This window comes from Corvus kubaryi, unplaced genomic scaffold (genome assembly GCF_017639235.1).
Source record: "Corvus kubaryi isolate FWS band 111438036 unplaced genomic scaffold, C.kubaryi_AGA036_p1.0 37270, whole genome shotgun sequence".
NCBI lineage: Eukaryota > Metazoa > Chordata > Aves > Passeriformes > Corvidae > Corvus > Corvus kubaryi.
The window spans coordinates 4248720-4392898 of NW_024581083.1; the positions used below are offsets into that span (position 1 = coordinate 4248720).

Sequence of the window (144179 nt, forward strand, 5' to 3'; positions counted from 1 at the left end):
AAGCTTTAGGAATTATGTACTCCACATGACCTGGTTTTAAATCTGTTTCATTTGCTTGTGCTAGCTCTGGAGAATTTGAAAATCAAGTTAGAAAATTTGACTTGCTATGTTTTTTGCAGTTGTTCTGACTGTGGAGAAGCAAACAGGAAAACTCTCTTTGCTAGTCCACTATATATTTTTTCAGCTTCCATTTAGATCTACAAGCCCTTTTTTGTCAGCAGTGTGTACTGTTTAGTTTGTTTGTGCTGATGTTTAAGGGTATTGTACTTTGTTTAGGCAACACAACTTGGACCCAACCTTCTGGCATTTAAAAACTCTTTTCATTAAATATCCTCATAGCTTTTCTTTTCCCCCCAAAATCACACTGTAATCTTTTAATACAATTGTTTTTCAGCGTTATCCATTGCATTATAAAAGTATTTTAGGCAACTTTCCAGAGACCTTTTGGGTTTATTTGGCAGTGCTTATTAGTCATAATTTCTCCAGCAGGTCCCTTTTTTCTGTCCTGCCTCGGTAATAATATTTAATATCTAACTGGTACTGGGCACTTGGCCCAAAACTGGTTTTGATTACTTCTAGTGACCTGAATTTCAAATCTGAAGGCAATAGAAGCTGTGGTGCTCAGAAGCTATGAAAAAAGTGAAGACAAAATTAGGTAACATGAACACTGTTGTCTTGGTCTTTCAGTTGCAAAATGAATTTCAGGTTTGCCTCTGAAGAACGCTGCAGTGACTGATCTTTCCTGACTATGGTCTGTTTTGCAGTGCCATTTCCAAGCAGGACCAGCAGAACTGCCAATACTCTCCTGCCTTTTCTAGGTCACTGACAGCCCAGGAACTTGAGATTTTCAGTCCCTCTCTAATGGATTCCTACACAGTTAATTACAAAGGGCCATTTTCCGGGATTACAGCCAGAGTAAAGCTTTCTGAAAATCACTTTTCTTCAAGTATCTGAACTTCCTGCTCCCCAAAGGTGAGGACTGTGAAGTTTGCTGTTCATCCACAGAGCAGATGGTGGCAGTGCCCATTTCTATAGGACCAGCTTCCATGTGGAAGATCAGTCCTTTGGAGCGAAACGTTAATTAAGTGTCTTATGCTTTTGAGTCCTGCTATTTCTAATGATGGTGCTGATTTAGTCTCCCTGCAAATTCAAATTAAGCTTCTGCCTGAAGCAGCACTTAGCTTAGGTGTCTCTGTCCATTATCTTTCAGACATTCAGGAGCCAGACACTGTGATTCAGCTAGACCTATTTTTTTCAAATTTCTAGTGAAAAGTAGCCTTCAAGTTTGAAATATTTCCCCTCTGTGAGGCAACTTTGGGCAGGCAGAGATAATACTACACAGATGTCTTGTGTCAGCAAAACATTGTCTGTGGTATGAATCAAGGAGAGTACGTGGTTAAAACCCTTTTAAATATAATTTTTGGCTTGAAAATGGAGAAGAAAATAATATTTGATTTGTATTCAACTGTATTTACTTTCATAATATGACACTGTTTCAGAAAGAGAAAACCAAACTGGCTATTCCCAGACCACCAGGTGTTTCATGAACACTTGAAGTCTCTGCAGTTAGACTGCAGAGAGAGCCAGAAAACAGGCTTTCCCAGGATAAGCTTTTCCCCACCAATGAGTGTAATCCTAGAGTAACCTTATGATCTTAGTGTAAGTCAGTGCTGCTGCTATCGAACGATGAATTATGAATTCTCAGTAGATCCATTCCTTGCACTTCTCTACTCTAAATCCGTCCCTGATGTTTCATTTTTTCCTAATTAATTAATAATTAGGAGACTCTAGGAGCAGAATAGATTACAGAAAGCCAATGAATGAGATCAGATGCTTTTCCTAAATTATTTCATTAATTAATTTGAGATAATTTTTTTCAAAAGAAAGGAAAAGATGTCCTGTTTTTCTGGCTTAAGGAAACTAAAAGAGAAAACAGAAAAAATATCAATAGTTTTAAAATTAAACATTACAAATTTTTCTTCAGAGGAAAACTGAAATGTACTTTTACATTTGGGTTTTTCCATTGGTGCTGTAGTGCTTCAGAACAGATGAAAATATATATACAAAATGCTTAATAGTCACACTTACTGGAGGTCTAAAGTTACACATTGCATAAAAGAACCTACTTTAAATAGTTCATAGACAATGACAATACTTACCTACATGTCATATTTGACTATCAATATAGTTTGCACAATTTCAGCCTGAATAATCATAAGGAAAAAATTCATCTTTGGGATATGGACAAACTACTTCATTACAAAAGTTGTAAAATGTTACCTCTTGGCTTTTAGAAAATGGGGGGGTTTTGTTGTTCTCATTCTTTAAAAATTAAATGTTAAAAATGAGGAGGGTTTTTGTTTCACAACTGAGTCCCCACAGCTATACACATCTTGTTCTTAAGTTTCCGAACAGCTGTTACAACAGGAAGACTAGGAAAGAATTACAGTTTGGGGACTGATAATGAAGTCCTACAATTGAATAAATATTGTATTTCTGTATTTTCCAGTCTAGATAGCTTTTAGTATTTCAGAAGTTTCTAACAAAAGTATGTACTTGTTTGCAGGGTAGAGAGAAATGGAACATATCAACTGCCTGCCTTCTTTTCTCTGGCACAGTTGCTGCTGTCCTGAAAGAGGCACAAACTTCAGAGCAGGGAAACAATGGGGTTATGTGGTGTGCATTTCCATTTTCAGAAAAAGGAAACTTGGAGGTTCATGAGTGCAGCCGAAATGTAGAGGGGTAAATTATTTTCTAAATATTTTGACTTTTAACTAGATTACTAGCTAGATCTACCATATTTACCCCTCATGTGCTGCCTCTCCATAATTTTCTTTTAAAATGAGATTTGTTTAGTGTGAATGCTGATTAAATGCAAATTTTTATGTAGTACTAAGATTTGTATAATCAAAACCTGATTTTAACAACTAGAAATAGTTTATAAAGTTCAAATTAAACAATCAGGAACAGAATGTATCTAATCTGAGTTTGGTGATCAAGGCACAGGACTGAACACTTGAGCAATCCAATTCGTATTTGGAGAGTTCTCTATAGGCTGCAATGCAGAACTTGTAATGAATTGATAAAATATAGATAGTTTTGAGTGATAAAAAGGGTAAATCAATTCAATTAATTGTCACCACAATGTTTGTGTATGGCTGTTCTGTTCATAATGTAACTATGGAATTTATTTTAATATGTGTATTTAAGGAAATAGGTCTTAATTTTTTTCAGTTTTGATTTTTAGATGGAGCTCCATCAAGATTATAGAAGCTAGGAAAAAAAAAGCTGTCATGATTTTAGTAAATTAACTTATTTAAGAGTTCAAAGCAAGCCACCGATATGCAATACATACAAATTTTTAGGTTAATCAAGAAATTTAGAGAAGTTAAATATGGAGCAGAATGTTTCCTAATACCAGAACAAGCAATATGGATATTTTAATGTGAGTTTGCTGCTAGAACACCCTGCAATTTCTTGCTGGTACTGAATATTGAAAATTGACAAAATAATTAATAATAATGTATGAAATTATTTTATTGATTTATATTTACAGTGGAAACTGGTGCCAGTTAGTTACAAGAGACTCAAAAGTTCGGACTCCCAATGGCAGAGTTGGAGGTTCAAAAAGGAGAAGGAGATAAAATGCAATCCACTAATGCTCCAAAATAGAAAGTTAAAAAAGGTTTGCAAACTCATGTATTCCTACTGATAGATCAGATTGCTGCCCATGCTAAGAACTTTCATATATATATGGTCTTCAGTGTGATTTGAATTACCCCATTGTAAACTTAGGATGCATTGGACTCTTAGAGAGTGCTCTGTGTGCAGGATGATGGTCCAGGATGTTTCTTCAACCAGAGACATTGAGGTACAAAGGTATGTGGAGTCAGGGCACTCTACATTTAGTGCTGTCAAAATACAATACAATGGAGCAATAGTTGTGACTTGCTGATATTTTGCTCAAGAGAAAACTGAAATCGAGTATGTCTGTGCTGTTAGAAACTGATGTCAAAGCTTCAGGGAGCTGCAGAAGTACAAGAGAAAAAGATGTAAAACAAAATCACAGCATGATCTTGGGGTCTTTAGAAGTACACTTTCAAAATGATCCTTTGTATTCCTAAAAAAGGAAGCGGTACTTGAGACAGTGATGGCTAAAAAGGTTTTGTCCCAGTTACAGGGATTTTTCGCCCCAAGCAGGTGGACACCATAGTGCAACATGTTTCCCAAATTCCTGTGGAAGAAACAGGAGGGAGTGTTCCATGCAATCTCAGGCCAACAGCTATGGCTTATTAAAAAACATAGCCATGGGATGCAGTAGAATCAAAACAGACAGTCTTGCCACCTCTCATCACCCCTGGAGTTTGGTTTTAAAGTGACGAAACAACCAGCAAGACCCACAGCTTGGGAACCAATCAATTAAATTCACTGTAGACAGAAAATACTGGCTTGCAACAGCTCATGTTTTATATTGTATGGCCACAGCACACAAGTGCCAGTGTTCTGCTGCATCTTCCAAGATTCAAAGTGATTTTCAGAAGAAAACAGGTCAGAGATTTTGGCTGGTGTACATACGATATAACCTGATCTGTTTTGCCCCATTAGTGAGACACTCTTACGGTTCCATTCTGACCTGGGGTACATGCAGGGTTGCAATACATTCTCAGCAGGTTTGGTACTGGTGGAAGTGGGTACACTAGGATTCCATGCATTGTGACAAACTTCTGTTGGGGTCTAAGAGATATGGAAGACGCTCACAGTTTGTGAGTGCATCAGTTGGGGGTGCAAGGCTCTGTATCACATTGCCATTAACATACTTCCTCTCCAGATTTGCACATTCAGAACATTGAAGTCCTAATGGACTTTTATCCAGAACAAAACCCGTCTTCTCCCCTCCCACAAAATCTGTTAGATTTCTGTATGACTTTAAGAAAAGGGAAATGAACTTGCCTGGTTGATGTAATTGTGAATTATTTTAGGATTTGCATTGTGTCATTCTTTATTCTATGAGTAGTCCCAGGAAAAATTACAAGGGCTGCAGAATTTGTGGAAAACGAGTCATTTATTCGGAAGCATTTGCAGAAAATAATTGCTGATCCTCTGTGAGGGATGGTGAGATTTTTCACATATTTTTAATTAAACTGAAAACTTCTGTGTTTGCATAATAGGCTGCTTTGCTTGCTTGGTTGCATACTGGTTTTGCTCTTTTTAATGATTTCTGTTTCTTACGCAAGAATCCTTTTCACCATCCTTTTGCTCTAAGCAGTTTGTTGTTGTTCACAGTTGTATTTTCACTGACAGTTTGCTTTGCTGTGTTTTCAGTGCATAAAGACCAAAACATACATTTCAGTCTCAATGACTTTCATTTTAGATTAGGAAAACTGAAATACAAAGTGAGAACAAATATAAAATCTTCATGAGAGAGAAAGCAAAGAATCGCTAAGATCTGCAGTTTAAAAAACTCTGTAAACCTTTCATCTTTAATCCTCTTACAATGCTGTCACTGGCTGACAGGCAGGTGGGGAGATTTTCCATTTTATGGCATAGAAAGGACAGATCTGTGATTAAGGCATAAGTTGGGCCTCAAAGGATTCTAGTTCAGTTTACATCTTTTGATATAAACTTTGTACGGATGTTAGTTTAGTCTTCACATTGCTTGTATCTTTTTTTTTTTCCCTTTTCTCTGCAAGGATAGCATTCCTTTGTCTATTTAGATGTCAAAGTATCAAAAATGTTGGGTTTTGCAGTGGAACTCTAAACTTTGCTATAATCTGAAATTTAGGCCTCCGGTTCAGGGATGCAGTTGTGCATGTGCCTAATCCCTGTGGGAAGTCAGACTAACAGTGTATTCAGTGTGTCTCCATACACCCACTTGATGCTGAAGAAGGAACCCATATCAGAGAAATTCAATGTACCAAACAATGCATCTATTAACAATATAAAATTTGCATAGTACAAACATTCAGCTAATTTCAGTGTTGGGGGTATATTTACATTTCAGTGTATTGCTAACTCTGCACTACAAGCAAAAAATGAATATTCATCTTTTTGGTGCTGCACAGACAGCAGTGGTTTCAAGGGCAACTTCAGTAGAGTTTGAAATGCATATCAACATTTTAAAGCATTCTTATTGGAAGGTTTTACTTTTTACTCGTCATCTGACATAAAGACAGTGTATTTTGATGTTCACATTTAGTTGTTGTGAGTTTATATCTCATCTTTTATGCTGTTCATCTCATCATGGAATCAGGTTCCTTTTCAGCTGAGAGTAACATGCCTTGTTTTATTTTAACCTAAGTTTTGTGCAATGGGCAGCTGTGTGACCCCTCATATAATATTCAATCTTTTAGACTTACAGTATCAGTCAAGCAAAGATTTCTACACAAACAAAAGAAATGAATTTGTGATGGTTTGACAAGCAAAACATTTTTTTTCCAACTAGTGAAAATAGAAAGTTGTTTTTTAATTGCACATTAGGAAACCTTAAATTGATGGCTTCTTGATAGCCATCTGACATCCTCTGCTTACAATTTTAATGTTTACAAGAAAGGCAAATGGTGTCTCAAGGTGATTTCTCACTTTTTCCAGAGCCTGTAAAATAGGTCAAGGAGGAAACAAACCGACGTGAAAGAATGGAAGAAGTGAGAAGAGGCTTGAACAAATGGCCTGTGCATTTACCACTTCTTCCAATAGCAATATCATCAGAAAAGTTCTTGGTAGGAATAATTGCTTGGCAGTGTGAGCCTATTTATCCTTGTTTTGCTTGCAGATCATGGAGACTGTAGAGCACTACAGGTGGAAAGTTTTGTGAAGGTGTCCAGGATTGCTGCAGTCTCTGTCTCCCTAGGACTTTTGTCATTTTGTCCTAGACAATATAGAAACCGAGTCATCCTCCTACCATCTAGTGGATTTACATTCATTTCCACCTTTTATTCTTCTTCAAAGACAGCCTTCAGAAATACATTTTCTGTTCCTCATTGCCTCCAAATATGTATGTCAGTCTTAAATGGATTAAACTCAAGAAAAGGGTGTAGGGTCCACATCCTTGGTTTCTACAGTAGCAAATGGAATTTCTTCCAAGATTGCCTGCATGAGTTAGTATGAGGTACAATTGTAGGGTGATCACCTAGAGGAGGATTCTGGTGTCTTGAAACTGGAGAATCTTAATTTTATGTAAAATTCTAAGTCAAAAATTAGGGAATTACTATGGGGACAGAGAGACTAAATCCTGGCATTTTCACTGCTCATGAGTGACCTGTTCTGACATGTGAGATCATATTTTCCTTCTGCTGGTAAGGAACTAAGATGACTACTTTCATAAGGTTAATAAATAAGCTGAAAGAGCCTGAATGTTGGCTATAGGTTGCTATAGGCTTTGTTAACTTGAGGTAAAGAGACGTTTTAGATTCAAAATAGAAGGAATAATGCAGTATATCTTTATATGTTATCCCCCAACCTGCAAAAACACCCAAACCAGAAATCCCTTGAGGCAAGAGGGTCCGCTTCTGTCTAGAGGTGACATTCATAGTGCTTCCCTCCTTAATGGGGTTGGGCAGTTTGCTAGACAGTTTGAAAATGCAAAGCAGTGCTTCTCCTTCTCTCCAAGTAGAATATTTCACAAAGAATATTTGGGTATAGTTTATGAAAATCATAAAATGGTCCACTTTCTTGTTTTCAATATTTACTGTAAAATATGTAGTATGGTTAAATTGAAGATTACCTATGAAGATGGTATACCCAGCTGGTACTTTAAACATTTAGTGGTAGAGCAAGCATATTAAAGGTACGAGTGAGATACACAGTAATGAATATTGACTCTTTATGCACCTTAATATTTAACTTTATATAAAAAAGTGTTACAAAGAGATGATGTATCACTGAAGTGATAATTTTTTAAAATCCTGTATGTACCTGTCCAACAATCTGAGGAAAAAATGTTCATTAACTTGTGAAGAACCTTGTAACTGTCTCCTACATTTATCTTTTTTATGTTAATCTGTGGATCTCTGTTGCCATCTATACCTCTCTGTGAGTTTGAGTGTAGTCAGAAAAATCCCTGACAAAATGTGACAAGGCACACCTAAGAGATAGTTCTGCACCTTTTGCGGGCATTTTTGCTAATGCAGGTTAGAACATTGTTCTGCACTTGTGAGCTTGTGTGGGAGATCCCAGCAGGGATTTCTTTTGTCCCTCTTTGGTTCCTCCACCTTACATGGCGGGTGTGTGGGATTGAAGGCTCCTTACGAGCCTGGACATGTCACATGAAGGAGCTCTGTCCTGTGTCAGTTTGAAGGCCATTTCACCTGAGTTTTACAACATACACTATTGAAATGTCAGCTTTTTCTCTACGTGAGATCTGGAGAAAAAGTGAAGATACGAATTCTGAAGTTCCCATAGACAACTAAGTGGTAACTTGCCAAGTTACCTTTTTTTGGTGATCTAACTTCTCTCCTTAGGTTTTAATGGTCTAAAAATATCACTGTCCTGGGCTCTCTGTGGCTTCTGTGCTGTAGCTCGGGGTGCAGCGATCTTGCAAGAGCATCTTGTTAGCGAAGCCTCTCGGCAGGATCAGCCACACACTCACACACGTGCACGCACAAACACGCGGATGGCTTCAGTAATATGGCTCAACGGCAAAAAGGCAGGAAGGGTCTCTGTATATACAGAGTTCCACAGACGGAGGTTTATTGCAGCCACACTGTAAAGTGACCCAGGGACAAAGACAAGAAACAATAGAGGGTCTATGGAGGGTCTAGGTTTAAGTACGGGCGGGGGGCAAGCACCAGAGACCAATGATCTGAGGGCACAGGGATGGTACAAAGGTGGGACTGGGGAATGGGAGCCAATGGGGAAGCTCTGGGAGAGTGGCAAGGGACAAGGGCTAATGGGGGGAACCTGGAGTGGAGAACCTTCTAGGACATGAAACACATAAGGTAGCAAGGGGGCTGGGCAGCCAACAGCCAGCCAGGAACGCAGAACTGGGGTACATTACCATAACAGAACAAAGCATTCTGGGAGAGGCTTCTCTTCTCACCCTCAGCTGACTGAAGTCTCTGGTATTAGGGACTTTCTTACCCGAGAGCTCTTTGCCTGTTGTAACTCAGGCTAACCAGCCACCACAACAATATACTAAGGACAGGTGACATGATATTTAAATTTTAAGAAAATTGTGCAAAGAAGGCTTTAGAAAGAAAATTGGTATCTTGTGCTGAACAGGAGGAAACGAAACAGAAATGCAGATTTACAGAGCTAATTATGGATGGTAACTTTATTTTCAGGTGGGGATATATTCATTGCTAGTTGTGACATAACTCTCCAATGGTTCTGATTTTTGAATAATAACGTATTCCAAATCAGTGGAAAAGAGAAGTGTAAACTTTAAGAATGTTAATTCTTAAAAAGTATCTAGTAAGTTTTTAATTTATGGTTTCCATTATTTTACCATTTTTTCAGAGATACAGTTCTTTTGACTGCTTTCTTTTTACTTTCATTTCCTATGTAATTATTTTAATTTTTTTCTTTATAAGTAAAGCACTCCTTTTGTATTCTAACTCTTCAAAAAGCATATTCCTCGTAACTGGTAATAATTGCAGAACATCTTTAGAAACTGTTGCTGTTTAGGATAAAATGCATCCTGTTCTACTGTGGCATGAATGATTTTGATTAGCATTCTGATTAATATTTTGCCTACTACTTATGAGTTAAACAGAACTTTTCAAGTTAGTAAGATTTTTATAACTCAACCTGAAAAACTGGTACTTTCCTTTTCTGTTTCAAAATGTTCATTGAATACATTTTCTAGGCAACATCAGAATGTCAGTCCATTTATTGGAACAGTGATAAGTGATTCAGGTAGGATATAATTATTTGTACTAGTAATCAAAATGATGTAGGGATCTGGTGTACTACTTCTTATAGGAATGGTCATGATGGTCTTAGTCTACCAACACTGATTTACTAAATTACTGTACTCTGAATTTTTCTAAGATGTTTAGAAAGACAGATAGAGAACAGAAACTAAACTGCCAATACTTGTCTCTTTCTTTACATAGAAATGTTTATTAAAAAGTTAATTTAGAGTTTTTATTTTTTAAAACTTCCTCCCAAATACCACTTTTTAGTTCTATGGGGTTTTTTGAGATTTTTTGGATGACGGGGTAAAATAAGGGCATCTTTAAAAAGGAGCATCTTCTGCCCTTCTACTTTTCCTTTCCACCATGTATGAATTCAATAGTACTGGGATCTCGTTTCTTCTGTGCCTGGATGCCAGGGAGGGTGGGAGGGAAGGCAGAAGGAGCAATAACAGAGTACTTAGCATTTATTTGGCAAAATCCCCAGAAGAATTTTTACAGTTATCTCAGATGTACATGGGATGTGAACTTCAGCCTGTTTGCATAATCAAAACCCATGTGTCTGCATTAACTCAGCATTATAGGTTCTTCCCCTTTGTACAGGAAGGAAAAACATCCTCTGGAGACTAAAATGTGTGTTCATGCAATGAGCTTGTATTCAGCTCATCCCCTAGGAAATATTACCATAGCAAATAATATTTCAGATTTGGGATGGATTTTATCCTTAAATTACCTGTTTTATCTTTAAATTCCCTGTAAAGGACAAAATTGCCAACAGAGGGGAAAAAAAAAAACTGGATCAGATTATTTTCAAATTTCAAAGATTTTGAACAGTGCCACCCAGTTCACTACTTTACCAGGCAGGCATCCTGTAGTTTTGTTCACATCTCAATAGCTCTAAGTTACGCAATTACAGGAGAGATGTATCATTTACACTTTACATTTCTTAAGCAGGTTTTGCTGCAGTTTTATTTTGTGGACTGTTTTTGTTTTTTAGACTTATTTCTTCTATATGCCAAATACTTGAGCTGAAGAACAAATGTTTTATTTTGATTCAAACATAACATGTAGTAAACTACCTTCTCTCCTGCCTGTATAGTCTCTACCTGTGATTCTTTGATGCTGAGAATCTCCCAAGGGCCATCCAGGGTAGATTGACCAGTGTATAATTTTCCAGCAGAATTGCTGAAGACTCCTAAGAAATTGGCAAAGCTACTGGAACCAGCTAGAAATGTATGGAAGGTGTTACTTGAGGTTTGAAAGAATCGATGATGTCTGTTTTGGCTTGACCATTGTCTTTGCTTTCCATAAATACTTGAGGAGCTTCAGCATCTGTAGGCAGTACCCTCAGGTGCTTGAAGCCAGCAGGACAGGTCCTATATGGGAGGGCATGGTTTGGGTGAGATTTATGCCACACCTGGATGCTGTCAGGGTCTGCAGATTATGCTGATATGGGCACTCTCTGAGCAATTCAGCATAAAGGGATGGGCCATAACAAGAGCTGGCGGCATCAGCTCTCCTGAAAGCAAGTAAAATAAAGGTGAACTTGAAGTTAGCAATTGGTCAGTCTTACCTCTTTTTTGTTTCCTGGTATTGAATTCATTAACTCTATGATTTCACTTACAGCTTCTTTAGAAGCAATAGTTTTCAAATTGCAATAATTTTTCAGGGTTGAAATGGAATCACCGATTTAGGTGAAACTGTGGGGTGGTGATTTATGGGACAGAAGCATTTGTGCAAGAAAGATCCAGAACTGCTAAATCAGCAGGAAGCTGTCAAATTCAGGTGAATGTAACTGAGGGCAAAGGAATTGGAAAGCGCACAAGGAAAGTGCTCTCTTCTATAAGAAATCTCACTGTGGCAGCAGGTTAAAGAGTTGTGATACAAGTAGAACAAGAATGAGAAGCAGAAAAGCTTTTGAAATCAGAACAGATTTGTGAGACTGTAGAATTGCTAAAACTACCTGAAGAGTCTTTTCCTTCTAGTCCTAAGGGAAACACTGAAATGAATTCTGAGAATTTATGGTTATTCATTGTTTTGTCTATACAAACATGGAGACGTTTTAAAATTTTTTTATCTTAGTAAAAACATGGTAAATTTACATAGGGTTTTTTTATTATTTAATACATCAAAGTATCCAGCTATGCTAAATCATCTCTAGCAGGTCTGTCTGACTTTCAAGCAGTTTATAGCATGATTTGCTATTTTTATAGACATCTTGTAATATTAGCTGTGTGGATGTCTCTGTGCTTGTGTCTCATTTTAGGAATGAAATGAGAAGTCTTGATTTGGAGCCTTTTTGGGGAAAGTTGGTGGCAGTTTTTGTGGGTTTTCTCCTTTTTTTTTTCTGTGCGTAAATTAATTAGGCTTCTCACAGCAAAATAACTGAATCTATAGTTAGGCTTATAGCATACACCTGAAAATTCTAAAAAGAGTGATGGCTGAGTAAGTCTTACCAGATACAGGTTTTAATATGCCAGTATTAAAAAGCATGTTTCTGGTGGAAAGACTGATATTTCTAATATTTTTCATACTGGCTGAATTAAAGCGATATTAATATGTTCTCTTTTTTTTTTCCCTTTTCTCACTTTGATAATCAATATGAATTTTATGTGAATCCAAATGAGAATGTCTTATCCAGTCTAACATACCGTGGTTTGGTTTTGTTGTTTCCCACAAGAAAGGCAACCTTTTTTAAAATGTTTTTGTGAAGTAATTTGACATTCCTGGAATTAATTATTCAAATATGTTTTCTGACTTGTAAGCAAGCTTTTAGTTCATGCCTATTATTCAAGATCCTTTAAAGGTCATGAGCTGTCTTTCGCGTATTCAACAGGTATGTTTGTCATTGTAAATCTTGATTTTAAAAAAAGCCCCACAGTAATTTGTAAGTAGGAAGTCTAAATCTTTTCATCTACAGAATCCTACTAAATAAGGAGGGGAAAGTGCACTGGCTTTTAATTTTTATAAATGGAACAATAGATCTCCCATGGGTATAATAAACTGATTTATCTGTGAAGCTTTTCGTAAGATTTAAGTAAGTTCTCAGCAAAGCAACTGAAATTTTGTTTTAAAGACAACACTTGCTTTTTAAAATGTTATTTTGTCCCCTGGGCTCTAATTATGTTGCATTTAGATGGATTCTTTATATTTTACTTTCCTTCTTTTCTTCACTCTTATTACTTGGTTCTGCCTTGGATGATCCCTTAATTTAAAATAGCAAGCTTTAGTCCCTCAACAGCAGAAGCCCATGAACAGACTTTATTTTTCATGAAGTCCTCATCTTGTAGCTAATAATTTCCAAATAACATTAACTTTCTGCCATGGCATCACTAAAATCTGTGCCTTTGTGCATGTAGATGAAGCCTGAATCCCAAAGGTACTCTATTAAAAGTTCAGAGGACTGCAACCTTCATTATTTTAGCCTTGAAAATTATTTTCTGTGGATCATTTTGCCTCTAATATGCCTTCTTAGCTTGTTGTTCTGGGCTGCCACTTTAGTCCATTAATGTATAAATTCTTTTGTTTGCTTGTCTAATTCAGTTCTCAGCTGCAGCCTGGATGGAGCAGACCGGGTTAATATTGACTTCAGCATCTCTTAATATCCAAGCCTCAGTTTCTCTCCTTAATTATCAAATTCTCCCGCAAAGTCTTTTTTCACATTCTCCTGCCTTTCCTCTGAAGCATGAGAAACACTTCATCAAACCTGGAAAAGTCCTTGCTTTCCGATCCTTATTTTTGCATCTCATCTCTATCATAGTCCTACAAAACTCAGATTTAGTGGTAAGGCAGATAATCCAAAACTATATTTTCCAAAATATTTTTGGTTGCATATAAAAAAATGCTATCCACTAAAATTTTTGCAGTTAACAGATTTTTCTTGTTCCTTTTCTGACATTATTCACTTGCTTAATTATTTTATAAGTATACTTTTTTTTTTTTTCCTACCTATTTTAATACTGAAGGGCTTTGGGGGCACAGGTGGAAGGAGGTCTAAATATTTGTACCTCCAATATTTGCTGCAATAGCTGTGTCATTGAAACTGACACATGTTATTGGGCCAGTCCAGCCAAGTTATAGCTTTATATAACTGTGGGAAAATGAGGTAGAAATGAGGTAGAGTGGATTTAAAAACAGACTCCTTGATTATTTTCCCCCTTTTTTGTGTGTGTGCGTAGTTAGCATTTTTTATGGTACAGAGGCTAAAATTATTCCATATTGGCTTGGCAGAATATATTTTTTGGGGGGCTGGGTAACATAACAAATAGAAGAACTATTGTTGAGTCACATGATCTCCCTGAATACCAGCTCTTTATTTACAATCTGTGTTTGTAAATGGTATAAGTGTATAAAGATTTATAAATGCTTTGAAGGTGTCCTGTTTTGGTATAATCCCTGGGACAACAGTGTCTTGTCTCGGTCAGGATATTACATACTCTTGGAATATAAATAGCAACTGAATAATTGTGCCACTAGAGTACACTTGATAAAACTTTCAGTGACGATCTGAACACCCTCAGGCACATCCCAGAGCAGTAATATTTATTTGCAGTGTGATGAGCTTGAAAACATTTCAGCAAGCCTGATGCATCAGCAGTAAGTTTCTTCCCTGGAATGCAACTGGGAGGGTTAGTATGTATAATGTACATATTAGCGTAATATTTTCTATAATATGTATATGTGAATGTGTCTATATAGATAGGTTTCTGGGCAGTTTTCTTCTGAATAATAACAGCACACCCAAATGTTATTTTGCCTACTGTTTTGTTTATTGTGGTGGCAGTCTGGCTTTACAACACGAAGGTATGTTTCTGTACTGATAAAATAATCTCTGTTAGAGGGAACACTTAATTAGCACTAGATTGCACTTCGGTGTCAAAATATTACTGGGAATTATGTGTTTCTCCATGAACCATTGTTTTGAATCACCTCCATTTTCCCCAGGAGGAAATGACAAAACCCCTCAGTACATGTGGCAGGAGCGAGGTGTTGGGTAATGACTAATTAAGGTCTTATTTCCTCTACTTTGTGTCGTGATGTATGGTGAGAAAAGTTCATTCGCTTCCTTAAGGCAGATGTGGCACACTTTTTCAGTTTGTGTGGTTTGCATTATTGAGGTGGGGATATAACAACTTAACTCATCCCTTGCTGGAAGGAGAAGCCAAACTTGCACAAGTGAGGGATCTGATCATTTGTTCCTCATTATTGCATCTGGTTCATCAATACCGCAGGTTTTCTAAGGCACAGGTAACCTGATGGCTGAAACTAGGTTGAAGGGCTCAGTGTCACTAATTAATTAATTTCATAGATCAAGGAAAAAAAAAACTTCTATGTATGTTAACCAAATGCACTTGGACTGAGGGCTGGTTTAGGCTGAGTTTCATACTGATATGTATAAAACTTACTTGGGAGCAGAGAAAAAATCCAGGGAAAAATTGAAGCCTTAAATGTATAACATTAGTCACTCTTATTAGTTGCAAGAGACTAAAAGAAAGCTCTTAAATCTCTGACAACTGGGAAAAAAAAAAATTAGAGATCAGTCTGGTACCAGTTGAAACACCTTCCCGTGTGAAAGGTGATTGACACTCATTCAGACAGTGGAGACTATCTAAGTAGATAAAGGAAGGTTTTTTCCTTCATTAGAGCACTTCCAATTCAGTGATTTCTTAAATATTTTTTTTTTTAGAATAAGATAACCTTCAAAGGAGTTAGTCTACATTCTTGAAAGTTATGTGTAAGCCATTTGACTACAAAATGAGACAGTGCAAAGGGTTATAGGGATCATAGTCACTTATATTTAGGCAGCTGATGAATCCAACTGGTGAAGCAGTCCAGCTCTCAAAGCATGCTTTTAACAAACTCATCACAGAAAAACTGGAGTTGAGTGCAGCAGTTTTATTGAAAAAGTCCCAGGTGTGTGCAATTCCTTTATTAAAATGTTTTAAAATACACTGGAGTAGGAGCAATTGATGATCAAGGGATATTCCTTTTTTATACATTTTTATTTCCAAAACTATACAAACATTGGAAAACTTTCCTTTTCCTCCATTTTAATTAATAATAATTCTGTTGTGATAAGTTACAGATCTCCCTTTTCAAGCTGCGAGCCCGGTTTTCTGGAGGTGACATTTTGCATCTTTGACAATAAAAAAAACTCCAAAACTGTCAGTCATATTTACATGTGCTTAAGGTTGCATAATTGAACATCATACAGGTTCTGAAAACCAGTGGTTTTCAAGATTCACCCAGGTGGGTTGAAGGTTTTAAATACATACATAACTGCATACATGTGATTTAGTAGCCAAGACACCCTTTGTTCCATTTTATTTTCAAGGCTATCTATAAACTCTGTGCTAGCCATGGTAAAGGTTTGATGTAGTAAAGGTACTCACTGAGTGAAAGCAGCACTGACAACAACTATTGCTGATCAAGGACATGAATGGGCAAAAAATTGTGTGTATATATACAATACGAAGTCTAATGTTCAAAATTAACTTGAAGCTCTTATGTAAAAATAATGTCTTGAATAAAAGCTATTTTCTGGACTAGATTAACGAATAAAAGACCCCCACAAACACTTGTGTTAGGAAAAAAAGTAGAGCTCAACATGGGAAAAGAACAATAGAAGCACATGGATTAAATTCGGAAGCTGATCTTGCAATGTGTAGTTACTGGAGACTGAGTTGAAATAGAGCAACATTATCAATGGGAAATGAAGGCTACAACTGCAGAGGACACATACATTACACTTTATGAGCTATTATATTGGCCATACAGATTTGTCTATATGTTATTTATTTGAATCCTTAAGGCTTCTCTAATGTCTTGCATGACAGTGCTGTCTGCTTGGATCTTCCATGCATGAGGGAAACGGGCAGTTTTTCAAGAAAAAAGAAAATTAGGTTTGTCCACATTTCAATTACAATAGCACATCCAGAGACACAAAATAAAAGACAAAACTCTATGGTACCTTTTTTCATTTATTTTGGCCCCAAAAGATGCATGCATTAGACTTTATGTACTACAAGGTATTGAAATATTTACAGCATTGTACATGTGCTCTTAAAGGGATGGCAAAGGGAAAGTTCTGTTTTCATCTTGGTGGGAGTAGAAGTTACCTTTCCTAGCCTAATAATACCTATTCAAAGTGAGAGATGACTCTTCCAAAAAGAAAAGCCCATAGAGACTAAAGCTATAGCATAATTATAGCCAATGATAACAAACTGTACAGCACTTTACCTAGGAATTTTCCTCTCTCTCACTCCTGTTTGGAATCACAGTATCAACTGTTAAGTGATGTTGCTATGCTCCCCTTGCCCTGTCTGCCCTGTTTCTCTCTATTCCAGTAGATATAGCTGTATATTACCTGTTTACAGGATTTTATTTTTAAATTATTTTGGCATATGGAATGGACATGTAATTCACAATAACCTGATGGCAAATTTTGGACAAACGATATGACTGATATTTACGGGATTATGGCACTAAAGAATTCAGATCACTATAAAGCGCATCATAAATACTTCAAGTGGATTTAGGAAACCATCTCTCTTAAGAAATTCAGTGAGTAAGGCTCATATCACTGATTTCCTACTGCTTTTACAGGTACAGATATGATACCCAATACACCAGGTTAAACAAACAGAAGGCAGTTGGGAAGAAGATCCGGGCATAGGAGTCCATTTTGGCAATGCGGATGTGTATTCTGCCATGCCGCCACGCTCCCGTCCGACAATCCTCAAAGCAGCAAAAAAAACTGGCACAGTCCTTGCCATCAAGACACTCATACCCATACTCTTCATCTCTTTCTTGGAGGTGTGTAGCATTGTTCATTTGAATGGTAGCTGATCGGGGGCGGATGTCGATAGTAGGTGCCTAAGGTGGAGTAGCAAAAAAAGAAAAAGATGGCAGAGGGAGAAACGTTGTTATTATCACCAGACCAGCCAGGAGATAATGGTCAACATGAGCATGATGGTTGGGGGGGGGTACATGGGAAATTGCTGAGGTGTTCTAATGGTGGTATTACCTTGAGCTAATTAAAGTTAATCACATCATACCCCTTACAGGAAAGCAACCTAAATAAGTCTAAAGTTAACAGCTATGGGCAATGAGCTTCAAAGCTAAACCGAGTAAATAGTAGAGGTTAAATGAAGCATCCAGGAATGTAATTGATGGTATTTTGAATTTTTGTTTTATATTTTACATAGTTGCTTGATATCTGAAAGCAGTTTGTGTATCACACGTGAAAGGAACTGAACAATTAGAAATGCAGGATTTTAATAGGGCCGGTTCATGTTGAGAAAGCAAATACATATATACAAGAAAAAGGCAAAAACTAGGTCTTTTGAATAAGATTAGGAGAATCTCTATAAAACTCTCCAATTATTTGAATATATGCAGTTCACCACCTACTAATGTTCACCAACTAGAAGGTTCAACATGTTCCGAATTTTATATAGTAGCTGTACATATATATATACACACATATATTTAGAATGAATTGAGCAATTTCAGCATTTAAAACACATTTTAGCCCTGGGTGAACACTGGGATGATAGGCATTGAAATTTCATGGTTTTAGGGTAGCATAACAATTCTGTTTCATAAGCATGTAAATTCAATGTAATTTATTTAATGTGGTTTCTTCTCCCCCCTTCCCCCTTCTTTTTTTTTTAAATAAAAAATCAGCATTTCTGTGTGGAGATAAGGTTTAGATGTGGAACACAGCTAGATATATTTGCTAATTTGCTAAGTGTGTTGATCCAGTGACAACATTAAAAATCTATATGCATCTTAAACCCTTTCAAAACTCTGACCTTTTTTTTTGCAATAGAAACAGCATTTGAGTAATTGATGATGACATTGAGTTTCATTCAGGTCAACATCAGAACAGACTTGCTTTTATAATTAGGAGTGAAATCACAAAGGTTAAAAATCCAGGGTCAGAGCTGAGTTCTAAAAGGGTATATTGCAGGTTTTTACGACAGCTGGTGTTATTGGATCCCATGGCAAATTCAGAGAGAGGAGCAGAAATGTTTTAAAATTAAACTCTCTTAATTCATGCAATCCAGTAATGTTGGTCACTCTTGAACTTAGGTAAGTTCAGAATTGTAGTCCATTTGTATTTGGGCTGCTGAATCAACTCTACAAATTTTTTAGAAATATGTAACCATTCTACTTAATTAGGAAGTACCTAGAGTAGAATGCTTAGTTGTCTCATTAATTAAAAGACCCAACAAAACACGACTCTTATCTAAGCTCTAACAGTTAAATTCAGCAGTTGCATGCAGTGAATTTCCATTCCAAAAAACATTATACCTTGAAGGAAAACATCCGAAGAAGCTTTCATTTTGTAGACAGAAAAGAGAATCAGAGGGTTTTGTTTTAAATTAAAGAAAGGAAAGAGAGACAAAAATAATGTAAATTAAAAATACATTTCTGAAACACGGTAAGTCACAAAGAACTAAATTTATAGAAAGGTTGGTATTACAGCAATTGAGACAATTATCTGTAGCATAAACCCCCACATTTTCAATTTGTCGCTGTCTTGTCTACATCTGGGCCAAAGACGTAAGATATCAAACTCCTTTTAGATAGTCATGTCCTGAGGGGATTCTAGTCTTTTATGCTGAGCTGTTTTGAAAAAGACATTCACAGTTTATAGAAGCACTTTTTAGAAAGAAGACTTTTTAGCTGCAGACTGTGCCCTGAACACTCTACTTTTGAGGTTTTTAGGCTCTGTGATTAGGATTCAGGCGAACATAGTTCTGTTTCTTCCCAGATGCTCACAAATAAGCAGTGTAAAGAACAAGTTATTTGTCCTTTTATGGATGCTTTAAAGTGAAGCAACTAAATCTGAGGTGTATTTAGTTTTGCTCCTTTACCTGACTCCATAAGACACACATACACGCAGACACTTTTATTTCCACCTAACACAGGACACCTCACTTTATCATTACTTTGTTTTATTACAGTCTACTTCTCAGCAGCTTTTACGCTTGAAATTGTAGGAATAGTTTGTAGTGAAAGTTCCTTAATTGCTATTTTTCTATATCCATTTTTGTGATGTATTTTAAAACTAAAAGAAAATATCTTCAAAAGTCCTTGAATATTTTACCAGAGCAAATCCAAATTACTTTATTCTTTGTTAGATGCCTGAAATGGAGATGAAAATACTCTTTATTAACATAAAACATTTTTCCTTTACATAATTCACATATTTTTTTGGTTGGTTGGTTTGAGGGTTTTGTTGTGGGTTTGTTTGTTTGTTTGTTTATTTGCAGGGTTTTCTGTTTTGTGGGGTTGTTTTGGGTTTGTTTTTGTTTTTTAGGGTTTTTTTGGTAGATGATTAGGCTAAATGTTTTAGAGATTCTAGACAATACATTTGCCAGCTCAGTTGCCAAAGGCAGGGAGAAATCTGTCCTGGACAAAATAAGCAGCAAATTCTTTCCCTGTCTGGGCAAAAGCCCAAATCACTACTGAACATATTTTCAGGATTTTTTTTATTGTTGCTATTATATACATTTTTTTTTTTTTGTTATTGGGTAGCATATATCTGTAAGTATCATTATAAACTACTGCAAAATCACTTTCTAAGGCAGAGAAGTAGGTAAATGAGGTAAGAAATACAAGAAAAAGAATTTAGGGAAACAATGGAAAGGAAAGAGATGCTTAAGGGGAAGTTAGAAAAAGCACACACCACAGTTTGAATGTAAAAGTTTAACTGTATTCCTGATAAGCAAGATTGCCATGTCAATAATGTGGACATAAGTTAATGGCATAGAATATTGCTAATACTAAGACACAGAAGCTGAGATCTTTTCTATAAAGAGATCTATAAATAGCATAAATAATGGCTTTGGTAGTTGTGATTTGCAGAACACTTTGGTTAAAAACGATCTTTATCCTAAGAAATTAATTGTGGATACAAATATGCAGCTAGCAAGACTTCCTCTTGCTTCTTTCCAGTCCCGTGAGATATTTTTCTCTCCCATGGAAGATATTAGTAGAGTTCTATAAACTATGAACACCTGCGACCTTGCAAAGATTTGTTTATAGTACAGTAGGAAAATATTTTGACAATGGATGTTTTAGGATTTTAGCCAATCACCCCAAGGGGGTGGCTGATCCTTTGACCAATTAAGACTATGAAGAAAAAAGTCTATAAAAGAGTTTGTAAAATAATTAAATAAATCAATCTTGCTGCACAATTCCTGCCTGTTGGATTTCTCCTCTCCTCCCTACCACTGTGGGACACCGTGATAATTATTTTCTCTGGCATCCAGAAAACTGTAATACATGAGCTTTTGATTCTCAAGGTGAATATTTACATTCCTATTGTTACAAAGTATGGGTATATATGTAATAGAAAAGTATGAAAAAAGGTGCCATTATAAAGAAGGATTTAAATGCTCTCTCAGAAAAACTAATTAAATTTTAGGCCTTGCTGGTAAAAAGATACATACTGGGTTTTTCTTCTTTTTGTCTTTATCCTTGCTTGGTTTTCTGTTGCTGACAAAGTAATGCAAAGTTCCATATTCCACCAGTGCAGAGAACACAAAAATAAAGCAGACTGACACAAAAAGATCCATTGCTGTCACATAGGAGACCTTGGGAAGAGATTTACGAGCAATTGTACTTAGGGTGGTCATTGTCAGGACAGTTGTAATTCCTAGCAGATAGATAGAAAACAAATAATATTACTTCAAGTAACAGACTGATTTTGCCAGTTATTTCTCTCTGATTGGTTTTGAAGTGTGCCTAGAGTTCAAACATATAGCACAAATATTCAATAGCACATTCTAGCAGTGAAATGCCAATTCAGTGGGAGCTTAGAGGATTAATAGGGGTATGCAACATTTTTACATGGTCCCTGCCGGTGCTGCTCTGTAGAATACTTGTTTAGATGGGTTCTGATTCTAAGAAATTTAATTCAGGGTTTTGGTTTTGTAGTTGGCTTCTGGGGAGTCTTTATTGAAAATTGAAGTTTAGTGTTTATGTGTTCAAATTCTTAAACAGAGCAAGAGCAGGGTCTACAAAAGAGTAGTACTGTGACATGCCTCACCATCCCTTCCCTTTCAGAACATTATTGTATGTACTGTGATGTGAAAAATGTTAAAAATGCATCAGAATATTTAAAATCTACCACATTTTATATGGCAAATTTCACACCATTGATACTACCTTCTTAGTGGTGCAAATAGACTTATTCTCAACAGAGGGATAAGTGTGTTTTGTGTATCCAAGTAAAATTTAAAGTAACAGCTGAATGCGTTTATTAATTATGTACTACTTTAAAGCAGATTTTTATAACCTCTTTTTAAGGAGGATGTGAAAAAAACCAATAAAATGCTTAAAGCTTTCTGTTATGGGAGCCAGTGGCCCTCTGTTATGTTTCTTTCTAGGGAGACTGGAATTACAAGTGTGTCCCTTATTTTACACTCCAGTGCTCTCTGCTGTGGTTCTGTGAAGAAATGAAAATGCAGAAAGAAAAACTGAAATAATTCTCACTTGTGTGGATTTAATGTAGAAGAAGAAAATGTGTTAAAGTTTCTCTAGCTGAATGTTTGTGCTTTGCTATTTCTTATGGCTACAGCTGCTTTGCACAAGCAAGATTAATTTGGTCTCTCTTAGTTTATTTGTGGATAAGTTGCTACATGTGTAGAAATTTCTAATTGTGATTAATTGCATGTCACATTTTCATGTATAAGGTTTTGGATACTACCAAATTCAGTTGATTTTTTTGCCTGAAGTCTACATTTGATTGTTGGTCTCTAAAGTGGTCATGGTGTACATTCTCCCCTTATTACCACTTGGACACACACCCCAGAAAGGTGGATTCCTTCTTGGTAATTATTTAATTTGTGTTGCCAGTCACCAAGATATGGAAGTAGAACGAGTGAAACTAATGCATCCTGCCTCTAATCCAACCATGTGTCCCCATCCTCTTGATGTTTATAAAAAATACTGCTGTAACCAGAAAAAATGTGACAGCTTTTATTGTTGACAATTTACAATAGTCAGAATCTGACATCATAAAAAGGAAGAGATGCAAATACAGCTTAGACCGTGTTATTCCTTGGAAGTTACTGCATTCCTCTAAATGAGGAGAGTTCATGTGAAGTTGTCTCTTTTCATATTTACAAACTGGTGAACTGCAGAAGTGTCAATTAAACATCATAATGCTTGAAGAAAACAGGAAAGATAAACTCACCCAGTGATGTTCTGGCTGGAACTGCATCCTTATTAATCCAGAAAGAGACCCAGGACAAGACAACAATAAGTGTGCAGGGAATGTAGGTCTGAATAGTGAAATAACCCATTCTCCTGCTCAGGTTAAAGAAGACAGACATGACTACATAGTCTCCTGTAAAACAAAAGCAGAACAAAATAGAATAATATGTTAAAAAACCAACATAACATTTGTATGTAAGAGCTAGGGGTTTCCTATTCCATGTCTGGGGTGTGTGTATATAAATATTAAACTGATTCACCAGACATACTGATGACAAATACATGCATACATCATCTTCAACACCGCTGTAGCTCAAGATCCGGTGGGTTTTCCACACTGTGAAAATAAAGTCGAGCAGATTCACTTAGGTAACTTCACTATATGATTTCAAGGGTAACCTCCCTTGCATAGAATGACTTCTACCCAAGTCACTCCTCATAACCAGGCCTGCCTGGTATGATCCTCTTGCAGCACCCCAGTGTGTGGTGGGGGTCCAGCCTTCTGAGAGTCTCTGTGTCCCTGTTAGTGTGCTCCCAACTTCACTCTCAAATGTCACATGCTTTCAGATGTACTTCCTAAATTATTCATGTTCTTAACTATTCTTCAGGGCTATGCTGTGTCAATAATTCATTTTTTTATTTGCCTGCAGATCATCTGTTGTATTTTCTCCTCTAAAATGATTGGAACCCACATTTCCTAAGTGACCCCAAAAGCTGGGTTAGAAGTTACTCTGGTGTACATAACACATCATTCTTATTCAGTAATTTGTGATTGTCTTTTCAGGTTCTTTTCCCCTCTCAAATTATTAAGTAAATTCCATCTGGATTCAAGGATACAGCAAAACTTCAGTTTTTGATGTGGTTTTTTTGCGGGGGGGGGGGGGGCCGCGGGGGGGGGGGGGGTGTGGGTTGGTTTTGGGGTTTGGTTTTTTTTTTTGGTTATGGTTTTATTTTTCTAAACTAAAAAAAACAACCCTAGTTCTCAGTTCTCATCTTTACTTCAGATTACAGCACTTCTGGGAAAAATCTTGATTGCAAAGGAATTACAGAACCCCAGGCTACAAAGACTTCATTGCAATTCAGTGAAATGCAGCCCAGAGAAGTCTTTAATGGAAACAGGATATGATTTGCAAATTTAGAGTGAGGTAGTTTTCCAGCACTATCAAAGAGTCTCTGTGGCTAATGCAAGTTCTGCTTAGATCAGTACCTTTAGTTAACATTGTGTTCCTCTTTTCAGGCATAATTAAAATTTTAATTTCCCCCAGAATAATCCCTTTGAACCTGACCAGAGAAGAAACTTCAGAGATATTTTTTGACTGGTGCTTCTTTGTTATTTTTTTTAATTTGAATGTCCATATTCTTGGAATTAACTGGTTTTAATTTAATTATGTTACAATTAAACCAAAGACATAAAGCCCCCAAATTTTATATATGCAGTTTATAAGGTGATACATCTGAATATGAGCAAACAGTTGTAATAAGTACAGTCTTACTATTTCCTTAGTTCACAGTTAACATTGCATTATATGTGCATGTCTTTCATATATCAAAAAAGCCCAACCAACTTACCTAAAAAAACACCACTCAGCAGCAGCAGCAGTGCAAAGCTGAAGCCATAAAATTACAGTATGACTCATTTCTTCATCTCTGTGGATCATATATTAACTTCCCAAGAAGTGATTATTTTTTCAGTTTTGGGAATTGTCCTTTTATTCATTCACCTTCATATATGCTATTAATAGCATTGATATTTCAATTTTTTTCTGCTATGATATCGCAGAGATCACTTTAAGCAGTAGCTGTATTACTTCCATGCAAACATTTTTAAGGAGAAGTGTTTCATGCTCACTGTTACTATATAAATTTAATGGGACAATGAATTTCCAGAAGTAAGAGGTGAAATATAAACCCAAATACAGATAAGAATAAAAAGGTACAAAAGGCCCAGAACTGAAGTTTAAAAATCAGATGTTTTATTGCTGTTCTTGTTTTTTCTACTGAATTTCCAACTGCTATGGGCTCCTTTGGAGTAGATGAGTGATGTACCAGATCCCAGGTAACTACTTTCTCCTCATTTTTTGTCCTATACTTGGACAGGTCTTTTTGCCCAACTGTTTGGCAGCTGTAGCCCGCCTGCCTTGTATTCAAAGGAACAGAAAATATCAGACTCCGGTACACAAGCCAGAACATTCCTACAGGTATTAGAGTCAAATCCAAACCTCAGCACCTGTGCTGAGAAGGAAAAGAGCTAAATAGAGATGACCTAGACCGAGGTATAGTGCTAAGCCCTCCCTCACTGTCCTTGTTCAACAGCTGTGTGTGCAAACCTAGCCCAAGGGTTTAGGCTATGGATAACATATGAATGTTATTGTTAATATACATCTATGTGTGGAGAGAGAGAGTAGCCTCAGACCTTCCATTTTATAGACCATTTCCATTTACATTTTTTTGGTCAGTTTTTGGTGGTAATCCCCTGGTGTCCATGGAGACTTGTCTATATTTTATGCATTATTTTAATTTTTTTGTTGCTGTTCATAATGTAATCCATAAGACCTTTTAAAACATAAACCAACTTGTAAAGGCCTTAGTCCAGTCACTGGTGGTGAAACAGAACTTTGAATTCTCTGTCATCTTGAAGATGCACATCAGAGTACAATTCATTCCCATAGAGTATTAGCAGTGCCCACAGGACATTTGCTACACAAACTGGAGACACTCCAGATGCAAGTGTTTCATATCTAATCAAACACAATTCCCTCTGCTTTTCTTTCTTCTTTTACTTTTCTTTCTTATTTTTTTTTAATACACGAATTCATAAGCAATTATGTTTAGAAAGAACATCTCTCTGCTAACAGATTCCAAAAGTTAAAAAGTGATATAATTGTTGTAGGATTTTTCAACCCTCACAAATATTGTTGCACATTCCTTTATGCAAAGACTTTCTTCCCTAATTGACACTTGCATGAAAAATCCAAACTACTCCAGAATTATATCTGTAGGAAACTCTATCAGTTTCTGATATTTCAAAGTCCACAGCATTGTTCTGGCAGACCTTATTTCTTATGCATTGTAGAATTCGAAATGTTTTACTGAAAGCTCAGGGAAATAAGAGACCGTATATATTTTATATGAGGTTTAAAGTTTCTACTAATGGAGAAGATAAATCAGGGGAAGCAAAAACTTCAGTGTCAACTATAACTTGCCAGGCAGTGTGGAATTGACCAATCTGAAGAGTCATTCAAGGATGTGTAAATTCTTTTGAATTACATTTTACTTTCTAATCTGAAAGCCTGCTGATGCTGCAGACACTGTTGTGTTATGGAATGTTTTAGAGATCCTTACTAAAGAAAGGAATAATGTTAATATTTTACCTTGCTTTGTTGGGGTTTTGGGAAGTGGGATGTACAGATGACATTTTTTTTCAAGGTAAAAGTAGAAAAACAAATGGAATTTAGGAATTGCCAAGACAAAGCAAGTCAATAATTCTGTAATGTACTTAATATCTCTTCGGGCCTTGAATATGTTCTGGTTTTGACTGGGACAAGCGTGTATTTTCTTCTGAGTAGCTGGCACAGGGCTGTGTTTGCATTTAGCATGATAATGATGTTGTTGCCACACTGATGTTTGTTGTTGCTAAGTAGTTCTTACCCCAAGTTAAGGAATTTTCTGTCTCATACTCCACCGGTGAGTAGTTGCACAAAAAGCTGGGAGGGTGTATAGCCAGGATATCTGACCCAAACTGGCCAAAGGGATATACCACACCCTAGAATGTCTTGCCCAGTACATAAACTGGGGGAGTGGGCTGGGAGCTGCCAGTCACTGCTCGGGGATGGGCTGGGCATATCAGTCTTTGGTTGTGAGCAACTGCATTATGCATCACCTGCTTCTCTTGGGTTCTGTTACTTTCTCCCCTTATTGTTACAGTTATAATTTCTAATAATAAAAATATTTCTAATAATAGTACTTTGTTTTAATTATTAAGTTGTTCCTATCTCAGCCCATGAGGTTTACCTTTTCTTTCTGATTCTCCTCCCCACTGGGGAGAGGTGGTAGATGGGGAGTGAGTGAAAAGCCATGGGTATGCAATTGCCAGCCAGGGAAAACTGTGACAATAAAGAGATAAGGAAAACAGGACTAAGTGGCGGGATGCTCCAGAGAAGTATCTTGCTGGGATTGCCAAGTTTACTTTAAGTGATGTTGGAATGATATAACAGCAGGTGTTCTGAGATTTTGAATAACAAAAGTACTCTGAACATACAGAATAATGCAAGACCAAAGATGTGAAGTTCAGGACTCAGTCTCAGTTGTCACAACACATACATCCAAAACGTCAAATGCATAAAGACCCCTGTGGAATGTGGACTTGACAGTACTTTGCTTTAATCACACCTTTCATGTTAGAATCTTGCCTCAGCCCTGTTTTTATCCAGATTTGGTTTATTTTCTGACTATATTCATGCACTTCTCAGCTCTTTAGCCGAGACCAGCTTAAATACTCTGTTATTTTCAGATTATCTCTGTGCCTCAGGTGATTTTCACTCCTGGTGTGATGCCTGCATGAAGCTGTCAAACTAAGACATTAGTTTAGTAAAAAATGGCCAGACTTGATCCTCAGCACAGTGTCATTTATTAGTCCTCCCTGGGCAAATTGATAATCTTTTCATTATTACTTCATCCTCTTTCCCTGAGCTCTGGCTCTTGTTTGTCCAATATTGTCTACTGCAGCAAGAAAGCTTCTCAGACTGCCAGATTGCTGTTTGGAGCACTAATACACTTTTGGAGTTTTTTAGAAATGAATGATAGTGCAACCTGGCAGTATCTTTGTAAGACAACATCCTTAAGTACTTGACATTTGGCATCCTAATTAGAAGATTTTGGATTACTTAGCCTTTCACCAGAGACCTTACGTTCCTACCATACATTCTGAGATATGTAGAACTATTACATGTGTCTAGAAAATACTACCTAGATAATTTTCAATTTTTAAACAAATACAAAATTTCTCTGGAAAAAATAATCTTATTACGAGGAGCATAATAACTCATCCTTCATATATTTAGACCCTTCCTCTCTTTCTCTGAATATACATATTTCTCCTATTCCTCTGTAGTCATCTGTGTTTGCATCTGCATATAGACAGACATAACCTTCTTCCTATGAAGATACAATAGCAAGTTAACCAGTTTCTTCAGTGACATATATTTAAACCAGAATTCAATCCCTCAGGAAAATGGTATCCAGGTCATGTTTATCCTCATGTGTAAATGCTCATATAATATTTTCTACTAAGTGCATATTCCTCCCAATTATGTTTGGAAGATCAAGAGAAAGATAAAGAGATGCAGAGCAGTGTTCTGACTTGAGACACAGCATCTTCGTGCTGCCACTCTGAATGGGAAGTTGAATATTTCTCTTGGGGCACACAAAGTGCATGGACATTAAGTCATTTCCAGAGTAGGAGATAATTTGAAAATTAGATTCATGCATCAGTGTTCAATGCACGTGACCTGAGTAAGCCCTTGGAAAAGGTTTTATTTCTAACAGTCCTGTTCCATCCTAATTTATACAGGCTCATAGCAGTCAACATGAACTTTGGAAATTGTGGTCTTCCTCCTACCCTGTACTTGTGGGATATAGTGATTTGAATACCAGGATTTGGGCTCAGTAGGGGAACAACAGTAGGGGAAGTGAATTCCTGATTTGAAGAACCATCTGTCCTTATGTGCTGGCCTAGGTCCCAAAGGTTCAATAGAAGAAATTAGTTGTGCCAGGAAGCATAGCCGGGGGAATGTACACTGTACTTAAGTGATTTAATCAGCACGGTGGGTGTGATCCTTCATTGCTTCCTGGTTGGAGAGTCATTTATACCTGTGTGAAGCGAACGGGAAATTATACCCATTAGTGCGCTCTTTATGCATGTTTAAGTGACTGTGTAAAGTGTAAGGTACTGGGGGAAAAGCCTCTAATTTGTACTCAGAACTGATTTGGAAGCTAGTGCAAATGCAAGAGAGAAGAACAGCTTTATAACACCCCAAAAAATTGGTGTCTTAACTATAGTTCAGGTAGCAACACTTAGAGATAAGATTGTCTCTCACTTAGTATTATGAGATTCTGCTTTCTGTTGTTTAAAATACTGCTGGATTTAAATTATTAAAAGAACTACAGAAGAGCTTCAAAAATCATATATTGGCCACATGGTCAGGTTATTTTTATGTGTTACTTCAGTTCTTTCTCAGATGGTTTTTGAGTGGGGAAAATTCATTGTTTCATTTCTGTTAAGGATATGGAGTTTTGACAGGGAAATTCAATTAGGTGAAGGGCTGGCCTTGTTGCCTTGTTGCCTTGTTATGGGTTCACATTTTTAAGTCATTTTTGGCTAACTTAAAAGCTTTGGAAAACAGTGAATGTGTGCTTAGACATGTCCATATGTGTAAGGTTTTTGAGAGTTTATAGGAAGAATTTATTTCTCTCTGTTTCTTACAAAGCTACACACCACTCTGAATGGCACCGCAAAACCAGATGGATGGTAGAAGTGGCTCTCTTCTTCTCAAACGGGGTTCCTTTATATATTCCACTACCTAAAATCTCCAGAATCTGTGTGCTGAGAGTTTACAGCACATGAGCTCATCACCTCATGCTGACTCCACGGTGTCAGGAGTTTCATTGTGGAGCTCTTCTCCCTGGGGAATGGCAAGTGTTCTATCCCAGGGTCTAAACAGGATTTTCTTTGAGTATTTAGATACCTTAAATATTTTTGTCACTGTTTAGTAGTATAAAAATCAAAGTCTGTTTTAGTAATTCTGAAAATGTTTCTAATTTAGAGCTTTTTGTGCTTAAAATTTAAAAATCTGTGGAGAAAATAAATTATGTAGGAGAACATTGGTAATGAATCAATAATTGCCAGCAAAAGCTACCAAGTGGTCTTTATTATATTATTTTAAAATTTGAAGTTTTTCTCCACTACATGAATTTGTGAAACTGCCAAAAAGAGTCAGATGGAAGATCAATGCATTATCCAAACTCTCCCAGAATTTCTAGCCATCATTTGCTCCTTAAGGACAGATCAAATGACTAGAAACTAGGATTGACGTAGGTCACAGATTATATGGTATGTAATAGGCACAGTTTTGTTAGTGCAGCAAATAACAACCACATGATTCCTACAGACACAGAGGTGCACCAGCTGTCCAGATTCCCAATGGGCTTTTATCTCCTAAAGTTATACAGAAACCATACAGAGAAGAGCAAGCACTTTTTAAAATATTTGTTTAAAGAGACATGTGAAAATATAGATAGAAATGGAACCTTTTCTCAAAATAAACTCATATAAACAAGTATATAAATAAATGACATGCTTCTAGATGGGAAACCCTATCCAGTTCATCTTTCCGGATGGAGTATGCATAGGGGAAAAAGCAAATAAAAAAACCTCGTGCCACAGGAGGGCACTGTCGCCTCAGGATAGAAATGAGAAAAGCTTGCAAGTCTGCCAGTGGAAAACTGAATCTTAAAAATTTCTAATTATTCTTGTCATTGAGTGTTTATACAAACACTGAATGGCACAACTGACTTGTGTGCGTCTCTTATTAGAGGAGCACTTTTAAGGACTAAACCAACTCTTGTGTGATAGAAATATCTCCAAAGTAGCATCACCTTTGTGCTACAAGTAATGAATATAAACTGCATAAATTGTTAATGAAGAACAACTGTGGCAGCAGAATTTATCTTCTTTTTCTCATAAATAGCTAATAGATACATCCTTGTTCTCTCTCTCTCTTTTATTGTTAGCATGGCCAGCAGCCTTGTTTTCTGTTAGGCAGCAGACAGAGCTAGTACTCTTGGTTTATTTTAAAAGAAGGAATTGGTAAATGGTAGTTTGATGGAATAGATGTGTTTTCTTGGGTTTAGTTATGGTACGTAGAAATACCATTAAAACAGTGGTGCATGATGTCTATGAACATCTCCTATAGGAGCTTCTAATTCACTCAGTTCTTAAAAAGTTGCTGGATTAGTACAGACTATTAAAATAATAGTAAATGCAACCAAAAGGATTCTAAATGCATCCTTCATAAAAGAGTCAGGCTTATTGCCATTTTTAGACAGATATTCTGCAATAATAGAAAATAACTAGTTGGTAAAGTTATGGGGTATTGCGTGTAAAGCAGCTGATTTCCTTCCCACTGTGTGCCCTCCTGGCACGCTGGAGGGCAGCAAGGTTACCAAGAGCTGCTGCAAGTGGAGAGAAAATGAAAGAAAAAGAACATGGACAAAGCCTTTTCTCTTTTATGTCAAATCAGGTGTTGGTACCAGAGTTTTGGTGTACGCTCCGCTCAGCAGTGGCTGGAGGCAGATCCCTGCCCCCAGAAAAGGCAGGAAAAAGGGTGAATGGGAGACAGGAATTACACCTCTCTACCAAATCAAGCAAGTATCAGATGGCGCATTACATTGTACAGTGCAGCTCTAATCTAGGATGAAAAATCATGTAAATAGTTTAAGATTGGTGTACTTGTTCTGATGCATCTTCGTTTGGCTTTTGTGCCCATCTCTTTTCTTGCCTTGAGACGGTCTATATTTGGAGTTTCGCTGGCATTTACTGTCTTGGTGAGGGTACTGAGCCAGCCTGCAGATAAGGTTCAGTGAGATGTCGTAAAGAAAATATGATATTTGTTCTAAACACATAGTTTTCTATGAGGATTCAGATTTAACCTATTCAAATATTTGTCTTGTTTAAAACCTAAAGTGACTTCTTTTTTTTTTTTTTTTCCAACAGATCAGGAAGTTCATAAGTCTGTCAAGTTCAGTACCAATGTACTTCTAAAACTGGTATTTTGTCACATTCCCTCTTACAGTGCAATGTTTTTACATATATGTCAGGAAAATAATTTTGGCTGAAGTATTTGATCACTGGGCACATGACTGAATTCATTTTCATAAAGACAGGACAGAAATTTGATCACAGTGCTAATCACAAGCTGATATGTATGAGACTTATTTGTTCCCACAACCAGAAATGAAAAGTCTGGGGAAAAGGTAAAATCAGAGGGAACACTGTTCCCTAGGTATCTGACCATGAGACCTTCTTGTTATCTCATTCTTTGCCAAGTGCCCTTTTCATTGGTTCTGTCCTTCACAGCTTTTTATTCTTTCATTGACAGATTTTTAGACTACATAAGGACAGAGAGTTAAAAAAACCCCAGAGTCTCTTCCTTTCCAAAAATGCTCAATAATCTCTTTCCCTCTGAGGCTTAGCTGCAAAATACCACTATTGTGTCACAGAGAAGTCATGATGTGAAATAAAATGATGTAAATATTTAGCCTTTAGGACAAAGGAAGAAAATACGCCATGGCGTTGCCAGTATTTGCTTTTAACAGACTTGCACATGGAAGCAGTGCCATTCCCTACCTGACTGCTGGCATTACACAAAGACTGGGGTGAGCCATGGTCATTGCCAATACAGCACAGCAATTGTACTGAGTGATTTCCCCAAAAAATATAATAATAGAAATTTTTAATATCCATTTCTAAGCTGTGATTATAGTTTCATTATGCAATGAGGTAAAACAACATCAAGATTTTGACATAGCTTGCACTGTAGTCCATTTATATAAGATTATCTCTGAGATTCAGATAGTTGCAAGACTGCTTTTCAATTTTCCTTCCAAGGGATGAATCCTAACTGCATTGCACAGCTGGATAGAGAGCAGGGGATGGGAGATTTGCTTTTTTGGGGGGGGGCAGTTTTTAAAAATTAGGGAAGTAAGGTATATGTCTGTGTGTGAATATGTCTGGCATTAAACACCTTGATTTCCTGTGGGAGCAGGCAGAAGAGAGCTGCAATTAGTTTATGTTTTTGAAATTAAAATCTTGGCTGATGAAACTTCTGCAAAATGAGATGAATCATTACACTCATCCAAGCAAATGAAATTTCTTTATGTATGACATGACTTTCTGCCCAACAGTTCTGGATTTTGTTTGGTCCTTGGCCGCTCATTCCACTTGAAATGCTGTTTTCTCAGTTCATTTGACAGAATGTGTTCCGTATCTCATTAGTTTCTAATTATAGGAGGAAAGAATGTAATGACACTAGACAGTAATTAAAATCTATTACTGTTCCCACCTTCTCTTTGAAATCATAGAGACAAGATTTAGCCTGAGAATTTTCTGTTGCTGAAAAATATCAGTATGTGGAAATGTACTGAAGGATTGAATGTAAACTTAGGTGTGTTTATTTCTAAGGTTTCATCTGTGAGTGCCAGAAGTCTGAAAGGAAAATGAGTGTTACTGATCCTACATATTTGCCCATGATACGATTTTTTTCCTAGTTTGCGACATATTTACAAACAACTTTTTTGTTTGCTTGTCTGTGAAGGTGGATAAGCTATTACATTGGCATTAGGAAACATAGGAGGGCTTTTAGTGTGCAGGATTAGTATTTAGATGTGGCAGCAGCAATAAGCTGCAACTTCTGTGAGTGAACCATTATGCTCCAATGTGCAAATAATCTTAAAACTGTAGAACCTTCTGCTCTCTTTCCCATTCCCCCCTTGCCTAGGAAGCATCAACCAAGGATGTGAGCTCAGTGTCTCATCTCTGAATGGTCAGGAGTCATTTGGGTTCTAAAGAAACTGTTTGAGTCACTGTCATCCAGTTCAGAGATGAGAAAATGGGAGGATGACTGGAAATCCGTGGTAAGGTAAAAAGCAGAGTCATCATTTCCAGGCAGCAGCACCAGCTAGGGCGCTGTTCTGTCAGGAATTTTGCTGTGCCTGACACATCCTGTGTCCTTGGCTCTTTTGGATGTCTGGTTGTTACCTGAATACCTCAAGAAAAGCTGTCTGTTTCAAGAAAATTATGCACCTATAGCAGGGCTCTGTGAATGTTTAAAATAATGACTTGTTTAATTTTGATTATTTAACCTATTGCCATAATAATGCGGGTTTTGATATGGTGCAATCACCAATGTAAACAAATAAGAAAAATGTTTTATTATATTTCATTCATTTCAAGGTATCCAGATGGTATAACCACTTTCTGACAGCATCCAAACCTGCCTGCTACAGGGAGAACTGGAAATAAGTTCTGTTTCTGTAGTTCAAAGCATGAAGTACAACACATCCATGGTACTTCAGATCAAACACACTATTTGAATTATGAAATGGCATGTAATAAAGATTGTCAAAACTATGTAAATTTTATCATGTTGAAATTTTCAGCGGTTTGCATCTGAGAAAGAAAGTACAAAATGGTGATTGTCTTTGTTTTATTGGGTGGCAAACCACAAGATTCATACCATACAATAGGTCTACATATTTGGCTTTCTAGACAACTCTGCAAAGGATTTGTCTGAAAAGAGAGTTTGGGCAAGTCCAGGGGTAATAAGAGAAATGTAAGATGTAAAAATGGGAATTAAATAAATGTTACACTTCGAGTCTAGGTTAAAAACCGCTAATAAAAATTCAATACAGGCCTATTTGGTGAATGCCATGAGGGAAAAAAAATCAAGTATTTAATAATTTTGGTCTAAATAACAACAGTCTTACAGACATGTTGGAGAAGTCCCTTGAAATTAGTACTGTTTCATGAGCTTTGTGCAAGTCCAGGTTGCTGAAAGACTGCACATGACTTACGTAGTTCATAAACACCCCTTATTATATTTGCTTTTATATCTTTGTGAATTGTCTTGCATGGAAGAGGTCATTCTTGAACTCCTCTGAACACTTTTCATTTGGAGAGAAGAGGAATTTGAGGATACAGTACATTTAGTCTTTGATTTGGATGTTTCCAGTTATTTTCAGGACCCGGAGACAGTAGTACATAACCTGAGGCTGCAATAAAATTTGATGTTTCCTTCTACTTCCTCTCCAGAGGAGAGAAGGCATGACTGTGTGGAGGCAATGTTCTGCAGGGGAGCTACAGATTTCACAGATTCATTCTGTCTGAACGCCCCAGCAAAAGAAATATTTATACAAGAAAGTACGACTCAAACACCAGCATCTCACTTCCAGTGGGTGCAGAGGGAGATTACTGGGAAGACAGTACCATAAACAAAGAGCCCAAGGGATGTTGGGAGGGATACATCCTGCTTTATTGCTCAGATTCCAGCATTAGATAGACTTTTTTTTATTATTTTTGAGTGTTTCAATTCCATTTATTTTTAGCTTCCGTTAAATATTTTAGGATATTTAATCAGTGGATATTTAGTCTTAAACCCCCAGGAAACCAATTCAGGTAACCAAGAAAAGACTAAATTTTACTTAAATATGAGACCCTGGAAGGCAAAACATCCAAGAACAAAAGTTGTACAGATCAAACCCAATGCAGTGTGGTCATCTACCAAATGTCGTGGGCTTTAGAGAGCTCAGTAAGAAAAGAAAATGTCTTTGAGCACAAGAACCCAACAAAGATACATAGTAAAATGTAAATTGTCCTGTTGGAAAACATCATAGCCCAAAAACATGTCAAAGAATGGGTGTGGATTATTGATCAGGACACTGAAGAAGCAGGCAAGAGATCTCAAGTCCAGTCCCACGTCTCTGATGGAACAGCTGTTTCTCTTAGCCCATGAAAGTCGTTTGGAACACATGCACACTGTGTTCCAACAGCATCTGGAGATTCTGCTCTAAACTTATGTGGGAAAATGCCTGACTGTTTTATTATGTCATTGACATGTAGGATTGGATCCCTGCACCTTTCACTAAAAAAATGTTTCCATATTCAGAATCTGACAAAACACTCAGTGATATGGCTTCTTGAATGACTGTGGTAATTCTGAACTTCTGATACCCTTGATTCTTATGGGATATTTATGTAGTTGAAGAGTAACCAAATGTTTCATCTACTAGTTAATTTATATCTGAGTAAGTGTATAAACCAGGTAGTGATTATGCCTATGAGAGAGACAGTCCACAGTTTTCTGTTTCTTTTATCAGTGACAGATACAGCTGGCAGAAAAACATAAATGCATTTTAAACTTCTGTTACTTGCCTCTGTTGAATCTCGACTTAAAATGAAATTACATAACAAAGATAATTCTGTTGCTTAATAATTCATGGGTTTATCATAAAGGCTTTCGTGTTGAAAAGCTTGCAGAAACCTGCAAGGAATTCTCCCAATCAGCTTTCCACGGCTACTTGTTGATGTATTCAGTTCTTCAGAAACCCATGGTTTACCCAGATACACAGGTAGGAAGGAAGTATGTTCACACACCTCTCTGAGTTCTAATGCTAATTTGTTGTGTGGGAATTCCAGTGCATATTGTAGTGTTCATCTTTGTTAGCAGGTGGACATGGAAACTGGGTACACCAGGAGGAGTTGCTGTTTGAATTAGTCTTGAACATTTCTCTGTTACGTGTATTTCATGTAAGGGGAAAGAAGGGAGAAGAATAATACATTTTTTGTGAAGTTTCAGTATTCATAGTTTTGTTGAGGTGGTGTTATTGTTGTTTTGCTTGTTAGTTTTTAATTATAATTTTCATTACCATGGTAATCTCAGTACCTCTGTGTAGCAATGTATGGTCCCTTTGTATACCAGGAAAGGTGTTACATGACAACTTTCTGAACCCACAGCCCAATGGAGCTGCTCTCAGGGTTCCCAGCATCACTACTGCTCAATTATAGGCAGAGTTATCTCTTTTCTCTGCTTATATAGAATGCCATGGGACTGCTGAGGAATGGAATGATTACTTTTCTTGAGACACAGACACTGGTAGAATGACCCTTAGAAACAGTTGCCTGACAGAAGTACTGATTTCTTGGACTATCAAACACAAGGAAGCTTCCCACCTATGCCTGCAACTTACAGTGCTGCTCCAGTTTTGAGTTCCTCCCCAGATGCTTTATGGTGACAGTGGTGATAGGTCTGTGTAGATGATCTTAGTCTTTTTAAAGGTGGATGACAGTGCACTTGTTTTCCTCTAATTATTAATATATGGCTGCCTAAAATTGAAGCCAAGATAGTTGTGATAGTTTTTAGCTCTATCAGAGTTCTACAGTGCTCAGAAGAACAAAACAATTTGCTTCATCTTGCATGGTCTGTTCAAGGCATGTGAAGCACAACCTTCTGTCTCAGTGATTACATATCTGTTGCCTACCTCCTTTGTGAGCAGAACATGCTGTCTCACATGTGAGACAAGTGCATTCACAACCATGTGAGCTGTGCTTTTCTCCTGCTGTGCATGTGAAAGACCATAAAGGAGCAGGCTGCTCCCATAGATGTGCATTTTTCAAGAAGGGTGCCTGCCTCATAGGATTTAGAGCTGTAGTGTTACATTTTTCCATGAACTGAGCTTAATAAAAGGAATATAAATTTTATGAAGTCATGTGTATTACAGAAATAAGTGATGTGTTACATATATTACTGTATTACATACAGCCACACACACGACTTCTGATTTTAAAATACCACAAATCCTACAAAACATACATACAAAAGCTCAGAATGAAAGCAAAATATTTCCACTAGAAGAATCTGGAACTGTATTTATGTAGACTTATTTGAGAGTAACTCATTTATTGTCAACATTTTGTAAGTATCTAAAATCTGTTAAAACCATACTTTAAAGCCATAACTATAAAGAGATTACCAAATTACCTGGAAGAGAGTGCTCCAGAGTTCAGATCTATGACTTTTAAAAATATGTTCTTATTGTTGGTGCTTAGAACTACTTAGAAAAAATTTTTATAAAAATATGATAAATATATTTATTTTTCAATTTGAGACATTATTCTAGAAGAGGCTATTGTGGATTAGTGTTTGAAAGGTAAACATGATCTTCATTCTCCTGCAATTGGTTTGCCTGAGAACAGGGCCTGCTCTGTGTGCAGATTCCAAATTGTTTCTGATTTCTTTAGTGTTTTGTCTTGCAGAAGCCAGGTGCAAATCTTCATCAATGTGCAAATTAATCTTGTTCACAATCAAAGTTAACAGGTAGCAGCAGAAACATTCACTGGCTAAAGTAGGTGTTGCAAAATTGTCTAAGGTGTGATTGGTGAGGAAATGAAATGGAAAAAAACCTTGCTCTAATAGAACAGTTATTTATATGCTACGAAAGGAGATGGCAAATGTGTTTGGGTGTGTTTTTAACCTCTTGAGCTTTCTAGGAGGATGTTATTGACATCAGGTAGAAAGTAAAAATGTTGAAGAAAAAGCCTTTAAAACCAGTATCTCTTTAGCTATTAGAAGGGGGAAAGAAAGGATTTTTAAAATCAGAGAAGAAATAAAGACACCGAATTAGAAGGAACTAGGTTATTATTAAAATAGTGAATAAATGTAGAGTTTAAAAAACATAGCAGGTGTTTGAGGAATTAAGAAAGAAAGGGAAACTATGAAAAATGGCAAACAAAGAGATGATGTTCTAAAATTGTACTTAATACTAAGAGTAAGGCCACAGGCCTGCATTCAACAGGCCTGAAGGGAAGAACAGAGTTAAAGAGGATGCTTTGTCTGAAGATCATGTCTCTAAAGAGACATCTATGAATCATGAATAATTTATAGCCAATATTGCCATTTGAAGTCAAACAAATCTAGTACAGGATGTGAAAAAAATCTTTAAAGACTACAGATAACTATCTCGAAGCTTCAGTTACCAGCTTCACAGATAGAGGTAGAGCTTCTAGGTGTATGTAATCACCCTAGTCCAAATCCTACAAGGTATTTAAATGTCTTGCTCTTTTCAAGAGGATACCTTTGAAGAGCTATTTATTTCTCAAACAGACATATTCAGGATAACGTTCACAACTTGTACAAAACAGGTTCCCCTGGGAGTCCCCATTCCATGTCACAGTGTGTATTGCCATCACATTGTGTTTTCAGGCTCAAAAGTGCAACCTCTTAATACCTTCTTAAAAGTGAGGTTACAACACTGTGAATCCCATGGGTAATGTCTTTTTAAAACTTTTTTCTTTTAACATTTGAAAATGTTATGTCCTGGGAAGCTTTTAAAATTGAACTGGCAATTCTGGATCTGAAGCACTGTGTGGCATACAGAGAAACATGCATTTGGAGTCCCCCAGGACTGTGGTGAGGGAGCTATGGATTGAGGTGTACCATGTAGGCTGCAGTGCACCCTACATATCGCGATGTAATATGTCGCTGGAAGCCAGATCTCTGTGGGGTCTCTTACGTTATTTTTTTGGAAATTCAGGCCCTGTGTTTGTAAAAGAGAGGTAAGGCTGCAACAAGTGGCAGGCATCAGAAAAGGTCGATATGATCAAAAGAGTCTTTCAATGTGTGTTGCATTTATCTTTCTGTAGAAGTTGCCAGACTTCAGGGTGGGGTAACAGATTGGCTGCAGAAATGATGCAGTGGTCATTCACTCTCTCTGGGACAGTCATGATGTTACCTCAGATGCCATAAAGAGAGAAGAATACTCAAAGCCTAAGAGGCAAAGCAATAAAATTGCAAACATTAACTTCTCAGAACCAACAAAATATTTGCGTTGAAGGGGCTCATGAGTTTCCTGGAAGTGATGCAGGTATGGAAATGCCATCCAGTTTCCTTCTGGAAACCAACATTCCCACCAGGTAAATGCAACACTGCTCCTCCATAGTGCCATGCCCAGCAGCAGGGTCTGCTCCTGGCTCAACTCTGCTGGCCACATTCCCTAGGAAGCACTTAGCTGTTCACGTGCACATACTGCATGTGGGAGAGAAAGAGTATCCAAAGAGCATTTAAAATACCGCTTTACCCTTTTTTACTCTACTGAACTTGGAGCCTTAGTTTTTAACATGACTTTCAGTTTTTAACCTGTAAATGGCAGTGGTGTTTTCAAAGTGCATTCCAGCAGTTCCCAGCCAGATCAATTTTAGACATTTTATTATTTCTAGAAGTTCAAAAGAAGATGACTGATGGTAGTGTTTGAAAAATACATGTGTCAGAGACTGAAATATTATGTTTATGACTTAAACATTTTCATGAAGGACTTTTAAAACGGTATTATAAAAGCTGCAGAGAACACTACCACACCCTGAATGGGGCCCTGACTGAGGCTTTACACTGCCCGCTGATGAAGATAAGATAAAGTAACTCAGGGCTGGGGACATTCACAGAGCACAAGCTTAACACCTCAGGAGTGGAGACCACAGCCCTGGGGCTATCAGCTGCCAGGCTTGCACAGACCCTTGCACCAAAAGGTGGGGGGAAGAGAGGCTTTGGGTGTGTGATGGAAAAACCTCTGGTCAGAAGCCATGAACACCCATCCTCCACTGTGCAGAGGAGCCCATCTGAGGGGCCCCTGCACCCTGGCAGAAGCTGCATCCACATGAAGGACAGAGGGGGTGACATGGCCCATTATAGGCCCCTCCCAAAGGGGTGCCCTTACCCTACACCCCAAGTGATGTAACAGATCCTCAGTGTTGCAAGGGACAGTGACAAACTGGCCCCCTGCAAGGGAGGCATGTGGGCGTTCCCACCTTCCCGAATCATATATTAATCCACTACTCTTTGTAGTGGCGTGTGGCAGGGTGTGGTGTGGTGGGTGTGGTGGCGTGGCCACAGTGGCAATGGGAGACCCTCACCACCAGCAGACCAGGTGGAAGTGAGCAACAAGATGTCGTTGGGACCCTCGGATGTGCTGTGCTTCCACCTAACTCCTGTCACCTCTCCCTGTTTCCCCATCCCCTCCCCCCCCACACTTCTTTATTTCTTTCTTTCTTCCTTTTCTCTTTCTTTCTATTTGCCTCTTTTACTATTAAATAAAATACATCATTTTTTTGGCACCAACATCTAACCTCGTTTGGTTTTAATCTCGTTTTTGGGTATATTTTGAACCTTCTAAGTTCTTTCCGGTTTATACTCAGTCTTAATTTTCTTTGCTCTTTTATGTTTAAACTGGATAATAGCAATTTGTTTTACTGATGTAGTTTCCTCCTTGTTTCTTGATCCTAACATCTCTATGTGAAAACCTTTTTATGCTAAATGAATGTTGGAAAGCACAAATACAGGTGTAAACAAAGTTCTTCAAGGAGCTCTCAACATGAAACTATTTATTTGTTGTTCATTTGTATTACCTTGAGCTAGCAACCTTGATTTTGGAATAAAATTCCACTATCATAGGAATTTTATCTCTAAGAAAAAAGAGTTTGTATCTCTCAAGTTTACATTTCCAGAGTAAATGAATTCAATGCCATAAAAGTAATACTCCTCATTGCCCTTTCCTGAAAAGCTACTTTTTCCTTTAAAATTATTTTTATGTTTTTTTTTTTTTTCATGGGTAGTCTCTGCAGCACTGCATGCAGATAGGCATACTAATGATTATCATACATTTATTTTTGACTGTAGCTTTTTAGTCTTTGCACGATTCACTAATAATAAATTTTTTTGGCGAAATTTTTTACTTTTCTTGTCACCAGAGGTACCTTTTTTCTCTCAGAGTGGTAGGATATTTGAAGGTTTTCCTATACCTATTCTGGAAAGTATGCTAGTTTTTCTCTAAATATTGTCATACAGTTGTTGACAATCCTTGCTTTCCAAAATAATAATGGGAAGAAAATTAATTCATTTTCTTCATATTCAATAATGTTTTTGCTTTTTCCATGATGAAATCAAATAATAGAATTACTCAAGAACTTTTTTTCTTAGATCAAATCTTTAGCACTAGAGCAAACATAGCTGGAGTGACAGTATGCTGTCATGAATGCCCTGGTTATTGCTCTTGTATTTGTATAACCAAAGTCAACATATGCAGTTCCAAGATACTGCTGTTCCATCTCAGGATTTGGTAGCTGGAACAATCTACTAGACCAGACGTTTGCTACTGTAAGATGAGAAAGGAAATTTTGATGAACTACAAGGATGGTTGAAAGCATTCAAACTTGTTTTCTTCTGGTTTTGAGTAAGTATTACTGGGTAGCCTCAGAAGGTAATCAAATAATTTAATGCTTATTCTTTGTTAATTGTGTGTTTTTGCATTTTGCAAAAGTAGAGAAGGGGGGGTTAAGTAAGGTCAAATAGTTATTGCTCTCTGTAATTTGAATGGGTAGGGTGTGAACTCATTGTAGGACTTCTGGAGGGAGGCAAGGGAAGTGAGTTGTTGGGGAGTATTTTTAACCTGTGCACTGAGAATGGAAGCAACTGTGTATGACTGGTTGTTACCTACACAGTATGAGTTTACTTCCCCTTCAAAGTCATGTTCTCATGACTAAAATAGAAGAAATTGAACTCCAATCAACCAGAATACATTATCTGCATTAGTCAATTTTTTTCATAATTTTCTCAATTCTTGGAACAATAGACAAGAAAGAAAAAATAGCAATTAATGACTAGTTTCATAAACATTTCTAGTCTCTAGCATTAAGACTGACAAAGGGTGTTGTGCTACTTTGTGCATTAAATCGTGAAAAATATTTTCAAATTCTCCTGTGGAGGGCATGATACAAGAAAGTATTATTACATAAATTTTATCCTGCAGCTCTTTAGCCTTAATTATGCAATCTTCTTGAGAGTAGCAAAGAACTCAATATACTGTATCACTTTTAGAGATAAGTGGCTGTATTTTTAGCTTCTGTAATGTACACTGAAATGAGGGCAATTATGCCTTGTTTCAAAAGACAATGTTAAAACACACTATTTACAATTCAGAATTTATTTTAACAATACAAAATGAGGGAGTTAATGTTTGAGAAGTATACAACGATGATGATAGCTATTTGAACATTATGACCATGCTTAATGTTAGGCTACTATATTCCTCTGTGAGAATGTGTTGTCAGCATTGTAGGATGCGATATGGAATTGTAGGTAACGTATCTAAAAATGTAAGTAGAATATTTTGTAGTCACAAGATAACAACGGAGAGTTGCAGTAGTTTGTACATCATGTACACATTTTCATGTAACACCCTAGTGTATTTTCTTTTTGCTTCTCCCATTTTATTTGATAAAAATAATTAAAAACTAAAGCTCACTGTGAAGGTCTCTTCAAAGTTAGAGATGTTAATTTAATTTAATTTTATTTTTACAAGTTTTTTTTACATTTGGCTGGATTTGAGTATTGCTAGCTCCCATGGATGCTGCCTAGCTCTTGTTACGTTACATAGACTTGTATGTCTTACTTCCACCCAGACTTTCAATTATATCTATTCAAATACAGTGACAACTTCCCCCAGTAAAACAGATAAGTAGGTTACTAAAAATGCAATGTAATGACAGGGGTTTGAGAAACTAGAAATTGCACTTGCAAAGTGAAGGGATTTAACTCTGTAAGAACAGCCTTAGAGGAATATGTTTATTATTTAGGACATATATGTGCCCCAGGTAAAACTAAACGTATTTCAAATGAACTATCCTTACTCTTTACACATTAGGAACATTAAGCTGTCCTCATCTTCAAACATCCTTAATGAATTAATTTTTCTCCACTGAGAAAGGAGGAAGATGGTGAATAATAAAGTAAGGCCAAGGGAAGAAAAGGTCCAAGACATTATTTTATAATCATTGTACTACAAACATGTTTTTTTGAACATAAGGGTCTGGAAGTGAAACATCAGTGCAGACATGGACTGTCAGTCTTACGCTGAGCAGTTTATAGGCTACAGAGATTATCTAGTACTCTGCAGATGAAAGGCTGAAGTGCTCAGGAACCTTCTGATTTATCACAGGATTGCTTGAACTTTAGTTATTTGAACAGCGCATTAAAAATATATTTATTTAAATCAGTAATTTAAACATGCTTATTAACTATTGTAAAAATTCTTAATATTCAGACTTATTTTAATTCTAAAGTAATTGTGACTATATATTGTTCTTTAACTACTACATCACCTGGTCTAATCCTTTTGAACCAAAGATTTCTCCTTGCAATTCGTTATAATTAGATCTAGCTGCAACTGGCTAGAGTGACATTACAATGATTTTCTCTTGTGATGTTTCTGAAAGTCAGTCAGTGATTGGAGTAGGATGATTTCATTGCCAAACAGGAATTATAAAAGGGAGTTGGGATAATATGCTTTGTCTCAAGGAGTCACCAGTACTTATGAAAATATATTCATAGGAGCATAAGAGGCATCACAAAAATTTTTATGCTTAGTTATGTCCAGGAAGTGTTTTAAGATATAGACTCAACCTCTTAACTTGCTGATTTTATAATAAAATTAGAACTGTTCAATATTCTGCTTTTAAAAAATTTTAATAATTCAAATATCCTAAAAGATCTAATTATTTTCTTGCTATCAAATAAACAAGTATTATTTAAAGGCAGTGTTCTATTATATCTACACAAGTATATTTAATGCAAAACCAATCTTGCTTGTAACATCTGTGCTTTTGTAATTACCCAGCAATAAGTTCAGTGAAAATGCATGTAAGATCCCACATTATCCCTTATTCTCTGGTTACTTGTATATTAATTCTTTTTATCTTTATCTGACTTTTCTGAATCTCAGTTTAAGCTCTAACAAGCCATGTTTTTAGATATGGAAAACCTTATGAAAGACAGACTCAGAAAAAAACCTTGACCCTCAAGAATCTTTGTTCAGTTAGGAAGTCATTATGACAAGGATTTCAGGCCCCAACAACCCTTTTCATCAGGGGCAGTCATGATTTCATTTTGCTGAGGTGAGTCAGTTGCACTGATTCTAGGAAGAACTGAGAAAAAAAAAAAGGCTGAATTAATGTCAATGGAATTTTAAGGAAGTCTTTAACCCCTCTCAAAAGATGGAAAGTAATCATCAAAGAGCCTTTCAACTCTTTATATGATAGGTAGAAGCAGGTGGATTTGAATGCCTAAACCTGAATCTCTATAGATACAAACCTGAACAGAAAAGTCAGATTTTCTCATTCTGTGAGAATTTTAAACATACTGATTCTCTAGCAATAGTGTTTGGGTTTTTTCCTGCCTATTAAACCAAAAAGATCTAGCCTCTCACTGTGAAAGAGACTAGAAAGTGAAGGAGTGCTCTGGATGCTTTTTGCACTAACTCCAAAGGGTGATGTCCCTTCAATGCCAGTCATGGCTCCGTGGCTGCTGCCGTGGCTGCTGCCGTGGCTGGGTGGTTCTCCCTGCTCACCATCCAGATCTTTCCAAGGAGTCTTACAGCAATCAGCAGGGTGATGGGAGTCTATGTCACATGGGTGCAACTCCCCCTGCCACATAAACTGGCAAGATCATTTTTATTGTGGTCGTAACTGAACACAGAGCTGAAACCAGAAACACCGGATATTAATTATCTATATTGCTTGGATCCACAGGCTTTTTTGTTGGATATGGCATTTGTGTTAAATTCCATGGCCTCAGCCTGTGCTGTTAAGATGGCCTTGGTTTTGCTGTTGCTCTGCTGCCACAGGATGTGTCCATAGTGATTTGAAAAGAAACTACAGAGCAGATGATGGAAAGAGAGGTGTCTGAATGACTAAAGAAAGTGGCAAGGCAACTGTGTAGATTTTTAGCCAAGGACTGAAGCAGCCAGTATAGAAGAGACTCCAATGTATCTGCCCTGAGTTCTTCCCAGCCATTCCAGGACAGGTCTCTGTCCTTCATGTCTGCACTTCATTGTCCAGCTTTTTGGGAAGCCTTTGGTTTCTCCCTGTAGTCTTGTCTGTCTCTACAGGGATTATATAAGGATAAATGGTTCTAAGGAGTTCTAATTTTGCTGTTCTAAAAAAGTACACGTACATAGATCTTGGAAGTCTGCATGACAGGGAGGATTCAAAATGCCTGCTTACTGAATTAGTTTTTTTATTCAGTTGTGTAAATTTTTATGTAGATTCTTAATTTGCCACACAACTAACCAACTGAAAAAAATTGTAGAATACAAAAGGTAGGAATGAAGGGAATCATACTTCAGTTTTACTCTTTGAAGACATGATCCTGAAATGTAGATTATTTTCAGTGAACGAACCATTCAACAGTTAAACTTTAGTACTAATGTTCATTAATTACTATGGTTTGATCCATGACAGACCAGCAGGAGTATCTGGATTATTTTAGGAAAAATTTGTTGTTCACATTTTAGAAATATCTGTTATCCATTATTCTCCAAAAGAATATGCAGGTGTAATTACCTTAGACTGGTTTTTATCCCCTAAGAGCAATAGGAAACTGTTGTAAGCTGCCACCATAGCAGAATTCCTGCTCGGAGAAGTGTCTGTAACCTGTTTTAATGGTAATCAAATGAAAGTCAAATAATTAAACTCCTCCTGTGTTTTCTTTCAAATGATGGTATTTGGATGCAGTAACTTTAAACAGTGGTTCGTGCAAGTTGAAATAAGGGAGAGTTTGAATGAAAAAAAAATTTATAAGCAAAAATATTCCCTGTTGACTCGTTTACTAGGATAGGTGGATATTCCTAATGGGAGTAAAATCTCAAGGTGCATCTATTAATGTATTTTAGGGTTATCTTAAGGCTATTGTCTTAGAATTGAGGATTTCCATTGAGGCAGCAAACATAAAAATAGGCCTTTCAATCTATTGTGTCTGCCTTCTGCTTTAAATGTTTCACTGTCCTACAGAGAAAGTATTCTTTTAGCAAGCATGTTTAAGGTAATAATTTATTATAGCTTTTTCAAAAAAATAAGGATATTGAGATAAATACCTTCCCATGCCATAAAGAGAACAATAACAACACCCAGAACACTTTAATAGTTATCTGGGTTTTCTGACTTACAGCTAACTATGTCATTATTTGCTCCTCTGCAAAGTGGATACAAATATGTTTAAATTCTGCCAAAAGCAAGATGCAGGTAGCAGTATCTTGTACCCATTCACTAGATTAAAATCTTCAGACAGGAAATGTTTTCAGTTCTCCGAGGCATCTCCCTGGCAATGCCATATGCCACATGCTGTAGTCAACCCATCCTAGAACCTGAGGCTGTGTATAGGGCTGGCAGGGATTTCTACGTGGTAATCCACTTATGCCTATTTTTAATGTCAGGACTATTTTCCAATGCAGATCTACAAATCTGATTTTCAGCTGTCATATTTTGCCTTAATAAAGAAGCAGAAGAATACTCCTGGGGTTTTCTGAGCATTATGAAACCTCTGGGGACTGCATGTCTGCCAACAGTTCAATTCATTAGGATACAACATTGAAATAAAATATAAAAGCGTGAAAATACATCCTCTTCCATAAAATAATAGCCCTGACCACATTTTCCTCATAGAACAGAAACCAGACCCTGATTTACTTATGTGGTTTAATAGATGCATAGCAAGATGAAGATTTAATTACTGATTTGTTTATCAATTATGAGCAATGCACTGTCTCTACTGCACAGCTCCTGTTAGCTCTCTAAAATGCAGAACAGGAAGAAAATAAAAGGCATTTACAAATATTGCTTGATCAGTCTTGTGGCTCCTGTGCAGCTTGTTGAATTGCTATTTATTAGTCTTATATTGCCTTTGTATCTAATTAAAAATTCAGGACGGGCTCTGTAAATAAGCAGTAGACAATGTCTGGTCTAAATAAAGGAACTACCCAGTCACAGAAATGAACTGGGAATACCAGAAACTCCATCTGTCCTGAATAAGTACACATTTACAAACTGTTTTGCATAGTACAATATTTTGTATGTTCAAAACAACTGGAAGAGTGAGTAGAAGTGCAATTTGTCTAGGAATTGCATGAAATTCTTAGAAACCTATTGATAGAAAGAATTTCAAGATTTAAGCTACTCCTTTCCTCTTGGTTTGTGATATGATTTCATAAACTCTCTGATTGTTGATCATTGTTATGGTTTAAAACCATTATGCTTGTTTTACTCCTTTGATCACCAATAATATTTTCTTCCAGACTAGTTCCATATTTCCAAGTATTTGTCATGTTTTCTAAACTCTTTACTTGTTATAGTCCCCTGCACTACCCTGTCTTTCTCAAAATATTGCACTTAAAAGTGATTTTTTTATTAATCAAGCACAATGCAGCAACCATTTGACATAAATTTTTCACAGAGCAGCACAGTGAATATTTCTCCCAAGTTTACGCACAACACTGAGTAATACATCCCAGAGGCAGGATTTTTGCAATAGTATCACATTCTCTGTCCTTTGCAGACTACTACAGTCCCCCCAATTTTTTTTTTGCAAAACTACTTATGTTTTTGTATTTGTGCAGTTGATTATTTCCTTCCTACAATCTTTCCCTCTTTAAATAAAGTAACTAATTACAAATTTTGAAATGTCCTATTTTCCTGTTCCCAAAGTGCAACATGTCCTTCTTGATATAATCCATGTCTGCATTCTATTTTGCAAATCTTATACTTCTGTATCACTTGTTGCTTTCTTTGTAAGAGCTACTCATAGCAGTGTGCATCCAGATTTTGCAAGTTGGTGAATTTTTGTTCTCTAGACTTTTCCATCAGTTCATCCCTTTTTTATTGGAGAATCTTATTGCCATTCAGTGGATGGGGCCTTACACTGTGAGCAAAAAGGTCACACACAAGAAGTGGTAGTTTCTTAATAAGATATGCACTGTTTGAACAGTGATTATGGACATACTTCAATAATACAAAATATCTTAAACCCATCTCAGTTTCTAAGTGTGTGAGGTCAACTGTAGTAGTTTATATAACACAGATGGTATTAAGTCTTAACATGTACTCTATTGTGCTAAAATACAATGTTTTTATGTACTAGTCATAAACATAAACTAAAATGCTGTTTACACAAGGTAGATTTTAGTGCAAAACCAAAAAATATATACAGGTAATGTATATGGACTATTTAGTTATTTTAAGGGAAGGTTCATAGGGCAGAAGGTTTAGAGTTAACTTTTTTAAAAGTCCCCACCATTACTGGACAGTGTATTCCATTAGCTAAGTAATTTCTTTCTGCTTGGTCAGTGACTTTTGAAGAAAATTAAAGTTGCATGTAAATGTTCAGTTTGGAGAGAAACAAGCTGATAACTCAGGATGACTCACTTCAGATAAGAGAAACAGAGGGATGGTTTGTAATATTCCAGTTGGTTTTTTTCAGCTGTTGCTGGGATTTGCTGGGATTTGCTAACTGAGGAACAGAATTCCGACATCTGGCCCTTTGAGTTAATTTTGTATTTCTGCAGTGTGTGCAAAGGAAGAGCAGCAGATAAATGCATTAATTTCAGCAAGACCATCAGGTCTTAGGAAGATTACACTCAAACAAGCCTTGTCCTTCTCTGCCCATAATTCAGCCCATGGCTCAGATGTTCAGCTTTGACATGACAGAAAGAGAGTAGTGGAGTTTGTAATGGCCAAATCTCAGCCATGCTGAGTCTCTCTCCAGACACCAAGCAAGCACAGCCCTCAAGGACTACAAGGTGTTGGTTGCTGGGAGGTATAAAGCTGGAAACAAGAATTTGTTTTGAAATGGAGTAAATCATGACTCTGAAAGTTTACTCGAGTTACAAATGTCGTAACACTAGCCCCAGGCTCTTTTTGTTCTCTAACTGTTCAATTTTGTATTCTCTAACACCCCTTCTTTCGTTCTGATTTCTCTGGGATTTTTTTTCACCTAAATTTAATTTTGGGGAAGAGTATTTGGGAGTATAGTGTAGCACTCTTTCCAACATCTCATGAATTTTTCCATTGCCTCCTCCACTGTACCTCAGATTCTATCTCTGCCAAAGCATTGGCATCAGTTTTTACTGAAATTCAGCACTGTAAGTAATGGCATAAAGTGTCAAAACTTATTTTAGCTGTATGGGCACTCAAACATTTAACTGGTGTACTCAGGCTGCACCTGTGTTGCTAATAAACTTGGAATCTTTTTTTTGTCCTTACTGTTCATGAAACTATTGAAAATATGTGCATCCTAAGAGTGTAATTATAGGTAGAATATGGGTCTGTCTGAGGAATACTGGACTTAATGTAGTGGCCAGCATGCTAATAAGTCATGTACACGCTTTAGGCTCTGGTGGCTTTAGGAAAATATTTGTAGGAAATAGACCAGATTCATGTCAACCCCTATGCTGTTGGGTTTTTTCCCCATGTTCTAACTAAACAGATGCCACACTTATCTCAAAATAAAATCTGTTTTTGAATATCTGTGGTCATAAAAACAAGAGGAGCAATGAAAATCAAACATAGGGTAACTGCAGCAGAAGAAATATGTACACAGGACATTTTTCCAAATTTTTGTACACAGCAGGCCTGTGAAAGCAGCTCAGCAGTCTGAGTAGCTTTCATGTGCTTTTTGACTTAGGAATTGAGTGACAACTTTTCACTGCTTTAATGTGCATCCTAGCTGCTAATTATTTTTCTTTAATGCAAGTTAAACGGACTGGTGTGTTTCGTCATAGTAAAAATTATGGATGCTACATTATAGGAATTCTCCAGGTGAATACTAAAAGCTTGAATGACTTTACACTAAAAGAAGGTTTTCTTTGCATGAGAAAGGGATTTTTTGCTCTTTTGTGTTTTACTGTTCTTCTTCACATTAACAGAACATTAGTGAGTGCTTTTGAGTCACCAGTGCACTCAATCAGGGTATATGAAGCTTGTAGCATGTTAAGATTTTATTATTTTCTATCTCTGGTCAAAAAAAAAAAAAAGAGTTGATTCAAGAATGGCTCAAGCAGAAAATTAAAGAAAATAGCAAATAGAAGAAATTCAAATTAAGGCTGAAATATAGTTAGTTTTCAATGTGAGCAAGATGAGACTGGAAGCACACTTGGGTACACTGCTGCCGTTTGTGCTGTCTGAGGGGAGATGTATGTATTGCTTGTTATATTTTTGCCTTGAGAGCCCTGTGTAATGGTGGTTATTAGCAGCTATGGTTCACACACGTGCTGCTCTCCTGTCCTCTTTTGCACCTTTATGTTTGTTTTCCTGGGAAAATGAGAAAAGTTAAATGTTTTCTTGAATACTTGACTAAATACCTTCCTTGGCTAAAATGGCAGAAGACTCCATGAGGCGTACATTGCTGCATTCTGTTTTGCCCTGCTCATGAGACTGAACACATCATTGGCACCTAATGTCCAGAGCTTCGTGAGTTGGAGCTTGAATTAATTCTTCATCTCCTTGTTTGTTCTCCTGTGTAATGTACAGCAGGCTCCTCTCAACTCTGGCGTATCTCACTTTCCTTTTTGAATGTAACAGCAATGCTGTTCTTATTTTAGAAATAAAATGGGTGGGGGTATTTCTGAAGTCAGAATGAACACAGATGTCTGAATTTAAATTAAGATACTTGCCAGAGCTATAAAGTAAGGTAAAAATTGGAAGCAGCCTTAAAAAAACCCAACCTGCTTAAATTTCATTGTTCTTTTTGAAAGTAAGAAATGAAAGAGATATCATGCACATAGAAGAATATTAATATGCAGTTCCTCTTTGCATCCTTCCTCATAGTCACTGGTTTTCTTTCCACTGAGAAACAAAACAATATATATGTCTAGAAAAATATATTCTTCTGCTTAGTTAGCAGGGTTAAAATTAAACACTGAGTACTTCCTCATTTATCATTCTAAATTCCATTGCTTGTTTCCAAGGAGATAGAAACGTGAAGGAAAGCCATCTGAGACTCTGATTTGTAAGGCTGTTCTCTTTAATGGGAGTTGAATGTGCCTTATGTTAAGGAACAGAATAAATTCAGAGCCTCTGTAGTGAAGAGGTTGGGACTTCGAGTGTCATTTCTGTGCAGGCTTACTTTCTGTGTCTGGCAGTGGGAAGGGGACTGTAAAATGTTCAATGCAGTGTCAGATCATCCTTTAGTGGCTCAGTTCTGCTGTTTCCTGCACTGAAACACTGCAAGTTCCTTTACCCATCCACCCTTTGTAGTAGTGGCTTTGTCCTGACAGTCAGAGGTTTTTCTTGGAGGACGAGAATGGACAGTAGACACAACTTGTTTTTCTCCCTGTTAGGAGTTCAGAAATGCCAAAGCCTGGATGGTTCCATAGATACTGAAAAGCCTGTAATTGTTCAGTGCGGTGTAAATGCTAAGTTCTAACGAGAGGTATCTTTCTTGGTTTAATTTTGTTAATAAAATCCTAACTGAACCTGGAAGTAAACCCTTCAGTTGTCTTACCTGAAGTAGTCTTCACCACCTCAGTTGTATTTCTTAGTCCTGTAAAGGCGAACTGGTAAAGCCTCCAGGACCGGGTGTCCCCCACCTCCACCGAGCTGCGCTTCCACTGGTAAATGATCTCTTCTCTGGGGTAGCCATCTTATTGCAATGGAAAATACAGAATGCTTTGTTTCATAGTCACTGCTAGGGTTTAGGGTGCTTTGGGGAGTAAAAATACTACTTTCTATTTCTGGAAAGAACTGGAGAAGCATATTGTAAGTAAATTATAGATATGTTTTTCTCAAGTTACTAGTGCCTTTTACTTAATGTCACATTTTATTAATTATAAATTATAATAGCACTTGAGATAAATTTTTCAAAAATAGGTTTTCCACTTTTGTGGACCTAATATGATGCAATTTTGCCCATCCTCCAGATCCATCTGCAGCTGGATCAGGAATTCACACCTTGATCTAACTGCAAAATGTCAGACTCTTGACTCCCAACTAGTACAATAGTAAAACACCCGTGCACAGAGAGAAAGTGGGAGGCCATGACATCTTGATGCTGAAAGTAAAAATTTCTTGTTTCATGCTCAGATATAAGTATAAATTAATCACATGGGGTCCAGAAATGTTATATTTTTTTTATAGCACTCCTTAATGATATTTGTGAACATCTGTGATACATGTACTGAAAATAAGATCAAAATAAAAGTAAAAACCAGTGGGGTATGTCTAATTAAGAACATAACCTTCACTGACTCTAAGTATGTAAAGATAAATTTATAATAAGCAGTTCAGTGTGGGTCAGAAAAAGGAATATTTTTAAGCATGTTACTTACAGCTTGAAAATTCCAATGGGCAGGAGTGGACATCCATTGGGAAGTTGTGTAACTGTAGCTGACACTCAGCATCAATTGTCAGCCTGAAAAGAAATAGATCAAGATATAGGGAATGCACTTGAGAAGTTTGTCCTGAAAGCTACATCATGACAAGCAAAGCAAGATTCTTACTAATACAGATCCTGACTACAAAATATACGAACATTATATGTATTTATTTATATATATATATAAAGTAAACTATTTCTATCTATGTAACTATTGGAATATTCCAAGCATAGGAAGACATCATGGTTACTGATAAGCAATATTTCTTTTTTGGTTCCGTAGACCCTGATCATCTACTTTCCGGACTGTGTAATGGAAGAAGGTATTAAAGTTCTGTTCCTGTGCATCTGAAGTGTCAGCATTACTCATGACTGACAAATCCATAAGTAGATATGCAGGTCATCTCATGAGCAGTGACAAATCTTTGTGTCACAACATGCCATAATGCACTAGGAAAATGTATTTTATGTGACAAAAATTCTATTTCAGAAATGATGGATAGGAGTCCAAATTTAGATATCTGCATCCAAGACAGCCATCTAGACTCCCTTCACAGCTAGTGCAAAGGCGCTCTGAGGATACACTTCCTCTCACTCCAAAATAAGACATTTAAATTTAATCAGAAAAAAAATGTACCAAAAGATGTTTGTCTCCACTGAATGTTAGGAGGGTCTCCATGATAACTCAGGTAGTGTAGGTGCTAAGCTCAGGTAAAGACAATTACTTTCAGAAATCCCAAGTAAGATGAAATGTACCCTCTGATGTTCCTGTTAAAAACTCTACCATTTTTCATTCACTCCCAGCCCACCCATGAGCTGCAGGATACTTGGACTTTGAAAGAGGTGGGGTGAGAGAGGGAAAAAAGAAAAGTGTGGGGTAAAATGTTTATTTGTTCCCCAGGGAGTCTCTAGGAATGCTGTAGGTTTCTAGTCTTTTCTGATTCTGCGGTGTCTAAATGATGAGCTCTGTGAGTTGGGTTTGTCTCCAGGTTCTTGAATGAAGGTGTTATGGGCAAATGACCCTGAGTCTTATCCTGTAGGATGCAGAGGAATGCTGGAACCACCAAGTTAATGGAGTCAGAAGGAAACTTTTCTGCATTAGGGATTTAGGAAAAAGTCTGATTTTCCTGTTGCCCTTCTTCTTCTCATTTTCATCATCTTCAGTACCACAGATACTTGACTTCCTGCTGGGTAGGGTGGTTCTTAAACCTGGGGGGAGGTGACTGAGAAAAATCAGTGATCCCTTCTGGATCCCTCTTCAGGACAGAATCCCAGCTGTGTGATATCACATTTCATTTCTGAGTTAATCGAGGTTGAATCCTTACTGGTGCTTGCTGTGACTCACTAGCACAACTAAATAGACATTGATAGCAGATAATGGTTTCCAAGTTCCACCAGATACATCTCTTTCTAATGAGAGGAACCAAAGGATTTAAAGAGAAAGGTAATAAAGTCCAAACAGACAGTAGTGTACACAAGTCCAAATTTAACATTTGAAAAATGGATCTAGGCTCATCTTTATCAGACTAACTTTGATTTGCATTGGATTTCAATTCTGATCATTCTATTACCTCTTCTGGCAATGCAATATGCAATGAATGTTAAATAACTATGAAATAAAATTCCTTTTCATAATTCAGACAGTTGCAACATTAAAAGGTTGTCTTAACCAAAGCTTCATATCTATTCATTAAAATTATGAGTGTACTTCAAAACTTTAATTTTGGCACCCAATAAAGTAAAAACAAAAAAAAACTTCTGAGAAAATGCAGTCTAGAACTCAGATGATCTTATGTCTGTCATCTTTCATTCTGCACTCTCATTTTAAATTATAAATTGTCTTGAAAAAATGCTGTATTTATCTATATTTTACATAAACCCAAATATTACATGACATGCAAGAAAAAGTATAAAAAAACTCCCACAGAATTTTCACATTTAGGAGGTATGAGCATTTGGAATATGATATTTGAGTTGTTGCATATGGCATATGCATAACTTAATTATTGAAAAGGTAATTTGTCTTAAAAGAAAAACTATACATGTGACTGAGGAACCTGGACAGGTTGAGTGTATCAAGTTGAGATCCATTTTGGTGGAAGGGTGTGGTGCTGTATTCGCCCCTTCCCCTGGCTCTAGCCCTGGCCACACCCTCTGGTTCTCCCTATTGGATCCAGTACCCCAACTTCGCCTATGTACCACCCCTGCGCCCTGAGATCATTCATCCATGTGCTTTCCCCGCCTCCCTCCTCCCCATATGAACTGCCAAGCTCCCAGAGGATGTGGTTCACTCTGCCTCTGGGAATTGGCTTGTCGACATGCAATAAAAGTTCCTCTGAGGCCCGCATGGAGGGATCCTTTCCCGCCTCCTTTACTGTTACCATGTTGTGAGCTAGCAGGGGCAGGTTTGCAGGGCCATCTGGAAGGACTACAGAAGAGCGGAACTGCCGCCCTATCCTAAGCAGCCTCGCAGCGCTTTCTGAGAAGGCTGCAGCTTGCAAAACCAAACCGAACAATGCAACAGAGGGGGGCATATCCATAGGTTTGAGTTAAATGTTCAATGCTGGGATTGTAAAATCTTGTTTGGCTGAGATATTTAAGGAATAAAGTGCTTTTTCTGGGTGGAGTTTCATCTGGCTAAATTGTAATCAATTCAGAGTAAGAGGCCTTTGATGTATATAATAGCTCCTTTTGTACCATCTACTTCAAGGATATTTCACATTTATGAGTTTAACACAACAAAAATGTAAAAAGGACCAAACCAATGGCAAACAATAAAACGTACCTTAAAATGAAGGCTAATTACTATTAAAATGATTATATTAATGTTAATATAGGAATGTGATTATTGTGGAGCAAGACAGGACAATCTATAAGAAGAAATAAAACTTATTGTGCCAATATAAAATAAATTTCATACAATTGGTATCTTTTTTTGCATAAAAAAATAGGAAAACTCAGTATTTTTTTCTTTCAGGTTAATGTCAAATGACCTGAATTCATAGGATTTTTCTCTTTGGCTTTCATTAGAGAAAATTAAATTAAAGTTAGGTATAAATACCTCAATGTGTACAAGACTCTGCCGTCATTCCAGATCCTGAGCATCCTATTAGGAGTTGTTATCCAATGAGCGTCAGCCTTCTTGGAATTTCGGAAAAATGTGTCTGGTATCCAGATCTTCCCAACCATGTTGCTGTTTAATCTGAGCACTTTTATAGTGCTGTTGAATTTCAGACGTCTGTCATACCACGTTTGGGCGAAAAATATATCAATTGTATATTCCTGTTGTGTTAACCAGAAATACTGATGAAAACATAGCACTCAGCATTCCACATAACTCCTGATATGCTTTCCTTAATTTATTGCGAAAAAACGGTGAGCTACAGAAGGTGATACTGGAACTGATAAAACCAAACTCTTCTAGTGAATTTTTGAGGCATGTTTTACCAAAGATTATTGTTTTTAAACAATTTATTATTTTAACATTGAGAGTAAAACTAAAGTGCAAGTGAATGTTATATGCACCTTTCTAATTCTGTGTCCCTGCATCTCAACCCACACCTGATACTTCCTTGAATCCAGGACAGGAAAAGCTTGAGCTGACTTTAATTGCCTGTGCCCCCTGGTTAATCTCAGAAACGGTGAAGTCTCTGGAGAGGATCTGGGCCTTTTACTTATTATCTCTTGGTGGCAAGAGTGGTAATGTCACTCATGAATGGTTTTCCCAATTTTGTAGCAATCTGGAAGGTCAGTTTTAAAGTATTGCAAAGCATTTGAAAGCAGAGCACATAAAAATGTAAGGATATATTAAAACTATTGGTTTTGCATTTTTTCAGCATATAGCTCAGTTTTCCTGTCTTGTACAGATTTATAGCTCATACAGTCCTCCCATCCATAATTTAAATGAGGTGTTAACAATAATATAGGTATGCCACAACGTTAAGAACTAATGGAAGCTTTGTCATGTCAAAATGATGGAGACTTTGTAACAAGGAAAATGGGCAGTCCTTTACCTACCATGTTGATAGCATTCACAGGGCCAATGCTATTTACGTACATGTCAGTGTGAATTATTGTGGGTTTAACTGCAGAAGAAACAACAAGAATCAGTAACATCCATGAAGGTCAAAATCAACTACATGAAAGTCAAGCACAAGCATGTTATTATGGCACCTCTCCTCTGTGGTTGCCTCACATTTAAAGGTACATATACAATAAATACAAATTTGCAACACTGTCTTCAGTTTGAAATTAGTTGGAGACACTTTGAGACAAATTCTTATATCATTTATTCTATCAAAACAAATTCCCTTATGCTATGAGAACAAATACTGAAACCAGTGCTGATAGCTTAGAGAGATTCATGTCTGACTGAAAGGATCTATATTTTGTATCAGGTCACAGCAATGCATCAAAACAAAACACTGGCAATGAAAGCAAACTTATTTTTCTTATGATGTCTTGCATCACTTGTTCTACATAATAATGCCAAATGCAAAATGACTGCTGTTGCCTGCAGAGGTGTCTGTAGGTGAGTAACAATTTTGTGAGCCTAAAGCCAAAATAATACTTAAGGCTCTTAGACAGAATTAAGAATAGTTGTTACATTAAATTATTTTGAAATTACTCCATTTCAGCTTTATTCTTCTTATACACCTTGTTTACAGAATGATTGGGTTTTTCCCAGATGCTTTTAGGAATGCTTTATTTCCTTTCTGTTTCTAAAGTCTTGGTTTAAGTGAAGACAAATTCCTCTGCTAATTTACACTGTATATGTACACTGAAGGTTAAAGACTCATGTTATCCTTCACTGTGAAAAATTCCTTTATTTATAAGCCTCTATAAACTTGTTAGAAACAGCTTCCTTCATTAACCTTGCTGCTTTCTGCTTTCCTCTGCCTGCCTCATCCATGAAATCTCTGTGCCTTTTTCTATAATCTTGTTACTGGTGTATCCTCTTCTGTATTGTCTGCCTGCTCTGTGCACTCATGGGGCTTCTCAAACTGACTTGCAGCAATTCAGGGAGATTTTTTCCTTTGAGTTACCTCAGTAATCAGTAGAGAGGGTGATTCCTCCAAAAGGTGATTCAATCAAATAAGGCTTCCATTCTGAGTCCAGGCTTGGCTCTGTATATTTACATTGACTGTGGGGAATCATCTGGGCAGATTGGCTTTGCTTGACTGCAGTTATCTTTTGTGAACCTATTCCTCTGTGCCCTATTCTGTCACTTCCTGCCCTGCTGTGCAAGTGAGGGCTCAGGCTGCATCAGTCTGTGCAGGCCTGCTGCCCTCAGAGGCTCTGTATCCATCACATCCTACAAGGATTAGGCTGTGTTACCCTCTTTTTGGCCTTTCTTTCCAATGTATTATTTGTGATTCTCTAACAGAATCTCTTAGGTGTAAAAAGAAGAGGAAAAACTTGCTTTTTCATTCCCCAGAAGTTACATTCTGAACTTCCTATGCAGGTAAATCATTAAAAGCAGCCTGATTCACTCTTATTAGAGGTCTTAGGATAGATTCAGCAATCTTAATTGATGTCAGCTTCCAAAATCATGACTGTTTTACATACCTCTGATGTTTTTCTGCATTGCATTTTATTCTCGTAACTACTTTGAATGGCTTCTGCTTCCTGGGTAGCAAAATCTGACATGAAAATTCTTTCTCTTTGCTGCTTAATCAAAAGTGGTCTAAAAACGAAACCAACATACCTCCTATGTCAGGTCTCAATTTGTTGTCATATCCTTCCAGCAAGCCATTTAAAATAAGAGTCACATCACTCTCATGGACTTTGGGAGTCAAAACCCAAGTCTTATTTGAAGTGTAATCTTCATAATCATCATCTCCCTTTTGGGTGGAACTATTAAAGAAATAAAAATGAAGGAAAGAAAAGCCTTGAAAAATACAAATTTGTAGGTAACTACTTTGGAAGACAATACCCACACTTTTAGATTTTAATAATACTGTAAAAACATTTTAAAAATTTCCCGTTTTCAAAACTAGGCTCCCACTAAAGATGCCACATAACAGTTGAGGTTACAGTTCACTTTATCAGCGTTTCCTTTTAGTACGGTTGAGATCACATTCTGTCTGTTCAGAGGAACATCAGCGCTTATCACCTTTGTTATGCCTATTTTTTCTCTCATTGACTCAGGTGGGACCTGTTATGAAATAAATCTGTCACTTAGCTTATGCAACTCTCCACCAAAATATCACTTATTATGTACACAGTGTTGTTGCTTTACTTCTATAGGAGAGAATGATTTGATGAAACACATCATCAAGACAAGACCAATAATTAGATTCATTCAAACTTCTCACACAGCTTTTCTCCACTTTCTCCACTCTGATGAACTTGAGTTTACTGTGCATTTGGAAAGTTGAGCACAAATTTTTGTCAAGGATTTTCCTTTTCACTTTTGCTAACCAGAACCTACAGAGGATAAAAAAGTCTGTCTGCTGGGGTTTTTCTGCTACTCAGAAGTACGACAGCAGATCTAATTCAACCTGCTTAGCACAGTAAAAAAAGCAAGTTCGGAGTCAGAAATGTGTAGACTAGTCTTAATGGATGTTTTGTTTTCTCAAAATCAGTGCCTCTAGTTCTAGAGGAGAACATTGAAACTACTTTAGAATATGACATAATCAGATATTTTCATTTCAGAATGTCAGTGGTAATCAGCTGAACACTGCTAGGCAACCGTATGGTTTTTTGCATAATATGCCAGTGCCCTTCTTTCCTGACCTGCTTCTGTGACAAAGTTTGAATACTGCTGGCTGGATATGGAAAATATTAATGATACTACAAATGTCTTAAGCCAGTGGAGAGAGTTTGGGTACAAATGGGTGAAAACCAGAAAAATTAATTGTTTTCCAGTTTCAGACAATCTGAAAAGGAGTGGGAAAGAGCACAGAGAAGCAGATTCTCATGGGGGCTGGATCTTCTGCTTGACACACAAGATTAAAAGAGGTGCAGCTGGTCATGGTCATGGGTGCAGTAGTGAAGGGGTAACTCATCCCAGAGCCTCAGCTGATGTCTTGCACACTCTTCCATATAGTGCTCCCCTGCTGCATCCAGCTTGTACCTACTCAGAGTGCATGGCTCAAACACTTTCCCGTGTTGGGTATTTGGGAGATGTAAGCCAAATGCACAAATACAGTCTCACTAGGAAAGAGGCTTTGGGTTCTTTCTTCACCCTGGGCACAGCCTAACAGGAAAGAGCTGTAGCTTTTTTTGCCTCTCAGTGCTTCCCAGGAGGTGCTGAAGGCACAGGGGCATTTGAAGCAGCCTGAGATTGTGTAGGGCTGTAGCAACTAGGAATGTGTAGCATGGAGAGAGAGCTAGTCTTGCTCTGAGTTGAGCTTGGAAGCTGGTAATGAATCTGATCTGCACCTTTGTTACATGTGCTGGGTACGAGCCACTGACTGCAGCCTCCAGGCACCACTTCACCCGCCCTGCACCAGCCATGGGTATCTGGGAGCTTCAGCTTCCCAGGCGAAGAACTGGCAACCCAAACTCTTCATTCTGGCTGCACAAGCCTGGACCTGTAGTGTTTTATTAGGAATCAAAAGCAGAGTTTTAATTGGCAAATATGCTCCATGGTATTCTGCTGGTACTGACAAACAGGCCAATTTAATTAAATTGGGAGAATTTTTTTTTATTAAGTTGTCTGGAGTTCAAAGATCTAATTGTAATTCAAAGAAACATAACCGAAGCCAAATTCTCTCTCCGGGAGGAAAGGAAATACTTCTGAAATAAAGTCTTTGCAAACAGAATGCACTAGATTATGTTTTCAAACTGTGCAAAGTGAATGAAGAAAAATAACTTTATGTATAAAAAACCTTATTCATGTTTTATAAGCAATTAAACAGCTGTTCTCTGAAAAGAATACCTTTTTCTGCGTGGAAAAGAAAAAATCAAATGCATTCTTTCACAAACGCAACTTTACTGAATATCAGTGCAATGAGAAAGCTTGAAAACTCAAACCAGCTAATTAGTAGTCTGGTCTACTAGACAGTAAAAGATTAGAAGTATGTTTGTCTAGAAGTTTTCTCAGATCTAGAACAACCTTATTGAACAGCAGCCCACAGTAACTGAAACTTCCATTCCTTCTTGGAAATTATTTCTCTGACAGAAATAGCTATCTGTATGTTTGCTCATCTCTTATCTCAACCATTTTGGCACTCCACGTCTCCAAAACCAGTAAATGCTTCATGAAATTAGTGGGAGACAGAGGAGATAAAACACAGCCAATGCAGCTGGCGAAAAATGCTACTGAATTCCAGCTTTTATAAGAATGCCACAAGGATCATAAGTTAGCATGGGTATGCAATTTTCTGTCTGTGTAAACCTGCATTCCAGCCAGAAAAATCAGAGGTGCATCTCTAGACAGATGAGCAGGGCTTTAGCCGTGCAATGCCATTAATACAATGAAAATTATAATGACAAAGCCCCTTTCATCTCCTTAAGACTTTCAGCTCAGTCTTTCTGATTATATGGCTGAAATTTTGCAAGTGCTTTTAATGTCCAAACCAAATTTGTTAAAGCCTAGATTACACCCAAATGCATATTGAAATCTATTTTTATTTTTCTGACTGCTAGAAATTTTCAAATCTAGTAATATAGATATGAAAAGAAACATATTTACCTATTTGCAGATTAAACCATAATTTTTTGAAGGTTCATCTTTCAGACACTGATACAAAATCTCACCATATGAGATATTCCCACTGTGATATTAATGCTACTGCAAGATGTCTCCAAAACTGCTTTACATAAATCCATAAATACATACATTTCCCTTGCTGGAAAAGAGATCACTTAAGAGGGTCAGAACCCAAGCTTGAAACTTCAAACCAGAGAGTAATTAAAGTTAGAAGGCACTTTTGGTGGTCATCTGGTCCAATCCCTGCTCATTTTGCCACCTGACTCTGCATGTGGTGGCTGTGATGGTAATCACAACCATAGATAGATACATGTGTATCCACAAGTGCTTAACATTCAGGGAGCTCTTTTTATGTCTCAAATTACTTGAAATACTTCTTCACAAAGCAGGAAGAGGGCAGAAATTACTGATGCTAATAATAATTTATTAATTTAGATCTGGTTTTCTTAATAATCTATGCAAAGATCTATAAAATGGTATCTCACTCTACAATTACATAAAAACCTCATTCTACCAATGAGATTTTTACCATGTCAGGGGCTTTCTCCCTAGAACAAACACGTATTAATCCAAATCCTACATTGAAGTTTTTACTTGATTTATAACATTTATGTAGCTCTTTTGAGTGCTAACTGATGAGGAGTAACTTTAGCACAAACTGAGGCTGGCACAAACTAAATGTTCAGGAACTTATTCTTCAGATCTTTGCCAGTGTATTTGATCCGTACATTTCCTTGCAATACTCTCTGGGCAACATTTAATCATTCTTGGTGCAAGTGTAATCCTGGTGGGCAGAGGTGCCCACTGCAGGTAGAACTGGGGTCACCAGTCAAGGGAAAAAGGATTAATGAAGTGACGCTCACTTCTCTTGTCATATCCTCCTTTATGGGCCCCTTAGCACTAAAGTCATTATTTCTGTACTGGAAATACATTGAAATTGTAGAAAAGGATATCTCTGCTGGGAAATCACTGATGCATTAGGAAAACAATCTTTTTCCATCTTCTTTATTGATCCTTATTCAGAAGACATGGTCAAGCCCATTACTTAAATGTTTTGTTAATGTGCTGATACACTATTCTCTTAGCAGTCCAAAGCCACAAAAGTCCACAATACAGTTCAGGAATCTTTTTTTTTTTTTTTTTTTTAATAGATTCAGCATGATTTCTTTTCTTTTGTGCTTTCATTTCCCTGCAAGTAAGTTTGATGCCTATGTAAAAATAATCAGCACTTTAGCAAAATTTAAGAAATACTTACATTAATGGTATCTAACTGTCTTACATTATTATGCTTTCAAGCCTTTTGGCTTAAATTCTTTAGTTCAAAAATTAACATAAAGCATAGGTTACCCATTTCAAAACTACTGTGTTTTAGTTAATTGCTAACACAAAGTCAACACTCTAACTTTGGATGATCTCTGCTGTCATCTCTATATCAGAGACACTCTAATGTGATTGCCAGGAGAATCTTATGTAATGTTTCTTGGAAAGATACTACCATGTGTTGGTAAAGATAGGCTATGCATTATTTAATATCACAGCAGCAATAATTTTACAGTCTAAATTGGGGGACAGATTATTTAAGTAGTGAGCAATAACTCACTAAGGATATCCCTTTGAAATAAGGTATTATTTCTAATCCACAGGAACATGATTTTCATATCTTGTTACAAGGAATAGAAGGGAAAGCATACTCTTCTCTGGCAAAAAAAAACTTCCATGGCTGGTGAGTCTTTCAGACTTTAGATATGAGGTCATATATTTAGCTCGTCAAAACCTCTATAGTTCCAGTGACTTTAAATGAGTTATACCAGTTTGTACCTGCTGTGGCTCTGTCCTCTATGTCTTCTAAATATAAAAAATTAAATTTAACTATTACCAAGAATTTTGTTGTGAAACTTCACCCGAGTTAATTGCCAATATTTGCTGTTTACAAGCAGAATCAGAGTAGCCACTAAGTGCCTAAAGGGAAGGACCTGTAGCAGTACTGAATAACTAATAAACTAATTAAAAACTTAATTTTATTTATCAAAAAATCTGGGCAGTTTCATCTTTTATACAAAGAAGGCTACAGAGCTTTCAGCAAAGATTTAATAAACTACTTGAACAAAAAACAAGTTTTCCGTTGAAAGCACCAATGTTTTCTACATCTCAGGGAAGAACTGAAACATGGCTTGCCAGTTCACCCAACAGCACTGTTCAATTTAATGAAGAGTCAAGTTCAATTCATTCTCTGATGTGCATAGAAAATTACCCTAATCTATAGGTCATACATTATTCATGGTGATACTATGGTCACTGGGAAGGAAAGATGTATACCAGGTTCCCACTGTGCATACAGAGATGCTGTAGGCAGATGTGACATATGAGTATGTGGAGATGGCAGATGTGTAAGAGAATACAGTGTCTCTGGAAATCTAACAGTGTCTAAATTCTCCCTTGTTGACTCATATTTTAAGTAAAGGTATCTTGATTGAAGCAGAAAATGTTTTCACAAAGCTGTGCCATGAATTCTCTTGTCCTGTTTGTGTTTCTGTTCTGTCCATTTGTCCTTGGATTAAATCCCAAGGCTATGCCCAGGACTGAGTTACTATTCTTGCCATAAAAACGGCGCGTATTTTCTGTTTTGCTACTAAATGTTCATCACAAATATCCAATCTTCAATTTTCTTAGGACTGCAAATCATGTAATGCGAAGATTAATCTCTTCCCTAATCGTTTCCCACATCAAAGATGGGAACTTGGATGCTTTGCTTAGAGAGGAAAAGAGAAGATCCAGTCAGTTATCAGAAGTTCCATAATAGAAAATGAAGTTGAGAAATTTGGACTAAGAATCACTGAGAAACTGTCTTGTAGTCCTACTCCCTCCACCTAGAATTGTGGTGCTGCTGCAATTACAATTCTGGATGGAGCTATAATGTTCCAGAAGAGCCTGAAATCCTGGATTCACAGTGTTTTCAGCAAAGGTTGTTTCACATGGCCACAAGGGAGTATAAGGTGTATTTTGGCCATTTGTTTTATTCGTGTAGTAAGGGAGGCTGAGGAAGTTAACAGGAGGAAAGAAAATAGTTTTGACCTCTACTCAGTGGTTTGGGTGGGGTGGATTTTAGTTAGGTCATCTGTAGAAGATAGTTTATTTCCTAGGCACTGCTTCTGCTGCACCTATCATTCCATGTACTACACAAATTATGTAATGTAGTTAAAACCTTGGCAGGAAATCATTATTAGTTAAAACAAAGCAAAGCTGAATTTTTCTGTCATCCCTAAGTCACAGAGGGACTGAAGTGTATTTGAAAATAATTATTAAAAGAATATTACAGTTCTCATAAAGAAATAGGTACAGCTGAAACACTTAAATTATGGGACTGACCACACAAGTCTCAAAATGGTTAAGAGCCAGAAATTACTAGAGGAGCACAAATGAGTGGTCCCAGCAATGACTTCTCAGTCATCTTTACTGAACATGAAGGCCCCAGACTGCCAGAAATCAGTCATTTCTGAAAACTGTGCCTGCCCTGAGATTTAAAAGCTGTCTGGATTCCTGTGAATGTTTACACTCTGTTCCCATGAAGAGATGATACCTGGCAACACAGCACCTGTGGATCATGCTGTGGATTTTACAAGCTTTCTTGTAGTCATTCAGCAACTCCCAGTAACCTCGCTGATGCTTGTCAGCCATTTTGGGTAAAGCAGCCCAGTTCTTAAACCTCTTCACAGACTTCTAAAATACTATATGGCAGTGGTGGTTTTGTATTCATGTCTATGAAACTGTCACTCATAGCAGACTGCTTTATCTTACAGTTCTACATCTTGCCCAAGACATGCACTCACATTTACTGCACCTAAGATGTAATAAATTTTTGCTCTTTGTAGCTATTGTTAAAGCATATATTTTCCATCTTTTCAGATTCAGCTGAATGTGGCTACAGCAAGTGTTTATAAAGAAAGGTTTAAAATTAAAAATTTAACTTGGTTTATGGTTTGTTTTGTTCCTGTCAGTTCATGAAAATAATTTTCAAAAAGCCCTTTGGAGTGCATTTATTGAGAGTGCTAACCATAAAATTTCTAGTTTGTAGTATTTACTGTGTTTTCTAGTTCACTGTGTTGAAAAACTGTAGTGCAATTTTTGCATTGCACAACTGATTGGATTCAAGTCGTGAGTGACCATGAGGATTATTGTCCCTTTTAAAATATTTCTAGTGGCAACAAAATGGGCTCACAGCCAGTTGTCACAAAAATTACCAGAAACAGGGACCAGTGTTAGCAGCCCTGGCAAAGAACCAAAAGCTGAAATGTAGCACCCAGTCTAGAATCTGTTTCTTCAGCAGAACATTGAGATATGTTGTAAAATAAATTGATAAGGGATTTACATCTCCAGGTCTATCAGAACAGATTGTTGTTATTAAACAAAGCTGAATTACACCACATTATAAAACTTGTGGGTATGGAGAGGAATTGTATGTTACCCTGAGGGAGGATAGCAAAGAGATAGAGAGATGAAGGAAACTTCTTTAGGCCAGTAAGGAATAGAAAGATAATTATAGAAACAAGCATACATCATTCATTTTGAGCACCCTGAGCTTGAAGTGCAGCATACATACTTACGAGAGTTCTGGAGGAGTGTAAGATGTGATTGGATGATTCAGATAATCCTCCATAACTTAAGATGATTATTTCAAATTTTTTTTTTTTTTGAGCTGGAATTTTGTATGACTATATTTCTTTATATTTTATTTACTGGAGGTTATATAATCTACTTCTCTGTCTGGTTTCACTGTGGTTATGGATACTCGTGTTAGCAGCAAGCAAAAGCATTAGAAACAAACAGAAAATGGAAAAACAGCTACAGATATTCTTCTGCTTCATAGGGTTAGCTTGAGTTGATCTGCTTTATTTGAAGGTATCTAGCTATATCTAAGTGTAAAAGTTTTAATCTTAGAATTATGTCAACTTTAGAAGGTTTCTTTTTTCTTTCACATTCCTCTTTTTGCCACTCCTCTCCCCTCCCATTCCCTTCCCTCTTCTTTTTTAATTTTTTTTTTAAACCACTCTATGCATCTCTGAATGTGAAATCTAAGGCGTGATTTTTGCCTGCTGCTATTATTCAGTTCCCACAGATTTCCAATATAGCTAGCAAATCTCAAGAGAAGATGTAAACGGTCATTACTGAAATGTGATTTGATTAGGTCTGTCTTAGTTTGAGCTCATTTCATTTTTTCTGGCTGTGTTTTATCTTATATAATTGTCACCTGTTAGTATTCCATGTGATATCTATCTCTTCCCCAATGATGCAGATTGCTTTTATAAAAGATTGCTCTAAAATCTCACTATAAATTAAAAAGCTCAATTCTCTTCTCAGTGAGTAAGGTTAGGAAAACGTGGATGCCTTCTAGCCATCTATTTAAACAATATTAACCCAAAACCCCCATTTCTATTGCTCGATTAGACTTAAGAAATGAAAAAATAGGTTCTTGTTCTGTAATACCCTATGAGGCACTCATATTGGTGGTTTTGAAAAATTCTTGCACAATGTTTTTGTGCAATGATAATTTCACCCAGAAGGAAGTCACTTCTAGAATCAGTCACTCACGATGTAGTCATCTTCTCATCACTATCTGTCAATGTTTAAAAACAAATATGTGAGGTGCTAGAAATGTCAGCAGTTTTGCTTATTGAGTAACACTCCTGAGCATTTTTTTGAGATTTAAAATACCTTTTGCTTTTATTGGTCTACCAGTGCGAGCTATAAATTAAGTTAGGCTGAACATAAATTCAAGTTAAATTGAATATAAATCCTTATTAGAATTAGATCTGTCAGGGAATGTTTTCATTCTTGTCTTCTACATCTCAGTACACAGCAGAGCACTATAATGAAGTGTTCCTAGTATTGGGCTTGGAACATGGAACATGGAATGCTTACCCCAGCTGAAGGACTAGTGTCCTTCTACTTGCTGTGCTAAACCAAGTGATACCTGCTCTGCATGTAAGTGTAAACCATTTTTACAACATTCATAAGCACATAAATGTCCCTTATTATTTGTGTTAGATGAAGACTGGGTATGATGCTAAATCATCTCATGATGGAGGAAGAAATAATCTCTAACCATTCCTTAGGGAATGACTTCGCATTGTGCTTACCAGCAACATTAAAGCCCATATTGTTGGTAAAGCAAGTGGGTCAGGTAAGTGTTTAGGGAGCCAGTAAAAAATAAATATGAAACTAATATAGGTTTATTCTGAGTGTATTAATAATTCTTACTTCTCTTAGATCATGGAAGTATCATTACTGGAATGTTTTTAGATAAAAATATGTCTGAAGAAAGAGCTGAATGAACAGAAAATAGCTGCTCAATACACATCTTTAATTACATCATGCTAACTCATTCACAGAATAAGAGTAAGCAAATGGTGAAAATTAAACTGGTTTTTTGTTGTTTCTTTTTTAAACAATGCTTCTGATTTAACTTCATTTTTAATGCACGGTAACCAATAGTAACCCATGTGTTCCTACATAAACCAACCTATATCATGCAAGACGCTGTTTGCACTCATGCTCATAAAACAGACTGTGCAGGGGTGGATGTGGAATTTAGTTCTAATAACAGGGTAGATGTGTGATACATTAAGAATGTAAGTGGCAAACTAATGTCTGTATGTCAGCTGAGTAGGAAAATCATCAACAACTATTCTGCAATTCCCCTATAGAATTTGTTTTGATGAACTTTCTTTGGTGATTGGTACTACCAGGATGGTTTCATCTCAGGGTCTCCTTAGTCATGTGGGACATATAAGCATACCAGCTTCTGGGTGAGGACTGTCAGCATCTCTGCTCTAAAATCCACCCAGATAGAGTTTTTTACCTGTCACCCTATGCCTGTTTAACCTGGAGAAAAGGAGTCTTAGGGAGGACCTTATCACTCCCTGCATCTCCCTGACAGGAGGTTGTAGCCAGGTGGAGGTCAGTCTTTTCTGCCAGGTAACAAGGGATATTACAAGAGGAAACAACCTCAGGTTGCACCAGGGGAGGTTTAGGTTGGATGTTAGGAAGAATTTCTTCACTGAAAGGGCTGTCAGGCATTGGAACAGACTGCCCAGGGAAGTGCTGGGATCACCAGCTGGGAAGTGTTCAAGCCATGTGGATGTGATACTTGGGGACATAGTTTAGTGGTGAACAGGGCAGTGTGGGGTTAGTGACAGGACTCAATGGTTTTAGAAGCCTTTTCCGGCCTTAATGATTCCATGATTCTGTGCCTTTACCCTGCTATGCTGCATTCCAAGTCCATTTCTCAATGCCTCTGCAGTTGTAGTGGCCTTGGATTTCTCCACACTACACAGCAATGTCAGTAACTCATTCTCCATGGAGTCATGGCTTGTTACTATTGTTTAAATAAAACTCTGGTTGTACCATACAAAAAGTCAAAAAAATTAGCCATAGATGCCTGGTCAATTAGATAAATGGCTGTGGCAGCTAAACCAAGTAAAATGAAGCTGTGGGCAGGTCAAGAGGAGTTCAGACCCAGCTGGCCTGACAAGCTTCTGTCCTAAGGCCATGCAGGCTCAGTGCAAAGCAGTGGCTGTGGTGTGTTGCTGGGCTGCGGCTGAATTCACACACGGTGGTTCCAAAAATCATCACATAAATCGTGATGCAAACTGCTACATCTTACTTGCCTATTTATGCTGCTCTTTTCCAGAGACAAGTATATTCAGCTTTATGTGCAAGAATTTCAGAATCTTTTTTCTGAAAAAATGGTCAATTGTTTTAAAGGTCCTAACTAATAAATATTATGGTGACTCTGTAAATTTATTTTAATGAGAAGAAACTGTGTATGGGCTCACTCAGTGTCTTATCTTTTTATTTCTCTATCAATCTCCAATAAGTAAAAGGTAAGGCACATAACATGCAAATTCTACCTAGCTCTGAAGTTTTTGACATTTGAGTGGGCTAGGCATGATGATCACTGCAAAGCCTATCTTCCCATCCTTTGCATTTGAATGTGACTATTAAGGCTCGTCAAAACACCAGGAAAGTAGGAGCAATTTCTATTCCATACGCATACAAATATATATCTCCCAGAATTTTCTTTTTCCTCCACAAATATTTTGGCATACCTTTTTTGACTCTCATCAGCATTATAGAATTTTACTTTATAAGTTGTCATTGCTCCGATTATGGTCAGAGAAGTTTTTCTTTGTAAAAGGAAAGAAAATTCTGCAGAGAAAGCTACTAGAAACTTGTTTTATAAGTAGGTGTTATTCAGGGCTAGAGAAAGCTGGATGCTTCACAACTGGAAAAGGGAGCAAGAATAAGAACAATAACCAAGTACAAGCAGAAGCTAAGAGTGGGTTTGATTAATGTGTGTAACTGGCTACAAGAGTCAGAAGTAATATGGATGACATACTACTGTGGATGACATATGGATGACACAGACATATTCCAAAAGCATTATTTTGAAACACTGCATTTGGAGCCAAGTTTATCCAACACTAGTACCAATTTGTTTCAGAAATTTCTGGAGAGAAGAAACCATATTAACGCCTAAGACATGTATACTCATGTAACTAGAGTTTGAAAATATATTTAGCACAGGGTGCTGAAGATGCTGCAGGGAATGATACAAAGTCCAGAAAGACATACAGTGGTGAAAATGTTTCCTTCAGTTCAAGAGATTATGTAAGAGGATTTTATTTTTTCTCCTTGTCTCCTCATCTCCTGCAGCTCTGTACTGTGGCTAAGTCAAAGGATCCACTAAATGTGGTGCAGAGACTGTTTCAGTTGAAAACCAAAGTGTCCATATATTCAGGCCACAGTGTCCAGTTCCCCATCAGGTTTCCTTGGCTCCATCAGAGCTCTGTGGAGCACCCCCATGGCATGACATCAAAGAGCTTTAATGGTGAATCGATACAAGACCAAGCAGGGATGTTACCATCTGGCCTTACTAAGTCATCTCGGATTAGTCCATGCCCAGCTGTGGGGTCTCCCTGGAAGAGATGTAAGCACCAGCTACGTGTGGTGTCATTTATGGAATTTAGGGTATCTGGACAAAGCATCATGGCAACTCAGAACAGGCTCATTGGCAATATACAGAGGGTTTCAGACCCCAATTTCTATCAGTACAGGGGAGGCACCATGAGGCTTCAGAGATTTTGTTGGTCCTTTATGGATCTTACCCAAACTTCATAATCAGGAACTCTTTAAAAACAAGACTCTTTCCATGACTTGAGCAGATGCTGATGGGACCATCAGGTGAGGATGGACACCTGCAAACCCCTGAAAATAATGGCAGATGAACAGAAGCTGAGAATAAAGATGTTTTACTAATCATAGCATATCTCCCACATGGATAGATCCATCTTCAGTTTTCCCTTGCTACAAATCCAGCAGCTTTTTATGAGCTACAGGCTTATGCAGAATAACAGCAGAGTATTGATAAGAAGAAATTCCACTGGAAGCCACTGAAGTAAAACTTTACATGCAATTTATTCTCCTGAGATCCTGGGGAATTTGGCAAACACACCTCAGGATAATTTGTTAAATAAAAAACAGGTGCTATTCTAAGATCTACAGTTTTCCAGGACAGATTACCAAAGAAATAATTTAGAAGAGAGGACATAAATGGAATATATTTGCTGGCAAATGTTGCATTTTTAGCTCACATCTGTCAGATTTTCCAGGATTATGCTTTCGATACTGCCAGCTGCTCACTATTCTTATCCTCGTGCAGAAAACCATGTTGGTAAACATTTAAAGACAAATAAAAGTGTTCTCCTGGATAAAGGCTTGAATGCTTAAAACCCTGCAAAACTGAAGCCCAGCTTAGCTACCTCAGCCTGTTTTTCAAGGTTTTGTTGCAGACATGACATCTTTGTTAAAGAAATTCATTGTTTACATACCATTTGGAATTCTTACTTGTTAACTAAAAGGAGAGCTATTTAAAATATGCACTATTTATGATTGGACATAATTTGACTATTAAACTTCTGGGCTTTTTCATTACATCCTTTCATTACTGTTTTATTGAGGAGCTCAGAAAATTGCATATGCAGGTAATGATTGCAGGTAACAAATGTTTCTCATTTTTTAGTCTGAATATATATTGCATTGAATTTAATCACATCTATGCTTATCTACTATAGAGAGATGAAGAGATATAGAGCTTTGGGGATGGTAACAGAAAAATTTATTTCACAGGTATAGTATCTTTCCCCTTTCTTTTTTTTTCCTTCCTTAACAAATTGTGTAATTAAAGCTGCTAACAATTTTCCCTTCTAGTTTTCTCCTTAAGCCTTCACATACCCAGAACTTTTTCAAAGTTACCATGAGAGCTGAATTTCTTGGTTTCTGGCCAAAGATTAATTTTATGTCAAAGTCTGAAATAAAATCCACTTTTTGAAATCAGTAAGGCTAAAATTATTCCTATTCCTTTTTAAAATCAAATCTATATATGGATTGTTTTCACACATGTAATCCCTAGATGACTGAATAGTAAGTTTTGGAACTCATTATAGAAATAATACATATTAAGAAGTATGCCAGAGTAAAAGTGGTTGGCTATTAAGTGGTTAAAATGCATTAAGTGGGTAAAACAGTGGTTGAAAGTGGTTGGATATTAATAGCAGGTAATTTAGAATTGCATAATTTAATTTCTGAGCAATGAACTCTCTCTAGAGGTGCTGCTGGCATGTGGTGAGAGGAAAGATACACTGTCCTCACCTGGACAAAATAGCGGTACCTTAGATTTACAACCTTTTGACATCAAGGAGGCAGAGTTGTAGTTCTGGATCACAATAACCAGTGCAGAGAATAATATTTTCATGTTGTTCACCATTGATTCTTAAATACGGGTTTCAGAGCCTTGTTAGTTATACTGGACATGGAATTTAGGAATTTGGCCTGAAAGATTTGTCATGACTTTAATCTCATGTGCTGCATTAGAGCCTTATTAAGGTTTTAAGTAATTTTAAGTGCATGCTATAAGTCTTTAAAGCAGCTTAGTGAGGTTTTTATCATTTCCTTTAGAAACCAGAAAATAAAATGAGAAAAGTAATTGTTAATGTATTTTTGATTGTTCTTGCCCCAAAGAGCTTACAAATATCCAATGTTTATTCAATACAATGTGGTCTGTGATACTGGTTATTTTTTTTGTTTCAGTAAAAGAGTAGCAATATTTGTAATTGTATTATAAGGACCTCCAAGTATGTTACTGTTGGTAACCTTCCCCTCTTTCAAATCTTCAATTTCCCAGAAAATAGTGATTTCTTTGCTCCATTACAAAACAAAATTGTAATACTCAAAACACAGTTGAGCCCTCACAGGCTGGAGGAGCAGAATGCATCATTTAAGTTACCTATAGAGAATCCAAAAGGTGTCTTTTCAATATTCAAGTTCAGCTATCAAGACAGTTCTTGGCAGTGTAAATATTTTTACATGGTTCACATGTCCCATCTTCTTTCTGAAGCTACTACCAGCTTTCTCACTTGTGTTCTTGTTCAAGTGTGGAATGTCTCTGGTCTCTGACTCCCAAAACACACCCAGGCTCTCTTCACTTCATGCAAATGGTTGCTCTTCATTTATCATCTTTGTTAATTTGAACATAATAACTCATCATCCCAATCCCTCCACTTGTTTTCTATTTGAAGCAGGTGAAGCAGGCTTCTTTTCACTATGTTAAAAATGTTGTATAATTCCAGTCTTCATAATTCACTTCCAGACCAGGCTCAGTTCTGCCTCTTACTCATAGCAAGTGTACAACCTTCCTGGACTCATTGCTGAAGTCCTTACTCTCTGAATTAAGTAACTCTAAGGACTATCAGTAATTCATCTAAGAAGGTCAAGCTGACTGTAATTTTAATTATATATATATGGTGGCATTCTTCATTCACTAACATTTTTATGCCTGTTTGCCTTTCCTGGTTTTTCTCTTTGTGCCATGGTTTCACAGTTGTCTTGAAAATATTGTCCATTCCCAAAAATAAGCATGAGCTAATGGTCTACATATATAATTATGTTATTGATTTTTGGGGGAGTCAGGTGATTATTTTTCTGCACAGAGAGTCAGTTTAAAAGCTTAAGTTTTGGAAGAATGGCTCTTAGGGCTATAAAAGTAGAAACCAGAGGCATTAATCAGGGTAGCAGAGGGGAAAAGTCATTGTAGATTCCTTGATAAACTGTTTTCCCTTGCCTGCTTCAGTTTCTGCTGTCCACCTGATTGAAGCCCTTTTAGTGCTAATCTGTAGTGTGAAGTCTTTTGTGTCTTCACCAGATTTTGGAGAGGAAAAGCAGAGTACAAACTCTACCGCCCTTCCATGGGATGTACACAAAATGCCCAAGAGATAACTGATCTCTGTATGTGGTTGTCATGGGCACATCTCATTCTGCTTTGGTGACACACTTCTCCAGCTTTAGCAAACATACGTGTAGTTTAGTAGGTCCCATATGTGTAGTTTAGTAGGTCCCATCACCTAATAATATATTGACTAATACATTGATTAGTTTAGTAAGGCTTTCTAGCATTATCTGATTAATTGCTCTTAATGGTTCTCTTTCTCGTTCTTTCTTCTGCTGTCTGTTTTTCTCTCTCTTGAAAAATAATCTAAGGGAATTAAATGAAAGTGGAATTCAGTGGATAATCTCCAATCTGTTCCAGCAGGCAGATTTCTGTTTGGATCTGAAGATATTTTGCTATGGATTAACAAAAGCTTCATATGACTAGAACATGCTATTTGTGTTACACAATATAACATTGAACCACTAATGAAGAAAAACACTAATTTTCTCATATTACCTACTTAATTTTGGGGGGGCAGGAATTCTGGCAGAAGATTATTATGGGTATGCATGAGATATCCTTTAAGGTGCATTTCTCAGCAATGTATAGAACCAGAAGTATTTTTCAGCAGAACATGGAGCATTCAAAAAGTTGAAGAAGATAAGTAGCTCAGAAAAAAAGGTAGCTTTCCATCTCAAGGGTTCACACCAAAGTCCAAGATGACATTCAGTAAAAAATACCATTTCATACATGATTACCTGCATCATTTGGAAAGAGCTAACGCAAGCATAAAAAGTAAATAACTTCTAATTCCGTTCCTTCCAAAAACTCATTATTATCCTTCATTTATTTTAAATAGCTTTTTTACATATATTGATCTTTTATTTATGGTAATAATCTGTGTATGTTGCTTTAGGTATAGTAAAAATGACATTTGTTTAATGTTTTGCGGCTGTCTGCAAATAGATGAATGTTCTGTCTTGTAAGACTAATATTTAGTTTTGTACACAATGGCCAGATTTCACAGCTAGGCCTACACATTATGTTGTTCTTTACTGAAGATGTGTGAAAATGTCCTTCCACTAGATCTGAAAAAATAGAACTTATCCTCAAGGTATGAAAATCTGATTTAAACAATAGTGATTTTCTTTCTTAGTGGTGATTTGCTGTTGCACTAAGATTCTTGTATGATTTACTGAATTTCTATTGCCTGCTATCACTTTGCAGTAAGCATAATGTAGTCATTACTCTGGGTCAAATCAGTGATATTTTGTGCCATGTATTTTGCACCTGGCAGCTGCCAATAGCAGAGGATAAGAGCAAAATACAAGGGCAGAAATATCACTGGTGAAGTGTCTCCTCTTCCAGAAACATGCACCTAGAGATTTCCTATAATGAAATGCTATCAGTGAATTTAATGGATTTTAAAAGATTTTAAAATATTTTTTGTCCCTTTGAATCTATAAATATTTGGGCTGTGCACCATCTCACTTTTTTAAAAAAATCATTTTTGTAAGTTTTCAGCCAGGGATAATTTCACTGCATACTCTATGTCTTTTATATAAGAGAGAGCAAGTAAAGCTGCTGTAGTCAACTTTTTCTGTGTTGCTTAGGACTTCACATGAAAAAAACATTATGCAGCTGAGGTATTCATTTACATAGGAAGGTATTTGTTACGTTTCTCTTCTGCTTATGCAGTCACTGGTAGTTTTCATCAGCATTAAAGCCTCCTTTTTTTGACAGCAGTTGTGTTAAAAATATTACTGTTATATAAATAAGAGGATATCACTGTGTGTCAGACTGACTGACAAGACTCGCATATTAATTTCCTGTCACAACTATACAAATTCCCCAGAATCACACTAGATATAATCCTCACTATTCTCTCAATAGTTTTCTTCAACCTACCACCATTGCCCCTCTTTTGCCTCAGTTTGTCTGAGCCAGTTGGCAGGTGTCAGAACTTATGAAAATATGTAGTCACTATCTCCCTCTACCATCCTCTTTTCATACGGATGAAAAAACAAATACAGGTCTTTTGTAAATTTCTCCCATTGAAGGAGATGGTTACACATTCTGATATAAATTAAGTTCTAACCGCTTCATATTACAAATTTAAAAGCAAGGAATATTATTTTCTGTTTTGCTATTTTCTCCACTTTCTGGCTTAACGCAAAGCTAAACTTCTTAATTAGAAGAATCAAATAAGTAGATTACTTCTGGACATAAAAATAGGAAACCAGACCCAATTCAAACAGCAAAGCTCCTACTTACTGCACCAGAGCTCTTCTGAGGCAGGTGCTCACATAAATAAAACTCCTGTAAAGACATTACACTTCCATAGGTATACACTCTAGGTGAATTCAGACTCTTATGCTCTGCTTTTTATAGCATCCTGACAATTTAGGCCATAATCCATTATCACAAGGAAGCATGCAATAAATCCTAAGTTTAAAGTCATCAAAAGTCACTCACCATATTGAGTCTAAAAAGTACATCTAGAATGTAAACTTTGTACTGTTCCTTTCTTATCTCTCCATCACCAAAAATACCTCTTCACCCTGGTTATTTTGTGTTGAATATTTCCCCTAGGGGAAGTTGTAGTCCCTAATTTCATCGGTGCTGAGTGAGTTTTAGTCTCATTCTATGAGAAAGGATCTTCCTTGCCTAATAATAGTTATAGTTACCTGACTGTGGTGATGAGCTCTTTTTTTCTGGAATTTATGGTTCTTTCCTGGTACTTTCTGCAGTCTTTTTATTCATTGTATAAGGAATTCATCTTGTTCTAAGTAAATAGCTTCCTGCTTTGAGCCCAGAAAGTTTACATCTACTTCCAGTGAAGGTATCTGGATGTCCATTTCTATCATCAGCTGTCATCTCTTTTCTAAAAATAAAATGAACACATCTCTTTCTCCTATATTGTCAAAAAGCCTCCCTGGTTCTTGTTCAGAACTTCCATTAACAGAAAACAACTCATTTTCTAGAATCGAGAAATTCCTTTGTGTCCAGAGGGCCAGGAAAAGACCTATGTGCCACTTAAGATCAATTTGCATTACAGTCTGTGAGCTGGAGTGTAAAGTTTTAGTTGATCATCTGTATAGAATAAAAAAGAAGGATTGAAGGAAAAAATATTTAGAGGTATTGTAAATCAGTTAGCTGGAATGTAGGTTGAGAGCTTTCTGCAAAGCATTATGCAGTGTAAGGAACACTTTTTGAAGATCCTTACTGAGTTATAATTTAACTTTGGGTGATTTCCCAGTTCTTAGCTGAGCACAGAACTACCTGTAAGAATCTATACTGGGTATGTCCTGGCTTTTCCTTCAGCAACAGACTGACTTCAGTGGAATAGGGATTACCGAGAGGATAAAACAAAGCCTGTCATGTGAGAAGATTCCCAGAACTGTTGAGATTTTCAGCATTAGGCATCAATAGGGTGTTGGTTTCTTAGTAGGCAAAACTGAGAAAATGGACAATTATATCTTATCATTTGCGTTAAAAGAAATTTTTATTGCAATAGAAATCTGTTTCAAAAAGTACAACACTAAATAGGCTATGGAGCATGAAAATGAAAAAAAAAAACCTCCTTCAGATCTGACAACCTATGTCAGGTTTTGGCGGTTTTTTTCTTAATCTGTGTATTCATATATATTTGTTGAGACTCTTTTCAGTGGTGCCCAGCAACAGGACAAGGAGTTATGGCTGTAAACAGAAACACAAGAAATTCCACCTCAACATGAGAAAGATCTTCTTTGTGGTAAGGGTGGCAGAGCACTGGAACAGCTACCCAGTGAGGTTCCTGGAGTCTCCCTCTCTGGAGAGATCCCAAACCCACCTAGACAGGTTCCTGTGTCACCTGCTCCAGGTGACCCTGCCTTGGCAGGGGGGTTGGACTGGATGATCTCCAGAGGTCCCTTCCAACCCTAATTATTCAGTGATTGTGTGATTTTCTGAGCTTGAATTCACATTAATCAAGCCCCCAGCTTCCACTTTGTTCTTCACTTGCAGTCTTACACAAGTCACTGCCAGTCTCACACAAGCCACCTCTTTTTCTGCATTAAAGTTTTCTGTGGGTGGAGCTGCAGGTACAACGGTTTGCAAAGCTGCAGGTCAGACTGTACCAACAGAGAACCCCAGTAGACTCCAGTTATCCCGATGAAAGCTAAAAATAAGTAATCAAATGATCACCCTGATGGAATCTCTGTATGTAGGAGTATATAGAATTTTTACAGCTGGAGTGGCTGACACTCCCTGTAACAAGGGGAAGGCTGGAGGGTACTGAGCCAGCTTCGAATGAGCCAGTCCATCTCTCTCTGCAGGACAGTGCCAGTCAGAGCTAGTGACCTTAAAACTGCCTCTGCTTTGGAGCTCACTTGGATGTATATCTACAAGGTACTGTAAAAAATCAACCATCCTATACGCATGTTACTGCTCAGCTGTGTCTAATGCTTTATCTAATAATTTAATAATTTATTTTTCAATTCACAATTCAGTTTTCTGTTGGAGAAAGTGGTGGTCGTTACTTAAGAATATAGGAGTTTAATTGTACTGGGACTGAGATTTAGAAAGAGTTCCCCTTGACAAGACATTTGCTTCTTTTCCTTTCATCCATTCACTCCTATTCTTCCCTTTTAAATTTTTGTGCAACTGTTACAGAATTTAGTGACCTATGTCAATAAAGCAAATGTAGCATAAAGGAAAACAATGCAACCACAATCCAAATCAACAAGATGCGTTTTACAGATTACCATTAATCATGAACATTTTAAACTTAAGACCCTAAAGCATGATTTGAATGGCCATGAAGAAGACATATAATATCAATAATATGAGAAATATTATATTAAAAGAGCAAATTAATTTCCTAAGATATTTTTACTATAGTTAGTTTCTGTGGTTTTTTATTACCAGCTTTCACTTTTTAGATTTTTAAAGATGCAGACTTTTCAAGAGACAACTAACATCGCTTTGAGTACTCACTGGAGTATTTTGGAATACATGAGTTTTGACATGCAGGTTATGTTTAGGTGGTTTAGTCACTCCAGCAGAAGTTAGTTAAAGGGTTTAATCCATATTTCTAAATCATATATTTTCAAGTAGGGAAACAGTGACTGTAGTCTTTTTTTGCTCCATTAAGTTACTTATAATAGAATTAAACTTAATTTTCAAATCTACTTTAGGTCAGTAGTTTTGGTACTCTTTTTATGACAATAATAGTTGTTCTGAGTTTGTGTCCCAGTATTACAGCTCACAGCAGTCAGGAGTGCAGCATGGTTATGAAAAACTCATAGGTAGGCTCATTCCCCTGTTCCCCCTGACATGCTCAAGTAGTGCAGGTCCTGCATCCACACAGCCTTAGCTGTGCTGATACAAACACTAGAGTATATAAAATATTCAGTTTCATAATATCATAGATAAGGATGAAGTCATATTTTAATAGCACTTAGATTCACATCTTCTGTCATGACGCCTCTTTAAAGGGGACCAATCCTTGTGAGGTGAGGAATTGTCTCTTGCTGAGCAACTCCTTATTCCAGTCATGAGACCTCTGGCTTAGTGTTAGTGTTGTACACTGTGTATTGGAAGTGTATGAAGAACTACAGCTGCAGGATTAACGCCAAACTGATGTTAGCAAGTTTTACAGTAATTCTAAGTGACTGTCCCTCTGAGAGATAATCTTTTAGTCCTTGTTATTATAACACATCACTTTACAAGAGCAAAACAATTTTATTTACACCCATGTTCAGTAATTTACTAATAAAAGAAAAGTACTCACTTAGGCACCAAACTATTTTGATGCTAAAATGATAGCTTTATTTGGGGGGTTTTTTGGATCACTCTTGACAGTCTTCTGTTTTAGGCATGTAGCTGCAGCGTAAAAACATTGCCATGAAACTTTCTGGGCACTAACAAGTGAAAAAAAAAAAGTCCCACATTTCCCACCTGAACATTAATTTCCACTGTATTATGTAGCTTTTGCTGGCAATTTGTTAAAGCTCTGCAAAAATAACTGATAAACTCCACATATAAATAGTGTATAGAGTACAGCATTACATAATTTTGAAACTTTGCTGGTGAGTTCTATTGCATGTAATGTTTTAAATACCTATTGTATGTTCAATAAGGACAATCAGATAAGTAGTTCCAATTAAACCACATCAGGTGTACAATTTTTTGGGTTTTAATAATAATTTTAAATAGTCTCTGGATCCAAAAAATTTTTATATACAAGTTTTAGAAACTGGGAGCATGATCTGACTAATTTTCATTGAACATAGCTCCCAAGTCCATGTGATGGACTGCACACTGCTGTTACAGTAATCTGATGGGTAAGATGATTTATGCAAGGAGTTTGCAGTCCAGTTATGAATATCAAGAAACCAACTGTAAGAAAGCACTTCCTAAAACTTTAGTGTGCCCTGTTGTAAGGATGTATTTTGTGCATTTAATAAAACTGATACAAATTCTGTAAAGGTAAAATACCGCAGTGTTGTAAAATGACATTTGTTCTGAATTCATTCAAATCATGATTTACTGAAATCAATGCTAGAATTTTAGCTACTTCTATTACTGCCTGAGTGATGTCTTCACTCTCCTCTTCTGTCTTCAGTCTTCTAAATATTAACAATTTTGCAACAATAAATTTCTCTATATAGTAATTTTTTGTATTAATAGAGTTCAAACTTCTGCACAGCAATGGTAATCAAATGTGTTCAATTACTTTGATCAGATTCTGCAAATACTTAAAGTTCTGTGTGTATTCTGATTGATGTCAACACGTTTTTTCAGATGTTTAACATGGAGCACCTTTGCTAGTGTTCAGTTGGCCCTTCAGAATTTCAGTGTCCAAGAAAAGTGACACACAATATAATAGTCCCCTCCTTCTGAAGTGTTTGATGAGTTTTTAACACAGAAAACCTTTCATCTTGGCTATAAATAAATGGTATCTAAGTTCAACTTTTATAACTCTGTCTTGGTCCTTGAGTTTCCAAAACTAATAATAAGGTTTCTTTCAAAACGGAGGAGGAAAATGTCCTTATTGTTAGAATTAAAATCATATTTGCATGCTGACTTATTTGAAATATTTCTGTAAAGCACTAAGAAGAATTTTCCCTTTATGTGTTGCTATTATTTCTCTGTCTATGATTTATTCTTTAAAATTATGAGGTCGGGAGGTTGTTAGAGGAAACCATCTTGGCTATCAGATAGATAGCTGTGAACAGAATACAGAACTTTTTGCTGAGATAAAACTTTAAGGTGCATTATGAAGGGTTTCTTTTAAAGCCTATGAAATAATTTTGGCAAAATTCCTCTCAGGCAATGTTTTTCTGAAAGATGAGTGAAAAGAAGGAAGTGTGCTAAAATAAGTATCTGGGATTATTTTAGTGGAAGTTTTATGTCAAAATAATATGAAAGTCCATGCCATAAAATCCTGTAAAAATTTAATTTTCCATTTCTGTGTTCAGGTAGTTAACCATTAACTGGTTCTGTAAGGGTCAGACATACCTCACACCTGTCTTACTCCCAACACCGAAGTACCCTCATGGTAGACTCACCGAGTTTTATTTCATTTTCTACTCAATTTTCAACCATTTTTAGTTTCTTCTCACAGGAATTCTTTACAAAGTTCTTTTTGTGTGAAAAAGTTACTTGAAAACCCAGCAATTTAATTTCTCTGGCCAATCATTTTGGCTTTTTATTTGGCTTAGATCTAGGATCCTACCACTGCTGGTATGAAGTCTGATTTTTCTTAAATAAAAAAAACAGAAAGAACTCACTTTTTGGTATGGTTGTGTCCAGGTAAAAGGAAGGAAGGAAGGAGAAAGAAGGTAAATTTGAGGAGCCTGTGTGAATCCAGCATTAGTAGTAGCAAAGAGAGTGGGCACTAACTTCTCAAAGATATTAGTGACCACATGTCTTATGCAGCTGTGGGGAGCAGTCTATTGCCTCTTAAAAGGCCACACGCTTTGCTGTCCAGAGATATTTTCTCATCTAACCTGTTAAATGCACAGTCCACACATTTGTGCAGGAATGTCTGCTCCAGCGCAATGCTTGGCACTGCAGCAATACTCCCGCCCTCCACTTTCTGCTCATCCACATATGAACTCCTGCTTCCTCTGCTGTTGGGATTTTTACCCTTTTCCATTTAGGTATCCGATGCACATATGCAGCATGCACAGGTTGTCTGTCAGCAGAGCGCGTCGCGTGTGGGGGGAAATGCTGTTGGAGACATTCAGCTCATGCGAATCCGAAAACTATCGCATCCCCTGGAGAGCCGCGGCCGCCCGCACGGGAGGGATGTGCCGGGCCGAGGGGCTGTGAGGGACCCGAGGGGCTATGAGGGACTCGGGAAGGCTGTGAGGGACCCGGGAGAGCTGTGAGAGACCCGGGGGAGCTGTGTGGAACCGGGGGGACCTGTGCGGGACCCGCATCCCTGTCCTTGGTGCTCAGCCCTGCCCGCCGCTCGCCGCCGCGCAGCCCCGCACAGCCATGATGAGGCTGCCTGCTCCGGGAAAACAAGCAGGAATGCAAGGACATTCTGCTCACAAAACACAGCTGCCGTGTAACTCCATGCACCGGAGCAAGCAATTAATTCAGAGATAAAAGGCTTCATTAATATGGTACCAAATTCTATGAACACCCCGGCATGTACCACCATCACACACACCCGCTGCTCGCCCTCCCTGTCCATGTCAGAGCGACAAAAATTGTAAGAGAAATAAAACATTCTAAGATCTCAGCTGCTAGGAGATACACGAGTGCAGTGCCACTATCCAAACCTCTGGTATTCTCACCACAGCTCAGCAAATTCTCAGATTCTTCACCCCCCCAGCCCTCCCTCTCCCCCCACCCTCCCAAACAGAATCAGAAAACACATCTTACCTCTGGATGAGAGAGAGGAACAGAAGTGCCCACACCATCATTTTCAGAGAAAATGCAGGATTCAAGGATGCAGTGCTCCCCAGGCTTGTTGGATTTGGAGGAATCATCTCTATTCCAGCGCGGCGGCCCCCCCAGCTTTTTCCCCCCTTTCCTCTTGGTTGCAGATGGATCCGTCCCCTTCTTTAATTTTTTTTTTTTTTTTGGTAGTAGTTCTCCCTCCTCCCTACCAGGTCCCGTCAGTGGGATGCGACATTGCGCCCAGCTGCGGGAATTAATATGCAGGGCGAGAGAAATTAGATCTGCTCAAGCCCTTTGCAGATATAATCAGAAAACGTCACCTCAGGCAGCAGGCAGCTTCCAAATCTAGGGAAATAATATAATTTGGAGAAAAGGAAAAAAATAAAACCCAAACAAAAAGCAAAAATCACAGACAGTCACAGAATAAAAACAGTCAAGGAAAGGAGAACATACGCATTTACGGAACCACTGACACACATGCAACAAAATCCAATAAAGCAACAATGAGTAAATGAGAGGGGGGGAAAAAAAGGAGTAAAGCAATGGAGCTTCTGCCTGAATGCAGATTAACTCTGAGGTCAAAGTGGAAATGATGCACTCTGCTGCAGCACAGATTAACACATGCGTGGTGTCAACCAGGGTGCTTTTTAACCTTTGATTACACATATGCAGGCAGCCTGGATTTTCGGCAGGCATAAAAAAGGAGGTTGGAAGGAAAAGCTTGCCCTATGCTGCTGAGCATCCTCATTCTTCTAAACAGTGTGGAAATCATGATTGCAAAGGGGGGGGGGGGAAATGAAAGGTTGGATGGGGGAGTGGAAAAGGGAGGAATGGTTGTTGCTAAGTAACTCAGGAAATGGGGAAAGCGGCATTGGTGGAGTCGGTATGAATGAGGTGATTTAATGTGTGATAGGATTAGGGGGAATATGCAAGGTTTTTATCTCCCCTCCCCCTAATAAAATGAAGCTACACAGACACAGGAAACACTTCCTGGCCAGAGGGGAAACACTAGAGCACTATAAAAGATGAAAGTTGCCAAATTTTGGAACCAGAATCCCAAGTTCCGTTGTCCAAAAATGCAATTTAGCAACTAATAGTGGAGTAAAAAATTCAGGGAATCTCATGATTTCCTAAAGTAAGAGCACTTCAGTCTAAAATAGGTACTTGGACTACAACCTACAATAACATTTTTTTTTTACCTCCCCTATTTCTTCTGTCTAGATTAAAGTAAATATGGACAAAAACAAGCCTGCCTAATGACATTTATGAACTGGGGGAATGGGCAAACTTAGTCATCAGGAATATTTTTTTTCAGTCCCAAGCCCATTTTTCTAAAATTTAAGGGATAAATAAATAATTATCCTAGAGAAAACTTAAATGAAGGGAAAGTGAAATGTTCCCAATAAAATAAAAACATCAATATTTCTTGCTGTACTTCGTCTAGTCTGAACCAAATGTGACACAGATTCTGCTGAAACCTTCTAATACCCTGGACAATCTGTTAGTTCCCTGTGTCCAAATGCAGAATGAAATTTATCCATCAGAATTAGATACAGTAGTTGCTGTCTCAGAGTCTCTAAAAACATAGATCTAGCCTTCAGCAATCAAGTTAATTTTTTCTGTTTCCAAACACAATGCATTTAACAATAAACAATAGATCAATATTATTAGTTGAATGAAATATGTCTTGGTTCCTGGATAGTTCAATGATTATGTGGGCTAGTATTTAACACAGTCACTGTATTTTTCTGTGTATTATCAGTGTTTGTAAACACTGTATTATCAGTGTTTACAAACAAAGTAAAAAGTTGCAAGCCTCATTCTTAATATTTCCAGCCAATGGTCTTATTGTTAATTAAGTTATTCCACCAGCTCATGAAATACGGCCTCTTCAGTGATAGAAAGATATAAAATATTTCAAATGCTCTCTCTGTATCTCTCTTCTTCTGTGTTTATATATATATAAGTACATATCTATATATATAGGTATGTATGTGTGTGTATATATATATGTATGCATGTTCAAATATCAATATTTATTCGTGGTTCACTTCATTACCTGTAAACATGACAGTTCTGTGATTTTATTGCTGTAATCTCTCTCATCAGTTAGCACAACATTCCTTTGAAGGATGAAAATGCTGTGTATATTTTGGTGAGGGATCAAAATTGTTAGCTAAGAATTTGAATTATACAAACATTTATTGTCTTGGCTACAGCAACTGTGTCTGCACAAGCATGGCAGCTTTACTCTGCACATTTTTTACTGAAAATTTGTTCTGTTAGCAAAATCTTCTTTTCTGAAAAGAGTTCCTGGACTTCCTACAAAATTCTTATACACTTTCATTCCAGAGAGTCAGCTCATTATTCATGCTAAGAGAGGCAAGGGGTCTGCAATAGAAGAAAAACCTGCAGGTGTCAAAGCTTGAGAGAGTTTTCCAGGCTTCCCATCACATAGAGGGTATGTCAAAAAGAATTAGATGCTGTAATACTAATCCTTGATTGCTCAGAGTTTATTAAGGTACAGGGACCATTGATATTATTCCTGTAGGTACTTTATTAGCTGTACCTTCTATTCACATTGTTAATTGGGTATCAGTGGGTTTTGATAGGCAAGCATAATGTGGAGATTGTGTAGATTTTTCTGCATATTAAAACTAGGATCCCCATATTATGATCAATTTTTCATCCCAGACACATCTGCTTTAATTTTTATTTCAGCTGCCTGCAACTGACATTTAGGCATTGACTTGGGTAGTGGGAATTAGGATCTTTGACCTCTGATACAGTCAGTGGACCACACAATGGCCAAGTTAGGTTTTTGAGTGCTCCTAGATAAGATCATTTCAATATTAAAATACTTGACCCCAATACATAAAACTTACCCACCACTAATCAAGCAATACCAGTTTTTGGCTCTAAGTAATTTTAAATGAAAATTTGTCCTTGCATTTCTTTGCAACCTCGGCCTGAAAGAAGGGAAAGTAAACCCATGTTTTATGCTTAATGAATTTCAATATTATTATATTATGCTGATAACCTCTGCTAGGAAAATCTTTGTTTATCTGTAGCAGATAGAACTGCCATAGAAAACAAAAATATGCCAGGCTGTTTTCTCTCTGAACACACAGTCTTCGAAGCACAGTGTTCTGCTTTCTGTGCCCACAAGCTCAATCAGATGCTGATGTTTTAGAATTCCATCACAATAAATTATCACAAAGGATCAAATTTACATGAGGACACTGCCTAGTGTGAAATGTTTTCCTGACACCTTTTGTATGATAAACCAATCCCACATAGTAACTTGCCCTTGGGCACAAATGTAGTATCTTCACAACAAGTAACTTCAAGTTTTTATGAAAAAAAGTCTTATGAAGAATAATTAAACACACAAAAAGAAGCATTCTGTATCATACTGGAATATTATAAGAGTATTTTAGTGAATTTGGCAGACAGCTTGTTTGTTTATAAGGGGGTTCTCAGCTCCCATGATTTCTCTATGTGTCTGTATCCTTAAGCCCAAGGAAAACATGGCTTTTCCTTACGCTAAAATTATTTCTTTTCTGTGTATCAAATATTAAATCACATGTCAGAAAGGAAGAAAAAAAAGATACATGTAAAAAAGCAAATGCAAAAGTGGGTGTTACAAAAGATGCATAAAGTGGAAAAAAAAGGATTCTGTCAATGTCAATATCTTGCCAGATTGTCTTTTATCACATGTCCTGTCTGGAAGTTTTTTCTGTTTCAGCTTGGTTTTCCTTGTGTTGCTTTAGACATAAACAAACAAGCAAACCACCAAAAATAAAGTGCTGATTTCACTCTCTCTCTCTAATGGCACATGGTGTGGGTAGAGATAACTGGTTTATATGGGTCATGTAAAGGATGCTTTCTTAAAGGCATAAGAAGGAAACATCTAGGTAGTTAAATTCTCTAATTATGCTTATGAGACTATTTATTACATATCAAGTAATGTTTAGATACTTAGAAAAATACATTAATGTTGGGGTCCCTTCCCCCCCCACACCATGTAGCCCTGGGAGAGGGGCCCTGGGGAGAGACATGGGGTTTCCCTGGCCCCTGGTCAGCCTCGTTCCCCATTGGTTGTTTTGTGTTCCCCTGTGCGGACAAGGACCCTCGGGTCCCGTGACTGTAACAGTTCCTCAGCAGAGCCCCGGCCATGCGGCTGGAGAAATAAACATCTCTGAAACATCTATCAAGAATCGGTTGTTGCAGGTTGGGTTTGTAACCGGGCAGAAACACCAATTTAGTGTAGTGGTTTGGTCTACTGTTTATCTTACTGTTTATCTTCTGTGAGATAAGAATTAGGAGAAACGCAAAGCAGGCACCAAACTTGAAAGAATATAAAGAAGTTTATTAACAGACCTAAAAGAAGGGGAAAAAAAATTATACCACCTTCAGAACTCTCCTCCTCCCCCCACCTTCCTCCCTTCTCCCACTGACAATGTAAAAAGACAACCCTTAAGATGTTCAGTCTGTTACCACTTCCATAATAACCTTGTTCAGTCCATTTAGAAAGAGAAGTCTCTTCTTGCTCATGCTATGAAAACATTATCACAACGAGACAGCCGCCCACTTCCAAATATTGTTCAGTCCATTTAGGAAGAGGTCTCTCTGCTTGCATGTGAGTCCCTTCCCCCGACTTGCAGCTTTTCCCGCAACTGCTTTCGAAGGTCCACTCTTGAAGTTTTTTGGGGTACAATTTTAAGGTTGAGCCGTTCAGAAACAAAAATAGAGGCCCTTCTCCTTCCCTGGGAGCAAAGGGTCTTCCTCATCTTCATCATTAGGACTATCTCTGGGAGCATCTCTAGGAACTGAGGTTTCTCCTTTCCCATTTGGAGCAAAAGTCCTCATCTGGTCCATCTCTAGGGACTGAAGTTTTCTCCTTTCCCATTTGGAGCAAAAGTCCTCATCTGGTCCATCTCTCTCTGTCCAAACTTCTCATGCAATTACAGCTGCGTCAGCATCTGCCTATCTCAGCACAGGTGCTTTTGCTTACGAGTTGAACACTCCACCCCCCATATCTTCATGAAATTACAACGGGATACTCTGATATATCATAGCTTCACAACAGACTTTCAGCTTTAAGCATCTCCTCTTTCTGTTCCCTCAGGTTTTCAGCTCTTCACAGCAATAAAAAGGGTTAATCTCACCACGACCTTGCAGCTTTGCAGCTGGAATGTTGAATTTTTCTTATCGCAGTGGAGAGGGGGGAGAGCCGAGCCACTCCGGCTGCCCACGGCAAGGCAGTGGGGGGGGTTCCACAGCTGGAACAGGTCCATCGACTCCAGGATGGCCGTGGCCCGGCCCAGCCTGGCCCGAGCAGGGCCTGGGCGTGGCCCACTGGGCCCTGCTCGGGCCCTGCAGCCACCTGTCCCAGCACCGGAAACAAGAGAGAGCTTGGGGGGGAGTTTGTCTATTCTTAAGTGTGGATCACAGGGGTGGTCACAACTTTAAGTGGCTTAGAGAATTTTCCATATTCAAACTGGCCAGCTGATAGGTTCTATCAGGTCCCAGAGGAAACTGTAAGCACCCCTTAGAAAGGACATCCCTTCCGGGACTATGCTTGCTAACCTATGACATCGGTCCATATATATTTCTTTTCCATGGCCCTCCTTGTTTGTGACATCGTGTTACAGAATCCTCACTGTAACAAATGGTGGTGAATGCGGGCAGAACAATCCCCGATCCCTAAGCGACTGATGTGTGTGAGTAAATCCTAGAAACTTTGGATTCCTCTTCCTGTTTTTGTTTTGCTATTCCATATCTAGACTATGGAGGAGCCATGGGAAGACTCTTGGCTCTCAGAGCCGCATATGGACATTTATCTTAAACTTGAAAAGATTCTTGAACAACGATTTGTAAATTTTAGCTTAATTCAAGCTCAAAAGGAACTGAAACACTTCCTGGCATGGTTGTTTTAAGAACTTTTTCTATGTTTCTTGGGATTTAATTCTTACCAAAGACTTTTGGAATACCATTTGGACACAGTTAATTTTTGAGTTAAAATATATGCCGATGGAAGAATATTTTCATGAATATTATTTAATTACCGAGACTGTTGAGCAATGTCAGCTGTGTCTTGGCGAAGGGAAGCCTGCCTCAGGGACCGTGCGACCCAGGCCACGTGGACCGAGCCCTCTCTGAGCAGCAGCGAGGCAGTTCCCACGTGCAGGCGGAGCCACGCGAGCTGCAGGGTTGGCAGCGGAGCAAGGTGCAGCAGGAGCGGTGTGACCCGGTGGTGCCCGCCCGGCCCCATGCAGCGCATCGTGGAGCGAGCCCTGTGAATGCCCGACCAAGAGGGGCGGTGCACGGGCGGCGGCTGGCAGCAGCGGTGGAGCGGAGCCACACGCAGCCGAGACGCGTGCTGGAGCAGGGCACGGGGGAGTCATCACTCGGGGACCCGGCCAAGATGTGGGAGCAGCACCCAGCAGCAGCAGCGAAGCTGCGACCAGAGGAGGTGATGCATGGAGAACTGAGCAGCGCGGTCCAGCCCAGCCCACGTGGCCCAGAATGTGAGCCTGGGAAGAGCGCGCAGGCACCAGCAGCCCCAACAATTCCAACAAGGGAGCAACCGAAAGCAAAAGAGACAGCAAAAACGCAGCAAGACAGAAAACAGCAGCCACTCAGAAAAAGGAAAAGAACACCGTAGCTAAGGTTTTAGGAATAGTAAAATGTATAATGTTAAACAAAATTATGGTTTTATAACAAGATGTGACAACCAGCAAGACATATTCGTTCATAGAACTGCTATTAAAAAGAATAACCCTGAAAAATGCATCCCAAGCTTGGGAGATGGAGAAGTGGTGGAATTCAAAATTGTACAAGGTAGAAAAGGGTTACAAGCATCGCAGGTCACTGGGCCTGATGGTGTTTCTGTAAAAGGCAGTATATATGCAAAAAATCGTAGTCATGTTAGACAGTATCTCCATTGTAAGCCCCCCCTACAGTCTCCCTTTCCTAATCCCACCTTTCCCCTTTATCCTATATCCTATTACCCCCAGTGTATTCCCAATCCGTTTTTTCATCCATGGTTTCCCTCACAAAACCATGCCTTTGCCAATTGTTTCCCCAAAAATCCCTTTCCAATGCCTAGTGGGGGATGAAAAGGGGGGGAGGGAAGATATTAAACCCTCTCCTGCCTCAGTTTCCCCACAAAGCATGCTCAGAGAGTTCTGTCTCCCTTCTGTCAGCCTTAAGATGTTCCACAGAATCTGTTTAGACATTTAAAGACTCAGGAGGGTGGCTTATTTTGTTTTAAAACTGTTCTTGTTATGTTTATCCAGTTGTTTTCAATGTTAAGTTTTAAATCTCTCTTGTTAAAAAAAAACGGGTGAAATGTTGGGGTACCTTCCCCCCACCATGTAGCCCTGGGAGAGGGGCCCTGGGGGGAGACACAGGGTTTCCCTGCCCCTGGTCAGCCTCGTTCCCCATTGGTTGTTTTGTGTTCCCTTGCACGAGCAAGGACCCTCGGGTCCCGTGATTGTAACAGTTACTCGGCGGAGCCCCGGCCATGTGGCTGGAGAAATAAACATCTCTGAAACATCTATCAAGAATCGGTCTATATATATTTCTTTTCCATGGCCTCCTTGTTTGATACACGCGTGTTACAGTATCCCCACTGTAGCACATTAACTGTTTTAAATTATTCTTATCTTAAAATAAAATATCCTAGTTATTAATAAAAAGACTTTTGAACTGCATGAATCAACATATTTTTAAAAATAGCTTGTATAAATCTATATATAAATACATATTTTATAATAGTAGTTATAACATTGATAACATTTTGCTTTCTTCCAAGATTCTCCTAGCATATTCTAGCCCTGGGTAAATATTTTAATACTGAATTCCTGAGGAAAATAGCATCCAATATAAAGCATTTCTTTGATGGAATTCTAGGATTTGATATAATCTCTCTTTTTTTCCCATAGCCTGTCTTCTGACACATTTTCTGGTCATCAATAGGTGTATAAATGTGTATTAAAACATGGAAAAACTAAAAATTAATATTGGAACACTGCTAGGAGAAAGGTAGGTCATGGTTTTATACATTTATTACTCTACATATGTGTTCATGGTTGTGCATAGGAGGATTTCATTTAGAATACCCAGACACCTAGTTCTCTTTTAATCCATGTGCTCAAAATACAGCAAGTCTGTGAAGGAGTGGTATGGAGGTGGGCTGAACTAAATCTGCACTAGGTAAGTGCTAGACTAAAATCATAGTTTAGAGATGATTATTGACTTCCTAATCAACATGAAATCTGGACCTTTCAAAGAGCTTTGTAGACCAAGACCAACTTCATTATTGCACAAATATATACAATCATGTCAGTACTAAGTAGATGAACTCAAAAGTGTATCCAAATATAGTGTATCCAAATATAGACCTATTTTGCCAAATGTAACCTAAATATAACTATCTGTTATAGTATTAAAAAATAGTCCCATCTTAATATTGAATCTCACTGCTGCTTTTCCCTGGTAAATATTGGATGGAGTCAGAAATATTGTTTATCATTGTGTAGAATATGGATGTCACAGAATTTCAAAGAAGGACTCTAAGTTATATTTAATTATTTAACTGAAAAAGTATTGTTTAAGCATTGTTTCAGTCCTGTTTATTTAGAAGTAAGATGACTCCAACTGTCAGAATAAAAGAAAAAAAAGACTAAATAGGTAAAGATAGTAATTCTTTCAAGAAACCCTTCAAGCTGAAGTCGCCTTCTTAGAGGATTCAACCTACTGCATTTTTTTTAAAAAGCCAAAATCTTGGGCTGCCTCGGTGTGAAGGATTGGTTACGTGAGAAAGGGCACATAGATTCTTTGCAGTTAGCTGAGCAAGGTCTCACAGAACACTACATCACACATTATGTGTAACAACTGAAGTTGCAGAATATCACATCTATCTTGCTCAATAACTGAACCACCATTGAGTCTTATTGCTGAGCTATGGGTTTATCTGCAGAGTTAGCAAGGATAGGTTTTGGCAGCAAAACAATGGACATCTGTGGTTAGAAGGCCAGAGAAAAAGGAGAACTGCTGACCACAGAAGGGGGACTAAAGGAGGGGTTAGGATCAGCTTAGACGACGTAAACCACTTAGAATGCGCCTTTACGAATATGCATGAAGCCTATTATTGTTAGTATATAAGGAGCTTTGGTACAATCAATAAATCGGATTCCTGTTGATCACTCATATTGAGCATCTGGGTTTCTCCTCTATCGCGACACTTGGGAAATTATTTTTTAGAGAATAATTTTAAAGTTTAGCGATTCAAATTGAGAAGTGTTTCCCAAGACAGGCATACAGTGATATTTCAGGATTTAATGCAAAATGAGTATTTTTACACATAGATATTAATTTAATCTGTATCACCAGGTTTTTCTTCAAAGCAATCACTTTCCAAGTATTTGACAGAAAAGAAAAAATTCTGGTAGCCTAAATACAACCAAAATACAACCCCAAAATACTCTGTTTGCTTATGTGCTTTGATCTTATGCTAAGACAGTAAAGAAAACAAGTTGTTGGCTAAGAGCTCTCTCACTCTGCTTAGATTTACAAGCTCCTGCCAGGAACAGACTTACCAAATGCTATTTTGTGCTGTAAACATCTGAGATTCTGTTGTCATAAAACTGTTGGAGCAAACTGCATTCCCCATCTCCCTACTACGGACCTGATTAAGCTTCCTTGCCCTGTAACATTACCTAGAGGGTCTAGTCCCGGTACTCTAAATTCTTATGTGAAGAAATTACCATGCTAAGGTACTCTCTGAGGAATATATTAATGTTGTTTTCCGTACAGTTTTATTAATGCCTAGGAGAAGTTTCTGCTTCACAAGAGTTTTGAAGAAGCACAATTTTGAGGAGTCATTTATTAATATGTATTCATATATATCAGTCTTGTGTACAGAATTTCACACAGTTTATACTAAGAGCTTGGATCCAAACCCTGTGTTCAAACTATAGCTTCCTCCCCATACTTGCCTTATGCTGAATCTCTAAGTTTAGGACCACTTTGAAACCATCCCAGGAAGGCAGACTCTGCGTCCTGTACTCAAGCACCAGCCAAAGGGGAAAGGAGAATGCTGGAGTTGTCCACCTCTCACTCCTGGGGCTGAGAGAGGGTGGGCAATGCTGGGCTCATTTCTGGGGTGATGACAGGATCTCTACATGGAACAAGGAACAAGGGAACCCTGTTCACATAATATGCACTTTCAGTGGGACAAGTTGAGTTCCACTGTCCATAAATATGATTATTACCAGTGACCATTCAACCTACTTGCATCTTGATTTGGATATTTACCTGCATGTAACTTGTAACCGTATATATTGTCTATTGAGAAAGGAGAGAGGAAGGAATACCATGTGCACAGTCAGTACTAAACACCAAAAGGAAAAACACATTAGAAATTTTGAAAGGGTACTTTTCAGTAACTGTGTTCTAGTACTTGAATATATGTGTATTGGAATGAAATTAAACAGGTCTTCAAATCAGCTATGAGACAGCACATTTCATGGACCAATATGCTTGCAAATACAATTTAATTGGTATATACTCACATTTGTCAGGATTAATGTGTTCTGTAAATGATCCGTTTTTGTTCAAAGCATTGTATATCTAATTTTTCTTACTGCTACAAAGAAATAGTGCTCTTGAGGATGCTAAATCTGTTTATTTGAACTGTGCACATCTACAGTATTATATTTATTCCCAGATGAAAAATGAAAATTCTCATAGACCGGGAAAACATGGTTCATTCATTTATTAGTTTTTCCCAATCTATAATGCAGCAAGAGCATCAGAATCAGATGCTTAGTTTCTGCCTGAGAAAAATAGTTTGGCTGCCTCAAGAGAGTGATTACTTCTTTCAAAAAGAAGTGTTTTATCAGTTTTTCCACAAATAGATATAGTTTTTTCAGAAGAGTAGTCTAGAAATCCTGACAAAAGGCCAAAGGAAGCAGTTTGAAATGCATGCTTAGGATAAGGCCTAAGCTCAAAGCTCACAAACCTTGATGAGAATTAAGAGCATATTTAACTGCTGCCTGAGCCCAGGGCTTTGCACAAGGATGTGCAACCTTTTTTTTTCATTAATGCAAGAAAAGGCCACTACTTGACAGAAAACTTAAGCCTCAGAATGTCACTTTTCACACTTGTAATCTCTATATTTTCAGTAAAGATATTTTTACTGTTTCTGATTTTCTCTCTTACCAAGAAAGTGAGACCTTAAAGTAAAAAAGGTGAGATTTGACAATATAAATCCTGAATTTGTTCAGCAGTGAATATTTTAAGACACCAGTCTCCAAAGTCTATGTGATAGCAGACACTCAGGGATGCCACTCCTTCTATCAGACCCAGCATCACTGACCTGTAGTTGTTATCCCTTTTGTATAGAAAATCTGATTTGACATACATTGTAGGTCTGGAATTTTTCTTAGTGTTCACTAACACAGAACCAAAAGCTCTGTATTTCCAGGCCAGATTTGGTATTCCCTTTAGACAGTTCACATAATCCTGAGATTTCTTTTGATGTGTCATTATCTCCTATGATTGCAATATTCAAAGTCTATTTCCAGCAGCAAGGTAGTATCTCCTCCCGAAGTAAACGTGAGGAAAAACTTCCTGCCATTTGTGTAGGACCACATCAGGACACAAATACGGTTTCATATAGGTTGAGTGGAGCAGGAATGGCTACATCAGGAATGGATCCAGGGTGCTGAGGTCTGTGAAAGCCTTACAGCTAGCCCTGCCAGGGGAATGTTATGTCCATTCTGTATAATCATTGCAAATGGTTTTCAATTCTTCCTCCAAAAAAGAGGAAGTAATGGAAGTAAAAGGCCATAAAGAATGTTTTTTTAATGCAGAAAGGAGGCAGCCCATTCTCTCTGTTTAAGAAAGAAGAAAAGAAAGAAAAAAATCTGTGCTTACTCATTATACTAATTCTGCAAGTGTAAGGATACACAACAGTATAGTTTTCAATACAGTAATCAACATCTGTTTTTCATGTCTGCATTTCAGCTATAAGTTTGGTTTATTTTGAGTTAATCTTTTTAACTTTACATAAAGCTGAAGAAGAAATCTCATAGTTTGGCCATGTTTCTGTTCGGGGTAAGCTCTTTTGATCTTTCAGCATTCAGAAGGATCACATTCTATGCAGTGGATGCAAATACACTTCGGGAGTGATACCCAATGACAGTTCATGTGTGCTAGCAGGTGTACATTTTTTGACTCTGAACTTTTAATGTCATGCTATGACATTCTTATGGGCAAGAAAGGATATATGATCTAGTTCTATAAATTTCTCTTCAGTAATTTTCAGTGGTTTGCTTTTCCACACAGTTGGGTACTGAATAGGATTATTTTTTTTAGTACCAAATATATTAATTAATAATCTGGATGGTAGTATGAATAATAGCCTTACTGTATTCATTAAAGACACCAAGCCACAGGCAGGAGGGTGTTGGGAATAGGATTAGACCTTAAAAATAAAAGCAGATCTGAAAAAAAAAAATTAATTTCAGAACATTCAGAAAGAATGGCCAGAAGTCTTGAAAACTGTTGTCAAAGGAAACATGAGATAAAGGCATAAATGCAGTTTAGTCTGAGAGAAATTATGTCAAATTTTCAAATACGTGCAGGTGTAATGAGGCGTGAATAGCTGGCATTTCTGCTTTGTAGGATGATAGAGATTTATCACATCTTAGATTAATTATCTTTGGATAAGTAAAAAAAATGCCCTATGGTAGGAATCCCAGAGCACTGGAACTGTTTTCTGAGGTCAAATATGAGGTCCCTTCAGTGTTGCTTTCTATGACTGATAGGTAAGTTCTTTATAAGCTAAATAATGGACTGATTTAAACAGAGAATTGTTCAGTTAAGCTTTAAACAAAGAAGAAAAAAGGCAGTCTCATACATATATTTTTTATCTGAAATAACTAATGGAAAATAATTCATTTAATAGGCTAAAGGGCAATGAAAGCTTTTGTTGCCACAAAAATAAAGGTATAAAATTTTCATTATTTAGATGAGAAAAAAAAGTGTATTGCTTGCAAGATCAAAAAAAAAGGGAAGAAAGAAAGGTGATTTCCAAGGGTGTTATATATAGCCTCTTTCCATCTCTTTCTCTTAAGTTCAGTTTTGCGACATGGAAGTTCACTACTAAGCAATGAATTTCAGGAAAATATTCCTAAGAATAACCTGAACCTTGTTACTTTTCATGTTATTTGATCTTGTATAACTTACAGAACAGCAACTGCATTGAAAATCTCTTCAAAATTCTTGGACTACAAGAGACATGTCTTTTATTCTTCTTTCCTGTTTGCATATGTAGTGGATTTTTTTGCAACTCTAAGTGACATGGCCCATATACTCACAAAAACAAAAAATTAATCTGAATCATTCCTTCTCCTCTGAAATGTAGATTGTGTGAGGATCTCAGTTGCAGACCAGATCCTAGCTTTTGCCTATGTTAACATATTTCTGTTTCAATGTTTCTCTATGGTTTTAAGCTTTCAAGAATCCTACTGCCCCAAAATATAAAGTTCCTAATATAAACAGTGACACATCAAGTGTCACTGAAAAGTGCTGAATTGATATAGTTCCATATGTTTCACTTAATAAGTCAAGCACATTGAAAGAAACTGTGAAGGCTCATACTCACTTCTTTGCCCTTAACTGGCTACCGCAGTTCATTTTTTCAGACGAAATAAGGCTTCAGAAGCTGCTTTGAGACTATACAGGACAAGAAGTATAGAAATTGTAGGAATTTAGTATTTGACTCTTTTCAGCATTATAAAGTTCTCAGAACTGGGACAGAGAACACAAAATCTCTCTAAAATCCTGTCATATAAAAATGTAACTTATTGCCAGGCTGAAGCCTGAGGCCTGGGCACATTGTTGGGATGTACACAGGGAATCAGACAGGCAGGAAGGGACAGCATGAGATCTCTCATCCAGCTCCTACTCAAAAGAGGTGTCAGTGCTGATTGAATTTAAACCAGACCTTGCTGTTCAGATCTAGAAAAGCATGAAGGTAAGAGATTTCACAACTTCTCTGCACAATTAATTCTGATCTTCACCTGTGCTCACAGTGAATCATTTGTTCTCCCCCTTTGATTAATGACCCTTATCTCTAGCACTGCCTTCTGACCCTGCTCCATGAAGACCCTGGGGAGCTGCTCCATGTGCAGCCACTTCCATGATCCTCTGGGGGCTCACTCATATTTATCAAATGAATAACTGTACAATTTCTTGTCTTGAGGCCCCCAAAAAGGACACAATGCTCCAGATGTGGTCTGATGAAGGCCAGGTAAAGGTGAGTGATGACCTCCTCAGATTTGCCTTCATCCCTGCCATGACTCCTGTTTCCCTGCCAGTCAGTCCCCAGCACTATTTTGGGGAGGGATTAGTCCATCCCATATGCAGTACTTTATAGCTATTCTTGCTGAATTTAGTGGTATTCCTTCAGCCGAATGAAGCCTCTCTGAATGGCAGCCCTGCTCACAAGAACATTGACACCATGCCCCAGCTGCTGTCTTCCACAAACTTGGTGGGGCTGCATCCAGTTTCCTTTAGTGCACAATTTAATAAACAACAAAATGCAAAATCTAAAGGCACTAACTACACTAGATTGGTAATAACTATGTTAATTTTTCTTTTACACTAAAAAATTAAAATTATTACTGTAAAGTACCATCACTGGGAGCTTCCCAGGAGTATATTTTAGTTTATTTATCTGTGCCTGCTTTGAATGCTACCTCTCTGTGCATCTTCTCATGGAAAAATAATTTAAAATAATTAATCTTAAATGCCTTTATTTTAAAGGATGTTCATTTAGTTTCCTGGTTCTTTTACACTAAGGCTTTATTATCAGAGGGGCTGTTACAACTAATGAGACCATACAGTGCTATGCTCATGTTTCAACAAAATCCCATTAGAACTTTGGTAAATTAAACTGCATTTTGAAGCAAAAATAACTGAAAAAAAATTCAAAGACGTTTAAACATATAAAACATTATAATGCTTAATCATGTTAATTTACATGTTATTATTCCAATGATAATTATTAAAAAAATTGTGCTAATATTAAAGTTGATCATGTGATAATCATAATTAGGCAGCATTGTCTAGTTTGAAATGATGTCTGTGCTGTCATTCCAGGGGCTTGGACTAAAGTAAATATTAATGTATATATTGATAAGAAAGCAAATTAAGAAAAATGGAATTAAACCAAATACTCTGAGAAAGTTTCATTTTGAATATTCCTCTATTTATTGTCACCATCAGATACAGGCAGAAATTAAATTAGAAGAACCCAAAAATGTATCCACTTGGAAATGAAGTGTCTTCTCCTCTGACATAGCAGTGAATTCACCAGTGAATTGATACAGCAAGAGACCATTCGAAGCTTTTTAATTATTGTTTAGATGTTACACATTCCTCTTTCTTTAGAATAGTGTCTCAGGAGCTGTAAACCAAGATTTATTTTACTGAAACTTTTGATCTTTTTCCATTCAGCAAATACTAATTTAATTTTTCATACTTCCCCCAAAGAACAAGCCAAGAAGCTAATGGACTGCACACGTTGCTCTTTGCCAGATGATGTCAACAGTAGTAAATGTCAGGGTGAATCCAGAAACGGAGGTTAACCTGCTGCTTTTCTTCTTGGATATTTAGCAGTGGGCACCTGCACCATCATTTAAGCTAGAAGTCAAATGGAGATTAAATTGATTGGGTTTTTAAGAGATACTACTTAACTAAGTTTTATATTGTTTCATAGCAATCCTGAGAAAAAACAGAATCAGTGTTTTATGCCTCTGAGTTAACAAGTTTGCATAATCACCAGCAAAACATGTCTTTATTTATGTGTTACTCATCAGGGTCTATGTTACAGGTTACAGGAATACAGAGAGGTGCGGTGAATATTACATATTTAGAATCGGAACTGAAATTTCGCAGACCTCAGAGGAGATATGGGAAATCAAAAATTCCGAAATTTTAACTTGTTTTAAAGCTGATTATCCTACTGGCTATCTTGAAATAGATGAGTTCACTCCACTGAGCAGAGTTTGGCTTTGAAGTACCCAGGAAGGGAAAGATGCAGCTACCCCAGTGCTTGTGCATCATTGGGGTATGAAAGGATTGCAGGCACAGGGTACAGCACACTCTTTGAGTTTATAAGTATCATGTTATATAATGTCAGACCACTCTTACCTTCGGTTAAACAAACATTGTTTTGTGAACCTGCTCCACTCAGTTGCACTTCCTAGGTGTTCATTCCAGGCTACTGCTGCTGAACAGCAGGAATGGGATATGTGGACATTTTCCAGGGAGGCAAAATACTACTGCCCCTTAAAAGGGACAACAGATGGGGAGACTGTTTCTCAAAATAATCCTCCCTAATGGACATTGCAGTCACAATCCTGCAGAAAGAAGGAGGAGAAAAAAAATCTCTGCAGCATTTGTGAAAGGAAATCCTGGGAAAACAAATAAATTAGGCTCTTTTAAACAGGCAAATGACTGCCCGAAGTTATTTATGCACAACAACATTTGCTCAGTCACTCCCATTTTGTTTATGGATGGTTTAACTGAATTTTCAGATGGGTTTTGTCAGATCATGTTCCCAGCCCTGTTTCTCTTGCACTGTTTTGAAGTATGGACAGAAATTTGCTTAAGCTGCTGGGGAATTCTTGGCATCAGGATCCCAAAGGCAATGCCAGCTAAAGTGAAGCCATGCTTTTTGCTACTTACCCTTGTCCATCTCAGCACTATAGAAAGCAAAATGTTGAGAGAATTCTCCCTTTTCTTGCTTGCAATGCCATCCATATATGCAAATATATCTTGTCACTTCTGTTCTCCTTTTGACAGTGAATAAACTATTAATATGTAAAACTTCACAGAGTGCTAGAGCTTTTCTCAAACTTTTTTTTAGTGTAATTAAATCATATTTTCTTTGTTCTAGTTGTTGATCTGGGCAGTGATTCATATATTCCTTTGTAGGGTCTAGAGACTAATTATACTCCCTCTTCTATGTTGTAACATCCATTACAGCTGCTCTCTAGCATTTTGGTTCTGTTTTTATAAGCAGATAGTTTTCTCTTTTTTCACAGCTATTTTTCAAAAATCTTGCTCGTTTTGGAATTTGCATATTAATTATTTGATTTGGTCTATTAAATTGTATGGAAATAAACATGGATTGTCCCTGTAGCAAAATGTCACAGAATGAGCTCCAGTACTGCTAAAATCAGTTAAAATAGGAGAACGAGACAGAAAAAAAAAAGAAAGGGGGAAAAAAAAAAAGAAGTGGGCTGGAAATGGGAATAAGAACAGATGGCCTAAGTTAGCATTTTTAGATATTATATTATATTATATATATTATATTATATTATTTTATATTATAATATTATATAAAGTGGTAGGAGGAAAACTAAAAAGGTAAATAGCAACCTTTTTAATAGTAGAAGTGTTCTGTTGATACTCTCTCTGTGTTGTATGGATATGAAAACTGAAAACCACACCGCTAAATACTACAGAATTCAACATTAAACTGGTTAATTGGTTAAATTGGAATTGTAAGGATACCTACAATAATTATGAGTATCTCTGTCATTTTTTTAAGACTTTTGCATTTATTTGAAAGGAAACATTTATTATTTTGTGTGATCAGATCTGCACAGCTCATTTGCATATTAAATGCACAATACTATTCTTCAGAGACATAATGTGTCTCCCAAGGAGTGTCTGCAGTTTCTGGCTTGAAGCTGCATACCACACTTCATGTGTGACTTCTCCAATGCCTGACTCTTTATTTAGGAGCTCAGTTACTACCCGAGCTTTTGTAACATTGCCAAGAAACTTCCAGGTGAATGCTGGCACCACTTCTTATTTTATTGTGTGAAAAGAAAAACAGAGTATATTCACTTGCCTTTTTTTTTTTTTTTTTTTTTTGGTAGAGAAAGGTTGCTCAATATATTGCCTGGGACAAGATAAAAGGGTTTTTTTGTATTTGTGTGAGTATGTGGAACCTGGATACATCCTCAGGGATTGTTAAATTGTCATTGGCATCATATTAGAACAAAACTATATATATAACATTAAAGAATGTAGGTCATTTCTAAAAGTGTAAAGTGGAGTCCCAGAGATGCAATGATTCTGGAAATTATCTGGGATAGTGATTAATCATCCTATCATTCCTGAGAAAGTGGTAATCCAAAACCCTGAGGTATTTTGAAGTACTCAGCATTTAGAAAACAGGTTAGGATATGATGTTCGGAAGTATACAATGTAGATTTTAATTTATTTAGGTGTAAGAGACCTTTAACCTGTAACAGAAATGAATTGTTAAAGCTGGGGTATTTTAATGTTAGAGGAGAAATCAGTTGTATCTGAGATTTGTCAAAACACCCTTCCTCACTTGTGCTCCAAACTCACCAGTGTGATTAGCCAGGATGAGAGTGGGAGCAGGATGTAAAGTGCTGCTTCTGATGATGCTTAGGAGGAGCAGGTACAGCCCGGTCAGCATGGTCCAAACAGGCACTGGGAGAAGAACCAGAACCAGGAGCATCAGGAATCTCCTGCTGACAGCATCTGGGACCCATCCCAGTCACACAGGAGCAGAATGACTGCTGTCAAGAGTCACACATCAAAAACATAGGAGCCTCTGCCTAAAATCAAAGCTCCTTCAAGATCCTTGAATCCTTTTATGAGTCTGGCAAAATACACAGAAGATATAATTAAGAACAGAAGACAAAGGGTAAAATGAAAAAAAATTAATTCCATTATAAGCATATGCCTACTAATGGTTGAGCATTTTAGTGAATCCATTAAGGCCCAAACCACATTTTTTAGTTACATCTTTAGATGGTAAACTTAGTGTTGAAGTCAGATATTCTTCAGTAATTTATTAGCTAAGAAACTTTTCCTACTTATTAATTTAAGACGTCCTGTCTGTCTATTCCTGTCTAAAGCAATTTTTAACACAATTATTAAACACATTTCACTGAAGCATTTAGTTTGGCCATAGTGCATCTTTCCATTTAAACAACACCTGAATAGCTGTTCAGAATTTAGCCATAAACCTCTTTTTGACTGTAACTATTTCATATCAATAATCAGATAATGTCATTATATTCATGGCTTTGAACAAAGTAATGCTCTCCTACATTTTAAAAAGTCATTTTCCTTTACCTTTAGATGTCTTTGTCTTTCCAAGAATGTCATTTGCAATGACAGTCAGAATGTCATGGGAATCAAAGTTCTTCTGAGAGCAGCTCTGCTGGGTCATGTTCACCTGTGCAATGAGAATGAATGGATAAATGATTTAGTCATTTTACATTTTGTTTTTGAATTATGTTTAATATGGTCTTATTATATATCTTCCAAGCAGTATTTTCCAATAGATAATGGGTAATTAAATTGCATCAGTTCTTAAGATAACATGATATTAATGAGTGCTGTGAATGAGGCTCATCATTAACATTTATTGCTGCCTGAAGAAACCATCTTTCCTTTTAGAAGCTTTGTCTATACCAGAAAAAAAACCCAAAAATAATTTCCTCTGTGTTTGCTTCCATTTATGCCATTTGTTTTAAAGCATAGGCAAATATCGATAAGAGCATGATTCAGATAAAACATAGACAAAGGTGTTTATCTAGATTAAGTATATATATATTCATTGGCTTATTTAATATATACGTTAAGGACTAAAATCAAATACACTGTAAAATAAAGCTGTACTGTACCAGATTGAAGCCAGAGCCTTGGTTCAGCAGAACCTCATGTTTCTAAGAATTAGCACAATAAGGGCAGGATATTTCAAATTTTCAAACTGTTTTTAGCTATCTTTCACAGTATCCATAATCTTTCTTGCAGACTTTTTGTTGGCCTACTTGCCTACTCACAGAAAGAGTTCTGCTGGTAAATTCAGTGTAAGAGCTACATTTTCAGATGTGGTCAGTGATTTTCGAGCCTTATACTGGATTATAATTCTGCAGTAAATTCTGAACTTCTCCCTAAAGCTTTTTCTGAATATTCTGCTCTCTCAAGAGCAAGAATCTATAAAAAGTAGCCATCCAGATAAAATCCATCACACCATTAATTTTTGGAGGCATTTATGTTGCATCAGAGGCATCATAGGAAGAAAAACCTTAGGAAATGAACCTTTTAAAGTACACCACTCACTATCTAAATTCAACCAAAGGTTTTTATTCCTTGCAGCTTTTTGGAAAGCTTCTCTTTCTGTACTCACTCTCACTTTGTTAGACAATACTGTACTGTAGCATTTAAATGTCTCTTCTTTATCAGTGATATCTCAGAGTGATCAAATTTAATCAAATGCCACATAAATCTATAAACAAATCTGACCATAATCAATTGTGGTAGGAGTTAAATGTATTTTCACATCTGGCCTAATTTATTAGTCTGTGTTCCATATTTATTTTATTTTATTGTTGATATCGTTTTATAGCACTAAGAGGAAAAATATATTGTAATTAAAACAAATATATGTATTTTCAACTATACTTTTATGGACACATGCTCCCCTCCTAGAAGGTGATAATAATGTGATGGTAATGACTTATTTCCAGGGAGGCCAATTTTATTTTGTTGCAAAATAATTCCTACTTAAGCTAGTGGTAGAGGAGAAAAACTGAAGTAAAAAAAAAAAAAAAATCAGTATTTTTCCCATACCAATTTAACAAAATAACACTATCTGTTAAATATAATTGGTTTTGATGTAAATGTTCCCATAAACTTTGTTCAGGCTCTGCTGAGCCTGCATTATGTGTTAATCCTATCAGAGGGAGAAAAACACTTGTGGAAACACAATAAACAAGGCTTAAGGCAAGGTGAAGAATCTACCATTTTATTATTGATCCAGTAGTGGGTCTGAGTAGAAAAAGAGCTTTAACTGGTCAGTTATCATCCATAGAGTCACTGTCTGAATAGTGTTAGTTATTGTAGTTGTATTTTGCTTTTTGAGAAGAGTGCCTCACTGCCATAGACTATCCATATCATGATATTAAAATAATATCCAAAGTTCTTTTATAAACTTTCATATAGTTTAGGAACCATAATGTCTATTCTTTAATTTTAATTAAATTTATTCCCTTTGATTGGACAGATATGGCAAGAAAACTGGTGAAATAAAACTGGGTAAAAAGCATGCCATTAAGGTTTTCAGTACTGAGTACACTTGGTTCCTGTGGTTCTGGAAACTTTTAAAATTTTTGCTGTGTGCAAATCCATCAAGCAGCTGCTTGAGTCATGAATCTTTCTTGTGCCAAATCAACTCCTTTTTTCTTTTCAATCATGGATTAAAGGGTTTGTAAACACAGTGACAACAAATATGCATAGCTCTATATCTATTATTTAATGATCACGCTACATCAGCAAGAAAAGTGGGACTGATGTATCGAGTCTTTGCATATTGTTGGATATTAATGGGACAACAGTGGTTACATTTTTCTTCTCTAGTTGCTTTTGAATTCCTGCATGCATTTTAGTTTTATTTTCACTCTCATATTTTTTATTTCCCTTGGTAATAATTCAGGTTTATTAAAAATAGCTTCTTTTCCACTCTTTTTGAATAATTATTTTCAATAATGAATACAAGGGAGACATGAAGCAACTACAAGGATTTTTCATTCTGGACAACTATAATGGAACTTAGCAATAACACAATTTTTTCCTATGATTACTTACCATTCTCACATGAACTCCATTAGCAATTACAATGTCAATGGCTGACACTGTGCAGGAGGGTAAGAATGGAAAGTTTCAAAACATTTCAAAGTCCACTAAATCACAATTTAAAAAATTAATAATGTGAATAAACTTGTAATGTAAATAAACTTACAGTACTTTCTTTCCCTGTTCATCTATCCTACTTTCACATTATGCTTATGGTGTTTGAGACATCACTTTTTTCAGCAATGAATGGAGAACTCTATTGTATACAGGTTTTTATTAAAACGATATAAAAAAGTGATTATTTCAGTTCAGCTATCGAACAGAAAAGGAAATGTGAATTAGTGCAAACGTTCATATAACCCAAAGGTTTCCTTTTTTTTTAAAATTATCCAACACTTGAAGCAATAGCAAGGCAACAATTCACAAATTGCCAAAAGCACAAGGAAGACCCTTTCTCTCTTTTCTCAGGAAAAAAGGGGGAAATAAAAATTTTAAAAAAGAAGGAAAGAAAAAAGCATCCCAAGGACCTCAACCTATGACACCTACAAAATCCTTCTGTCTAGCATTGTGGGGTACAGAAAGAAAGGTGCTTTCCCCTGTGTTATGTTACTGATTGTGGAGTATTCTTTTAAACAAGGAAGAGCTAAGGAAGAACAGATCTGTAGTGTTGCCATCAGTCTCTTTGTTTCTAATCCCCATTCTAAACCAGATAAAACTAGAAAAATTAATAGAACTTTATCTACCTCCTGTGAAAGTATCTGGTAAATACCAGTTTATTATATTAATCAATGGAAACAAAGATGCCATACTTCTAGGCTTGATTCAAACCCAACAGATGAAGGAGATAATATACAAGTAGGGAAATAATTTGGGTTACCTCTTCTGCCACCAACTTTGTATGTCTCATTTCCCTGTCAGTAAAGACAGTTTAAAATCATGTGTTTCTCTGTTTTTTCAAAGTATATTGTAAGATCTCAGAAGAAATATTCAGTTCTTGATATACACATGAACTACCTGTGCCAGTTCTGTTCTCAGTTGTGAGTCCTATTGTAATAGAGATAAATTTAATAGCAGTAATTTAACTCAGAGTAGGCTTATAAATGCCACAGAAATCTTTGTTAACCGTTTGAGTTTTCCTCATGTGCGTAGGATCACACTGGCTCTCCCTCAAGCTCAAAATCGAGCTGGATCCTGTTAATAACACTGTGACATAGTTACATATGACATAGCAGTTTACTGTATGGAGATTTGCCGCTTATAATCAAATCACCATTTCCTCTGTCAGTTTGGTTGCATTATTAAGTGACACCTAAAAATAATTTTGATGATTAAATCAGCTGTTCTTCACAACAAGCACATCATTTCTTTTTTCCATGAAGCTTTCAAATCAAGACATAATATTCTGTTCTTGGCACATCTATGCCAGGTGTAAGAAAATTGGTCTGGAGTTTTACTTCCTTCTTTACCTGCTAAAAAGGTAAAAGGTCACTTGTAGTATGTATTTCTCCATGGTTTTATTTAGTAGTGAGGAATTATTTTGCTCCCAGAGGCAATTCTGACAATAACTGTGATTAATAATTTTTGCTAGTCAGACCAGAAGAAAATGAAGGTGAATATGCTGAGAAAGTTGGTGATATTGGTTTCTTTTGGAGTTATCAACCATCACTGAGATATCAGGTGGTATCTAAATTTTAAAAATTTGTTCTAAAATCCTCATGTGAGAAAACAGTAGCATTATTCTTTTCACTCAGGCTTCAGACTCAGATGTTTCTTGCACCAAATTAAATGCCATTCAGTGTAAGGAAAGTCTATCTTGTTACCCCTCTTATTCAATCTGATTGAAGATCTTAAGAAAACATAAGAGGCGATTGATATTATGACACCTCTAGTAAATCTTTATATTACTAATTTTAATTAAACACAAAATATATGGTCTCTTAACCCTCTTAGTAACAGGCATGTGTGAGAAATAACAGCAACTCAGACTTTGAAGGACATTATTTGTTTTCCTCTGATGCAAGAGAGCTGAATTTTACTTTCTGAAATAAACGGCTGTAGCTGCTACAATGATAAATTCTCTTCGTTAATTTGACAGGTAAGATTTAATCATAGAAGGAAGGAAATCAGACATATTTTATTAGCAGAGAACAGAGAACAGCTTCATCTGTGTCCATTTTATATTATTTGAGCATTATATTCTACATTGTGTATGGGTTTATTTTGTTCTTTGCTGGAAAGGCTGGAATTTCTGGTTTTATAAAAAGAAGTTATTTCAAGTTCTCAAGATACTTCCTACTAAGAAACCTCACACTGGAACACATGGAGTAAAATTCTGGCATTGTTTATACTAGCAGGAGTTTGACTTTGATGACATTTGTTGTGCTTTTCTAGATGTCTGACACACCAGTCACATCTTACAAGAACATTTACAAAGGCAGTTGTGATCATGACAACAGAACTAACTCCCAGTACCTGCAGGGGATGGCCAGAGAGTTGCCAATGCATACAGTCTGTGAGTGGAGCAATCCTAGCCCAGGAGTACAGTCAGGAGGAATTCCAGCTTTATCAAGTCAAAGGCTTACACAGAATGCAGCAGCATAGCCAGCCTGAGTAAGAAGTGAAAGAAAAGTATATGGTGCTGTAAATACATAAAATTTGATGAATTTAAGAAAACAAGTGATGTACTCAACCTATCAGTGAGATTTTGCTTTTATATCACATAATCCTGAATTATGCATTAGTCTGAATATCTTTACTCCTGTTTATACATTTCAATTACAATATGTTTGTTTTTCTGTTGCTTACTCAGCCTTTGTTGCTTTTCTCCTTAAAGACAATTTAATTTTATTTTTAGTAATGTAATGCAACACAAGCTTTTGAAAAACTCCAAAAATTATGGAAGGAATTTCTAAAATGACAAGTGCTGTCATACTCATCAAAGAAAATTTCTGTCAGTTCTAAGTGCTTTATTAAGTCTGTGTCTTCAGAGCTGACTAGTCAATGTCTAACTTCATCAGTACTTTTAAAAGTTAGAGAAACATATACATATTCAAAATTCTGTTGGCTGAAAACATAGTATTATTGTCGAAACGTCTGCAGCAGTATGTTACTTGATTGTTCTTTTTGTAGCTCAATTTCAATTTTAGATTATGCTTAAATTTATCTGCTGTGTTCTTGGTATCAACTGCCAAGCACATGATATTCTGGAAAACTGAAACTGCTAAACCTCTCATGCATTTTTTTTTTTCTAAATGTTATACCTAATTTTAGCACTGTTAACATTGTCATCTTGCAATTATATAGGGGCATATACAGCATGACCTGCAAATAATGTATCAGCAAAGGGTTTTCCCTCCCACAGGCTTCTATTTCAAATGCTTCATGAAATCAGAAGGTATGTAAAAGTTATTCTGAGCCACTAGCCCACCTACAGCATGTCACTGTGGATTGCTGAAAAGTACTATTTTAAAAATGAATTTAAGATGGTGAAGCAGATAGGACCCGTTATATTTGTTGTGACGGAATTTGTAAGATGATCAGTTTTATGTGTCAGTTAAAAGCAAAAGCAAGCAAGAATGTCGTATTTCAATCCACAGCTTCCCCAAAATAGTTTTACATTACCAGCTGCCAGATGGTCAGTGACTTATCTGAGGGCACAGATAATTTATCAAAAATGACATTTGTTCATTTCTATCAAATTTTTATTTAGGAACAACTTGCATTTTTTCTGCCTTACTATTTTTCTTCCTATGGAGAGAGAGAGGAAATGAAGAAATTTGAGATGGCCTTCTTGCTTTGCCCTGTCCTCAAGCAGGAATTCATGGGCGTAGTTTGAGCTTCCCCTGGATGACAGTGTAGGATTCATTAAATGCACAATGAATTTCCAGTTTTGAGTCATTAGGAGATGTCTAGCTGAGAGTATGGAAAAGACTTGATCTGGGCCAGCTGGTACAAAATTCAACAGCACATCATTCAGTGTATGTCTTGTATTGACAAGATCCCACATTTGCAGTTCAATAAGGGAAACCTTCTTTGCAAGGACAATTACAGTGTTCAGGGGACCATGTGTAGGATGGAGGGGGCAAAGAGGCTCTGTCTGACAACTGACCTTATTTTTGCCTTCCATCAGCTTTCCCCTTTTTTTTTTTTCCTAATTTCAGCGTTCTTGTTGTTGAAAATGTTTTTTATAATTCCTAAGTATGTGACCAGCAGTATTCTGCAGATGCCAGAGGTCTGACACAATGGCGTAGTAAAAGGTGGCAGTTTGGAAATTTTACATAGCTGAGAATTGAAATCCTGAACTATGGATAAGGTTTGAAGACTTGTGCACAGCTGTGACAGAATTGGAAAAACTCCTTAATTGCTTCAGAATTTACTCACAAATTCTTTCTTAAAAATCCCACTCTACAGTAACGAACATGAGTGAAGTATTCTACCTGAATATCCCAAGGTATTTTATTCCCATAACTGAAGGGTTTGAAACAGAAATAGGAATTATTTTCACAATGCTCTGAGGCAAGTCCAGCCTGAAGAAAGTGTAATTCCATCATATCCTATATAGTTTTTCTCTCTCTCAGCGATGTCCTTGTTGCCTGAATAACTTGCCCAGCTGTACTGCACTCACATGATCTTCTTGTTGGAACCTGGGAGGTGATGTACAAGGAAGGCAAATATAGCATTTGATACTGGTCTTTAAATTGCAGACAGTTTCTATTAACTGTTTGCTTTTTGATACCACTAGGTAAATAATAATTCTTTTTCTTGGTAAGAGAAGGAAGAACGGGGGAAAAAGGAAGATATGAAAATGGTATTATCAGGATAAATCGAACAAAAATAGCAGCTAACAAAATAAAAAGGAAGGCTGAATAGTCAAGGGATAAGAGATACGGCACATTAATGAAAAAGCTGAACCTGATACATTTAGAGATGGGGAGGAAGGGAAATTAGAAAAAGACCCTGTTTTTATATCATTGCATAATAACCACAATGAATGAAGTGATGCACTGAAAGTTACTTAGGAAATCTAGGAATTTGAGGCACTTAAAGCTCTTAAAGCTTAGTAAAAGCATATCAGGGCATGATATCTTCCTGTTAAGGGAGAACCTGTCTTTTGTTATGCACTGCTTTGGACTTGAGATTAAGATTTGACTCTAGCTCTCAAGTACTAATGTAACACAGAAAAAAAATGAAGAACTGCGAAAGTAACTACCTGAAACATTCACTGGGACTCCAGAACTCTAATAAATTGTGTGTCCGGATGGGATGTACTGTCTGTCACAGGAAAAATGGGATATTTTTAAGTTTAAATCCATATTAATGGAGATACTATCATCTAATTGTCTATTAATCTGTTGAAATCAATAGGCGCTAGACAACAGACTGGGTTTGGTGCCCATGTGTTGCCTTCAGTCACCAGCAAGTCAGCAGCAGAGAATGTAATTGAGATCAGGCTCCTCGAGGAATAAACTGATATCCTGACTGCCAGCCCCTTCCTCTGAATTCTAAACAGCAACACTGGAGGGAAGCAGCATGAAAGAAAGACCCTACACAGTGTTAGTGAGAACAGACACAACCTCTAAATCTTGGACGTATTCAGGTGTGGTGGTTTATTTATTTTACCACCTGTTACTTGCTTCAGTGGGGTTGTCATTCCCTGGGACTCTTGTTGGGCTTGCATGTGTGGCAGCAAGGGCAAAAAACCTGCTCTAGAAAATTAAATCCTTAGCACAATAGAGCACTGAATGAAAAGTGGAATGGTTGAATTTGATGAGCTCCACAGAATGTTTCATATTTTAGTAGAAAAATACAAGTAACCAGAAGAAGAATCCTGCAACCTTGACTTTAATAGAAAAAGATAAGTGGGAAAAATTTGCTGGCTCTAAAATGACTTTTTCTAAGGGCAGGGGGCATAAATGGAAATTCTTCCATAGCAATATCACATCCTGTGTGACCGTATTGTGCCCAAGGTTAACAGGGACATACCATTCCTTAGATATATAATTCATGGGAAACATTGATAATGCTGATCAGTCTATCATGTAACAGGGAAGAATATTAAAATAAAGTTATTCAAATGAATAAAGAAAAATAAGTTTAAAAAAATCAGCTTAGAATGATATATTAATGTATCATTCTGTTTAATTTGTATTCTAGTACTGGTCTTAGAAAAGCACTCTGCCAGTTTAGGGTACTTAGTGTGATATTTAATTTAAAGCTGTGATTGAATTCTGGAAAATATAACAAGCATTTAGCTTCATTTATTAATATCTAAAGATGCAGTATTCATCATCAGTGATTTTAATTAATGTTCCCCTTCAGCAATGATATACAACAGTTAGGTGACCTTGATGAGAGAACATTCCATGCTATTAAATAATAGACATCCAAAAGATTATTTTGATTTCTGCGTCTGCCTGCTTTATTAATTTCTTTGGCAAAAATTTTCTTGGTAGAATAAAGCCATGCATGCAATGAGGCAACAATTCTTTAAATTTTAATCCATTTTTCTTTAACTTTAAGATTGAAGTCTAGCTTCCTTTGGGGGCCATCATCACCAGATATTAAAGGTCACTTCCTGATGAATTGTTTTTTTCCAGTGACTGGCTTATGCTTTGGAATTTTTCTTGCATTTTCCAGATAATTCTCATAATACATAAAGTTAAAATTATTAATTAAATATTGCATATTTATAAGACAAGTTGCATAAGTGCTTTTCTAGGATACTTTGGATGTAATTATTCACTGAACTTAATGAAAAGATTTGGGGGAAAAATATTTTTATCTGCCACTTAACAAGGAAATGATCCAAAGGTAAGGAAAAGTTCAACAAGACCAGGAAACAAGAAATATATTTTTATGGGTAAGGATTTGATTTAATAAATAATGTTTAATAATACAGAACTTTAAGGAGGGAGAAATGATTAAGTATTATAAGAAGAAAATATTTTGTCTTGAAAATTTATTCTTTAAAGTTCTACAATTTCAATCCAGGGTCAGTTCCAGTCATGAATAGTATGGGACAAATTAATTGCTTTGTTATGGTTGCTGTGATAGTCACATGGAAGAGAGAAATCTTATTCTGGACACAAATACATTGGGCATAACTTTCTTCTTTGAGTGGACTCTCTTCTGCATCTGAGTCCTTTGAAAAGCCTGCAATAAAAATACCACAAATGTATCACAGCCTCCTTCTCGTTGAAATATAAGGTCCATATAAGATAAATATGAGCTGGTTTTGCTTCTAAGGTCCTGAAAAGTACCTTTCATTAGTATCACTTGTTTGCATTTAGCTGCACATCAGTCCTTGAATTTGCTAATGGCTTTAGTAATCATGCACCAGGTGAGGGGAAATGCTTTGGAAAGTACACTAAATGTATATTTATGTTCAGACTCCTAAGCACCTTTGAAATCCAACCTCTGGTCATTTGCAACAAAACTAATTCCTGTAGAAGTTTGGTTTATAGGAATACTTGTGGGAAAGGCAGAAACTCTCTCCTAAGGAGTAGTTTGTATTCAGGAGTTCACATCTGCAGGTGGTTGATTGTGTCCTTCACTGGAAGTGGGCTCAGGTGTGGGCACTTTTGGTGAACCACCAGAGTCTATAGAAGGCTGGTACCAAAGCAAAGGGGTTGGTATATGGACAGCTGAGTTTAGCTGCTAGGAGGAGAGAGAAAGAGATAAAGGTAAGTGTTGCAAAGGCAGTGTGGGGCTTTAGGGGATTTGCTTGGGGGCCGTTAAAAGGAAGCAAGTGCTCAAATTTCAGTTGTCACTATGATCTTTGTTAGTAGCACTGTAATGGGAAAAAAAATGGTAAAAAGTCTTTTGTTGATATGTGTTACTTATATTTTATTATTCTTTAGGTGGTATATAAGTCTGTTTTCTCTATTCATACAGACTGTAGCTAGTCCTTCTCATTTGAACCGGCTCACTAATTTTCCAAAAATCTGGCTGAATTTTTTTTTCTAATGGTCTTGTTTACTGTGACTTCTTGATAAAAGAAGGTTTATTAACAGCATCTCTGAAAAAAAAATGGCAGCAGAATTGCTATTTCTTTAGCATTAGTTTGCAAAACATGGCGTTCAGTACCTTTAGGTTTTGAGAAACTACTGCAGCACGATCAAGTAGCATCCTGTGTGTGGACCTGAGGCTACCCAGGGCTTTACCTGAGCATAGCCAGGCTGTTGAACAGAAATTGTAACTGTACCAACAGTAGGTGTGCATGTCAAAAACCCTGCCAGCACATGCATCCAGAAAATATTTGGGCATTATAGTTTAGGTGTTAGTTGGAAAAACCTGATGCAGGTGGTGGAAACCAATCACTTCTATGTTATATGAGAGGTTTGACTGTAGCTCTTAAAAATAAGTCTTATGATTGCTTTTTCTCTATGTTGTTGGGTTTTTTTTTTTAATATAGATAATATGCTGAAAGTAGTGATGTCTGCCATTTTTAAAAGGAAAACTCTATAACCAATGTTAAACTATGGCAAAATGATTTCCTTGAAGCTACTATTACAGGGAGAAAACCCCACTGATTAAACTAATAGAAGTCATACGTTCATTCTCACATTTGAAAGATTAAATAACTTCATTACAGGTTTTCAGAGGCAATTCTCTCTTTGCTGTCTTGGTTTGTATATTATGGGGGCTTTTTTAAAGTTAAGGCTAATCTGATATGAAAGCCAAACCAGCTTTGTTTCATGTGCCTGAAGATACATGAAACAAATTTTCAAAATATTCTTTCAAATGTCTCTTCTTTCTATCAGTTTTCTCTACTGTTTGTAATCTACTGTGACTTCTCTTGATCTTCCAACTTCATACGGAGGCACTCAGGGTATATCCAAATACTTAGCATTCCTCACCCTTGGGACATGGAGGATGTTCAGGTCAGGATGCTCTTTTATAGCAAGTCTTTGCTCAGGAAGGAATGTCCAGTTGGAAAATAATGAGTAACAACTTCCTCTGAAATTTAAAATTCTTTTTTCTTTAAACTTGTGAATAAAAAGCTTAAGAAGAGCAACACAGCTAAGCTTTAACATCAAGATAGTAAATCAAAGAATGCTTAAAATGGAAAATAATGTTGGAGAAATCTTTAGCTGGTGGTTGAAAACAGAATGGCCAAACATTTTTGCTAAAGAAAAGGAAAATAGAAAAATATCATAGAAACCAATGCAAATTAGACTTGTGATATTACTTCAGGGATTTAGCAGCACAATTTAACACAAAGTAAGCAAAATTTTACGTCTGAGTTTTACAGGTGATTGGTTTTCCAAGGTTGGCTTGAAATCTCTTTTGTTCTGGCTATAAGAATAGTGATTTGTAGTTTTATCAACTTTTGCAGATTTTGTGAAATGCATTATATTGTAAATCTTTTTTCTTCTAATTAAAAAAAATTACAGAAAAAGACAGGTCTGCTGTAGATTTAGGAATCCCTCGAACTCTAATATCTGTAAACAGTCTAGCACTGGTGCTGTGTTTGTTATGCTGACTACCCTGAAGCCATCCAAATTTATGAGTGTTGAAGTCACTCAGTAATTTTGCTGTCACTCATAATGTAAACACCATGGGCGAGATTTCCTTTTAAATCAACACCCTTCCTGCTCCTGTTCCTATAATTGTGCTCACTTTCAAGGATTTCTTATTTGAGTGTAGGTATCTCACCAAGACATCCTTAGAGTTCAGCCTTTTCACTGCAACAAGCTCTGAAGTTGGATGCTTGAAGGACATGGATGAGATTTTTCTCTATCATAACTTTAGTACTTAGAAAACTAAAATAATTTTCTGTACAGCACGAACTAACCATCCTTTTAAAGAAAATCTGAGAAAAAAAGCAAACTTAGAAAATTTACCTTCTGATGAGTAGGCAATAATTTTGAATTTAATAAGTGATGTAGATTTGGAAGCCATAGTTATTGAAAGCTTGGTTCCCATATAATACTAATCACAACTGTCTTCAAAATCTGTAGAACTGCACCTGTTTTCCTTTTTGACTGCTTTCTGCCAATGGTTTTGCTATAACTCTTAGTTTCTTTCTCTGTATCTGTGTGGTCCTTACTGGACCCTGCAGTAAGATTTGTGTCTCCAAGCTGCACTGTATCATGGAATTGCACTTTCTAAAACTTTGTGTTGCCACCAAAGCTTAGGATGAGAGAGATTCAAAATAATACAGGCCAAAATAATAGGGTCAGAGAATTCCTACTGATCCATCACTGGTGTCTATAGGATAGTAGTGGCTATAGCAAATGCAACTCAGCTGCACCTGACCTGATCCCATTCATCTCCTTTAAGTTTATCAAGGGTTATGTTTAGCCACTAAAACGCTTAACACTCCTTTTGCAAAACTGTCTCAGTGTCTTAAGAAGTCTACATTCATGTTTAAGAGTGAGATCAGCCTTTTGAAACCTAATTCAAATGCGATTGCAGGGAAATTTCAAGTTTTTGTGTGGTTTTAAATACTTTTTCTTTATTTGTCTTTTCATATTTTTGTTATAATGGGATTCAGTTGTTCATAAGAATTTCTTGAAGTATTATTGGTTTCTCTTTTATTTTAACTTGAATTTACCAACATGGTTTTTATAGGAAAAGAAAAGATGTCTCAGGATATCAAATATTTTTCAAGGGATGAAGTGTTCTAACAGACTTTAATGGAAAAAAGTTCTTCAGTTCTCATCTAATTTGTCTAATTAAACCTTTTTACCAAATGCTAAGGTTGTCATATGGGATGCTTTTTTTTAGGAATGTGAAATCACTAAATGTGAGTATATGTTAATACCCTATGTGAATATGCATTTGGGTGAACAGATTTGGGGTTTTTTCTTGAAATCCTGGCCTGCCATTGCAAGCCCTTCCCGTTTCATTTGCAATGTATGTCCCTTGGATATGTCCCTTCATGTATATTTGAAGTCAAACACTTAATAGAATAATCAGACATTTATTTCTTATAAATGTTTAGGATTAGTGAAATGTTTTGAAATAATTAGCTTGACTGTTTCTGTGTATTTCTCATGTACACATCTGTTCATCTTCTATAGCTGTTAAGTAGCTTGTACACACATCTACAAGAATAAATGTTGATACTGTGAATGTACACACAGGGACTGATGATGCATTTTATATCACTATTTACTGTAAAAAAACAGCATAAAATGTTTAATATCACAAAAGAAGGTCAAGTGAAAGCCTTTAATTAGACTTTTGCAGAAATTGGATGATCTGACTTGGAATTGGTGTCATTCAGTAATAATTAAAGAGTGTGGAAAAACCGGTAGGAAGCAACTCGTCTTATAGTCAGCATAAGTAAGCATCCCAGTAGATCAGGATAGAAATGTGGCAGAGAAAAATTTCTATTTGTTTCTGGTTTTCCATGTACTAAAAATATATTATGCTATTCATCATTGATCATCTCTTGACCTTTGATCTGCTGCCACTCATTTCCTCAACATCTTTTTCACATTTCCCAGAACTTTTGCTATTTTATTTTCTAGCTTCATGCTTCATAAATCTATGGTGGTTCTTACTTACAAACACAGATGTTTCAACCCACCTCTAGAATAACAGTGTGACATGATTCCACCTGCTCGATGGAAAATCATTACATGTTTTTCTGACTTGTCCTCACACACAACTTCTTTTTAGACAAAAACATAAATGTTTTTCTTTTGCTGTCTCCTTTCTCAAAGATGGCAGTTCTTTGATTTTTCTCCTGTGTGTCACTGTTTTGCTCAGGGTTTTATCAAGGCCTTTGCATCTAGGTTGTTATGATTATCATGAACCAAGATCTGTAAGATAGGCTTTCTTATCTGTACTTTGTGCTTTTCTCCAGTCCCTTCTTCTGGCCTCTAGTTGCTGTGATTTACATTACCGTTGGCCTAAAACACTTAATGGAGTTATCCAGAATACCACCGTGAAAAGTAAGTTGTCTCACAAATGTTTTTCTTTACCCTGTAATTTTATTGATGTGCCTTTCCTTCTCTTTTTCACCAAACACAAGCTACTTATCTCTATTTTCATTTTACAGTCAACTTTTCTACAAGTAGTCAGTCAGAACCAAGAGACCAGTCATCACATCCTGCACTTGTGATGTCAGCATCTAATCTACGTGTTCAAGCAAAGAAATGTTCTACTGATTATTGAGTGTGATGATATTTGCACAAGTACTTCAGGCAGACCTTTCTGGGGATCTCATGCCTCTATCTAAACTCAGGTTTTCATTCACTTGATTTTTCAAATTCTTTCATAGAATGGTGCTAATGGACTGTCATATCTCCATTTTTTAATTTTACCAGATCAGCTCTGAGGTATGAAAACTCTTGTAGAGTAAACTGTCATGGCTAAATATTCTGAATTTACTTCAGAAAATGGTTAACAGGAGCACAAGTATGGGTTCCTAAAACACTATGACTACTGATGAACTTGCAGGGTAATATTATCTCATTGTTAGTTTGTCTTCCAGCATTTTGCACTCAGAACCCCTCAAATATGATGCAGTGTTATGTAAACTTTTTTTTTTAATTAAGTTTTAGAAGATTGTCTGTAACTGTCTTCACCTTTTCTCTTTGAGACAGGAATTGTCCTCGTATTTCCAGTTAGTTGCTAAACTGTTTTACACTAAGCCTGTGTGGAGGTTCTCAGGATGCAATATTTTATCATTCTCTTTCAAAAGCTTTTAATTGTTGAGAGGCAGCAGTGGATCACTGTCCTCTTCATTTTGGAGGGATTTCGGTAAATCAAAGCACTGCTATGCAACTGCCCCTATGACTGAAGCTTTTATTCCATAGTACTTGACAGTAGCACTACATAAACTATTTGCCAAACAGAGTAACAGCCCTGGTGACAGAAATGACTGGGCTATTCTTTAACCTTGATTCATGGGATACAAACTCTCATTAAATTTCACTTTGTGAAATGTTTATTTAATTAATGAAAACAGTGTTTCTGAAAAATATCAAGCATAAAATTACTCTGGGTTTTCAGAAGAACAGTATTGAGTCAAGGAGAAAAATAGCACCTACGTAATTCCTTTTCTTCATAAATTGTCATGTAAGAAATACTGTTCAAAGTATTGAATTATATTAATATGTATGTCTAGCTGATGTATTTGGAGTTTTTAAAATGAATGGGACATTGGAAAGTTAAAATTAACATTGTTGGTTTTTACTTACATAAGGTAACAAAAACTTAAGGCACAACTTCATTAAAAATTTGCTGTGAGCCAACAGGAGTAAATGAATTCACTAGGAAGGCTAGAGTTTAAATCATTCTTTGTCTTTTTAGACTAATAGCTGCTGCCCTTTAGAAAGGATTTAGTTTTATTTTTTTTCAAATTTTTGTATGTATTCTGCAGGGTTGTTTGCAGGTATTTCAGATAAACTATGAACACTCTTGCCTTTGAAATTAGACCTTCAGTATTGCAGACTTTGTTTTTACAAATTCCTTGAGATAAATGTCACTTTCTCTTTAGTCTGTAGAAAATGAAGAAATGTGCTTAAAATGTCTTTTTAAATGGTGCAAATTTAGTAAAAAAAAACCAAACCCCACAATTTACTTACCATATACCCATATGTCTTTCAGAAAAAAGAACAATATAGTCAGAGATTGAGAGAAGCTGTGACACAAATTTTGCCCTCCAGCATATTCCTTTTTGAATTAAAGCACTGAAATTTGTGAAATCTGTGGAGGTTTTATATAATACAGCAGATGGCAGGAGCTGAAGAGGTTGAAAAGTGCTGAGAGACACTTGATCTAATTTTTCCTTCTCTAGCTTAGCCTGTAGATCTTTCCCAGTAACTGTATAAGACATAATTTTGAGGTGCTGTGGAATGGCAAGAATAAAGGACAGTAGACCTTTCTGCATTGCACAGAAAGAAGCATTTCTGTGTCCCAAGGTGATATCGTACAATGTCTAAGCCAATAACTTCTGAGAAGAAAATGTCTAGAGCATGTAGCTTTAGGTATTTGTCCATTCATAAGATGGCAGTTCTTTATCAGAGTATACTTTTGCAATTAGGGAGAAGTAAGAATAGTACTAGAAATTTTTTCTGTAGAATTATAACAAGGAAAGGTTGTGCAAATGAATCAGATATTACCAATGGAAACCCCTCGCATTAAGGCTACTGAACTGCTAAATCAAATTTAACTCTGAGTTTTCCCCATTTATGCAGCATTCTGCTAATCTAGCTGAGGTCCATGTTTCTGTATTTATGATGTGGAAAGAGAATCCTGATCCTGAGACTGAAATTAAATGATCTATTGCCTTGAAAATTTTATATGGACTTGGATACAATATCAAGGTTGAATTAAAAAAAAAAAAAAAAAAAGGAAGAAAAAAAGAAAAATCTTGACAAGTTAAACTTTTATAATGCTTTCAAGCACTGAAAAATGTTTTTCACACTGTTCATCCTTACTATTGATCCTTATTTTGACAGACATAAAATGTAAGCTTCTTCAAATGAGATACTTTGAAAAAACAAGCACTAGCTGAAACATACCCTTATTAAATATTTTCATCAGACTGACAGGTTTATGACACACTGTTACCCTACCTTTCTCCAAAAAGTACAATAAATGTTATTTTACTGAAAAAGCTAATGGTTCATTTCTGTCAAGTGAGTTACGTAAACAGAACCACCATGTCATTGAATATAACCACAGCCAAAGCTGAAATTTTAATGAAAATGATTGTTAAAATAATAAATCAAATTTACCTTTAAGTTCTGTTGCATCTAGAGATTTTCTAGGTTGGACTCAAAAAGAGGTTTATGCTTCTTTTCTTTGATAATATATTTCTTAGCATCTAAGCATGTGATTTGACATTTACATATCTCCTATCTCCCATCCTTTCTCCTTTGATTTACACACAGTTCTGCATCTGAAGCAACTTGCAGTAGGTGCTCAGCAGCTGAATATTGGGGGGGAGGGAGTGTTTCCTTCTTCATGAAGTCAGATTCTGTGTCAGTCAAATAAGTAGAAAGACGCACCCAGAGGGTTGCAGTACCCATTACTTAACAATCTAAGTCTACTGAAGTCAGCAGGGCTGAAATTATCTGTTTTGGTACTGAATGTTGTCTTACCGCTCCATCAGTACGTAGAGATCCTACATGCTGTGGTTAGTGTGTGCAGAAATTAGTTTGCACATTTGTTCCTTGTCTTTGTTTAGTAGGAGCTGGATGAATTCCATTTCATCTCTCAGAACCACCTTTAGAATGTTGTCCATTGAGCTTTGCCAATTCGGTGTGATCAAGGAGTTAGCAAATATACCAGAAATTGGACCATATGGTGCCATAGTATTTGTTGCAATGACAGATTGTTTTGCTTCTTTTCTGTGAAGATATATTTTCATTGTTGTCATGCAAGGGTGTGCTTTATGAGTGACTGTTTCTGTATGTCATGATTTAGCATTTTTCTATGTTTCCAGAATATATACAAATAGATATGTGATGCTTCTTTAAGGCTGGTACATTGTGGGAACGTCTGAAGGTGTGCATATGCCCTGAAACACAAAAATATTAGCACTAGTTTTTGTTATAGTGGGTTTTTGCTTTTTACTGGTCAGTCTACTGTCTGCAGGTAATGTTAGTGAAAACTGTATGGTTGAAGTCATTCTTCTTGCAAAGTATTCTCTCCGACTTTTAAACCTTAGTGTGTCCCTTCCTATGGGGTGATGATTAGTTTGGATGTTACTAGATAAACCAGAATCCCATCCTGGCCAAATACTGCAAGAGCTCCTCCTAATGGAGCTAACAGAAAGAGGAAAAAAAAAAAGGGGGGGGAAGGGGGGGAGGGTGAGGTCAGTGAGGAGGGGGATGCGGGGAGAAACAAGAAGAGGAAAATGTTGGAAAAGGAATACAGGAAAATTTTCCTGCGTTTTCTACTCTGTGTTTTCTGATTTGAATGGTCTCACCATGTTACTGAAAGGCTTTGGTATATCTTTGTCTGAGACAATGATGTTTGGACTGTTTCAGAGCAAAGTACACATTTCTCCTGCAGATTATTTTACAGTGAAAAAAAGAAAAAAGTGTTCTAATGCTCTTCAGGTGTGTGCAGAAGCTGGTGCATTTTTCATTTGAGGGAGTGTCTCTGGAAACACTGAGTGCCATACTAAGCTGATCACAAGTGCATCCTCTCTCTGCCTGCATTAGCATGCTTGTGTGCAAACCTGCTCTTTTTGCAAAGTCAAATCTGTATGCAGGGAGCATTTACACAATGAAAAGATGGCTGGACGAAATCGAATATTTGGCTTATAAGAAAGACTTCTAGATTCCAGTCCTATAGATCCCAGTGCTTTTTCACTTCAGCTTTTTCACTCCAGCCTCTACTCACTGGTCTGGGTAAGGAGTACAAAACAGAATCTTAATGTAAGATGATAAAATGTTCTCCACAAATGTGGAGAACATGTTTTAATTTGAGCTGTTGCCAGTAAAAGAATGGGCTGGCTGGGTACAACAGCCTGGAGCAGGTTGATAGGGAGAGACTGTTGGGCTTTTATTCTATTTCATTGTTTTATTTCTTCTTAATTTAGAGCAGAGTCACCTTGAAACAAATTTGAAATATCACATCTTGTTAAAATAAATAGCTATTGTAATCTGATTAATTATCATTAAGTGATTTCTACAAGCCATGACTGAAGACTCATATTTTGTACAAAAGTGTGGTAAGTTTTAGGGCCATTTGAATCAGTGCGACTACATTTGGCATAGAAACAGATGGCAGTTACGACAAAAGCAGTTTTCTGTCACAATGTTACTGCTGAGCACTTCAATCACAGGTGTAAATAAGAGCTCCCGGGCGACTGCTGTTTCACATCCAGCTGTGATAATCTCTGAGGGGCTATTTAACAGATGGACCCCATCACAAAGCTGCTCATACCTGATGTCTTTCTGCTGAAAACTGTCAAAAGAACTGTGTATGGCTTTATATTGAGTTTCTCCACCCCTTCAGAATCCTGTGATGTATATCATTATTTAGATAATCACTATCTAATTTGCGTAGTGAGAGCCAGTGCAAGGTAAAAAGCAGATTTAACACAAGCCAAATCTGTTCACTAACTTGTTCCATGGGTGCTTTTAATTTCCTGGCCAAAATGTGTACATATGTTTGGTTCTTACATATTCCAGAAGGGTGGCTGTGATAAATAAAAATGGCATATGTTCCTAGCAACAGAGCTTGAAGACAGCTGGTGATTTTGAGCTAAATCATACTAGGCCCAATTCTATTTTCAGTTTTCTTTGAAATCCAAAGCACTGACTGAGCTACAACAGTGCATGAGGATCTCTAATGGTCTAATATTTAAATAAATAAATTAGGTGACAAGGTGAGAAAGGGTCTAAATCCAGACCAGGTGGACTTACAGCATTGCATTTGAATGTGGCTGTTCAGCAGCTGTGCTTCTGTGTCTCCGAGAAGTAGTGGTAAAACATTCTTCACAATCTAAGTCAGAAATGAGGTAAAGGGTAGTTGTGAAGTATAATTTTTCTGGCATTGAACAGGGGTGTGTTACAACTAATGTGCATTTCCTGGATGTTTATTCATACCAAATTTTAGGTCTTACAGCTTGTTAGATCTTATACCTACTGTCTGTAAAGAGAAAGGCTCTTCATTCTTCAATCTCTGTTCATGGAGAGAGTGTCTTAGAGCAGAATTCATGTGTTTAATTATCTCAATTAGAAAAATATATAATCCTTAATAATTTTAGGAGAAGGCCACTTCCAAGAATCAGGGTACATTTGTGGCATTCTGTTTACACAGTCAATATGTTCAAGGTATCTAGATGATGAACTTAAATATTTTACCTTTATTCAGGATAATTATGGTGCATAAATCATTCACTAAATAATTTTAAATGAGGAAATTTGCATAACTTAGATGTCAGTTCAATTAATTCATCTGTTAAAATAATTTAAAAGAATGAATTAAACCAACGTTTGCTACAATTAACTCGCCTGGTTCTAGTACTGAAAAGGGTCACTTCAACCAATTCTAGAATGATGTAGTAGATTACTTATTTTGATTTCTAAACTAATCATATATAGTAGGACCTACTAATTGCATACTTCCATCAATACTTAATTACAATGTGCTTCTCACTTGCCAGTTCATCCTATGATAACCTTAGTGTCTTCTACTGTGCAGCAAGAAAAGTAAGGGGTGGGGTTTTTTTATAATTTCCTGTTAGGACAGTTTGCTTTATGCTATTCTCTATTTGGGCAAAGGACCTTTTTCTGCATTTTTCACTTGGTTGTGTCTTTGTTCTCTCTTTGTCATGTTCCTCTTCATCAAACACCAGTTATGTCTCCCCATTTCCAAGGCACTTGTACTACTGACTCTTAGACCCTTGCACCATAATTTGGGGAAAAGTGTTTGATTTTCTGCAAATGTCACTCCAGACTTTGCATTAAGAACTGCACAATCGAGAGAAAATGTAACTGTTGGTGACTGTTCCAACAACAGCTAGCATTCTGGATGTAAAATAAGATCCTTTCCAGTGCACCCTGTAGGTGATGGTGTCTTTCTTCAACTGGTGTCCTAATTGCAGAGGAACTGTCTTTAGGCTTTTCTGTTCTTTAAAGAATAGAATTCTGCTGCAAAAGAGCTGAGACAAGCAAAATCTTCCAATTCCCACAAGCAGTGTCAAGACAAGGTATTTGCTGCATAATAACTTCCTGCATGACAATAAGCAACATTTAAGGTCTAAAAGTCACTGCTATACCATTTTATAAATAGTGGCCTGAATCAGGCTGGTCATTATTTCAATTTTCAATATGGTAGAAATAAAGCTTCAAATTTTGATTCTGAGTATTTTGGACACAATCTTTGCCAAGTGATTCTGTGCAGTGTGATTTCTACCAAATGCCTCCTTTTCCACATTTAATTTAGTAGAAATGTCTGCAATAATTGAGGTGGGCTTGGTTTATAAAGGCAGTGCAATTACATTGGTTTAGACATATGAACAAAGATCAAATTATCTGATTGATTCTCAAAAAAAACATAAGCTGATTAATGCAATTGCAAGTTTCATTGCTATAGTAACACTTTTGCTTAAAATCAGTGTGCCATTAGCTTGACAAAAACAGTGAGCCTTTTAAAGACTCCAGGTCTTTGTTAACAACTCTTTTCATGAGTCTGCAGTTTATCATATACTCCTGTTGTGATTAATTTCCACTATTTCATATCATTTTTGTTCTACTTTTTTCACTTTTGCAGATGACCCTGCCTCACACCCTGGCCTGTTTAAAGGAGTCCTGCTTCTCCCAAAAGTGTCTAAAAGTGAGATGTACAGTACAGAGTTTTTATGGAACTGTCAGCTGAATTTTTTTTCTATCCGTAGCAGATAGTTCCAAAAATAGACAATTGAAAGAATACTAGGAAGCTGCTGAAGTTGTTGCTTGAGACAGCCTGTCAGACTTCATGGTTTTGCTGTTGTTTTTTGTCCACAGTGTAAAAGGCAGCATAGTTTAAAGAGCAGTGAATGGTGATAAAGACACCACATGCTGAATTCTCACTTGTCACTTGATATACTGAGACCTGTCCAGATAACTCAGTTTTCTGTTCATCTATTCAGACATACCCTTTGCTCCCACTCCAGTCTAAAGCTGGAAATCTTTAACCATGTGATTATCTAGCAAATAGTGTGTTATTTTAATTTGCTTTTGGTTTTAGGAGTTAATTTATTCTCTAGATGTTTGTGGTGTGCTTTCATAAGCATGACATGTCCCCATATTTCCATACATATATTTCGGTTATCCCACAGCAAAATGTCTCATGAACATTAAATTTTACAAGATTGCCTTGTTTTAGTGATAAAGTGTCTGTGCTAAGATTCAGTTTGGGCAGAGCTTGAGTGGGAGTCCCTAGACTTTCTTTTACAGTGAGAAACTTGGAATGTCCAAAATGGTGTGTAGGCTTTGAAAGAGAGATTTATGAATACTGAATAGCACTTTTGGAAACTGAGAGCTTGGAGTTAGACATGGCACATACTTTTTTTCATACACCCTCCATTGTATCTCCTTTAAATATCTTCATCAGACTCACACTGCTGTATCAGTGGTTTTCTTGGTCAAAGCGATTCTGTCAGTCTCCTCCTAGGTCCCCAGGGAAATTCTAACCCTTTAAAGACAGGCCACATCTCTGTTCTTTTCTCTCCGTGGCACACTTTGAGTTTTTGCGCTCACTGAGCCTTTTTTCTAAGTCTCAAGAGCTTAAACCAGCACCAAGCTGACTTAAAGCCAGTCCCACACCCATCCCACAACTTGGCTGGGAAGGAGAGGATGATGTGCCGTTTTTTCCTAAACACAGCAGCAATTTGTAGCTGAAGAACAAGTATGGCCTGCAAGATGCAGGCTCCTCAGTGCCATGTATGATGATTGGGGCTACTTCATACAAAAATTCTGTTTTGTTGTTGAACTTAGATGTTGGGAAGAATTTTCTTAAAATGTCTATGTATGAAGAAAAACTATGAATTGCAAAGCAAGGGTATGTATTAAGTACAACTTATATTAAAATAGGAAATATAATTTTGAAATAAGTCGTAATTATTTGTGTCTTGATCCTATTCTTGGGCATTCCCAACACTTTGTGCAGCACCACTGCCAGGGCAAACCTGTTTTTGCTGTCAATTAACAGCTCACATGTGATTTAGCAGATGCTTCTGTTTGTAAAATAAAGGCAGCTATGATCAAATTATATCAATTTACCCCTTCTCAGACCAGCTTCCTTAGTTTTAGAAAAAACACGTTGACAAAAGAGCCAGGCATACATACAGAAAAATATGTCTTGGAAATCTTTGGGAAGCTATAGCAATAGCTATTTCTGGAGTTGCCACACTGTAAGATTCCTGGTTTAATCTAGGGGGTTTGGAGAATGTGAGCCAAAAAGAATGATATTTTAGAAGCTCATCTGTTCTTTTGCAAATTTAAAAACTTCTCCTTCCTGCCAAATTCTGCATTTTTGTCAGGTTCTGCTTCCATTTCACTAAGCTAAGGGAGGTGAGCCAGTTTTATTTTAAAAATTAACTTCAAGACTGCATTCAGAAAAAGAAACTGCTGGCTTTTGGTGTTTCAGATACTTCAAATGGACAAATTAGTGCAGTAAGTAAGCAAGAGTGGTGACCTTACTGTATGTCTGAAGATGGTGATAGTTACTAGCCCATTTGCAATACAGAGGAGATGAGATGATGTTGAGGGACAATTCTGTAGCAGCCATGTTGAAGCCCGTGGGCAGCCACCCCATAGTCACGTTGGGCGTGGGAGCAGGTGCTGTGTCTGTACAGAGCACCGAAACAGTCATATGGAGGTGACTGTCACATCAGCTAAAACCAACAAAATAAGGATTAGTCATTTCTATTTTTTCAGCACAGCTCACTCTTTTCTCAGTCCATGAGACAACAGGTGTTTGTTGTTACAGGCAAGTTATGTTCCTGGTGGATGCCAGACAAGAGAAAGTTCTAAGAATAATAATTTTTCATTGTGAGGAACAAGTCAACACTTCTCTAAATGGAGGAACTCTAGTTCAGGTGCTTTCTGGCCTTTCCCATGGCTCCCTCAAAGTGGAGGAAGAGCACAGGCACTCACATTTGGAAATATCAGTGAACTGATCTAAAGGGATCCTAAAGGTTCGTTCAGTGTCATGAGCAGGCAGAAGCATTGGCAGTTCAGGGAGGTTAGACACCTAATATTGAGCTGGAAAAAATGTAATCACTGTACCAAGATTTATATCAGCTAGAAGGTTTTACCAAACAGAACAGGGAGACTTCTAGGCAAAACGATGATGTTGCTTAGTTTTTATGAAGGCAGGTCCTTTTGTCACACACACCTGTCATGTCTAAAATTTAGGATGAGAATATTTAAGTATATACCTGTTCCCTGGAAGTCTGATTTGTAATATAATGTAGGACGGTACCAAATGGGGTTGTTGCTGGTTGCTTTTTCCTTCCAAATGGCAATAATTTCCCATTACAAGCTGAAAACCTTGGGAAAGTACACATAAAAAATAAAGGTTGGATTTCTTTTTTTAACTCTAGCAGCTGGCTGCCATTTGTTTGAGTGCTTGACTTGTTTCTTTTAAAATGTGATTTATTTGGAAGAGATTTTTCTGTGGCACATTGTTTCCCCTCAGGCTATTTCTGAGTCTATAGCACTGGAGATGTTGGTTAATGAAGACAGATGATGTTCCCAGCCCTCAGGCTACTGTTTTTTATTTTTCAATACCATCCTTTGCATCAAGGAGTGAACAGCAGCAGAGACATTCTCTGCCGACAGCAGGGTCTTTGTTTTGTTTCCCAAGGTTCTTCCTTAATGGGAATATAAAAATTGTGTTTCTGTAATTATATGTTGTAGGAACTTTAAGGAACAGTATTAGTTGTAAATGAAATGCTGAAAACAACCATGTCCAGCCAAACTAATGAGTGTAATTGTGCCATTTCCTCCTTTCCTGTACTTTTCCTATCATTTTTTGATACAGAGTGATGGAGTAGAGACAGGAGTAAATGAGTTTTGCTTCTTTGAAATCAGTGAAACTATACAAATGGATTTTTTTTTTCCCCTCTTGTGTGAATGTTGTTGAAGTATTTTGTAATTTTTTGAGGGAGGCAGACAATATGTGTGTTTGCACAGCAAACATCACGAGGCTTTGGGGCTTAAGAGAATGGCTGGAATTTGGCTAGCAGATTAATACACTTATGTGATTTTCAGGATTTCAATATTGGCCACTTAACTAGGTCATTTGGGTCTCTCACACAGTATGTATACCATTATTTAGTATCTCAGCTGAGCTCAGATGAAACTGTGGTATAATTTATTTTAAAAGAACAAGAATAGTGGTTTCCTAAAAAATTACATAAACATGCTGAAGTCACTTCAGTTCTGCTTACTTTCTAATCTAACTGATCTAATACTTAAATACAGATGTTTCTCTTTGAATGGGGAAAATACAAAGAATTTATTTTAGAAGATGTTCATATATATGACTTTGCTTTCATGAGCACATTTTTGTTAATATTTTGTACTTTTGATATTAACATTACAGCTTCTGCAATTTTTCTTATTAGGCTATTTGCAAAAATATTCATGAAAAGCAAACACAAAGCTGTCAATTAATTTAAAATATACATGTATATTCATTTATGTTCACTTGGCAAAGTTAAATTATATAATTGTTTTATACAATGCAGGGTTTAAGAGATTAAGACTGAAAGATGGAACTCTGTATTTAAAAATAGTTACGCTTTCATTTTGTTATGATTTTGTAGCTTTCTGTTTTCTGAGACTTTGCTATATTTTAATTGCATATAATTAGTTTACTGCTATAAGCAGAACACTTCAAGAAAAAAATACTTAAGATGGTTAAAGTCTCCCAGAGAATAATCATATTTGCTCCCTTGAATCTAAGCACTTCGAAGTTAAAAATTCAAAGACATAAGAATCTTTGAAGAAGGACTATCTGAGAAATGTGGAGATCAGTCTACCTGTTTATACTTCCTTCCTAGTCCTATAGAGATACAGGAAATTCAGGGAAAACATTACATATATGCATGGAATCATCTTTGAAGCTTGAAATACTCTCAAAGTCAATGATAATTTGTAGCCAACTTCAATAGAATCACAATTTGATCCACTTTATGAACTTTCTAGTTGTAAAAAGGTCCATGAAATGGGGAGAGTAAGGGAAAGCCCACTCAATTATGGGGAGTAAAAGCACCAAGCAGTATTTTATACTAAAGAAGCTGAATTATTTAAATAATAATTTAAGTATTAGAAAAAACCCACCATGGTTTGGAATCTTGTTTGCTTTAGTCTTTTTGCAATGATGAACTACCTACATTTGCTCAAAATGACTAAAACTGAAAAGGCATTTTGCTACTGATGTTTATAAGCTGCTGAATTCCATAGGATTGCCATGCTGAAATGCTGGATTTCTTCTCTAGTATGTAGTTCTTTAGGGGAACTTGTAGAGTGAAATAGTAACAAGAAGCTTCTTTCTTCTCTGTATTTGTAATATCACAGGACAAAATTAGTTAAAAAGATCTATTCTGGAAAAGGGCACATCTGTTTGAAGAATGATAAAAGTAGAAAAAGCTACAGTCCTCTTACAGGATTTTTCTCTGTTAACTGCTGGCAAGCACATTTTTAAAATAATTCTTTTCTTCCCTTCTTTTGTACCCCAACATCCCCCTTTCATGTTTGGGGGACAGTGATGACACTTAACAGCTAAAATCAGGAAACCAGTGAGTCTTTTGTTATGTTCTCCTAAATCAGTGGTATTTGGGATGGTTGGTTTTAATTAAGAAAATTATTTGGAAAGGAAATATTTGGAAACTTAAAGCAGTTACAAATCAAAATGTTGGGTAAGTTGTCCTTAAGTAGGTGTGCATGAATAAACTTCCCATTTATAAGGTGTACTCTAGTGCTTTTTTGAAAGTTCCTTATACTTCTCTCAGACTGTTTCCCACCATTTTCCAGTTCATCTATCCCCACCATGTGTTAACTCTTCTCTCACTCTCTTCTCCCCATTCGAGTGTGGAGATAGTAATTGTGAGGTTCAACATGACCTTTGCAAGACAATGTTCTTGAACAAGCTGGAAAGGAGACACAGTGAGGTCCCTCCATCCTGAGTAGAGCTGACAATAAATCATGTTTTAAAAAGTTCCTTTCATGGAAAAATCAGAGTCCAGCTATATTAATTCAAGACATAAGGCTGAGTAAGATTTTTAAGTCAATGAAATTTCTCCTGCATTGGAATTTGCAGGGAACAGACTCAGTATCAGCAGAGAGTAAAAAGCAGTTTCAAAAAGGTGCATGATTGCTCAGCTTTTTCTGATGGGTTCTACTTCAGATTATTCTACTTCCTGCATTAAACTCATGGAACTATGAGCATCAATTACTTATTTCATGGCTTTTGGACAGGGAAAGATCGTAAGAGAGCCTTGAATATGTCTCAGGCTTTTCCAAATTCACTAAACTAATTTTTCTGAATTCAGGTTTCCCCTCCTCAACCAAAGAACAGAAGTACAGAAATAATGTGTAATATTTCTTTGAGATCCAATCAATAAAAAAAGACAAGTATATTTAAGCCTATATATATATACACACAGTACTATCCTAAAAATATGGTCAAGCTAATTAGAGGTATTCCAGTTGTTAATTTTCTTCAATTTGTCTCCTGTGTAGCTATTTGATACTCAAACAAGTTTCATGTATTGGTTGAAGTTTCTTCCTTTTGGTCACTGACCTCCACCCACTCAGCCTCAGACCTTTTAGTCTTCCACTTCTGAGCCTGCCATGGTTCTGTGAACCTTTTGTGAAACTTAGTGTTCAGTGGGCACAGTGTTGGCTCCCAGGCATATGAGCTTTAGTGAATTGCAAACTGAAGCACTGCATTTATTTCAATTCACTTATCAATGATAACTTTGTTCCATGACATGCAGCTAAGTAAAAGTGGAAGGAAAGAAGTTCCTTCTGCAGGGAAAAAAAAGTGGCTAGAACAAAAAGAGGTAAAAAAAGGGAAGAGGCCAGAAAAATATCTAAGAGAATTTCCCAGAGAAAAGTAGGCCTTTCATTATGATAAAAGGGAATCTGAGGGTATTTCTTGATGACACTTCCAATTTCTCAACTTTTCACAAAAATACAATGGCCTCCAAGGGGAGGCTGGTGCTTTATGTCCTCTTCCATCAAGCTGAGTTTCTCATTTTTCCTTATGGGTCCTGGCCTTTTAAATCATTCAAGGGGGTGTAATTCCTTTTGTTAAAGAAAAGTCTCACTGAAAATTCCTATGTATATTAGCAAAAACTTCTAAAACCAGCAGCAGCAGCAAAAAAATTTCTATGAATGCTTTCTGAATTTTTTTCTGTGAATAAAACCTTGTTTTGACAAAAGCTTTTTGAGCACCCTGGTTTTAGGTCAGTGAGTGATATATGGGAAACTCTGCCTCAGCTGCACTTTCTTCTGAAATTTATAAGCATTCTCAAAGTTTTACTTTTTTGACCTTGAGTTGACTTTGAGCTGAATGCTTTAGTAGTTGCTCATGTTTCAAGTAAGGTACAAGTGCCCAAGCACAGAGTTCATCCCCTCTGAGGACTTTCAGGTGAACACTCATGACGTTGGGAGCAGCCTTTCACAGCTTCCTCTCATCTGCCACTGCAGTTCAGTGATTTCCTCACTCCCAAGGAAGAAACATAAGCAATTAATCAGAAGAGATCAGTAATTCTGGTTGCCCTAAGTGACAAGTTCAAAATAAACAGGGGTATGGTGACACTGTTTAGGCTTGAGCAGAATAGATGATGACAGATTATTTATGAATTGGATTGAAACAACTCCTTTCCCTTGTCTGTCCCATTTTCCAGTGGAGCAAAACATAATTTTATAAGTAGTTCTTATGACCATTACTGCAATGCAACTTGTTCTGAGTTTTACCTAAGGGGAAACTGCATATTTTTGCAGGGAACAGACTGTGACCCACAAGGATCATTGAAATCCAGCTACTGGCCCTGTACAGGAAAACCCCAAGAATCCCACCATGAGACTGAGAGCATTGCCAAACATGGAAGCTGTATAAATTTTATAAAATTGTGTTATGACTGCACTGGCAGTGTTACACCATTTGTTACTGTAGATGAAGTTCTGTTTGTTTTTAGTGGAACCATAAATACAGGTGGTAAATGAAGAGGTAGGAAAGTTCACCAATACAGAACCACCTGAAGTCTTTAGGTGAATGTTAGAAAAAGCAATAAGCATTTCATTATGTTTAGATAGCTAATAACACAATGTGTCAAAGTTTAGAAGAATAGGGGACTGCCTCTGAGAAGTGGTGGCTCAAGGGCTGTGGTAGATTATGAACTGAATAGGGTAGACATGGTAGCCAGAAAAAAGTAATGTATCATAATGTATTTTTCACATGGTTACCAGATTGTACTCTGTCTCTATTTGTTGTTCCTGTTGGCAAGTATGGAGCAATAGAAAAAAAACAAGGTGTCTGGGTATAAACATTGGGGTGTTTTGAGTGTCTGAAGTTAACTCTGAGGAAAGAGTATTGAAGCTTTAGGGCAAAAAAAGCAGCAGGCATCGGTAAAATAACAGCTGTTGAAATGACATTTTGTGGTAGGGGAGCTGTATTTCACCAAAAGATAAATGTTTGTCTTGTAGGAAAAGAATAATAAATTTACAGAAAAAAAATATTGCAATCGGATTCATCCAAATATGAGTTGAATATTCTCATTGATTTAAGCTAAATAACTAAAAACATGTAAGATTTGTTTATCTGTGGAAGGGAAGGTAGCAGTGTGGAACCAGATTGGAGTCATTTGCCTCCCTCTCTGCGCCTGTGCTGTTTAAATAAATTGCCCAGTAGTTTGTCTAATATGGACATGAGATGTCTGGTGGCTGGTTTTGTACCATCTCCTGGAAGAATCAAACAGGCTGGAAACCTGAGTACCTGTTTTTAGTATACCACATCCACTTGTAGGGAGCAAAACAAGGATGATTAAACCTAGAGAAGAATTAGAGACAGGGTATGAAAATATCAGAGAAGGAGCATTTATGTTTTGTGGTCATTTAGATATTGAGGCTTTGGTGAAAAAGGTGGAAGTCAAATATATCTTCTGTCTTTAAACCATTTGTAGCTAATGTTCATTGTTCATTTGTGTGTGTTAGTAGGTTAATCATTGCACCCAGTTGGTTGGTTAATTGTCAGCAATGTTGAGTTTATTGAGAAAAATAAAGAAGGGAAGGAGTACAAAGATAAAAACTTGAGAATTCGAGAAAACACTTGAAGTAAATTCTGTGGCCTTCCTGAATGTCAAAAGGCAGTGGGTGTCCTCTTTGACATGGTTCTTGTTGGGCACTAAAGAAGGACACACACGGTGTTGCAGATCCACAAACTCTAATGGCACAAGGCACTGGGAAAGGTATGACCTTCCCCACCTTCCTGCCATGGGTAGACTGAACCCTGTGGTATTTTTAGATATTTATGTACCCTCTAAAAGAGAATTCTATGAGACATTCTAATAGATGACCTAATTTACATGATCAATCATTATTTACGCATTTGTTTTCAGAAATTGCAGCTAACAGCTTGATTGCAAATGCTAATGCAGAAGAACAAAGTGAGTTTAAGAGGTTATGAATTTGTGTTATTGACTTAGGTTTGCCCACTCTGCACAGTCTCTCTGGTTCTCTGACAAAAGCACAATAAATATGCTTTGTATGCTGATGCCCTTTCTGTTTGCTTTAAGTCCTGAATGAACCAGGGTTAGAGCATTGCTCAGTAGATCCAGGTGTGTCACTTCTAATGATGATATGGAGCAGAAGGCTTTAAATTATGGGCCTGTTTCAGTTCAAATTAAACCAAACTGAAAAATTGCCAATTTTTGTTAGGTGGTTTGGTGTTTGTCCTGTGGTTCTTGGGTTTTTGTATTCCAGCTACAGATAATGCAGCTTAAACATTTTAAACATGGGTAGTTTAGCTAAAACAAGAGCTTTCACTGATCTGAAGCATTTTACGAAACTTCAGACTTTAAAATCACAGCAAGAAAACCATGAAAAAGTCTCAGAATTTTTGTCTATGGCTTCTGTCCTCATGATGGAGTACTGAATGATCATGTATAATGCTACTGAGTGTTAAGTGTCTGAATAACTACACAATCTGTATTAACAATCTTTCTGTGATTATATAGATATAGTTAATTCATACTTACTGCTTTATAAAAACCTCACATATACAATAGAACAGACATAAAAGACTCAATTTGTCATCTTGTGATTCTGAAAATAGTTGGGCTCTACAGTTCAAATGCGTCTGAAAGCTGAATACAAAATGCACTTCACATGTATATATTTATCATGAAAGCTTGTAGCATTTTTTGTTTCACTTATTTTCTCACTGTTTCTTCTTTTCTTGAATGTCCTTCAATTCTGGATGATAAACTAACATGCTGAAACTCAGGAATGTTGGGAAAATGTAGCATACAGTCTCTTGATAACACAATCCATCTTACTTGGTGCTTGAACTTGGGTCTTATTTATAGAAGAATAAATTATTTATTTACTAATCCACACAGTCTACCCTAATTTGTTACTTTATCTCACAAAGAATAATTAAGTTCCATCTAAACATCTTATCAGTTAATCCTTCCTAGAAAATGAGCTCATTAAATTAGTGTAGAAGGGTATTTTGTGTCACAAATCCTTCTCCTGGTTGAATAAACAGAGCTTCATTTATGTTGCTGAGTAGGAACATTTTTAATTTCTTGGTGATATTTTAATTATGACTGCTGATGCTACAGTTAGGAGCACGATGAAATCAGCACAGTGTGACAATGCCATTCCCAGACTGTGTCTAGTTGTCACATTCCAGAATACTTAGATTTTTCTTTCAGTCCACATGAGAACACATGCACGAGGGGAAACACAGAAGTAATTTTTAAGCAAAGAGAGCGGTAAATAGGGCCAATGGTGTAAGTCCAAAATGATGTGATCTTATCTGTAATTGTCGCTTCATGGCTGCTTTTGTTTCTTATGAGTATCAAGCTGGTTCTCTGGACTAGTTACTGGGGATTGAATTCAGTGAACAAAATTCCTAGAATATATCAATGTAAACATTACTGTTCTAGTGAGACCCTTGTTGAAGGCCAGGAATTGAGAGAAGGTGTGAAAATGCATTTGGTGATTTCCAGCTACACTGATACTTAAACAGAAGAGTGCTTTTTTTGTGTCAAAGAGCTGGTTAAAAAAATTAGTTTTCAAGTTGCCTTGAAAAGTCAGTAAGACCACAGTAATTTCTTTACAGTACTTTGAACAACATAGTATGGCCTCTACTTAGGATATGAATAATGATAAAGGCAGGGAGAATTAATAATCTCAGGCATTATCTATAAGACATTCATGAAGAACAGGTGACAATTCCTGCTTACTTCCCTTTATTTGAATAAATAAAATATTACATTGTCAGAAGTCTAGCAGAGGAAGACATTCTTAATTTTAGAAATGTTCATTTCCAGTATTAATTTCCCTTTTTGTAGTTCATAAAATTACACTACATGTATGCTTGCTGCATATTTGCATACACTTGTTTTCTTTGCATATGCTTTTTCAACATTTTAAGCTATTGCACAGATATTCATGAAGTGTGTTATTCTGTGTAGGTGAACTCATTTAATTTTTCATTCCTGGATGATTTCATTCATCTATAAACCTCACTAGATATCTCTGCTATGGGAAAGCTGACTATTTCTTTAAATGCCTGTCTTCAAAATAAATAAAGAAGCATGTGCAAGAACAAAGTCTCAATGAGCTAACACTAGTCTGATTACTAAAGAAATTCAGTTTTCTATTACTTTTTTTCTTTAGTCTCTTTGAATATCTGTTCTAAAGAATCCTGATTATGAACCAGTCTGACAGCTGTCAATCACAGGCTAACTGGAGTGTAACTGTGCAAAGAGCTTGGACTCAGTTATATGTTGAAAAAAAAGCCTTAGAACTAACCTTGACTTCTTGCTTCTTAAAGTCAAAATAAGGAAATATGTGTTTCAGTTGGGGGTTTTTTTAGGACCATATCTGTTGTTTTCAGAATGTTTTTTCTGTAAGGTAAGTAAGATAAGGAGAAAGAAAAGTAGATGCTTTTCTACTTTTCTTTCTTTTTCAAGCAAAAAGAATGCAGATTTTTCTTTTATGAATAAGTGTTAAGGATAGAAATAATGACTTTAAGGTGCCCTGCACTGTAACTCCTCTGGAGCCATTGTGGGTTAGCGGAATTTTCCAGGTCATTTATGATAATCCTTTTGTTATAGCAAGATTGGTAGAGTGATGCAAAAAGTGAACTAAGATCACTTAAATCTATTTATGACAAAGGCTATAGCACTTTGATTATCATGGGGATTCAGGAGAGACTGATTTTGTATTTGAGTGGCAAGGTCTGTCAGGGGATGGAGATTAACTTTATAAAGAGGTTATATGCAATCTCTCTCGAATCTTTGGATGATTGTTCCAGCAAAGCTGGAAAGCGGGCCTCCAATCTGTTGTCTCAGCATCTTTCAGTGTCTGAAAAGACATGGAGATAATCAGTGATTCAGATGGGGTGGATGAGGCAGGGACGTGGTGGGGGGAAGAGTCTAAGATGTAGTTTTTATATCCTGAGTGGGATGGAGATACAGTATAGTATAGAAGTGACACTGGGCAAAACTTGGAAGAATTGTTTCTCTTATATTAATCTGCTCTTATCTGTGTGTCTGGCTCCCTTATCAACCTTTCTTTCTCTTCCTTTGCTAATGGTCATTTCCTGGAGAACTCTCATTTATGTAAAAGTGCCTTTTTCAAGGAAGCCACAGTATTGTCTGGGGCTCTATGCTGTCTGTTGTGCTGACGGAAACTCATGGCGGGCCAAATCAGCATTTACAAATATCTCTTTGAACTGGTCATCAATCAAGATGACACAGAGCACTCCCAGACTGGTCTGCTCATGTGCTTCTCATCAGTGTGTGCCATGATGGAGAATTAACTCTAGAGGCTTACACTTGACATGTCAGTAGGATTTGGTGATGAAGCAGATTAATTTCCTCACTTCAGATTGGGAATTTGGCTTTTCTGATAAATAATAATTCTGCCTTTACAGAGGGTATCCCAGTAGGGCAATTAATTTGAATTTGCTGCATAATATTAATTGGTTTAGTCAACGTGCTTGATTACTGCTTCTTAATGAAACAGGTAGCATGTCATTTTATGTATAGTTGTTCAAACTACTGCGCAGATTCCTTGTTTGTACCACATATTTTAATCTCTCCTTTTCTATCAGAGACAGTTTTTAATTTTAATTTACTATATTTAAAAAATTAATTCTGATCTGTATTAAGTCATATGATGTACATTAGTTGTGTTGCCCAGGCACTGTGGGATAAATTCTCATTTTTTTCTCAGCTTTCTCATCCAGAATTGAAAAGGATTTCTGTATTTAACATCCTATTGCTGTAGATGGAAAAAAAAGCAGGTACCACCAATTCTTTTTATTTATTTTCTACTTCAGTCTCGTTGGAGCTCTGATTCTAATTTTCACTTTCCTCCTTCATGACTGCATTGTATTGAGTTGAAATTAGGGAGCAGTAGCTCCCAAATTCCTAACCATGTCAGTTTGCAGCAGCATAAGCCTAGACCTCATGTCAGCACTTTTACTACTTGCTTTTGTGTTTCGTTTTCCCACTTTGGGCTTGTAGGTTTTTTTTGCTAGGTAAAAGAATCCTGCACTCATCTGCTATTTCTATCAGCTAAGCCCAGGAAGTAAAATGATACTATAATCCACTTCAAATCACATTATAACAATCCTTATTAATTGAGGCTTTGTCTTTAATCACCTCGTAAGATTATGATAGAGTTTTGCCTAAAAACTGCCACCCAAGCTGTCAACTGGGCCACTGGATCTCCCTGGAATCCTCTATTTCTATACAGTTGAACATGTTACTTCATTAAAGTTTTAATTATATTTATATTGGCTCAATTACTACCCTAGCAAAATTTTGTGATGTAGCTGGAGAGGGTCCTAATTCAAATCACTACTTAGGTCTTGCTTTCTTAACATGAATCAAAAATGTAGAAATACAAATACAACTAAAGTACTGGGATGTTCAAGAATATTCTCAAATCTCTTTACTGGTGGATGGAAGCTTATTCCCTCTTATTTTTTTCTGCTGCAGCTTGTTTGAATCTTCCTTGTATTGCACATAGGGCTTTTTTACTTCTTAATACTTTCCAGCTGAATTTCTGAAATCCATTATTTGTGCTGCTTTTTTCTTCCTCTTTCTTTTTGTCTTTTCTACAGAATAAAATTTTTATACTATTCAGTATAAAATACAAGACAGACTGCAGATATGAGAATGTTTTATATAGCAGAATACACCTAACATTTATTAACTTTATTAACTCATTGAAGTTGAGCAGGATTTTATTTGTCTGCTATCTATTTCTTGTGAATCATTTGATAGCCCAAAAATAGTATTGCTACATTATCAACCTTGCATTTTAGTCATCATATATAGACCCACATTTTTTGCATAGCATCTTATATCCTCTATTAACTTAGAAATAAAATACCAACATCATCTCATCAAAATATTTTTTAGAGCAAAAATATATTTCTCAAAATAAAGTATAAATATACCTTTTAAAGAAAAAAACCTTAAGGAGCACAGAAAGTAAAATTTTATGTTTCAGTATTTACCAGGCTATTTTTTATACTGATGTATAAAAATATACTCATGTCTTGCACATCATATGGTTGGATTGTATTCAGTTTAGACTAGAGTAATTGCACATTGGTCTTCCTGATTCAGGTTTCTCAAATGGTACGCTACTGACTCATAAAGAGTAGACTACTCAGAGGTTGATTCTGTACCTGCTGAGTACCTGCTCATTTAGTATCATCTAATCCAAGTAAATTCCAGTATTTGTTTAACACTCACTAGGGTCAAACTCATTTCTCCAGTTTTTAAGTCCAAATACAATTTATCATAGGGAGGAAAATTATATTAAAAAAATCCAAAAACCAAAAGGGCATTTATATTCATGCCACAGATCCAGTTTGGTAATTCAGCATCTTACTGACAGTAACAATACACTTTTGCTCCAGAAGATAATTTTTTAATCACATACAAAGGCTGTGTTAGTTCAGGATGAAAGTCTCAGAATGGACTGGAATGCAACAACTACTTAGTTATTCCTTTCTATGTCTTACTGTCTCCTTTGACTAGATTGGACATGACTAAATGGGGTGGTTTTTTTGGTATTTAGGCCGTATACAGTTGTTACAAGTCAGAGCTCTGGGGCACTGCTGTCCCAGGACTACTGCTTTCTAATTCTGACATAGGTTGCCTGCAGCCACAAAATCATTCCACAAGCTCTTGTGTTTCTTAATCCCATAGTCCCTTGTGGCATGAAACAATCTGTCATCTCACTTTTTTTCCTAAGTCTTTTCCCTATATCTTGTCCTAACAAGTCTTGGCAAAAGCAAGAGTGAAACAAAAGCATGCAATTGAAGGTTTAGCAAAATTGAGGTGAGGGAATCTGCAAGGGAATTCTAGCTCAAATGTTCCATTAATATCACTGAGAACAGAATTTCCATGATTTGTTATTTTAACAAGATCTGTTGGGAGTGAAATTCAATACATTTCAGCCTACGTGAGTCAAGAGCCCAGACTGATTTAGGCACCGACATTTGAGTTGCTAGCTGTGGTTTAGATATCTGGCCATCACGTACTCAGTCATCGTATTTGGCCACCTTAGCTTTCCTAGTTCATGACAACTCTGTCTAGGTATGCACAGCTTGAAAAACAGCTTTGTAAAAAACTCCAGGACTGTAAAGCAAATTATGCCCATACAATAAGAATTTGTGGAGAAAAGAGGAGAAGAAAGTGGCAAATGAGTGAAGAGTTCTGCCTCTGTGTACATGCTGAAATATCCACTTAGAATCAGACTTCCAGATTACGTGAATCAATGTAATTCACGCGTTTGAGTAGCTCACCATTTATCTCCGTGCGAAATTGGAACACATTTTTGGGGGTTACTGAGATGGACATCGATCATGAGGTGCTTTCTCTGGCTCATTTAAAACTGTGGTTATGTTGTACATATGGCTTTAAGTAAAAAGGAAAGCTTGAAGTGAGTGTCAAACCCAAATTTTCCATTGGTTTCCACAGAGTTTAGGAGAAACTGTGGTTCCGTGGTTCTGTTCATCCGTCTCAGGAAATTATGCAGTGTCGTATTCCGTGCATGTCAGAAACTGAAATATTATAATTTATGACTTAAACATTTTCTTGAAGGACTTTTAAAACTGTATTACAAAAGCTGTAGAAAAGACTACTGCACCCTGAATGGGGCCCTGAGTGAGGCCTTACACGGATCGTTGATGAAGGTAAGATAAAGTAACAACTCAGGGCTGGGGACATTCACGAAGCACAAGCTCAACACCTCCAAGGTGGAGACCACAGCCCCAGGGCTATCAGCTGCCAGGCTCACACAGACCCTCCAGTAACCGGTGGAGGGAGGACGGGCTTTGGGTATCTTGGAAAGACCTCTGGTCAGAGGTGCAGTGACTGCCCATCCTCCACTGTGCAGAGGAGCCTGTCTGAGGGGTCCTCACCGGGGGGGTGCGAAGCTTATCCACAGCAGAAGGGGGTGACATGACCCATCACAGGGGCCCCCTCAAAGGGGTCCCCAGACCCTGCATCAGAGCACCAGAGATGATGCAACAGACCCTCAGTGTTGCAAGGGACAGTGTCAAGCTAGCTCCTGCAAGAGGAGGCACGTGGGTGTTCCCACCTGGCCCAAAGCGTGTATTCATCCACGGGATTCTGTACTCTTTGGCGTGTGGCGGTGTGGCAATGGGGGACCCTCACCACCAGCAGACCAGATGGAAGGGAGCAATGAGACGTCGTTGGGACCCTCGGATGGGTGATACGCTTCTACCTAATCCCTGTCACCTCTCCCTGTTCCCCCACCCCCCATGCACACTCCTTCCCTCCTTCCCTCCTTCCCTCCTTCCCTCCGCCTCTTTTACTATTAAATACATCAATTTTTTGGCATCAACATCTAACCTCATTTGGTTTTAATTTCGTTTCTGGGAATATTTTGAATCTTGTAAGTTCTTTCCGGTTTATGCTCAGAGACTTAGCTTTCTTTGCTTTTCTCGGTTTAAACCAGATCACAACAGTGCATGAATCCTGTTGTGTTGCAGGTGTCTAGACAGAAAAGTTTAAGTGCAAATTAACACTGAAGCTATGGCAGATAGAACACTCACTTGGACTTGGGGAGAAAATTCATATATATGTGTATAAATTAAAAAAAAATGTTAACGGCATTTTAATAATTTGATTAGAGCTTTAGAACTGTTTCATTAGGGTTGAGAGTTCCTCATCATCATCCCACAATTTAAGCTCTAAATACACATATTTAAGACATAGTTATTTTTCCTCAACGACTTTGTGCCCTTGGTAGAGTCCCAGAGCTGATGCAAATTTCTCTAAGGTTCAGCAGGTTTTGCACTCTTTCTGTTATGTTAGCCATGGAAATATTTTTAATGTATTTTATAGAGATAAACACTCTACCATTCCCCCCCCCCCCCCAAGCAAACAGTAATTAGGAGCAATGAAAAAAAAATCTGTTTTTTCTGACTTACCCGAAGACTGTGTTTGACTGTGTTTTGTATTTACTGAACAGCAGTCTCACAGCATCCTCCTTGGAACATTCAAGAGCCATAAGGCAACTGGTTGTATTTAGTAATCTTCTGCATCGGTAGTTTTGCCTTTTGGGCTCCAGAATTGATTTTCCTCATCTTGGTGTATTTTTACAGCTCTGCCCCTTGACCTCTGTTGCTCTGCACTGGCCAGCAGTGACATGAGTGGCAAAAGAAATGTAAGTCAGACTGATGATTTCTGGAACATCGGAAGTGACAACTGTGGAGTAGAACTGATGGGTAGAGTGAGTTGAGACAGTTCTTTTGAAATATATTACAGCTGGGAATCAGTCACCACACAGAGACCATTCAAACTTAGGAAACTTTCTTCTTTATGAAGAAATTCACTGCAAGTAAGGGAAGGTGCCTACCCTGCAACCACAAAACCCAAAGGCTGTAGAGACATTTTAGGCACCTGCTAAGAATTCCATAAACTGTGTGAGAACCATCTATCTCAAAAATCATAATGTCTTGGATTTTTCACTAGAGACATGCTGGGGTGAAAAAGGCTTCCACAAAATGTATTTTTGTTTAATTTAGAGTTCTTTTAAAGCTGACTTAGCCACAATATGCTTGTGTGCTATTGCCTAGTATGGGCTAGACTTTTGGGTATTGATAGCACATTCCAGTACTGAGAATTCTAATGTACATGAACATTACCATTACTGTAGTGAGATTTCCAGCTTTTCCACCCTTTTTCTAATTACCTGCCTCTTAGCTCTTTGTACAGCATTCACTGCTGAGAAGTCCCAATTGCACACCACAGAGCCTAGCTGCTATTAGAGACAATAGCAGTAATACCTAGCTGATACCTGACATTTTTTCTCAGCAGAATATAAAGGTCATTGAAGAAGCCAGGGAGAACAAAGTGAGTAGATACTTGCATAATTTTTTCAAATCCGGTGAAGCGCAAACAATTCTTCCTCTTAAAAGTCATTTATTTAAAGAGGGAAACATGGGCATTAGCAAGCAACTTGGCATTATTATTGCTATTTCACGTTATTGACAAAGCAACTTAGATATCTGTGTTCATCCAGAAAAAGACTTGGTAATTTGAGTCCTTGGACAGTTAAACCATACCTAAGCCTTTGGGTTATATCACCTAAAATATGGTAGTGTGACCATGGTGAATTTTTTCTCTTGACTGTGTGGAAGTGGACTGAAAGTTATGTTCAACTGAGCAATTTCCTGAATCTCAGACATCCTGAGTTACCAGTTATTGCAGCCAACAGGTTGTGGTCTGGTCTGCCTGTTTTTTTGCCTGCAGAAGTCTGAGTTTCTTGGACAGAAAACTGTTGGCATACATCCAATGTTAATGGTTTCTTGGCCTTTCTGAAACACTTGGTTTAACTGTGGAAATAATCCAGTTAATACATTTAAATAAAAATTATTCAGAGATAGGGAATAGTGTTTCTTGTGAGAACCATTTGTCTGCCTTTGGAGCAAAGACTGTTCAAGGACAACTTTATGTCCTTTTCAACCTCATTGTTAAGTGGTGCCACAATGTTCCTCCTGAGGGGACCACAGAGATAGCCCCACACCAAGGCTGAGGATTTTCCCCAGAAAGCTGTGGCAGGCACAATTCTACTCTGTGTCAGGTCACTCCTGCTGGGAGACTGTTTGGGTCAGGGCAGCCAGACAGGGCAGTGGGCAGGGGAACATTTTCCAGGTGGTTTGGGCATGCAGGCACTGGCTGCTGGTGAAACCCAGGAGTCATGGATCAGTAGCTGTGGCATCATTTCCTCCTCCCTTCATACAGGTGCACATCTGCTGCTTGCCAGCCAGCCTCAGCCTGTGTTAAGCTGCTTCAGCTCTGACTTTACACCTTTCTTACCTTAATTATTCCCTCTGGTGTTGTATAGGCAAAGTTCCTTTGTGTTATTTTTCTCTGTGTGCACTGATGAGAATTGGATGTCCATTCTAACTATGCAAAGTACACTCTGTGTAATGGGTCAAGTGCCAGAGCTGAGATCTCAGGCAAGTTCTTTCCTGTTCCTACATAGAAACTAAAAGTAGTAGAAACAAGTTATATTTTCCATCTAAGATTGTTATGTGATTCATTGCAATTCTGTTTGTTCTGTGTTAGTTTCTGTTCACGATCCTTCACTGCACTGACCTTGATGTAAACTTGTTTTCTTTTATTCTTGCATACCATCCAGCTACAGTTATGGTGTGAAAAGAAATCAGTGATTATTTGCTTTTGCACTGACTGTGCTTTAAGATATTATCAGTCATTTTATCTTTTAAATATACTTCCCAGCTATTAAATGCTATATATAATACAACAAAATAGCTAATAATCTGCATAGCTTGCTTGCAATACAGAGATACAGTAGCTTGTCTGACATTTTTTAGAGCCAATATTTACCTTTATCACTGGTAAGTGCCTCCTGAGACTCATTATTCATGTAATTCCCATTAAGAGGCAGTAGTAAAACAGCCTGTTGTCTTACAACTCTTGTTGTTAAGTACATTATGTTTAGTCATAAATACGTCAGCTTTTGTTACACAAGAGAATTGTTATTTCTTATCTCTAGACATTTATAAATAAATGAATCATGTTTATTTATAAACTTCTTTCCATTTATTTCTTGCAGCAGCCAGATAAAACTGCTTTTCTTGAGGTACGTGGTTATATCTCTCGAAGCTTATTTATTCCTTTTGAACCTAAGGCTGTAACAAAATTAATATTCTTGCACTTTTTATCTTTTACTTTTCAATTAACCAAGATGATATTTAAGAAAAAAAAAAAGTTGTGTTGAAAGATAAATTCTGTCAGTTTAGAATAATGTGGTAAAAATACCTCACAGAATTGAGTTACTTAATTGTTATTCCTACTGCCACTACTAAGGCCTGATATAGGAACATAAAAACTTGTGTCTTTGTCTGATCAATGGTTCCATGCAGATCTATGAAAACCCTCAATATAAATGTCAAGCTCTGTTATATAATTAATAAAATGTTTTGCAGCAATGTGAATATAACCTAGAATTCTTTGTCTCTTTCAAAGCCTTGAAACCCATGTTTCCATGGCTTCCCACCTAAGTATTTATGGTATTGTTCACATAGCTGCCATCGGAAGATTTTTAGCCGCATGCTCTGGTAAAATTCAGACTCAGAAAATTTTGTTTGCAGAACTTGCTGCACAATCTAATGATGTTGTTCTTGTTATAATTGCTTTTTAGCATCACCAGTATGCTTTTAAGAGTCATTCTGTACATGGAAAGAAATAATGAGGTCTTCAAAATCATCAGGCACCTGTTTAATTCTGCTCATATCCACTTGAAAGCGTTTTTGTTGTTTTATTAACTCATTTGCTAGGACCAGACCAGTGCTCTCAGGGGATTGAATGATGGATGGTTAGTCATCAACTAAAGCGACAATAAGCATCTGAAAGTGGACTTTCTGCTTTACCAGTTCTTTGTATTGGTTCCTGAGTTGCAGTGTATTCTATTACCATCCTCATGAGCTGTTGAAATCAGGTGGGGCAGTGTTTCCTTGCCTCCTCCTTCCGGACTATCTTTCTGATTAATGGCCCATCAGTGCCTTGCCTCGTGACTCATCATCCATTGTGAGAT

The 144179-nt window shown here is 37.0% G+C and overlaps 1 protein-coding gene across 3 annotated transcripts; it reads right to left on the reverse strand.

The window, feature by feature from the left end:
- Positions 1-15731: 15731 nt before the first annotated feature.
- GABRG2 (gamma-aminobutyric acid type A receptor subunit gamma2) lies at positions 15732-83452 on the reverse strand. Of its 3 annotated transcripts, XM_042025425.1 has the most exons (10): positions 82681-83452; positions 58587-58735; positions 56897-56964; positions 55941-56161; positions 52833-52915; positions 52010-52147; positions 23065-23217; positions 21317-21522; positions 19170-19193; positions 15732-17726 (listed from the first exon to the last, which is right to left on the reverse strand). In XM_042025425.1, the coding sequence occupies exons 1-10, from the start codon at positions 82785-82787 to the stop codon at positions 17451-17453; spliced, it is 1425 nt and encodes a 474-aa protein (XP_041881359.1). In that variant the 5' UTR covers positions 82788-83452; the 3' UTR covers positions 15732-17450. The 3 variants fall into 3 exon arrangements, with proteins under 3 accessions (XP_041881359.1, XP_041881360.1, XP_041881361.1); XM_042025426.1 differs by lacking the exon at positions 19170-19193 and having other exon boundaries at positions 82681-82831; XM_042025427.1 differs by lacking the exons at positions 15732-17726; positions 19170-19193; positions 21317-21522; positions 23065-23217 and adding an exon at positions 42962-44664 and having other exon boundaries at positions 82681-82832.
- Between the last annotated feature and the right edge of the window lie 60727 nt (positions 83453-144179).

What these genes read in the sequence shown, in the direction of transcription:
- GABRG2 (XM_042025425.1), bottom strand. Translation starts at nt 82,787, where the DNA reads ATGATTCCTCCAAATCCAACAAGCCTGGGGAGCACTGCATCCTTGAAT. An exon ending in ATTGAGACCTGACATAGGAG is followed by an intron (nt 56,965 to 58,586) that starts GTATGTTGGTTT and finishes TTTCTTCTGCAG; the next exon opens with TTAAACCCACAATAATTCAC. An exon ending in CCCATTGGAATTTTCAAGCT is followed by an intron (nt 52,148 to 52,832) that starts GTAAGTAACATG and finishes CATTGCAATAAG; the next exon opens with ATGGCTACCCCAGAGAAGAG.